The sequence below is a fragment of the Mustela nivalis genome (assembly GCF_964662115.1).
Source record: "Mustela nivalis genome assembly, contig: HAP1_SCAFFOLD_616, whole genome shotgun sequence".
In the NCBI taxonomy this organism is placed as follows: Eukaryota; Metazoa; Chordata; class Mammalia; order Carnivora; family Mustelidae; genus Mustela; species Mustela nivalis.
The window spans coordinates 9,450-153,628 of NW_028136046.1; the positions used below are offsets into that span (position 1 = coordinate 9,450).

Sequence of the window (144,179 nt, forward strand, 5' to 3'; positions counted from 1 at the left end):
TAAAGCCATAGGACTCAAATGTCATGAGAGAGGGACTGCTGTTTCAGTGAATCCAACTTCTGTGATGTCACCAAGGTTTGAACTCAAAGCAACCACTCCTTTTCAACCCACGCCTGATCACTACACTAGGATGGAGTGGTCATGGGTGGGCTTAGAGGATCCCAAGCCCTCCCAAACCACAGGAGCTGCCTGGATCTCTCACGAAGGCAGTTGTGAAGTGAATCGGTGTCATGTTTTCCATGGTCAAATTCGTAGTCTTTGGTCATGACTATCACCACCAGCCTCTGGACACCGGAGAAAGGCAAGAATCCACCATTCCATCTTACCCATGATAGGACAAGAAAGATTCAGGCATCAAACAATGACTCAGGGGTGGAACTCCATGTCCCGCACATGTCTATGGTCCTCCCACTCAATCAGGGAGCTTCTGACCAGGAAAAGTGCCATCAAGTAAAATTCCCAGGGAACACCCAAAACCATGCCAAAGACATGTCTGGAGTCTTCAACAGTGAGGAAACGAGTAAACCTAGTGTCTCCAGACACCGTGCCAAAACGGTCTCCCAATCTTCAAAAGTGACCAAGCACAAGGGCAGACCCTACACCCGAGAACCTGAGGCCCAGTTCGGACTCATGTACTTGGAGTCCACAGGAGCAAGCGCAGAGCTTGTTGGAAGAGAACCATAACCCAAGTAAAATCATTTGAAAGACTTTCGTGCACGTTTCAGGATGACAACATGTATCTCCAAAAGGAAGCAAGGATGAGAATTTGAATGTTGCAGAACCTTGAGCATTCCCACAGGTTGGTGCAGCTGCCCTCTGGGGAATTGAATGGAGATGTGGCAGCACAAGCCTGCCTAAACCCTCTCATGACCATCCCCCAAATTGTTCATGCAATAAACAAAATGTGCCTCTTTCGGAAAATGGGCATGTTCTAATGGAACCAGGAGAGGATGAACAATGTGAAAACAAAGGGACACTAGAGCGGGACAGACAGCAAATGCTACAGGTTGGTGAGGAGATACAGGAGGACAAAGAATAACAGAATAAACAGGGGAGCTCAGAGTGACGGTCTGGCATTTCAGGATGGTGGGAGTTGCTCTGTACCTGGCTTCATTCTATAGGGACCTAAATCCAAATTAAATAAACCATCCTCTGGCCCCAGTCAATACTTGTACACTGTTTTTTGTTTGTTTATTTGTTTTTGTTTTTTGCCAAAATATCGGCATGCATGTATACAACCGACAGACAGGGAGATCACAATAGGGGATGGAGCTGGAGAGGGTGAAGCTGACTTGCCCCAGAGCAGGGAACCTGAGACCAGAGTCGATTCCATGACCCTGGGCTCATAAGTTGAGCTGAAGGTGGCCTCTGTACTGATGTACACACCACAGGACCCAATCTTTGTCTTCTTAATACATCCTATTTCTAGACAAGAACCAGTGCTCTGTCATTGTACAGAATGCAGGGGATACAGATTTTCCCTTGGGCTGGTGTTGCATGCTCTATGCAACCTCATTCAAGAATGGGTATATCTTGTCTTCTTGAAGACCGTGACTTGGCTATGGACAAACTATTCTCCCGAGCATATTTTGGTTAAGAGAATTCCTCCTTGCTATATTTTGCAGGGGGAATGACACTATGTCTTGTGATGCACTGCTTCTGTTGACGTAGATGGGACACTTCTGTGTCTCTGAATCTGGATCTCTGTTTCTGCTCCCAGATGAGGGACATTTTCAGCTCTGATTTCTCAAAGACATGTTCAGCACTCTTTTTGCTCTCTCACTCCTAGTTCTCTTAAATTAGGCACCTCTTTCCTTTCCGAAGAGTTGATGACTTCCCTAAGCTCATAGTCGAGTTCCACCATTCCTTTTTCTCTCTCTGGATTTTCTTCTGTATTTTCCAGTATTTGTCTTCTAGATTACCAATTTGATCCTCTGATTCTGCCACCTTCCTGACCTTTGCATCCCGTTTGTTTCCAAACTTTTCATCAGGGACTCCTCATTTTATTATTTAAATCACTTTTATCTCTGTGGTTCGAGACTCCCTGATGTCTTCTGTGTTTTTCTGATGTACAGTGAGTATGCTGGCTGCATATCCGGGTGTGTTCCATGTAGATGTTTCACTTTGATTGCCTAGACAGGATCATTTCTTGTTCTTTTTCCTTGTTGTCAAATGATTCTTCCATCTTTGCATTCGATCTAGGTCTCTGTCTTCTTCTCTTTATTCAAAAAGTCCTTTCTGTTTTTTACCCTGAGAGTAAATTCTTTAAGATGACGAGATCATGGAGTGCCCAAGGTCTGGCCTTTGTGGGAGTCTCAGATTTGTGTAGCATGCATGCCCTCTGCTGTTGTTTTGTGGCTGTCCCCAATCCTTGAAACCAGTTATCTGAAGAGGCTCTACTTGCCTGTCATTTGGAGCGTTTGGTGTATGGATGAATATGGTGAGGTTTAGCATCGTGGGCTCTGGTGTGCCAGTGAAATGAGACTTTCAACCCAAACAATAGAATGAAGACCTATAGAATGCTGTGGTCAGGAGAAATCACGTGGGCAGGGCTTTCTTCTATCCCCCTATGGGAGATTCTATTCTGGGAAAAAGCTACTTGGTCTGAGGATGGCAGTACCCCCTGTTTTTCATGGTCAGGACTTCATGTTTGCAGTTTCGGCAGCTAATGTCATCACCATCCTGTCTTTGGCCAGTACCTCCATTTCATGCTGCTGGTACGAGAGCCCAAAATTTCGTGTACTCCCATCAAGTCATCTCCATAAACACTGTTTCTCACGGATACCCTGCCAGAACCCACCCTCTTCCCACTGTGTCTCCTCTGATTGTTTCTGATCATGGTTTCCGGGCTGTCTGCACATGGTTGCTTGTTGAGGTACTCTCCATGATAAACACAGTGTTCTCTAGAGTCGATGTCTGCCAATTCTAATGATCTAAATACTCCGGACTCGAGACCATTTGTTAGCAAAAACTCGTGCCATTCAGACTTTCTGCAGGTCGAAACCACTGGCATAAGGATGCATGCTCCTTTGGGGTTCCCAGTGTGCACTCTCCTGTGCCTTCTTTCTTTGGATTATCTCACTGCCATCTGAAGCACCAATCCCCTGTCTCCCCTAATCACGTCTCTAGTCTTCTCCCAAAGTCTCTGCGACTTTTTTTATCTTTTGCTGTGGCATTTACTTTGTAGGCTTCAGGTCCATTTCCTCCATGTTGCACTTGATATAGTAATATTTTAGTTGTGTTGCTGGCTAAAGACAAGCCTGGAGTTCCCAGACACTACTAACATCTCACTGTCCTCCAAAAGGACCACGGACTCTTGCCCAGCCATAAGCAAGAATGAATTCTTTACACTTGCCTCATGGAGCATAATTGTGGAAAGCATAGGGCTATGTCACATCTATCAGTCTCAGAAAGACAAATAACATACGATTTTGCTCTCTCATGCTAGTCAAGGAGCATGTGAATATGCAAGGGAAAAGGGGACAAACAATACTACTCTAACCAGGCTCTTAAAATTTGGTGTTTTTTTGAAGGCAAGTTAGTGAGAATATGTGTTTATAAAAGAGGACTTAATGGGACATTCCTTGCAGGAAATGTGGCTGAAAGTGATGGAATGTGGGTTTTCAAGGCATATCAAATTGAATTGCTATCCATAAAGGAAAGAAATCTAACTACTGATATTTCATTATAATTGTTATGTGAAACACACAGACAACATACACACGCACACATACACACACAAATAAGACACACAAAAGATGGGGAAGATGGGAGGAATCGCACTGAAGGAAGCAAACCCAAAGGAAAATACCATAAATGGGAAAGGCACTGAGAATCCAAGTCAAAAAAACAATGAAAATGAGAAAGTTAGCTCTGTACACATCAATAATTAGTTGAAGTATTCAGGACTAAATACTCCTATTCCTATAAACACGTTGTTGGAAGGATGAAAATTGAAAAAAAAAGGCAAAAAAGACCAACAAGAAAACAAACAAACAGACAAACAAACAAAACAAAACCAGCTCGACCTTATGTTAGCCATAGGAGATCCTTCGACTATAAAGATACAATAGCTTGGAAGTTATGGATTTGGGAAAACATAGGTAGTGCAATTGGCAAAGATAAGAGAACCAATCCATTGGTGCCTATGGCAGATAGAGAAATTTTATGCCTTCAAGAGACAAAATATTACCAGAAGGTGTTTTGTCTTGATTGAGCATCAAAACTTCAGAAACTTGGAAGAATTGCCAACAGATACACCACCAACTTGGTTGTATCTAAATGTTGGAAGCATATTACCAGAACAGAAGGGAGTTGGGGACCACAATCCAATATTTTGAGGACGATGATATCCACTTTTAGCACAGGACAAATCATGCAGAGGGATAGGTGGGAAGGAATAACAGACGTCATCATGGGCTCTCTAGACCACCTGAGCATAGGAGAAACATGCATAAGATTGTGTCTCGGAGAACCATAAGAGAAGTTCTTCCCAAGGGCAGACCTAACATTGTCTATCAGATCCTGTGCTGAAGTAAAAACCCAGTAATAATTAATAGAAGAGAATTCATATCCTTTCTTGTACACTTATGACCACAAAGATATGAAAAAGGAAAGAAATCACTTATGAATGGAAAACACAGCCACACACTAATAGGTGGAAAACACAAACACTCCCAAACTATCAATGCCTTAAAGAAGGACAATCAAAAGGAAAGTCATAAAGTACTTTCAACAAAGGAAAGTAAAGAAACTTATGAGATGATGCCAAAACATCTTTGGGGAAAGAATATAGAGCTAAATGCGTTTATTTCAAAAAATTCAAAGCACCAAATAAAAGCAACCTAACCGATGGCATAAGGAACTAGAAAAAGATGAAATGGAATCCAAAGTGAACAGAAAAAGAGTGATAATATATATGATCATTGGAATAAAAGAAATACAAACAAAACAATAGAAAAAAGTCTGGAGAACTCAATTGTCAGTTTTGAAAACTTTAACAAACGGGAATAGCCATTACCTGGATTAAACAGGGAGACTAGCATACTGATGAAATTATGAGATCATATGACAACTGATAGAAAGGAAAAAAAAAATAACCGAAATGACACATCTACACAATTATTCCAGCAAATCCAACACTGAGAAAAAGGATAAAATTCCAACACTGAGAAAAAGGCTAAATTCCAAGACACATATCAAATTAGGAACACATATTAAGTCAGGAACCCTACAAAACCTTAGCTCTCTAGTAGTGACTAAAGCGTTTGAAGCAGTAATCCAACACCTCCCAACACACAAAAGGTCAGATCCAAATCATTTTTCTGGTCAACATTTCTAGACATTTGATGAAGTCAATGTCGTTTCTTCTCATCAAATCCACAAATGGAGGAGGCAGGTAGACTGTAATTTACAAGTATGAAGACCCAATTCAGATAAGGACATTATAGGAAACAAATTCCATGCCATTTTCATAAGTAAAGATAATATAAATATAATTTTTCGTTTTCTCTGTCTATCTTTACCTGCTTTTGAAAGGGCCAGTTTGTTTTTATTTTAATTTTTTGTTCTGTTGAGGAAATAGGCCTATCATCCATCATTCGATTTTGACAAGTATTCACGATGCTTTAGTTCCATATATGACCTAGAGTTCATCCTAAAACTCTAAGATGTTCCACAACTTCTCAACACCCATTAGCCAGTTCCCTCATTTCCTGCATGTCTTTCTTTTCTGTAACCTCAGAGTACTGAGTCACTTCTGGTTTGTCTCCTTCTGTGACTTCTTCCCCTTACATTTCCCCTTCTTTCTACTAAGGCCCATGGTATTCATCCTGGGGCACATATGTGAGAAGCCATATTATATTTCCCTTTGTCTGCTTGCCTTTTTCATTTGGCATCCTGTGACATTCATGTCAATGCAAGTACCAGGGGTTCATCCTCTCTGATGGCTGAGGAATACTCTGTTGCCAATGTGGACTGCACCTTCTTTATCCAATAGTCCTTGTGAGGGCAATGCAACTCAATCCACAGTTCTGATCTATTGGGCCTTGCAGGCCATCCATATAAGCCGTTCATTTTCCTCTGATTAATGAGAAGTAGTCAACATGGCTATACCCATTACCACAGCAGGTAGAGTTAACTAAGATGACAAGAGTGCTCTCATGGGTTCTTCCTTAAGGGTTAATTATCATGCAGAATATCAATCTTCTTGAAGCATTTGAAAAGCTGTCCAAGGTAAAGCCAGGTAGACAGAGCCCTAATCCCTTATGAATAGTGTTTCTTAACACGAGGAGATGAGGACACAGACAGCATAATACATACATATTCTAACATTTATCCTTGAAAAAGGACTTCCCGTCCCTTAGTCATTACTGACCCATAAGTAAAAGATGCTGAGCAAGGACTCTGTTACCCACAGGATGACAAACATCACAGAGAGCTGATGATACCCAGGGCCCCACTGTTTATTGAGATCTCTAGAAATTGCAGTGGAAATAGGAAAACCTTGCCATCTCTGGAGAAATGTTGGCCTAAAAAAAAAAAAAAAAAAAGGTATGCTGTACATCATTTTCTTTTCTATTTTTCTAGAAAGGGGAAGTGGAAATTAACACATAGACAACCTGAGTTCTTGATCAGGCTCAGGGCTCTTTTTAGCCCTTCCCTGGCTTCCTACCTAAAGCCATAGGAATCAAAGGTTATGAGAGAGGTACTGCTGCTTCAGTTAAGACAGCTTCTCTGATGTCACAAAGCTTTGAGGTCATAGCAACCCCTCCTCCCCAAACCACGCCTGATCTACACTTGGATGTTGTAGTCATGAGTGGTCCAAGAGGATCCACAGCTCCCCCAAATACTGTAGCCGCCTGGGTCTCTCACCAAGTCAGTTTGAGAAGCGAGTCAGTGTAGCATTCTCCATGGCCGATTTTGTAGTCTATTGTCGTGACAGTTACAAAAGCCATCTGGACTCCGGAGAAAGACAAGTATCCCCCAATCCATCTTACCCACGAAAGGCCAAGAAAGAATCAGGTCTCAAAAAAGAGACAGGGGATGAACTCCATGTCCTGCATATGTTATAGTCCTCCCTCCCAATCAGGGCGCTTCTGACCAGGAAAAGTGCCACCCAAGGAAATCTCATAGGAAACACCCGCAACCCTGCCAAAGTTATGTCTGGAGTCTACAACATCAAGGATATGAGTTCCTCTAGCATCTCAAGAAATCATGACCTAGGGCCTCCCAATCTTCAAAACTGACCAAGCACCAAAGTCAGACTCTACACCCTAGAACCTCAGTCCCAGGATGGACTCATTTACTTGGAGTCCACAGGAGCAAGCATGAAACATGTTGGAGGAGACCTATAGCACAAGGGAAGCCATCTGAATGGCACTCTTGCTCGTTTCAAGATAAAAACGTGTATCTACAAAAGACAAATGGAAGAGGACTCGAATGATGCAGAACCTTGAGCATGCCCACAGGGTGGTGTAGCTACCCTCTGCAGAACTGAATTGAGATATGGCAGCACAAGCCTGCCTTAACCTTCTCATTACCATCCCCCAAATGGTTTCAGGTAATAACCAAATGGTGCTTCTTGCAGAAGATGGGCATGTTCTAATGGAACCAGGAAAGGATGAACAATGTGACAACAAAGGGCCACTATACTGGGACAGACAGTGGGTGATACAGGTTGGTGAGGAGGTACAGGAAGACAAAGAACAGGAGAATGGACAAGGGAGCACAGAGTGAAGGCCTGGCACTTTAAGACGGTGGGAGGTGCTCTGTACCTGCGTGCATTCCATAGGGACATAGGTCCAAATTAAATAAACAATACTCTGGCCCTAGTAAATCATTGTAAACTTTTTAAAATTTATTTATGTCCAACAATATACATGAACGTACTTGAGAGAGAAACAGAAAGATCACACTCACGGGATGGAGATGTGGTGGGGAATCAGAGTTGCCCTTGAACAGGGATCTTGAGACCAGAGACAAGGCCATGACCCTGGTATCATGAGCTGAGCTGAAGGCCGTTTCTGATCTGATGGACACACCCCAGGACCCAATCTTTGTCTTCTTAATACCTCAGAGTTCTAGACAGAATCACTGCTCTGTCATTGTTCAGAAATGCAGGGGATACGCATTTTGGCTTGGGCTGGTGTTGATTGTTCTATCCGACCTGCTTTGAGAGCTGGTATAACTGGTCGCCTTGAAGTCAGTGACTTGGCTATGGACAAACTACTCTTGCACACATTTTTGCATTACGAGAATAACTCCCTTGCTATCTTTTGCAGGGGGGATGACACTGTATTGTATTGCTCTGAATCTGTTGATGGTGATGGGAGTACTCTGTGCCTCTTAATATGGAGCTCTGTTTCTACTCCAAGATCAGGGACATTTTCAGCTCTGATTTCTCAAAGAAATATTTGGCCTTCTTTATTCTTTCACTCCTAGGTGTGCAAGAATAGGCACCTCTTTTTTTTTTTTTCTTGGAGTTGATGTTTTCCATAAGCTTATTGTCATGTTCCATCATTCTTCCTTCTCTCTTTCACTTACCTTCCATTATTTTCCAGTATTTTTCTACCACGTCACTAATTGTATCCTCTGATTCTGCCAGCTTCTTGGCCTTGCAACCAGTCTACTACCAATCTTATTATCAGAGACCCTAGATTTTTTTTTTATCACTTTTATCTCTGTGGTAGGAGACTCCCTGATGTCTTCTGTCTTTTTCTATGTACAGTGAGTATTCTGGATATTGCTTTCAATCCTTCATCGGGCTTGTTACATTTAAAGGTTTAACTTTGATTGCCTGGCTATGATCATTTCTAATTCTTTTCCTCAGCATCAATTGAGTCTTCCATCTTTGCATTGGATCCAGGTCTCTGTCTTCTTCTCTCTATTCACAAAGCCCATTCTGTTTTCTACCCTTAGGGTAATGTCTTTAGGAAGAAGAGATCATGGGGTGGCCAAGGTCTGGCCATTGAGGAAGTCTCGGGTGTTTGTGGAGTGCATGCCCTCTGTTGTGTTGTGGCTGTTCCCTGACATTAAGACAGTCATCTGCAGGGTCTCCCCTTGCATGCCATTTTAGTGTTTCTGTGCTGAATGTGGTGTGGTTTAGTTTGGTGTGCACTGGTTTGCCTAAGAAAGGAGACGTTCAACCAACTCAACAGACAAACGCCTGCAGAATGCTGTGTTTTAAAGAGAGCATGGTAGAAGGGCTTTCTTCTAGTCCCTTACTGGAGAGTCTGTTCTCCTTTGGCTAAGCAACTTGGACTGAGGAAGACAGTCTCCACAGTGTTCCATGGTTTGGGCTTCGCTTTTGTACGTGAGGCAGCTAATGTCCTCACCGTCCTGTCTTTGCCAGTAGTTCGGTCTTTATGCTGTTTGTGCTAGATCCCCAAATTACTTTTGCCCCCATCAAATCATCTCCACGAGCCGTGCCTCTCACAGATACACTGCCAGAAACCACCATCTTCCTTCTGTGTCTGCTGGTACTGTCTCTGATCATGATTTCCAGGCTGTTTGCACCTGGTTGTTTGTTGGTGTCCTCTCCAGGAGAAACACAGTGTTCTCTCAACTCGATATCTGCCAAGACTGATGATCTGAAAACTCCAGACTCAACACCCTTTGTTGTCAAGGACTTGTACCATTCAGATAAGCTGCTGGTTAGAGCAAGTGGCATTGGGAAACATGCTACCTGTGGGTTCCCAGTGTTCTCGTCTCTCCTGTCCCTTTGTCTTTTGCATTGGCTTACTGCCGTCTGAAGCAACACCACCTACTTCTCCCTAAGCCATGTCTCCAATTTTCTCCCATAGTCTCTTTGACTTCTTTTCTCTTTTACTGTAGAGTTTGGTCTGTAGGCTTCAGGTCAATTTCCACCAAGTCACAGTTGATGTAGTCATCTTCCAGTTGTGTTCATGGCTGATGACAAGCCTGGAGTTTCCAGATACTACTAACATCTCACTGTCTTCCAAAGGCATCACAGACTCTTACCCAGCCATAAGGAAGAATGAATTATTGCCACTTGCCTCATGTGGCAATGTTGTGGAGAGCATTGGGCTATGTCACATCTCTGAGTCTCAGAAAGACAAATAACGTATGATTTCACCCCGTCGTGGTAGTAAAGAAACATGTGAAAAAGCAGGGGAAAATGGACAAGCAATACTACTCTAACCAGACACTTAAACTTTTGTCTTTCTTTGTAGGCATGTTAGTGGGAATACGTGTTTATAAAACAGGACAAAATGGGACATTCTTTGCAGGAATTGTGGCTGAAAGTGATGGAATGTGAGTTCTCAATGCACATGAAATTGATTTGCTATCCATAAAATGCCAAATTCCTATCTCTTGAAATTTTCTTATAAGTGTCATGTGAGAGGAGACAAGATGATGGGCAAGTAAGAGGAGGTGCCATTTCAACCTGTACTCCAAATTGAAGTTATTTCCTACCAAAGAATTCTGATTACCCATGAAAACAGCCTGAGATCAGAATTATATATGTCTGGATCTCTGCCAGCGCAGAAGTCATCAGTGGGCAGGAAAAGTGGAGTGAGAACGTTGGACTGTTACTAAAATAAACAAAAGTTCAAGGGACCCACCCAAGGCCACCAATTGGAAAGTAATACCCCAATACAAGAGTGTTCTGAGTCTGGGGACCAGCACTAACTTGGACTCTGGTTGAAAGCATTCAAAAAGTGCAAAGGATATTGAAAGTAAATTGTGTGAATCATGGCAGCTAAGGACACGGGCTTAAGTCCCCACACCCAGTACAGATTCCCTGGTGCTGAGCCAAAGAGAGTGTGTTGGAAAAACGATGTTTTGGTCCCTTAGCCAACAGCACACCCATGATCATGTGGGGTTCAGCTCTTGTTAGGGGCTTAGAGCCTCACCAAGCAGCAGAGCAATGAGACTTGCTAACAGAGCCTGAGACACCTACACCCCTTACCATCCCCTGAGAAAGGTGTGCAAAGGCCCAGTCCATTGCTTAGACCCGTGCCATACTATCAGAGCATGAGACACGCATGCACCCCACACACTCTCCTGAGAGAGGTGCGTGAAGGCCCAGGCTCATGCTCTCGGACACGCACCCTTCTATCAGAGCCTGAGACACGCGTGACCCACACCCTCCCCTGAGAGAGTGCTTGCAAGCCCAGAACTCTTAGACAGAGAAAGACCAGGCACTCCCAGCCAGGGCCAGCATGAAAATCTCAGTGTGGGATGGCAATTGGAACCTCTCTGATGGTCAGGAGCTGCCTAGACAGACACTGCTGCAATGGTTTGGGTACAAGCAGAAGATTCTGTGCTCCCTGGGACTACGACTCAAAATTTGCTCTGGCAGCAGGCAAGGGCGAATTTATATGGGCTATGCAGCACCCACAGGTGAGAAGACTCAGGATTATCTCTGAGAGAGAGAACAGGGTGCAGTTTGCTTTCATCTCCAAAAGCCATCAAAAGAGGTCAAGGCAAGAGAAAAAAAAATTAACAAACATAAAAACCTCCAAAGAATAAAGACCTGAAAAAACAGGATTCCTCAGAGCCCATCCCCTTGAGAGGGGTGGGAGAATTTAAATCAGGGAACATCATTGACTGAAACCCACGTGACAGGCCTCTGCCTCAGAAAACCAACCAGGAAAGAAAAAAAGACTACACAACAACAACCACTGCTACTTCATAGATACAACTTTTATTTTTAACTCATTCCCACTATTCTGGTTTATTTGTAATATATAGATAACTTTTTAACCTATTTACCTTCAAACTGAGATGTCCAGTATATCAAATTCCATATTAACCTTCTAACCTGAACTTTTTGATACATACACATTTTTTTTCATTTGCATTCTAATTTTTTAAAAAAATTTAGTTTAGTTTAGTCTAGTTTATTCCTTTTTCATTTCTATTTTCTAATGTTCATATAGAGTTAAACTTCAAGGTAATCTTTTTTTCCCAAACAATGCTATACCTATAGGTAAAGAAATTATCTTTTTATTTTTTTAATTCATTTTTATTTATCTTATAGTTATATAAAATTCATATTAAAGTCACATAAAAGTCACATAAAAGTCATATTCAGAATCATAGCCAAGACCCTGGAATCATGAGTTGATCTGAAGGCCGCCTCTGAAATGATGGACACAACAAGGGACCCAACCTTTGACTTCTGAATACCTCCTGGTTCTAGACAAGAACCGCTGCTCTTCCATTGTTCAGAAATGCAGGGGATAAGGATTTTGGCTTGGTCAGGTGTTGCTTGAGCTATCCGACCTGCTTCGAGAGCTGGTATAGCTTTTCCTCTTGAAGTCAGTGACTGGGCTATGGACAAACTATTCTCCGATGCCTATTTGCGTAAAGAAAATTCCTCCATGCCTAGATTTTCCAGGGGGAAGGACACTATGTCTTTTGGTGCTCTGCTTCTGTGGAAGGTGATGGGAGTCCTCTGTGCCTCTGATTCTGGACCTCTGTTTCAGCTCCCAGATGAGGGTCATTGACAGCCTGATTCTCAAATCCATGTTCAGCCCTCTTTTTTTTTTTCTCTCACTATTACTTATCCTACAATAGGCACCTATTACATTCTTTTTGGATGATGATTCCCTAAGCTCATTGTCATGTTCCGTCATTCTTCCTTATCTCTTAGAATTTGCTTCCTTATTTCTAGGCTTGTCCTTCCAGGTCACTAATTGGATCCTCTACTTCTGCCACGTTCCCAGACTTTGCATCCAGTCTCCTACCAATCTTTTCTTCAGGAGCTCTTTAGGTTCTTTTATCTTTATCAGTTTTATCTCTGTGGTTCGAGACTCTCTGATATCTTCTATGTTTTCTGATGTATAGGGAGGATCCATGCCGCTGCTATCAAACCAACATCGGGCGTGTTATATGTAGAAGCTTCACTCTGATTTCCTAGCCGTGATCCTTTCTTGTTCATTTTCCTTGGCATCTATTGATCCTTCCATCTGTATTAGATCTAGATCTCTGTATCCACTCTGTATTCGAAATACTTATACTGTTTTCTATCTTGTGGGTAATTTATTTAGGTAGAAGAGATCATTAAGTGTCCAAGGGAAGGCCCTTAAGGTTTGTCTAGTGTGTGTGTGTGTGTGTGTGTGTGTGTGTGTGTGTGTGTGTGTGGCATGCATGCCATCTGATGTTTGTGTTGTGGCTGATGCTGTCCTTGAGACCAGCCATCTGCAGTGGATCTCCTTGCCTGCCGTTTGGTGTGTTTGGGGCCTGGGCTGAATATGCTGAGGTTTACCTTGGTGGGCTCTGGTGTGCCTGTGAAAGGAGACATTCCACAAAATCATCAGAACGCAGACCTACAGAATGCTGTGTTCAGAAGAGATCATGTGTTCAAGGCATTCTTCTCATCCCCTTTGGGATAGTCTGATCTCCTTGGAGTAAACAACTTGGATTGAGGAAGGCTGTCCCTCAAGTGTTCCATGGTTGGGATTTCGTGTGGGCAGAGTAGGCAGCTAATGTACTCACCATCCTTTATTGGCCAGTAGCTCAGTCTTGATTCTCCTCATGTGGGAGCCCAATATTTCTTATGCCCCCATTGAGACAACTCCACGAAAACTGCCTCTCATGGAGGCACTGCCAGGACCCACCATCTTCCCACTGCGTGTCCTGGTATTGTCGCTGTTCATGGTCTCCAGGTTGTCTGCACATGGTTGCTTTTTGGTGACCTATGCAGGAAAAACACGGAGTTCTTTCGACGTTATATCTGCCAAACCTGCTGATCTGAAAACTCCAGCACTCAAGACTTGTGTTGTCAAGAACTCGTGCCCTTCAGACCCTCTTCTCGTCACAGCCAATGGCACTGGGAAACAGGTGCCTTGTGGTTTTCCAGCATTCCCTGCTCTCCTGGGCATTTGTCCTTTGCAAGGGATCACTGCCATCTGATGCATGAACCAACGAAATCTCCTATAAGCCATGTCTCCAACCTTCTCCCTTATTCTCTGCGACTACCTTTCTTCTTGTCGAGTTTCCCTTGTAGGCTTCCGGTCAATGTCCACTCCGTTGTAGTTGTTCTGGTCATCTTCCTGTTGCCTTCTTGGCTGAAGACAAGCACGAGGTTATTAGATACTACTACCATCTCACTGTCCTCCATGTCACCACAATTTCTTACTGAGACATAAGAAAGAATGAATTCTTCCACTTGCCTCATGTGGCAGTGTTGCGGAGAGCATTGGGCTTCGTCACATCTATCATTCTCAGAAAGACAACAAACAGATGACTTCACTCCCTCATGACAATCAAGAAACATATGAAAAAGCAAGGGGTATAAGGACAAACAATACGACACTAATGAGGCACCCAATCGTGGTGATTGTGTGAAGGCAGTTTTATGAGAATACGTGTTTATTGAAGAGGACAAAGCGCCAAGGTATTCCTTAGGAGGTACATATTGTGGGAAGCCTTATGATATTTCCCTTTTTCTGCTTGCCTTTTCATTTCACATCAGCCAGGCATGGGACATTCATGACAAGGCAAGTTCCAGGGCGTTCATTCTCTTCGACGGCCGAGGAATACTGCTTGCCAAAATGGACCAAGCCTTCCTTATCCACTAGTCCTTGCAAGGGCATTGCGGCTCACTGCAAAGGTCTGCTCGAATGGGCCTTGCAAGCCATCGATATTAGCCATACCTATCCTTCTGACTAAAGAGACATGGTCAACATGATTATACCCGTTACCGCAACAAGGACAACTGATGATGACAACGGGTGCTGTCCGGGCCTCTTCCTTAGGATTAGCCCTGATGCAGAATGACACTCTCCTCTAAGACTTTGCAAAGGTGTGTAAGGGAAAGCCAGGTAGACAGAGCCTTAAACCATTAGCCGTGTTTTCAGAAAACTAAGAGATGAGACCACAGACAGCACCATATATCTATGCCCTCACCTTTTTCCTCGAAAGGGGACTTTCTGTCCCTTAGTCATCACTGAGCCATAGGCAAAAGACGCTGAGAAAGGACGCTCTCAAACACAGGATTTCCAAACCCATGGAGAGTTGTTGATACCCATGAGGCCTCACCGTTTCTTGAGATCTCTAGAAATTGTAGTGGAATTAGGACACCTTGCCGTCTCTGGGAAAATGTTGGCCTACAGGAAGGTATACTGAACATCATTTTCTTTCCGCTTTTTCCAGAATGGGGAAGTGGGACACTAACCCACAAGACAACCTGAGTTCTTGATCAGAATCAGAGGGCTCTTGTTCTGTCCTTCGGTGGCTTCCTACCTAAAGCCTTAGGACACCAAGGTCATGGGAGAAGGACAGCTGCTTCAGTGAAGCCAGCAATTGTGATGTCACAATGCTTTGAGTTCATAGCAAACACTCCTCATTACATCATGCCTGATCACTACAATTGGCTAGAGTAGTCGTGGGTGGGCCAAGAGCACCCCAGGCCGTCCCGAACCGCCAGAGCTCTCTGGGTCTCTCACCAAGGCAGTTTGCGAAGCGAGTTGGTGTCACCTTCCACATGGCCCAATTCATAGTGTTTGGTCGTGATTATCAGCACCAGCCCTCTGGATTCCAGAGAAAGACAAGCATCCACCATTCCATCTTAACCACGACATGCCAAGAAACAATCAGGCCTCAAGCAAAGCCTCAGGGGAGGAAATCTGAGCCCTGCACAAGGATAAGGCCCTCCCACACAATCAGGGAGCTTCTGAACAGGAAAAGGCCCACCCAAACAAAGAAAACTGAACACCCGCAACCATGCAAAAGACATGTCTGGAGTCTTCAAAGGGACAACACAAGTACCTCGAACCTCTCCAGGAATGCTGCCAACAAGGCCTCCCCATCTTCAAAAATGACCATGCATCAAAGGCAGTCTCTAAACCTTAGGTGTAGAACCTTAGGTCCAGGATGGACTCATGTACTTGGAGTCCACAGGAGCAAATGGAAAGCATTTTGGAAGAGACCCATAGCCCAAGTGAAGCCATCTGAAAGACTTCTGTGCCTGATTCAGGTAGACAACTTATATGTACAAAAGGATGCATTGAAGAGGATTCCAATGTGGAAGAACCTTGAGAACACCCTCAGGGTGGAGCAGCTACCCCTGTGGAAATGCATGGAGATGTGGCAGCACAAGCCTGCCTTCTAACTCTCAAGACCCTCAGCCAAATGATGTCATGTGAGAAGCAAACAGTGCCTGTAGTAGAAGATGAGCATGTTATAATGGAGCCAGAAGAGAATGAACATGTGTCAACAAGGGGTCAGTACAGCATGACACACAGCGGATGCTTCAGGTTGGTGAGGAGATCCAGGAAGAGAAAGAACAGGAGAATGAACATTGGAGCTCCGAGCAAAGGTATGGTATTTTAGGATGGTGGGAGGTTCTCTGTACCTAGCTGCCCTCCATAGGAACCTTGGTCCAAATTCAATAAATTATCCTCTTCCCCCAGTCAATTATTGTGTCTGGTTTTGTTTTTGTTATCTTGTCAAACGATGCACTTGCACTTATTAGACAGAGAGACCGAGAGTTCACAATCAAGGGATAGAGCTGGCGAGGGAGAAGCTTACTTTCCCCTGAGCAGAGAACCTGAGACCACAGTCATTGCCAAGACCGTGGAATCATGAGTTGATCTGAAGGGTGCCTCTGAACTGATTGAGACATCCTGGGGCCCAACCGTTGACTTCTGAGAACCTCGTGGTTCTAGACAAGAACCGCTGCTCAGTCATTGTTCAGAAATGCAGGGGATAAGGGTTTTGGCCTGGGCTGGTGTTGCTTGAGCTATCTGGCTTTCTTCGAGAGCTGGTATAGCATTTCCTCTTGAAGTCAGTGACTGGGCTATGGACAAACTATTCTCCCATACCTATTTGCTAAAGTGAATTCCTCCATGCCTAGATTTTCCAGGGGTAAATGGCACTATGTCTTTTGGTGCTCTGCTTCTGTGGAAGGTGATGGGAGTCCTCTGTGCCTCTGATTCTGGACCTCTGTTTCAGCTCCCAGATGAGGGTCATTGACAGCCCTGTTCTCAAATCCATGTTCAGCCCTCTTTTCTTTCTCTCACTCTTACTTATCCTACAATAGGCACCTATTACCTTTCTTTTTGGATGGTGATTCCCTAAGCTCATTGTCATGTTCCATCATTCTTCCTTCTCCTTTAGAATTTGCTTCCTTATTTTCTAGGCTTGTTCTTCAGGGTCACTAATTGGATCCTCTACTTCTGCCATGTTCCCAGTCTTTGCATCCAGTCTCCTACCAATCTTTTCTTCAGGAGCTCTTTAGGTTCTTTTATCTTTATCAGTTTTATCTCTGTGGTTTGAGACTCTCTGATATTTTCTATGTTTTCTGATGTATAGGGAGGATCCATGTCGCTGCTATCAAACCCACATTGGGCGTGTTTTATGTATTTCCTAGCGGTGATCCTTTCTTGTTCTTTTTCCTTAGCATCTATTGATTCTTCCATCTTGTATTAGATCTAGATCTCTGTCTCCTCTCTGTATTCGAAATACTTATTCTGTTTTCTATCCTGTGGGTAATTTATTTAGGTAGAAGAGATCATTGAGTGACCAAGGGCGGGCCCTTAAGGTTTGTCTAGTGTGTGTGTGCTTGTGTTTGTGTGTGTGTGTGTGTGTGTGTGTGTGTGTGGCATGCATGCCATCTGATGTTTGTTTTGTGGCTGACGCTGTCCTTGAGACCAGCCATCTGCAGTGGATCTCCTTGCCTGCCGTTTGGTGTGTTTGGGGCCTGGGCTGAATATGCTGAGGTTTACCTTGATGGGCTCTGGTGTGCCTGTGAAAGGAGACATTCCACAAAATCATCAGAACGCAGACCTACAGAATGCTGTGTTCAGAAGAGATCATGTGTTCAAGGCATTCTTCTCATCCCCTTTGGGATAGTCTGATCTCCTTGGAGTAAACAACTTGGATTGAGGAAGGCTGTCCCTCAAGTGTTCCACGGTTGGGATTTCGTGTGGGCAGAGTAGGCAGTGTTTTGGTTCTCTGAATGAGCTGAGGATGCTCCTCACCATCCTGTATTGTCCAGTAGCTCGGTCTTGATGCTCCTCGTGTGGGAGCCCAATATTCCTTATGCCCCCATTGAGACAACTCCACGAAAACTGCCTCTCATGGATGCACTGCCAGGACCCGCCATCATCCCACTGTGTGTCCTGGTATTGTCGCTGATCATGGTCTCCAGGTTGTCTGCACATGGTTGCTTTTTGGTGACCTATGCAGGAAAAACACGGAGTTCTTTCGACGTTATATCTGCCAAGCCTGCTGATCTGAAAACTCCAGCACTCAAGACTTGTGTTGTCAAGAACTCGTGCCCTTCAGACCCTCTTCTCGTCACAGCCAATGGCACTGGGAAACAGGTGCCTTGTGGTTTTCCAGCATTCCCTGCTCTCCTGGGCATTTGTCCTTTGCAAGGGATCACTGCCATCTGATGCATGAACCAACGAAATCTCCTATAAGCCATGTCTCCAACCTTCTCCCTTATTCTCTGCGACTACCTTTCTTCTTGTCGAGTTTCCCTTGTAGGCTTCCGGTCAATGTCCACTCCGTTGCAGTTGTTGTGGTCATCTTCCTGTTGCCTTCTTGGCTGAAGACAAGCACGAGGTTATTAGATACTACTACCATCTCACTGTCCTCCATGTCACCACAAATTCTTACTGAAACATAAGAAAGAATGAATTTTTCTACTTGCCTCATGTGGCAGTGTTGCAGAGATCATTGGGCTTCGTCACATCTATCATTCTCAGACAGACAACAAACAGATGATTTCACTCCATCATGACAGCCAAGAAACATATGAAAAAGGAAGGGGTATAGGGACAAACAATATGACACTAATGAGGCACCCAATCGTGGTGATTGTGTGAAGCCAGTTTTATGAGAATACGTGTTAATTGAAGAGGACAAAGCGCCAAGGTATTCCTAATGAGGCACATATTGTGGGAAGCCATATGATATTTCCCTTTTTCTGCTTGCCTTTTCATTTCACATCAGCCAGGCATGGGACATTCATGTCAAGGCAAGTTCCAGGGCGTTCATTCTCTTCGACGGCCGAGGAATACTGTCTTGCCAAAATGGACCAAGCCTTCCTTATCCACTAGTCCTTGCAAGGGCATTGCAGCTCACTGCAAAGGTCTGCTCGAATGGGCCTTGCAAGCCATTGATATTAGCCGTACCTATCCTTCTGACTAAAGAGACATGGTCAACATGATTATACCCGTTACCGCAACAAGGACAACTAATGATGACAACGGGTGCTGTCCGGGCCTCTTCCTTAGGTTTAGCCCTGATGCAGAATGACACTCTCCTCTAAGACTTTGCAAAGGTGTGTAAGGGAAAGCCAGGTAGACAGAGCCTTAAACCATTAGCCGTGTTTTCAGAAAACTAAGAGATGAGACCACAGATAGCACCATATATCTATGCCCTCACCTTTTTTCTCGAAAGGGGACTTTCTGTCTCTTAGTCATCACTGAGCCATAGGCAAAAGAAGCTGAGAAAGTACGCTCTCACACACAGGATTTCCAAACCCATGGAGAGTTGTTGATACCCATGAGGCCTCACCATTTCTTGAGATCTCTAAAAATTATAGTGGAAATAGGACACCTTGCCGTCTCTGGGAAAATGTTGGCCTATAGGAAGGTATACTAAACATCATTTTCTTTCCCCTTTTTCCAGAAAGCGGAAGTGGGACACTAACCCATAAGACAACCTGAGTTCTTGATCAGAATCAGAGGGCTCTTGTTCTGTCCTTCGGTGGCTTCCTACCTAAAGCCTTAGGACACCAAGGTCATGGGAGAAGGACAGCTGCTTTAGTAAAGCCAGCAATTGTGATGTCACAATGCTTTGAGTTCATAGCAAACACTCCTCATTACATCACGCCTGATCACTACAATTGGCTAGAGTAGTCGTGGGTGGGCCAAGAGCACCCCAGGCCGTCCCGAACCGCCAGAGCTCTCTGGGTCTCTCACCAAGGCAGTTTGCGAAGCGAGTCGGTGTCACCTACTACATGACCCAATTCATAGTGTTTGGTCGTGATTATCAGCACCACCCCTCTGGATTCCAGAGAAAGACAAGTATCCACCATACCATCTTAACCACAACAGGCCAAGAAAAAATCAGGCCTCAAGCAAAGCCTCAGGGGAGGAAATCTGAGCCCGGCACAAGGGTCAGGCCCTCCCACCCTATCACAGTGCTTCTGAACAGAAAAATGGCCACTCAAGGAGAGCTCAAAATGAACCCCCGCAACCGTGCCAAAGACATGTCTGGAGTCTTCCACAGCGAGGACACGAGTACCTCGAGCATCTCCAGAAACAGTGCCAACAATGCCTCCCAATCTTCAAAAATGACCATGCATCAAGGCAGACTCTACACCCTTAACCTTAGGTCCAGGTTGGACTCATGTACTTGGAGTCCATAGGAGCAAACGGAGAGCATGTTGGAAGAGACCCATAGCCCAAGTAAAGCCATCTGAAAGTCTTCCCTGCCCGTTTCAGGAAGACAACTTTTATGTCCAAAAGGACGCATTGAAGAAGATTCGAATGTGGAAGAATCTTGAGTACTCCCTCAGGGTGGAGCAGCTACCCCTGTGGAACTGCATGGAGCTGTGGCAGCACAAGCCTGCCTTCTAACTCTCATGACCCCCAGCCAAATGATGTCATGTGATAAGCAAACAGTGCCTGTAGTAGAAGATGGGCATGTTATAATGGAGCCAGAAGAGAATGAACATGTGTCAACAAGGGGTCAGTACAGCATGACACACAGCAGATGCTTCAGGTTGGTGAGGAGATCCAGGAAGAGAAAGAACAGCAGAATGAACATTTGGAGTTCCGAGCAAAGGTATGGTATTTTAGGATGGTGGGAGGTTTTCTGTACCTAGTTGCCCTCCATAGGATCCTTGGTCCAAATTCAATAAATCATCATCTGCCCCCAGTCAATTATTGTGCCTGGTTTTGTTATTGTTATCTTGTCAAATGATGCGCTTGCACTTATTAGACAGAGAGACCGAGAGTTCACAATCAAGGGGTAGAGCTGGCGAGGGAGAAGCTTACTTTCCCCTGAGCAGAGATCCTGAGACCACAGTCATTGCCAAGACCGTGGAATCATGAGTTGATCTGAAGGGTGCCTCTGAACTGATTGAGACATCCTGGGGCCCAACCGTTGACTTCTGAGAACCTCGTGGTTCTAGACAAGAACCGCTGCTCAGACATTGTTCAGAAATGCAGGGGATAAGGGTTTTGGCCTGGGCTGGTGTTGCTTGAGCTATCTGGCTTTCTTCGAGAGCTGGTATAGCATTTCCTCTTGAAGTCAGTGACTGGGCTATGGACAAACTATTCTCCCATACCTATTTGCTAAAGTGAATTCCTCCATGCCTAGATTTTCCAGGGGTAAATGGCACTATGTCTTTTGGTGCTCTGCTTCTGTGGAAGGTGATGGGAGTCCTCTGTGCCTCTGATTCTGGACCTCTCTTTCAGCTCCCAGATGAGGGTCATTGACAGCCCTGATTCTCAAATCCATGTTCAGCCCTCTTTTTTTCACTCACTCTTACTTCTCCTACAAGAGGCACCTCTTTCAATTCCTGGAGATGATGATTCCCTAAGCTCATTGTCATGTCCCGTCATTCTTCCTTCTCTTTTAGAATTTGCTTTCTTATTGTCTAGACTTGTTCTTCCAGGTCACTCATTGGATCCTCTACTTCTGCCATGTTCCCAGACTTTGCATCCAGTCTCCTACCAATCTTCTCTTCAGGAGCTATTTATGTTCATTTATCTTTATCAGTTTATCTCTGTGGTTCAAGACTCTCTGATATCTTCTATGTTTTCTGATGTACAGGAAGTATCCAGGCCGCTGCTTTCTATACCCCATCGGGCGTGTTCTATGTAGAAGGTCTCTCTGATTGCCTAGCCGTGATCATTTCTTGTTCTTTTACCTTGGCGTCAGTGGATTCTTCCATCTTTGCCTTGGATATAAGTCTCTGTCTACCTCTCCATATTCTGAATGCTCATTCTTTTTCCATCCTGAGGTTAATGTCTTTAAGAAGAGGAAATCAGGAGTGACCAAGTGCTGGCATTTAAGGGATGATGGGTGTGTGTGTGTGAGTGTGTGTGTGTGTGTGTGATGCATGCCATCTGCTGTTGTGTTATGGCTGACCCTGTCCTTGAGACGCATCAACTGTAAAGGCCCTCCTTGCCGGGCGTTTGGTGTGTTAGGGCCCGGGATAAGTATGCTGAGGTTTCACTTAGTAGGGTCTAGTGTGAGTGTGAAAGGAGACCTTCCACAACCGAATAGAATGCAGGCCTGCAGAATGCTGTGTTCAGAAGAGAGCATGTGGTCAAGGCATTCTTGTCCCCCATGGGAGAATGTGTTCTCCTTGGACTAAGCATCTTGGACTGAGGAAGGCAGTCCTCCAAGTGTTCCACGGTTGGGTTTTTGTGTCGGCAGGGTAGGCAGCAAATGTCTCACCATCCTGTCTTGGCCAGTGCTCAGTCCTGTTGCTACTGGTTTGAGAGCCGATCATTTCTTATGCACCCATTGAATCATTTCCACAAACACTGCCTCTCACGGATGCACTGCCAGGACCCACTCTCCTCCAAATACATCTCCTGGTATTATTTCTGATCATGGTCTCCAGGCTGTCTGCACCTGGTTGCTTGTTCGTGTCCCCTACAAGAAAACACGGTGTTCTTTTGAGTCAATTTCTGCCAAGCCCGCTGATCTAAAAACTCCACCCCTCAAGAATTGTGTTGTCAAGAACTCAGACCCTCTGTTCATCACAGCCAATTGCACTGGGAAACAGGTTTCTTGTGGGTTCCCAGTGGGCCCTGTTCTCCTGTGCCTTTGTCCTTTGCATGATATCACTGCCCTCTGATGCACGAACCACCCAAATCTCCCATGAGCCATGTCTCCAAACTTCTCCCATAGTTTCTGTGACCTCCGATCTTTTACTCTGTGGAGTTTACTGTGTAGGCTTCAGGTCAATTTCCACCCCGCCCCCATTATTGTTGTCATCTTCCTTTTGCTTTCATGGCTGAAGACAAGCATGAGGTTATTAGACACTACTACCATCTCACTGTCCTCCATGTCATCGCAAATTCTTACTGAGACTTAAGCAAGAATGAATTATTCCATATGTCTCATGTGACAGGCTTGCAGAGAGCTTTGGGCTCTGTCATATCTATCATTCTCAGAAAGAAAACAAACAGACGATTTCACTCCCTCAAGACAGTCAAGAAACATATGAAAAATCAAGGGGTATAGGGACAAACAATACGATTCTAATGAGGCACACAAAATGTGGTGTTTGTTTGAAGGCAGTTTTGTGAGAATACGTGTTTATGGAAGAGTACAAATGATGACATTGCTTGCAGAAGATGTTCTTGAAACGGATGGAATGTGAGTTTCTAAGGCATGTCACATTGAATTGCTAACCTTAAGAGACCCAATTCCTACCTCTGGAATTTAATTATAAGTTTTTTGTGAAACACACACAGACCACGCACACATTAAGACATGCACATGCACACATAGACGAACACACACACAGAGAAGACACGAGAAAGAGGGGGAGGAAGTGAGAAATCGCACTAATGAAGCATCCCCAAAGAAAATACCATAAAAGGGAAAGGCACAGAGAATTCAAGTCAGAATTCAACCGAAATGAGAAAGTGAACTTCTTACCTAACAATAATTCATTCAGCATTCAGGATGAAAGTCTCCCGTCAATACAAACATTTTGTAGGTGTGGTTGAAATTAGAAAAAATAAAATAAAATAAAATAAAATAAAATAAAATAAAATAAAACAAACAAACAAACAAAAAAACCCAGAAAGGATCCATCAAAAAACAACAAATATTAAACAAGCTCGACCCCTGTTGCCCATAGGAGATTTCCTTTGACTATAAAATACACATAGCTTGAAAGTGAAGAAATTTGGAAACGTACGTTATGCTCTTGCCAAGGAGAAGAGAGCCAAAGTGATTGTGCCTAAGTCATCTAGAGTGATTTTATGCCTTTCAGAGACAAAAGAGAGCAGAAGGTGTTTTGTCATAATGGAGCATCAAAACATCAGAAACCTGGAAGAACTGCCAACATATATACCAGAACATGGCTGTATCTAAACGTTGGAAGCATATGATCAGAGAGGAAGGGAGATGGGGACTTTAATCCAATATTGTTGGGGACTATGATATCCACGTTAAGCACAGCACAGATCATTTGGTGGAATGGTGGTAAGGAATAACAGATGTCCACATGGGCTCTGGAGACCACCTGAACTTTGGGGATCCATGAGTAAGATTGCGTCTCTGAGGACAATAAGATATGTTCTTCCCAGCGGCGGACCTAACTTTGTCTATCGCAGGTCATGAGCTCGAGTCCAAATCCAGTCGTAATTCATGGAAGAGAAGTCAAAACCTATCCTGGGATCTTATGATCATGAAGGTATGAAAACGGGAAGATATCACTTTCAAATTGGAAATACAGCCATACCCTAAAGGTTGGAAAACACAACACACTCACGACCTAGCAATGAATCAACAAAGAAAATCCAAAGGAAATGCAGAAATAGCCATGAACAAAGGAATGTCAAGAAACTTATGGGGTGATGCAAAAACTTTTTATTGGGAAACCATAAAGGGTTAAACGCATGCATTTCCAAAATTTAAAAAAAACGAAAAAAAAAAAAAAAGGAACCTAACTGGACGCCTGAAGGAGCAAGTAGAAGAAGAGCCTAACTCCAAAGTTAACAGAAAAAATGAAACCATATATATGATTATAAAAATAAAGGAAATACAAACAAACCAATAGAAAAAAAAATCCGGAGATCTCACACTTCAGTTCTGAAAACATGAACAAACTGCAGAAGCCATTACTGGGATACAGCAGGGAGACAAGCTCACAGCTGAAAGTATGAAACCACATGACAACTGGTAGAAAGGAAAAAAGAATAACCTAAGAGGCACATACACACATTTATGCTAGCAAATCCAAGACCGGAGAGAAAAGGTTAAATTCCCAGACACATAGAAACTCCCACGATTAGGTCAGGAAACCTACAAAATCTCAGCTCTCTAGTAGTGACTGAAGCGTTTGAAGCAGTAATCAAACACCTGCCAGCACACAGAAGGCCAGGTCCAAGTCATTTTCCTGGGCCACTCTTCTAGGTATTTAGAGAAGGCAATGTCATGTCTTCTCATCAATTTCAGAAATGGAAGAGGTGGGTAGACTCTAATTTACAAGGATAAAGACCCAATTCAGATAAGGACATTTTAGGAAACAAATCCCATGCCATTTCAATAAGGAAAGATAATAAAAATTATAATTCTTTCCTTTTCTCCCTGTGCCTTCTTTAGGTTTTGAAAGGGTCACATTGTTTTTCTCTGAATTTTTTTGTTGAAAATCTTAGAATTCTTCTTGGAATTTTTTTGTCTTTTTTTTTTTGACACAGTATTCACGGATCTTTTAGTTTCATATGCGACCTAGTGCTTTTCCTAATATATGCCACAGCTCCTGAACACCCATTAAGCATTTCACTTATTTGCTGCATGTGTCTCTTCTCTGTAACACTCAGCTTGGTTCTCAGAGTCCTGAGTGACTCTTGGTGGGTCTCCTTCTCTGCATTCTTCCCATTCAATTTTCCTTTCCTTTACTAGGAGCCAAGGTATTCCTCCTGAGGAACATATTGTGGAAAGCTATATGATATTTCCATTGTTCTGCCTGTCTTTTCCATTTTCCATCACCCAGACATGGGAAGTTCATGTCAATGTAAGGTCCAGGGGTTTATCCTCCCCGATGGCTGAGGAATACTCTGTTACCAAGATGGACCACACCTTCTTCATCACTAGTCTGCAAGGACCTTGAGGCTCAGTCCACAGTTCTGCTCAAGTGGGCTTTGCAAGCCGTCGATATAGGCCATCCCTTTCCTTTTGACTAAAGAGACTTGGTCAACATGTCTATACCCGTTCCATTACAAGTACAGTTAACTAATGATGACAACAGGTGCGGTCCAGGCCTCTTCCTGAAGAGTTAGCTCTGATCAGAACGTCACTTTCCTCGAAGACTTTGCAAAGTTAAGGGAAAACCAGGTAGACAGAGCCCTAATCCCTTAACCTTGTGTTTCAGAACTCTAGGAGATGAGGACAAAGGCAGTACCATATATCCATGCCCTCACCTTTTTCCTCAAAAAGGGACTTTCTGTCCGTTAGTCATCACTGACCCGTTGGAAAAAGACACTGACAATGGACTTGCTCACCCACAGGATGACAAACCCCATGGAGAGCTGTTGGTACCCAAGATGCCTCACTGTTTCTTGAGATCTAGATATTGTAGTGGAAATAGGACACCTTGCTGTCTCTGGAGAATTGTTGGCCTAAAGGAAGGTATAATGAACATCATTTTTTTCCTATTTATCTAGAAAGGGGAAATGGGACATTAACCCACAAGACAACCTGAGTTCCTGATCAGGCTCAGAGGGCTCTTGTTCTATCCTTCCCGGGGCTTCCTACCTAAAGCCATAGGATACCAAGGTCATGGGAGAGGGACAGCTGCTTCAGTGAAGCCAGCATCTGTGATGTCACAACGCTTTGAGGTCATAGCAACCGATCCTCATAAACCCATGCCTGATCACTACACTTGGTTGGAGTATTCATGGGTGTGCCAATAGGACCCCTAGCCATCCCAAACCACTGGAGCCGCCTGGGTCTCTCACCAAGGCAATTTGTGAAGCGAGTCGGTATCACCATCTCCATGGCCCGATTCGTAGTGTTTGGTCCTGACTGTCAGCACCAGCCCTCTGGATTTCGGAGAAAGGCAAGAATCCACCATTCCATCTTAGCCAGGAAAGGTCAAGTAACAATCAGGCCTCAAGCAAACCTCAGGGGAGGGAATCTGAGCCCTGCACAAGGGTTAGGCCCTCCCACCCATTCACCAATCTTCTGAACAGGAGAAGGGCCACCCAAGGAAAGCTCAAAGGGAACACCCCCAATCATGACATAGACATGTCTGGAGTCTTCCACAGTGCAGACACAAGTGTTAGGGTTTTTAATCAAAGGAGCAGGACTGATACAAAGCGAAGGTCAAGCAAAGCTTAATTTCATTCCAAACATCGAGAATCATACTGACTGGTCAGGGCCTTCTCTTCCAAATTCGACCCCCTCCAGCATCACAGACTGACATGTATAGATGTAGTTTAGCTGGGCTATACACAGGTGGCCTTGAGATTACAATACACAGAGAAAACTGCACAGTGGTGCTAGGTCTGCCAGACATAGAAAAAAACTGCTAGTAACACACGGATGGACAATTGAATCTCAATTTACCTAGTAGATATAAGCTCCCCACTGACTGGATATCTTCATCTGCCCTGACCTGCCCTTATATCTAGGCTTTGAGAGTAAATACCTTTGGAAGGGGAAGTATCAATCTAAATTTACTGCATGAGGTCAATCTATGTATACTGCATAAACACAAAATGATTCCCTCTGGCCACCCAGGCTCTTACATTTCTCCCTATTCTTTGTAGATTAGTCCAATCCTTGACTTTTCATCCAGTTCTACATTCTCTGGTTATAAAGGGTTTATTGAGCATGTAATTCTAACATTTTTATTGCTCTCATTTTCTTTTGTACATGACACTAGTGTACAGTCGGCTGTATATTTACACTAGTGTAAATGACACTAGTGCACAGTCGGCTGATGACTTACCCATTTACCGCTTCATAGAACCCTTTCCATTTTTTTTTCTAATTTCCTTTATCTAATTAACTACCTATACTTTACATAAACAGGTAAAAATAGGAGCAACAACAAACTCATAGTCTTTTCAGTCTTAGATTTAGTCCACAGTGAACGGGATCTTTGGCTGTGGCTTCCACCTTTTGGGGTCATCTTCATCCTTGGCTCGTTTGATGTGACATGCGTGAATCCAGGCCCTGAAGCGTTCTACTTTTACTGCTGTGGTGTGGTCAGGGTAACAGTAAAAGGTCCCATCCAGCGAGGCTCCAAGCTCCCCCCTTGATAATGTCATATCCAAACTAAGTGATTGGGTTGGAAAGGAAGTGGTTCCACCTCCGTCTCCATACCAGTGTGGGCAGTCTGGATCCCTGCATTTTTTTTTTTTAATACAGACTGTAATGCCTGCAGTGAGTGGAGTACAGACTGATCAGTCATTTCTGCTAGGGCAACCTTTTGTAGCCGAAAACAGAGCGGGAGCAGAGGTTCTCCCAAACATTTCAAATGGGGTCACCCTGTTTAAATAGTGTGTACATCTTGCCCTGAGTAGGGTGAAAGAAAGCAGATCTACCCATCCACTGCCCGTCTCCAGGGTTAGTTTTGTCAAGGTCTCTTTAAGAGTCCGGTTCATTCTCTCTACATGCCCAGAACTCTAGGTCTGATAGGCACAATGTAGTTTCCAATTTGTGCCCAGGGCCTTGGCCAATTCCTGTGAGACTGAACTCAAAATGCAAGGCCATTGTCTGACTCAACCGTGAGAGGCAGCCCAGACCTAGGAATTATTTTTCTTGTAGCTTTCTGGCTATCACTCCTGCCGTCTCATGTTTCTCGGAAAAAGCCTCAACCTGGCCTGAAATGGTATCTACAAAAACTAACATATACTTGTCCCCATATTTTCCGGGTTTTATTTCTGTAATATCTATTTTCCAATAAATTCCTGGTACCCTACCTCTTTCTCTTTTCCCTCTTCCAATTCTAGTTCCTTCCACATTAACTGCCTGGCACTGAGCACATCTATCAACTATATCCTGAACCATACACCGTAATTTAGAAGCCTGGAAGTTCCTTGAGTTTGAGTGACCCCAGGTGAGTACCCTGATGTATCTGGTCTACTAATTTCTTACCTAGTCTTCGAAGAAGAATTAAATTTCCTCTTTTAGTCTTAGCCCAGTCTCCTTTATAATATAATTTAGCCATTTTTGTAAATACTTTAAATCTTCCTCTGAATACTCCAGTTTATCTGGTAGGGATAGATCCAGGTGTGTAACCAGCTCTTGCATTGTTTCTCAGGCTGCTTGCTTTAAATCTCGATCTGATAATTGGTTTCCTTTTGAAATCAGATCAGTCCCCTTTTGGTGTCGCAAGACATGCATAACAGCCACCTCTTTTGGGTCCCAATATTTCTCTTCTGTTTTAATTCCTTTTCCTTCTGCTGTTAATAGGCTCCTTACTTTGTAAGTAGCTCCATGTATATGGAGAGTAGCAAAGACATACCTGTGGTCCGTATTGATGTTGGTGGTTTTACCTTTAGCCATCTGCAGTGCCTTAGTGATTTCAATCAGTTCTGCTTGTTGTGCCGAAGTTCCATGTGGCAGGGTGCTGCCCAGAATTCCTGCTCAGGATAAACTACCACAGCCCTCACATACCTCACATACCTCTTTCCATGAACAGAGTCATGTCTGCATCTGGGAAGGGCATGTCTCTGAGATCCAGTCTTATTCCTGTGACTTGGTTTAGGACCTCCGCACAGTTGTGTGGATGTTCAGCCAGCTCCTCTGGGAGCAGTGTGGCTGGATTTAGCACCACTTGGGGCTGTGAGATCACTCTTGGTTTGTTGAGGAGGAGGGCCTGATACCCTGTCACTCGGGTGTTCACCATCCATCAGTCAGTTGGAGTCTACGAAGGTCCGCGATAGCGTGTGTGGTGGTCAAGATGAGATTTTGACCTAATGGTCTAGCATTATATCTCATTTGGTTAAGACCTACATGTCCAACAAATTTAATTCCATTTGTCATTCAAGCAACCCTTCACAGTTTCAGGTTACCAAAGACTTTGGAAGCCACTTTAACAATTACCCATTAAAACCTTGAGACAGACAAATAACTATCTCCACTTCAGATGCCATGCTCTCCCGCCAACAAGGGGGAGGGGCTAGGCAGTCCACATCAGGCCAGAGAAGGCAAAGAATTCCCCAAAACAAAGGGGGTTTCGGCAGCTGCTGGGGAATATTTTTTAAAGTCTTTGGCTCAAGGTCGGTTCATCCCACAGTGCCAGTTCTGCTTACCAAAAGTGGTCCATTAGGCACTCATATTCCATGCTCAGCTCCAATGAGCATCAGCATGGGCACCTTAACTCACTCTTAGACTAACCCCAGTTGGCTACAGTCATAGCCCTTAACACACGAAATGAGTGAGTGAGAAGCCTCACATCTATTATGAAGAACAGAGAGATGAAAGTCAGAGTCCCTTTACTCTCTGCTTGCCCCATTCCTTCAATCATAACAAACAATACAACAGACAAAAAAAGGACCAGGCAAAGACAACCGTAGGCCCAACAATTCTTACCCATAACCTGCCACTGGTGGGGGCTTTCTTTATCCCTTGATCGCCTAGGAGGACTCGAACCCCCAAACCGCCCAGGGGGACTTGAACCCCCTGAATGTCTAGGGGTACTCGAACCCCCCTGACTATCCAGGGGGACTCGAACCCCCTGGAGTTCACCTAGGGGTTTTTGAACCCCCTCTAACCGCAAAGGGGAACTCGAGCCCCCTGACCATCTAGGGGGACTCGAACCCCCTGACCACCCAGGGGGACTTGAACCCCCATACGATCTACCAGCAGAGGATGGGGCATCTCCGCATCCACACCAGCTCTGGGGAGCATGGCTGCTGCCAACTTCTACCAGTGGGCCATAGCCTGCAGCTCCATGCAGGATCCCATGATCTTACCTCCAGAGGCTTTTCCAAAAATTCCAATGCTGTTTCAGTTCTCATCATTTGAATTCGGGTGGCCCTCCAAAGATAGGGTCCTTATTCAAAGGAGCGAGACTGATACAAAGTGAAGTTCAAGCAAACGTTAATTTTGCACAAAGCATCGAGAATCATATTGACCGGTCAGGGCCTTCTCTTGCAAAGAGGCGACCACTCCCAGCCTCACAGACTAACATTTATAGTGGTAGTTTAGCCAGGCTATACAGACGTGGCCAATGAGATAACAATACAGAAAAAAACTGCACAGTCGTGCTAAGTCTGCTACACCACAAAAACAACAATGCTAGGTAACACATGGGTGGACAATTGGATCTCAATTTACCCTAGTAGATATATGCGTGCCCCTCTAATGGGATGTCTTCTCCTGGCCTGATTCACCCTTGTATTTAGGCTTTGAGAGTAAGCTCCTCTGGGAGGAGTAGGGTCAATTTAGTTTACTGCATGGGTTCAATATAAGTTTACTGCTGAAACACAAAATGACTCCCTCTGGCCTAGCAGCCCTTATAACGAGTACTTGTAGCGTCTCTAGAAATCGAGCCAAAATGTCTTCCAAATCTTCAAAACTGACGATGTACCAAAGGCAGATTCTACATCCTAGAACCTTAGGTCCAGAATGGACTCATGTACTTGGAGTCCACAGGAGCAAGCATGGAGCATGTTGGAAAAGACCCATAGCCCAAGTGAAGCCATCTGAAAGACTTCCGTGCCCGTTTCAGGAAGACAACTTGTATCTTTAAAAGGACGCATTGAAGAGGATTCAAATGTCAAAGAACCTGGAGCATTCCCACAGGGTCCTGCAGATACCCTCTGGAGGAGTACATGTAGATGTGACAGCACAAGCCTGCCTTCACCCTCTCATGAACATCCCCCAAATGGTTTCATGGGATAAGCAAACAGTGCCTCTTGTGGAAGATGGACGTGTTCTCATGGAGGCAGCAGAAGATGAACAGTGGGACAACAAAGGTCCACTAGAGAGCCACAGACAGCGTATGCTACAGGTTGGTGAGGATATTCAGGAAGACAAGGAACTGGAGAATGAACATTGGAGCTCTGAGCAAAGGTCTGGCATTTGAGGATGGTGGGAGGTTCTCTGAACCTGGCTGCCTTCCATAGAGATCTAGGTCCAAATTAAAGAAAACATCCCCTGGCCACAGTCAATCCTTGTACCCCGGTTATGTTTTTGTCTTTTTGTCAAACAATGCACATGCACATATTTGACAGAGAGACAGAGAGATCACAATCAGGGTGTAGAGCTGGAGAGGGAAAAGCTGACTTACCCCTGAGCAGGGAACCTGAGAACAGAGTCGATGCCAAGACCCTGGGATCATGAGTTGAGCTGAAGGCCGCCTCTGAACTGATAGGCACAATCCATGACACAATCTTTGACTTCTGAATACGTCCTAGTTCTAGACGTGAACCACTGCTCTGTCATTGTTCACAAATGCAGGGGAATGGATTTTGGCTTGGGCTGGTGTTGCTTGAGCAATCTGGCCTGCTTTGAGAGCTGGTATAGTTTGTCCTCTTGAGGTAAGTGACTTGGCTATGTACAAACTACACTCCCACGCATATTTAGGTAAAGAGAATTCCTCCATTGATAGCTTTTGCAGAGGGAATGAAACTATGTCTTGTTGTTCTATGCTTCTGTGGATGGTGATGTGAGTCCTCCTTGCCTCTGAATCTGGATCTCTGTTTCTGCTCCCAGATGAGGGACAGTTTTAGCTCTGAATTCTCAAATCCATGTTCAGCCCTCTTTTTTTTCTCTCACTCCTACTTCTCCTACAATAAGCACCTCTTTCTATTCCTTGGAGTCAATGACTTTCCTAAGCTCATTGTCATGTTTCATCATTCTTCCTTCTTTCTTTGGATTTGTTTCCTTATTTACCAATCCTTTTCTGCCAGGTCAAAAATTTGGTCCTTTGCTTCTGCCAGCTTCTTGGACTTTTCCTTCAGTCTGCTACCAATCTTTTAATGATGATTCTAAATGTTATTTAGAGAGACATTCTGTTCTTAATATATTTCAAATATTCTACACAAGGCAAAGTGGATCCAAGTAATCTGTAGGCAAAATAAGATTTTAGAGAAGTATATATTTCCAACAGTATTTATAAAATATTACCTCTATGTAAGGCATCATCCTGGACTTTGTGGAAAACACACAAAGGAGTAAGAAGTGGCCCTTCAAGAAACATATACAATATCAAGGTTTAACATGAAGCAGCATGTCTTCTCTAAGTAAAAAAGCATTGTACCAACTGACTTTACTGAAACTTTATATTTATTGCTCTCGTTTTAGGTCATAGTGTCCTTCTGCATGCAGGCTGCTATAACGGACATGATATAGACTGAATAGCTTATAAAGAACAGGAATTTATTTCTCACAGTTCTAGAACTGAGAAGTTCAAGATTAAGGAATGGGCAGATCCAGGGAGAGCCCACTTCCTCATAGATGGCTATCTTCTCACTGTAAACGTACATGATGAATGAATCAAGAGAACTCTCTGGGGTCTCCTTTAAAAGGACTGTAATCCCACTTATAACCTAATCACCTCCCAAAGGCCCCTATGTTTTAATACTATCACTTCCAGAGTTAGATTTTGTAATATGATTTTGGGAGACATAAACATTCACACCATAGTATATATAAACAAAAGAGACACAAAAACAACAAACAACAAAAATTATTTTAACTACCTATTATTTGCAACTACATAAAATTTTAATTTGTTTCTATATAATATTAAATAACTCATTTGAGTGATTCACTTATATCCAATGCATCTGAGTGCAATTAAATCTGCTTACCCAACATATCCAGCAGCATATTTCTTCAGACTATCCCATTCCCCACCTTACAGGATTTACCACAATTAGAAGACAGGGGATAGAGGATAGATAGATAGATGTATACATAAACACACTTGTACATACACATATGCATATATTTTCCTGTTAATGATACTCATGCAAATAAAATTTAAGCTCAAGGAAACCTGTCTTGTGTGTTACTTAATATCCAGTTTTTAGTCAACATCCAAAAACAAATAATCCAATAAAAACATGGATAGAAGACATGAACAAGTGTTTCCCCAAAGAACACATTCAAATGTTCAGTAGATACATGAAAAGATGTCCATCATCATGTATCATCAGGAAATTGCAAAGCAAAACTAGAAAGAGATACCACCTCACACCTGTCAGAATGGCTAACATCAACACTACAAGAAACAAAAGGGGTTGGAGAGGATGTGAAAAAGTAACACTTGTGGGGGCTGCCTGGGTGGCTCAGTGGGTTAAGCCTCTGCCTTCAGCTCAGGTCATGATCTCAGGGTCCTGGGATCAAGTCCCACATTGGGCTCTCTGCCAGGCATGGAGCCTGCTCCCTCCTCTCTCTCTCTACTTGTGATCTCTCTCTGTCAAATGAATAAAATCTTAAAAAAAAGAAAAAGTAACAATTGTGAACTGTTGGTGGTGATGCAAACTGATACAGCCATATTTGAAAACAGTATGGAATGTCCATAAAATTTAAAAATAGAAGTCCTTTGTGATCCAACAATCCTGTTGGTGTGTATTTACCCAATGAATTTAAGAAAACTTATTCAAAGGGATGCTAGCACCCCTATGTTTATAGCAGCATTATTTGTAAAGCTAAGATATAGAAAGAACCCAAGTATCCATCAATTGATGAATAAATAAAGAATAAGTGGTATGTATATACAATGGAATATTATTCTGCCATAAAAAAGACTGAAATCTTGCCATTTGCAATAACATGGCTGGAACTAGACAGTATAATGCTAAAAGTGAAATAAGTCAGTCATAGAAAGACAAATACCTTTACTCATATATGGAATAAAAGTAACAAAACAAACAAGCAAAGGGGAAAATAATAACACATAGAAAGAGAAACAAAGCTAGAAACAGACATTTCATAACGAAGAACAAACTGATGGTTACTTGAGGGGATCTGAAAGGAGTGATGGATTAAATAAGTGATGGGGGTTAATTAGAGCACTTGTCATGATGAGCACCGAGTGCTATATGTTATATTGTACACATGAAACTAATAAAACCATATATGTTAACTAACTGGATTTCAAATGAAAATTTTTTTAAAATCCCAGTTTTTAGCTCACATTCTGGCTTACAAAAGGGATTTAGTCAGGAATTTGGAGATTAGTTAATGAACAAATAAGGGGTGAACATGCAGTTGTTAGATAAAATTACTATCCTTTCTGGCATGACTTATACCTTTTATCTAGAATTAATTTTAGCACTTTAGACTCTTCCTATTTTATTTTGAGTCATTAAACAAAAATTTCCTCAAAGGACCTTAGACTCCATCCAATTTGAGCAACAGTGTGAGAGAGGAAATGGTGTCCAGTAGGAAAAAAAAAAAAAAAGAGATAAAACTACTTTTGTTTACTAGTGAATGCATAGTTCTTCCACAGAAGAAGCTCTAAATGGTCATGGCTCCAGCTTTATATGTGTTCAGTCATATGTTCAGAAGTAGGTAACACTATCAAAAAATATAAAGCATCTGAGATTATTTTCCCTTATTTGAAATCTGGTGTATGAGTCTGCCGTGGTTTCTTGGGTGTTGATAGAAGACGCAGACTCATGGTTCAGAAATAATATAGTTTATTATTCACAGCATTAGAGGTAGCCAGAATATTAACAGTATTTGTGTGTGTGTGTGTTTCTGTGTGTGTGTGTGTGTGTGTGTGTGTGTGTGTGTAGGGGTGGGAGTTATATATCAGTTCTGAGCCTCAGTTCCCACAAGAAGAATCAAAACAGAGGCAGATAATATTTGCAAACACAACAGGTTAAGTTAAAAAAAAAAGATACTATTTCTGTCCTCCAAGTCTATTCAATACAACCATCTTCAAAGGATGGTCTAGAACAAATAATAAATGCAGAAATGTAAGCAACCAATTGAAAAGTGTCTCCCAAGAAACACACTTTGAGAGTCTTCCTTTGACAAAAATACTATAGGATATTACATGAATCAGGTGCATTGAATACTGGAAGGTTAAAATTACAAGGGACCAAATATTTTTAAGCAGTCTGGCATCCAGTAGAGTTCAAATAGGTTTTATAAGATTGAGGAAAGAAGCCATCAAAACCTGGGCCCAGGGGCGCCTGGGTAGTTCAGTGGGTTAAGCCTCTGCCTTTGACTCAGGCCATGATCTCAGGGTCCTGGGATCGAGCTCTGCATCAGGCTCTCTGTTCAGCAGGGAGCCTGCTTGCCCCCCTCTCTCTGCCTCTCTGCCTACTTGTGGTCTCTGTCTGTCAAATAAATAAATAAAATCTTAAAACAAAACAAAACAAAAAACCTGGGCCCAATTTTCCCAAAAGTATGATTCTGATTCTAGTCTCTATGATGTTATCCCTTGAAGACAATGTCTCTAATTGAGTTGAATTAGTTTACTAAAGAGCATACCCCCATTTGTTGTAGGAAATGAACAATATGCAAGAGGCAAAATGCCACATGGAAGCCACCTGGTCTTCAGTGGAATATAGAATCAGTTCCTTTGGGATGAATTTGTTCCACATTTGACTTCCCACTTAAGGGAAAATAAGAGTGCCTTCCAATAGATTTTAAATAGGAAATGACAACGGAAGCTTATACAAGATTATAAAATGGGAAATTTCATTTAGATAAGCAATAATTTCAAAGTCATCTTCTTAATATTACAGACTCTTCACATAATCATAATTTTGTTTTGGTATTATATGGTAATTTCAAATATAGTAAATATAAAGAATTTACCTCTGTAATTATAGCGATTCTGGTCGTAGTTTAATGGCAACAAAACTTCAAGTTAGAAGTATGGTCTACCAATTATGAATACTTTTAGAAATGGTGTGTCATCTTCACTCCACTTGTCTCACTAAAACAGTGAGCCAAAAAAAGTAGGTCCAAGCTGTTTACTATGGTCAAAATGAGTTGCTTTTGCACTTGGTAAAGAAGCAGTCATATTTTGGAAGAAGAAACTGAGGCTATTAATATTTTCAACTTATTTTCAGAAAAGGAAAGAAAGGATAATCTAAGCTAAAGCCAAAATCTTACACAAGGTGGCAGGAGAATGATCTTTTCCCAGATAAAGGGTTTTTCAACTTAGCCATGTTAGGAGGAAGAAGAGATGAGACATTGTGGACTTGACTAACGTTTGTACACTGTTCAAAAAGTTTTCAAAATAATGTGTATTATTTTTCTTCTTTTAGTTGAGACAAAAACAAACAAACAAACAAAAAACCACTAATGAGCTTACTCTTAAAAGGAGGTAAACAAAAAACTAACAAAGATTGAGTGTTAGGTATTGTCCCCCTCCTTTTTTTTTTAAATTATGTTATGTTAGTTACCATACAATACATCATTAGTTTTTGAAGTAGTGTTCCATGATTCATTGTTTGTGTAAAACACCCAGTGCCCCATGCAATATGTGCCCTCCTTAATACCCATCACCAGGCTCACACATCCCCACATCCTTCTCATCTTTAAAACCCTCAGTTTGTTTCTTGGAGTCCATAGTTTTTCATGTTTCATTTCCCCCTCCAATGCCCCCACTTCATTTTTCCTTTCCTTCTCCTAATGTCCTCCATGCTATTCCTTAGGTTCCACAAATAAGTGAAACCATATGATGATTGACTTTCTCTGCTTGACTTATTTCACTTAACATAATCTCCTCCAGTCCCATCCATGTTGATGCAAAAGTTGGGTATTCATCCTTTCTGATGGCTGAGTGATATTCCATTGTATCCATAGATCACATCTTCTTTATCCATTTGTCTGTTGAAGGGGATCTTGGCTCTTTCAACAGAATGGCTATTGTGGACATTGCTGCTATGAACACTGGGGTGCATATGGCCCTTCTTTCCAGGAAAATAGAGCTAGCCTATGACCCAGCAATTGCACTACTGAGTATTGACCTCAAAGATACAGATGTAGTGAAAAGAATTAGGTATTGTTAAAGCACAAATGCAGGGGATAGAAGTTATGGTACAGAAGAGGGAAGGGCAACCATATGGCAGAGTAGAATAAAGTAGCTCAGGAAGAAATTAGTCATATCCAGATATTGTAAGGCATGTGGGGTTGGCAGGGAGAGCATGAGAAATCATGAGAGAAGAGAGAGAAAATGGACCAGGCAGGAGGGTTTATAACATTTTAACATCTAAGGTAAGCATATGCAAAGCAGAATAGGGAAAGAAATAAAAGTTTTTATAAGACTCAATACATAAGGAATAACGTGGAGGACACTGGGAGATGGAGAGAAGTGTGCTGGGGGAAATCGGAGGGAGAGACAAACCATGAGAGACTGTGTACTCTGAGAAACAAACTGAGGGTTTTGAAGAGGACAGTGGCAAGTGGTTGGGTGAGCCCAGTGGTGGGTATTAAGGAGGGAATTTATTACATGAAGCACTGGGTGTGGTGCATAAACAATGAATTTTGGATCACTGAAAATAAATTAAAAGAAAAAAAAAAGACTGACTACAGACATGGACCTCAGTGTAACACAGATATGGAACTCACTGGAATACCAGCCACTTCCCACCGACACACACAGACTATGATAATAATAAATAATAATGCAATTAAGAAAATTGCCTGCCAAATAATTTTTCCTCTTTTTTATTTTTATGATTATTATTTTTATTTTATTTTTAAAGTTTTTATTTAAATTCCAGTTAGTTAAAATAAGGTTAATATTAGTTTCAGGTGTACAATATAGTGATCAACACTGCCATACAACGGCTTAAATAAAAAAATGAAAAAAAAATTTTTTTAAAGATTTTATTTTTAAAAACCTCTACACCCAAGGTGGATTTCAAACGTACAACCCCAAGATCAAGAGTTACATATTTTACTGACTGATCCAGCCAGGCACCCCAACAAATAAAAATTTTATAAAATTGTTGAGTTTGTGGGAGTCTCATTTGCTCAGTCAGTTAAGTGTCTGCCTTTGGCTCAGATCATGATCTCAAGAGTCCTGGGATCGAGCCCCATATTGCTCATGCGCTCTCTCTCTCTCTCTCTCTCTCTGGCTTTTGCTCTTAAATAAATAAATAAAATATTTTTTAAAAAAATTGTTGAGTTTGTTTAACTAGTTTTAAACTAGTAGACAGAGATGAAGATAAAGTATGATGTCATGGCAGGGAAAAATACAACTTACACGTTTTAAAAATAAAATGTGCAATGCAAGTTACATCACTTCTTTTATCACCACACAGGGACTTTCCCTACTGAGTTGTTGTAATGTAAGGACCTATTTTATATTTTTATATTTTAGCAAGAGGCTTCCATTGAGGTTAACCCTGAAACTGTCTTTGCTCCCCTTCCCCTAGGGGTTTCACTTAAAAACAAGACCTGGAAATCAGCTCCAGGTAACAAAGCCCATATACAAGGGTGGGTCAGGCCAGGTGGAGACATCAATCAGCGGGAGGGGGGGGGCGGTGTTTGCATATTGTCTCCCTAGATACTAAGGAGTATGCCCCACTCCTCTGCCCTTTGGGAACCGTTTTGGCACCAATCCTAATCAAGGTGTAATAGGCTGGGTCAAATGTCTATACTAGGGTAAATTGAACCTCAATTGGTCACCTAGCCTCACTGTGGAGTTTCCTGTGTGTGTTAAAATCTCATTGGTCACCTGTGCGTGGCCAGGCCTGACTTCATGGCCTTTGCCCTTAAAAGCTAGACTGTGAAACAGTGAAGGGTTGCCTTCTCTCATAAGAGGTGTGGCTCTGAACGTTCGGTTAGATTCTTGATGCTTGGCATGAAATAAGGCTTTGCTTGACCTTCGCTTTACATCAGTCTCGCTCCTTTAATCATAGACCCATTATTGGGGCATAACAGTATTAATCTTATAGTTATAAGTCCACAATGCATCCATCATCCATTCTACCCCTTAACATTCCCCTTTGGACAGACCCATGATCTAGAACAAGCCTTATTTTATAGTGCCTTGTAGGAGATTTTTGCTGCTGCCTAAATTGCCTACTTTCCTCTCACCATTACCACAGAAATTGGGTCCACTGAAACAAAGGGGTAGTGTAAGAAATTAACAACTTCCATAAATCTCTTTAAATCATAAAGTATAAGATAGTGATACCTTTTTTTCTGCCACATAACCAATTCTTGCAAGAATAAGGTCATATAAGAGAATTTACAACACATGCTAGCATTATTCTACTGGACCCAGATCATTTGTATGTTTCTCTGTCTCTGAGAAATGTAGTTATTTACATGACTGAAACCTACAAATTGTTTGATATGACTACTAATATCACCTACATTATTTTAAAGCCTGTTTAAGGCTTCTGAAATACATAGGTTTTGTAAACACTTATTAAGCATCTTGTATATATCAAACACTTTAAAAATCTCTGCTTTAAAAACAGAACAAAAAAACTCTACCTCAATGGAACTTTGAGTCTGAAAAAGATACAGGCAATATACAAGGCAACAGATAGAATAATTACATATTTGATTATATACTCCGAGGATGTCACATTAAATTGATATGAAAATGATGAGAAGGATCTGGATTTCTTGTCAAAATTTTTTGCCTTAAAAAGAAATTGATATTTAGGGAAAGTTGTTACTGAAAGAGGTCCTGTGTCGACCAAAAATGTTAAACCATGATCTGAATAAATTTTCCAGTTGTGATCATTGCTTTGTTTAGCTGTCTTATATTAAGACTGAATTTATTAATTCAGTCTCAGATTTCAGTAAGTCTTTTTTTAATAATTTTATTTATTTATTAGAGAGAGAGAGGGAGGGGCAGAGGGAGAGGAAGAACCAGACTCCTTGCTGAGCAGGCAGCTGATGCAGGACTGGATCCTAGTACCCTGGCATCATGGCCTAAGCTGAAGGAAGACACTTAACCAACTGAGCCACCCAGGCACTCTAGACTGTAAACTTCTTAAAGGTAAAAAAGTTTATTCTTCTAGAAGTTCCACAGACATTTCTAACATCCATAATAAAGCATGTACTGATGTAAAATGCCAGCAAATCAAATTATTTAGAAAAGAAAGAAAGAACGAAAAGATATATCTGGATAAAGAGAAAAACAGAAGATCTAATAATACATTGAATTATTAGAGCAAAGAGTGGAGGAAGAGAAAATAAATATGAAATAGAGATTTCCACTAAAAGAAAAAATTTGAATAAGGCAGGAGATTTAGAAAATTATTATGACAGACTTGAGAAAAAATAAAATAGGAGTTTTTAGAAAACAGCAATGAATGAAAAGGTAAATTGTTCCTACCTCTATAATATTAGCTGTTTGTTGTTGTTGTTGCTAATTTACCTATTTAAGCTAATAAACAAAGAAAGGTTTCATTTAGGTATAAGGTTTCTATATATATATATATATATATTTTCCAATATATATACATAAATTTTCATTGTTAGAAAATGTGTCACAGAAAGTGTTTAAACTTTAAGATACAGATGCAACATGTAAAAAACTACATTGTTTGAACGTCTAATTTGTAAATGCTGTTAGAGGAAACTTGGTGGAAATGTCCTTATGTGGTTGTGTTTCTGGAACTAAGTATATTTATTAATAAGGAATAGTTTAAAATTATGAAATGACCAGGAGTGGACAATTTTCCTAATTCTATCAGCTCTTTGCAGCTTTTTTATTAGCCCCCTTCAGGAATACCAGCTTTATTTATCCAATTAAATTGTATATTAATATGCTTTTGACTTTTGGCCTTTCTCTTCATTCTGTTCTTTTTTTTTTCCCGTAAATTACATGTTTCTGCTTAACAGCTACTATCAATTCTTTGATATGAATTCTCAGCATCAATTTACTAACTCCAGAGATGAAGCAGCATCAATATTTAGAAGCGAAGAATACAAAGCCTTGGGCATCTGGATGGCTCAGTCAGTTAAGCATCTGCCTTTGACTCAGGTGGTGATCCCAGGGTCCTGGGATGGAACCCCAGTTTGAACTTTCTGCTCAGCTGGGAGCCTACTTCTCCCTCTCCCTCTGCCTGCAGCTCCCTTTGCTTGCGTTCTCCCTCTCTTTGTCAACTAAATAAAATAAAGTAAAATAAAATAATGTAAATAATACATTTATTTATTTATTAAAATGCAATTATTACACAATACATAATGTATTGCATAATTATAATAATGATTAAATGATTTATTAAATATTTATATTAAATATATCGATTTAATTAAATAACTATTTTTTAGAATTTAAAATATTTCAAATTTAGATTGTTAAATATTAAATCATTAATTTAATAAATAAATATCTAAACATAATTAAATAAAATAATTTATTTATTAAAATGAATAAAATAATGTTGTCATTATCTGAGCATGTATTTTTAAATAGTCTAAAAACAACCATCTAATAAAGTCTAAATACATTGAGATCAGATATTTATACAAGTTCACCCAGACACTCAACCCACAGAGAGTTTCAAAACATTTGTTTTTTTTAAAGATTTTATTTTTTTCTTTGACAGAGAGAGATCACAAGTAGGCAGAGAGGCAGGCAGAGAGAGAGAGGAGGAAGCAGGCTCCCTGTGGAGCAGAGAGCCTGATGCGGGACTCGATCCCAGGACCCTGAGATTATGACCTGAGCCGAAGGCAGTGGCTTAACCCACTGAGCCACCCAGGCGCCCCTCAAAACATTTGTTTTTATCTACTACTCAAAATACGATTGTAATGTATTTATTTATAACTTTGACATAGCAAGGAAACTTGGAGGAAAAGGAGACATTTGCTTTTAATATTTGAAAATTATTTTGTTGATTTAAAAAAAATAAAAACCTTAACACATGAGCATTTCTTCTTAAATAACACTGTGAAGTTTCTGAGTCGCATTCTATTAAAAGTGCTGATAAAATGGCCTCAGTTACTCATTTAAATTATCAGCTGAATGGGTAACAAATGAAGTAGAGAGCTTTTTAATTATTTATGAATGTATTGCTTGTGGATGGAGTACCACAGAGTCACCTCTCTTTTTGGCTTTGTTTTGTGAGCAGCAGTGGAATCTATGAATGAGATTAAACATAAGGACATTCACAGAAATTATTAATGAACTTCTGGGGAAGGGCAATAAGTGCAAGGAAAAACTGCAGCAAGACTAATTACAAATTTCAAGTGGTCATTGCTTAATTATAGAAGCTTTTAAGTTCAAGTAATATATCTTTTTTATGAGCCTATTATATTGTATTAATTACCACAAACTGCACTCTTGAACACTTATCTTTTCACATATTTCTTATTCTTAGTACTTAAAATTACCCTTATGATTGATAAGTAAATGGATTTTACTGACAATGCATTTATTTACATAAATAAATAATGCTGTTTATATATATAAAAACAATTGAATATGTGTATGTGTTCAATGAAATTTTTTTTTTCAAATTAACATCTTAATTCTACCACATTGGTTACAAATAGATATAGACTTTATAGATTCATCAAATATTTTATTCTCAAATTTATATCTCCTTTGTGAAGTAAATGAAACTGTATATATTAAATATAATCCTATCACATGTAACAGTTACTAGTGCATCCCAGGACATACATAGGTCAGGTCCTACTCAAGGCATCACGGATAACTGGATTTAACTTTCTATCCTGGGAGTCTTCTGTATATTTCTGTGGCTTTTATACTACAATCAGGAGGAAGAATTCTTTTGCTAAAAGCTTCCAAATCACTATGTGAGTAGATTATTTGTAGACTAGTGATATAATATTATAGTTTAATATGTAAAGCATGATAAAATAAAATGCTATTGCCATATTTAATTTATTCAGAAAAGCATTCATTTAGTTATCAAGCATTCATTTGCTTTTTTAAAAGATTTTATTTATTTATTTGACAGACAGCACAAGTAGACAGAGAGGCAGGCAGAGAGAAAGGAAGGGAAGCAGGGTCCCTGCTGAGCAGAGAGCCTGATGTGGGGCTCTATCCCAGGACTCTGGGATCATGACCTGAGCAGAAGGCAGAGGCTTTAACTCACTGAGCCACCCAAGAGCCCCAAGCATTCATTTTCTTTATACAGAAGAGATAGAACAATATTATATAGTAGAAAATACAGTAAATAATCTAGAAACCTTGATCATTGTGTTTTGGCAATTTTAGAACATAAAATTAGCTAAAGCTCAAGTGCAAGTTATATTTGTATCCTAGGAGGAAAAGTTAATTAAAAGTTTGTTTATTACCATAGTTTAACACTTCAACAAAATGATAATGAGTCAAAAATTAATGAATATATGAAGTATACAATAAAAACAATAATCTTGAGTGTATGTGACTCACTGTAGGTATTGATAGGCTAGAAATCAAAGGGAAAGTATCTATAGGGTTTGTTCAGTTCCATGCTCATCAGATTAATAGGCTTTCTCATATTGCTTCCTTCAACACATTAATTTGTCTAATGATGTTTTCAAGAGTTAAAGACAGTGATAGGTTCATGGCTGGAGAGAAGGTACAGAATCTAAGATAGTTCAGCAGTGCTTATTATTTAAGAGAAAGACAGCATGGGAGGTGAGGGGTGGAAGGAAAGGGATAAGAAGAGAGAATCTTAAGCAACCTCCTTGCCCAGCACAGAGCCTAAAGGGGCTTCATCTCATCGCCCTGAGGTAACAACCTGAGCTGAAATCAAGAGTCAGATGCTTATCTAATTGAGTCACCCAAGTGCACCATTTTTTCCCCTGTATCTTTATTTTCATCTCTTTCTGTAACTGAGTTTCCCTTTAAAATCAGGACTTGCATACACAACCTAAATAATTATTTTGGGATTTGATCACGTGGAAGAGGAGAGAATGAGAAGAGCTAAGTGGTCCAGGAGAAACATATATGAGTTCAGACTGAGTGGATTATGATTGTGGACAACTGAGCATCAATCCTAATGCACAGAATACATCTCAGAATTATTTTCCTGAAACAAGAAAGAATCTGTTTAACCCACTGGCTTCTGCATCCTATCCACAGTGGTTAAAATTCATCCCAGAAGTAATTAATGTCCCTGACTTTTCTATTACTGGGCATGAGAGAGGAGCTGAGTGGGCTTGGTCAGTGTCCCACCTAATGAAAGGCAGAGCAGATTCAGGCAATATATATATATATTAGGCAATATATATATATATTATATATATATTCAGGCAATATATATAATATATATATATATATATATATATATATATATATATTAGTTCTTTCCAAATTAGATTTAATGGGATTCTGTTTTTCATTCATGAATTCATTTTACATTTTATATTTTATCGATTTTTCTAAGCTTTGGCCAATATTCACTGCATTTTTGAATAGCTTTTATCTATTATTGTAAATCATTTTTCTGCTACATTTGTTTAGTCATGATTATCCATTTCTTCTTCCAAGTTTTTCAGATATGTGATATCAATTTCCAAATAAATTATTTAAAATGTTTATTTTTTATACTAAACTCCTTGAAAAACATTGATATATGTATTATGGCATATTGTTCCCCTTTCAACTTATTTTTTAAAATGTGAATGTGCCTTGGCAAATATATATTGTTTCATTTTATGTTTATGTAGATTCTTCATAATTTTCCCAAGTTCATTGGCTTATGGTTTATATTTTTTTAATAATTTTCCTACTGCCAATTAATAGATTTTTTTCCATTACCTTGTCTAAGTAGCTATTGCCATTATAAGTAAAAAGCATCTGGAAATTTATATCCCTGTCCAGTTTCCTCAAATCACTCATTATTTTCAGGATCTAGTTGGATTTTCTTACAGGTTCCAGGTGGACAAGCTTTTGAACTGGTGCTAATTATTATTTGTTTGTTTCTGGCTTCCTGCATTTACCAGCTTAGGGATCATTTTTAACAATTATGATGAAATGAGGCATCATATTCTTATTCTCAACTTCATTAATAATGATATTAGTGTAACATGTCCTACAAAATAATAATAGATACATGTAAAATAATTTCATTGACCAAAAAAGTGGTGGAAAATGTAAATAAGACACAGTGGCAGCCAACTAGTCATTTCAAGTTGAGCTATTTTTTCCCCCTTTATCTCCCTGTCTCTTTAATTTCCTGTAGCACATTCCTACAAAGTATTTTAAGGTGTTTTATATGCACATACATAGAGATCATCATGGAGTCTAAATCTAATAATTCCTTGTCAGTTTTAAATATTTTAAGTATTGTTCATTCCTATGTCAGTTGTCTAGTAACTTTTTCTCCACACTGCACTTAATTGCAAGGAAATATTTAATTTTAATATAAATTAATTAATCACTTTAATAAATATTTTTACCTTATGGATTAATCTTTGATGCTTATTTCTTAATTTTTTTTAACTTTTAAAATTTTATTTATTGAGAGAGAGAGTGAGAGAGAGAGAGAACAAGCACAAGCAGGGGAAGATGCAGAGGGAGAGGGAAAAGAAGAAGCAGGTTCCCCACCAAGCAGGGAGTAAAGCTCAGTCTCAGGGCCTTGGGATCATGATCTGAGGTGAAGGCAGAGGCTTAGCTGGCTGAGCCACTGAGTCTAATTGTTATCTTTGATATTTAAGGAAATACTTTATCATCTCTAATTGATCCCCTATGTCACAAATACAGTTTTCTCTATGGTGCTATTAATTTTATTGTCTTCAAATGAGATTCTTTTTCTAGAAGCATTTTTAATCAGTCTCTTAGGTCTATAATTTAGTTTTTATACATTTCCATTAATATTTTATTTTATCTTCATCATCTCTGAGTATTCCTGACCAGTACTCATTGGTCAAATCTTTCTTATTAATCTATTCCAAAAATTTGTTTGTTTCTATAATATTTTGTTATGACTGCTGTCGTTCTTAGGTTTTGCCTTTATATTCTTTTTTTTTTGTTTTGTTGTTTTATGCTTTGGTGTTTTTGTTGTATTGTTTTGTTTTTCTTTTGAATTAATACAATTAAACCTTTAGATTTCTTTCATACCTTTAATTATTGTCACTTATTTTCACAAATGATATTACCGTAGTACAGTAATTCTAAATATTTCTGAATTAGCTGTATTATTTCTTTTTAGGTGTAAAGTTAACTTCCAGTTACATGGACTTAATATTTTGGTCATTCTATTCTAGTTTTATTGCCTTATCATTGGAAAATATAGCCTGATACTTAACTCTAGGGAATGATGTGGGAGAGCTAGGTTCTTGTCTCTTGGAGTCAAAGAAGGAATCTCGTGGGCAATGGAGAGTGAGGAAGTGACAGAAGTTTATCAAGTGAATATATAGAAAAAGCTCTCACAACTAAGAGGGGTCCCCACACAGTTAACAATGAGTGCCTTCAGGGTTTATTATTTATAAAAAGGTAACCAGGCAACTTTAATCCTTTTAACATCTCTATCAATAACTCCTGCAATGGCTTACCTCCTTTTGAGGGTCTGATTATTCTTTTTTGGTTACAGGTGTTTATCATAGAGACACCCACCCCACATGACCCACTCCATACACCTAGGGCAGGGTGGTCCTCCATCCCACATGCCTAGATCAGGGTGCTTTCCCGGGGTAGGGTGGTCCAATTTATCTCTTTACCACATCACATTTTGGGGATTTCTGAGAGCCTGTTCACAAAGTTCCCTATGGATCTCTTCCTCCCTAGCCCCACCTGTCCATTACTCATTTTGAGAGTTGATATTACCAAAGTACTGTAATTCTAAAAATTTCTGAATTAGCTGTATTATTTCTTTTTAGGTATGAAGTTAACTTCCAATTATATGAATTTAATATTTTGGTCATTGTTTTCTAATTTTATTGCCTTATTCTTGGAAAATATAGCCTGATGTTTAACTCTAGGAATTTATTGGCATATACTTCTGGCCTAAATAATGGCCTGTTTGTGTAAATGTTCAACTTATGCTTATATACTTACTGAAGACTATTGTTTTGGGGTCAGGATGGCTACATTTATTAATAGATCAGAACTATTAGATTCTCTAAATTTTGATGTCTCTTAATTTAATCTAATTAAATTATCAGTTAATGAAAGAAGTTAAATTTTTTATGTACTACTGCATCTAAACTTATCAAAGTCTTTTGCTATTATTAGACAAGTATGTCATCCTGTTTTTATACCAAGTCTTACATTAAAAAAATCATACTATATGAAATATTACTTATTATTATTATTATTATTTTTAAAGATTGTATTGATTGGGGTACCTGAGTGGTTCAGTCAGTTAAGTGTCTACCTATAGCTCAGGTCATAATACCCGGGTCCTGGGATAGAGCCCCGCAGGGGGTTCCCTGCTCAGTGGGGTGCTTCTCCCTCTCCCTCTGTTATTCCCCCTCCTGTGTGCATGTTTTTCTTTTCTCACTCTCTCTCAAATAAATAAGTAAAATTTAAAGATTATCTCTCTCAAATAAATAAGTCAAATTATTTTTCTCAATGGGAGGGAGAAGCAGACTCTCCACTGAGCAGGGAGCCTGATGCAGGGCTCAATACCAGGACCCTGGGATCATCACCTGAGCTGAAGGCAGACAACTTGAACCGACTAAGTCACCCAGGCACTCCAGTTGTTTATTTATTTATTTTTATTATGCATATGTTTTATCTCTCTTTTCTTCAAGTCTTTTTTTCGATCTTTTTACTTTTTTACTTTTTTCATAAAACTGAATTATTTCAAGATGACTTGGTCATCCTCTTTTACCCCACCCCATAGGTCATAGAGTACATTTTAACTGTTAAAATATTAGTATTTAAGTGCTGCCTACACAAATTAAGGCAAATTATCTGTGGTCTGTATTCCTGAAAATATTTTTTTTTTATTATGCCTTCCTATTCCAGTGACATTTTATAAGGATCTAAATGTTTACATTTGTGATTATTTTTTTCAAAATAATAAAGCTATTACTTCATTCTTTTTTATATCTGATGTTATTTAAAAAATTTCTGTCAGTCGGATTCTTGTTTCTTTATTAATGAATTATTTTTTTTCTAACACTTATGATTTTTTTTTGTCTTTGGTATGTATGCCCTAGTTTGGGATTCATAGAGTCAACTATAGTTATGAATATTTTCTTTCTTTTTTTGTATGTAAGTTTTAATCCAGTGTCTTGACTATTTTATGCTTGAGAAATAGATGTACATTAATATTCAAATATTTCTTTCCTTTTTCTTCTTTCATTTAAAAAAAAAGTCATTTATTTATTTAAAAAAATATGTATTCATTTATTTGGAGTAGAGAGAGAGGGTCATGAAGAGTGGCTGATTATATACTTTCAATTTGGGAGGAGGTTAGGGATAGCACAAGCCTCCAAGGTATTTTATAAACAAGGTTTCCAGGACCTTGAGGTGGCTAGCTATTGTTAGGGAAAGGTCATTTATTACTATTTAGTAAAAACTCAGGGAAGAGACTCTTCTGATGTGTATCAGTGGGTATATGCTTGGGAGATGATTGCCAATGTATATCTTGAGGGCAGGGGTGGGGAATAGAGATAAAGAAGTTTCCAAAGTAATTTTTACATGTGAAAGTAGATTTTCAGTATCCTGGGGGGTGGACTAAGAATGCTTTTTGCCCTGAGTAGATGTGTCCACATGGAAGCAGCTGAGTCCCCAGAGGAACTTCAAGGATTTGTCAACAGGCTATGAGTAGTAAGGAAATCTAATTTTTTCTCTAGCTTTTGTTCCACACGTATCACCTACATCTTACACCTCTTTTATATTGATAATTTTAATGCTTTGCTGGTATCCAGATGACTATATCCTTAAGTGACTTCTTATCTCTATTGAATCCATTACGTATTCTATCCATTGTATTCTTAATTCAAATAGATTACATATATTTAATCTATTAGTACCACTAGGTTCTTATTCTTGTTATTATTTCAAAATCTTTCCTTAATTCCTTACATTATTTATTGGGTATATTTTAAATCCCTGATATACTCACTTATTATATATAAGCTGTCAACCTTATTCTTATTTTGAGGTAGCTATATCTTTTTGGGTTTTAGGATGAAAGAACCGCGGATCCCCTTACCCAAGAATCCAACACTGCCACTGGATGCAAACAGCAAGAGGTTTATTGTCACGCAGGTACCGGCGGGTGGTCGGCAGCTCCAGCTAACCGAGCACACCGACCGGAGTGAAGCGGGGTCTTTTATAGGAAGGTACAAACAAGTTTTGGGTGGGGCGCAACTGATTGGTGGACAGTTTGAACTTTTGAAAAAGGCATACTTGGTGTTAGTGGATTGGCCCTGGAAGACCCCCCTCGCGGGAAGAGAAAAGCGGGAAGGGGAAACAAAGAAGGGAAGTTTGACCTTATTACTGGGCAGAAAGGCATCCTGTCTACATGACCTATGTGACCATGCAGCCTCCTTGCCTACGTGATCTAGGGGACCATGCAGCCCCCTTGCCTACGTGACCTACGGGACCATGCCCCGGCTATTAGGAGAGGGTATCTTGTTCAAACAGGAGTCAAGTGTCATGCCCTAAAAGCCAAGCGGTTACAGAAAGGCAAAAGAGCAGTTACATTGAATTCAACCCTGGGGGAAGGGTCTTTTCATTGCAAGGGGAGGAGGGGTACTTTTACACAACAAAAGAGCAGTTAATTACTTAACGACGGGGGGGGGGGGTCTTTCAAGGACATCATACCAACAATGCCAAATAATTTTCAGACAACAGCAGGATATCCAAGAATTCAACTAAATTCTGACACTATCTACCTGAACATAGCGTAAGATTTCATCAGTTAAGGGATCAGTCCTCCAAGACTATCTCCAACCCCATCTCAGATTCCAGTCTCACTGTAGGCCCCAGGTTATTACCTGTGTTTGTGACTGAGCAACTACAGGTTGGAGGTCCCAATGGCCTACTTCTTACGTTCTTTTAATTTGCTACAGGGACTCACAAAACTCAGAAAAATACTTACTTTATGTTTGCCAGCTTATTAAAAGATATAATAGAAGATTTAAATCAATAGATTGATAAAGAAGTGCACAGGGCAAGGTATGGAGAATGGGCACAGAGCTTCTATTACCTTCTGTAAGACTGCCACTCTTCCTGCCTTTTTATACATTTAACAAACTAAAAGCTTTCTGAACCCAGTCCTTTCAGGTTTTCTGTGGAGGCTTCATGACATAGTCATGACTGACTAAATCTTTGTCATTTGCTGATCTAATCTCCAGCTCCTCTTCCCTCCCCAAATAATCCTGAATTGGGAGGAAGGGGAGGCATGTTGGGCAAAAAGTTATGAAGGCTTTCACCAAGTGGTTGGTCCTTCAGGCAAACAGCCCTTGCCTTGAGTGAGGTCTGAAGGTCACTTCATTAACATAACAAAACACACCTCTCTCACCCTTATCACAGGAAATTCCAAGAGTTTTAGGAGCTGTGAGTCAGTAGCCATGGTTGAAAACCAAATATTCAGATGACCAAAATATATTTCTTGTAAACCACTATATTACCCTACATGCTTAAGTATTTAATTATGTGATCTTTTAAACTAATATTTTTCTAAGAGTCTAAACTGTTCTGTCAGTAATCTGGATTGGGGAGTGATGTATTGCCAAATTTCTGTCGTTTCAGTCCAGGAAATCAAAGAGAAACAACAGGAGAGCCCCTTAGGGCAGGAAGTTCAAAGTAACAATGTTGACTACTACTCCCTTTTCTTGATTTTTTTTAAAACAAGCAAAGCATCTCTTCAGAGTTGCAGTTTAAAGCCAAGAACATGCGGAATTGGGAGAAAAAAATAGTTAAATTTGGAGACTTGCAGAGGTAGAATCAGAGTAGTGAAAGCCATTACAGTAACGGAACTAACTGAGGTCAGTCTTTGGTGAATCACAGAAACAGGTGGAGTTGTCAAACAAAGGAATCTTTGTTTACAACATACAAGGAGATCACAGGGAGTAAGTTCCAAAGCCTTGACTGTTTGAACAGGAGAGAGATTTTTATTTAGTATTTAAGATGAATACTCAGAAGGGAGAGTTTTATTATCCCGTGTATGGTTGGTCATAAGGTTGTGGATGCATGCACATCCACATATGTATTTGTGCAATATGTATTGCATGTTCACCTGAATGAAGCTTGTATTCCACCGAGGGCAGAAACTTCAACGTTAGAATAAAGCAGAGGTAACTGTTGGACAAGGGAAAGGGACTCTGCAGGCTTCAAGAGCAGATATAAACTAGATGGGGTCTTGGACTCATTTTCTGGGACAAGGAATGCAAGGCCTTGATTACTTTTGAAATAGCACTAGGAGTTTTACCACTGATTTATTGTCTCAATAGCTTAGGCTATTTCCTGGTCTGGTGGTGACTGTTAGTTTTCCCATTGCCTTGTTCCCTCAAAATCCTTAACTAGTGAGGTTTTTGCATTTCTTTGTAAGAGCCTCCCAGGAAATTTTGGAAGAAGTGTGCTTGGGCAAGTACACAGGTGGGGTATAGATCATTGAAAATAGCTGGGGACAAAAAATAACTTTTCTTATGTCAGGAAAACTATATCTCATCTTTAATTTTCTGGGAACCTCTAACTCTTTCTGCTGATGTTACCAGCAGGCATCTGAGATATTACTGATTGTTCTCTTGAACCTAAGGAAAAGTAAATGTAGAAAGCAAATGACAAAACTTTAAAATCTATCCTGCAACTCATAATTCACTGCAGCCACCTCTCTGTCTTTCCCTTTCTCTTTTTCTCTCTATTTCTCTCTCACTTTCTCTCTCACATACGCACAACACATGCAAATCAACTTAAAACAATTTTTAATTTTCCCTATTCCATTTTAATATACTTGAGGCATGATCATTTTCTTAGTAAATACAAGAAAAAAAATCTAGGATTCCATCATTCTCTGTGATTAAAGTATTGAGGAATTTACTTCCAATAGCACTTATAAAAACATATTTTATTTAAGTAATATTATATAATCAGGTGCCTGCATTTTTCTTATTCTCCAACTAGTGTTATTTGGCAATTAATATTTTGTCAATCAATATTCCCCTATATCTGAATGTGTGGGCAGTGAGAGATGAGTTAGAGGCAAGGATGGTGAACACTCCCAACAACTGCAGACTACATATATCTTAAGCCATGATTTTCTTTGCAAAGGTCAACATTGATAATGTTCTAGTCATACCTCCGTGTACCAGGAAAGAAGTAGCATATTTCTTGAAAGACACAGCTATCAAAGCTCCATTGAGAAACCGTAAAGATGGAGAAGGGATTTGCAAATTATATATCTGATAATGGACATCTACTCTGATTATTAAAAAATGAATAAAAATAAAAAACCTTACTAATAACCAAACTGAGTATCCAATTTTACATGTGAAGGAAATAATGGAAGAGACATGTCACCAAAAGGATATGGATGGCTTATAAGCACATGACAAATTTCTCAACATTTAGACATTAAAGAAATACAAATTAAAATCATAATGAGACATGCTTACATATCTATTAGAATGGCTAAAATTATAAAGGCTAATTGTACTTGGTCTGAGCTAGATTGAGAAGCAACAAAAAATCTAAACTGTTGTTGGCATATATCATGATACAACCACTTTGGAAAATAGTTTCAAAATTTTTTTAAATGCAAAATATGTTGCAGTTACAAAAATAGCCATTTTACTTCTAGGCATTTAACCAAGAGAAACAAACCCTATGTTCATACAGGGACTTGTATATGAATTTCATAGCAGCTTTATTTTTAAGAATTGAAAACAGTGGAAATGTTCATCAATGTCCATCACTAGAGCAAAGACAAATTATGATCTATTCATTAAAGAGATTACTATTCAACATCAAAATGAACTATTTACAGTTGGAGATTCTCAAAATAATGATGCTGAGAAAAGAAAAGCCAGGCAACGAATAATATATACTGTGTGATTCCATGACTATAAAAAATCTAGAAAATACAAATTTATATATAGTCACAGTCACCAAATATATTGGTGAGATTTTAGTGCCTTCTTCTGTGCTCCCATAGCTTCCTACACTTGGATCTCCGAGCATTTGTTACACCATGTGAAAATATGAACTCTTTTTCTTTATTCTGTCTTACTACAATAAGAATCCTTGAAATTTTATGGACATTTGAACTCTCAGTTATTAGCAGAAATTCTATCACACAGTAAGTTTCCAAATATAAAAGCCAGAGTTTTACAATGACTTCTAAGCTTTTACATGATCTAGCCACTCATTTAACCTCTGTGACCTCTTTCCCTGCTACTCTTCAGTCACTCACAGTGGCCTCCTTGCTATTCCTCAGATATGCCAGGCATGATCCAACCTTATGGCCTTCAAGATAGCCAATTCCTTTGTCTGGAGTGACCTTATTGCTGATAGTTCTGGGCAAATTCATCACCTTTCCATACCTTTGTTCAATTGTCAGCTTCATTGTAACTACCCTGATCTTCCTATTAAAAATTTTAACTCCCCATCCCCTGCCTAGCAACCTTGATTTTTCTCACCCTGATCGAATTTTTCTTTTTCCCCATTATACTCATCAATTTTGAATGCACTATGCAATTTTTATTAAGGTTTATAGCTTTTAATTGTCTCACCCATGAAAATAAAAGTTCTACAAAGCCAAGTATTTCATTTACCAGTGTAGTCTGAAGTAATATCTGCCATATAATAGGTTCAATAGACAATTGGTAAATTTCAGAATAAATTAATGTTGAGAGTATACTGAATTTCATAAGTCATTTTAATAATTTTTTTCCAAAATATAAACTATGTAAAACATACCTTAAATTTACTTTCAAAATATTTTATAGCATATAATGGACAATATACATAAGCCTTAAAGAAACAATCATATAAATAACCATTTCATACCTACTTAAAAACTGCATAATACCGCACTCCTAGATCCTCTCTGAACGTTCTAAATTAACCCTTCAAAGGAAATACATTTTTAAAAATAATAGATTTTTTGTCAAATAATTTAATAAAATAAAAGTTTCATTCATCTATGTAGATCATAATAAATGTTTTTAATAAGCATGAAATTATAACTCTGAAGTGTGCTAAAATGAAACCACCTGCGAAGGGAGAGAGAACAAAAATAAACAGCATTTTTCCAAATAAGAGGAATTTATTACTTTTGAATCCAAGCATGTGGATTTGTTCAAACTGGCAATAAAGGAATATGGAAACACAAACCATAGAAAGTCATATTTTAGATTTCTAAAAGACTTCGAAGTGAAGAGTATACATTTTTTAAATGCTACATAATGCTACATAATGACAAGATGACAGGTTGTGACAAATAGCATTTTAAAAGCTCTACTCATAATGGAACGGAAGGTGTCATTTCCCTATAATTTTATATATGTCATTAATTTACTATATCTGGATACAACATATTACCAAACAGATGTTCATCAAAGACTAAATCATTTTTAATGGAACATAATAATTTGAACCTACATGTATTAATCATTTTTTTCGATCTAACATTTATAGTCTCGCTAAACATTTTATCAGTTGTCGACAAAATTCAAAAAAAATAGGATAAAAAGTCGTGTTTGGAAAAGTAGATTTTTTTTCAAATTTGCATTTAAATGAAAATATTTGATGATATTTTTAAAACTTTAAATGTAATTTTATATATATCTGACCTATCAGATGATATAAAATTTTTGGAGAAAATATGACATATTTTTTGATCTTGGTTGAAGGTATTAATAAAGAGCAACTGTTTGTATTATTTGTATTGTAATATCTTAGTTAATAAACATGAATAACTGGTATAAAATATGTTTTTTAAAAAATTTTATTTATTTACTTGACAGAGATCACAGGAAGGCAGAGAGGCAGCCAGAGAGAGAGGAATGGAAGCAGGCTCCCTGCTGAGAAGAGAGCCCACTGTGGCACTCAATCCCAGGAACCGGGAATCATGACCTGAGCCGAAGGCAGAGATTTTATCCCACTGAGCCACCCAGGCGCCCTAAAATATGTTTTTTTATATATATATATAGAATTATAGTTCTTCCCAAAATATTTAACTAGCTGGAACTGAATGCCTCCTTCAAAGTCAGCTCTGGAGAAATTATGCAAGTGTAATATGGAACTATTTCAGATATGAACCAAAAACAAAGAAATGATGATAAATTCCTTAAAAGACTCAAAGTTGCTCTTGACTGGTATGTTTCAAGCTCTATTCCTGGTTTGAAGACAGGTTTTAACAGGCCTGTCACTGTAGAAATCAGCTGGATGTTTAGAGTCTATCAGAACTGTACAAAAACCTTGAAGGGGTAAAGACTTGAAAATTCTTTAGAGAGATTAGCTCCCTAAGGCATTATTCCTACACACATTTTCCTCCAATCAATTAAGACTGATGGATGAGGGGCACCTGAGTGGCTCTCTCATCACGTGGGTGGTGGGTTAAGCCTCTGCCTTCATCTCAAGTCATGGTCTCTGGGTCCTGGGATCCAGCCCCACATCGGGCTCTGCTCAAAAGGAAGCCTGCTTCCCTCCCTGCTTGCCTGCCTCTCTGCTTACTTGTGATCTCTCTCTCTCTCTCTTTATCTCTCTCTGTGTCCAATAAATAAATAAAATCTTTAAAAAAAGGCTGATGGATGATAAATTATGAAAACTGCTCCCTCCAAATGATGCTTCTTCATAAGGATTTAAGAATTTAAAATTGTAAGAATTTAAAATTGAAACTTGATCGTAGGATTTATCTTATAGAATAACATCAAGTGAAGGCAGTTATTATTAGTTTTGAAGTATTTGTGATTCTGAATTCTTGGCCTCATTAGTAAATTTATTTTTAAATTCTCCCATGGAGTGGTGATTGGCCTTCAGTCTTTCATTGATGTACATCATTGGGTCAAATGAGATGTGTGTGCCCAGAACTATATATAATCTTCTTTGTATTTCACTGGAGATGGCATTTCTGAGTTTTGTTCAATTGAATTTGGACAGATGTTTTAATAGTCACTTCTAGAGTTGGCCCTGGAGAATATCTTCCTTTTTTTCTCTTCCCGATTCTCTGAAAAACCCTGACTAATTCACATTATCACAGTGATATCACAATTCAAGTTTTTCCAAACACTATAGCTGCAAAATAGAAGGAAGCTACTCAGAATGTAATACTATTGTGAATGATTGAGAAAGAAAACATTATTATAATTAAGCTACCAGGTTTCAATGTATTTTATTGTTGCTTAGAAAATCCTAGCATACCCAGACTTTACAGAGATTTGATGATCCGAAGAAGAGCTGAACTCATGGACCAAAATAACTATGCATATAAAAAGTACAATTACTTACCTAAAAAAGATGATGTGGTTAACTTTATATGGCAATCCAAGTGTTATTGGAACAGGAATTAAAAAAATAGCTTAGGGGCGCCTAGGTGGCGCAGTGGATTAAGCCGCTGCCTTCTGTTCAGGTCATGATCTCAGGGTCCTGGAATCAAGCCCCACATCGGGCTTTCTGCTCAGCAGGTAGCCTGCTTCCCTTCCTCTCTCTCTGCTCGCCTCTCTGCCTACTTGTGATCTCTCACTGTCAAATAAATAAGTAAAGTATTTTTAAAAATAGCTTAAAAGTATATGATAAAATAATGATATAATATACAAAGAAAAGATACTATACTGTGAATATAAATTAAGTGAAAATTGTTGAAATAAAGAATACAATAAATGGAGACTAAGATGAATATAGCTGTAAAATGAATAAATGAGTTGGGAAAAACAAACAAACAAACAAACAAATTAATGACTTCTGCCCAAATGCAGCAGAAAAGAAAAAAAAATAAAGAAAATATTTAAATAAGTACTGAGATAAATTTTGGAGAATTAAAGAAAGATAAAAATTACCAGACTTAAAATGATGCCAAACATGAGAAATCAGAAACAAAACAAAACAAAATCCACACACACACAAAACCACTCATATACATTATGGTGAGTTTTAAGAATATCAAAAACATAGAAGAGCATAAATGATGCCCAAGAGAAGAACAGATCACCTAAAATGTACAAGAATAATACTGACAGCAGAATTCTCAATAGTAATAGCATATAAAGAAGACAGCTGGGGGTTTGTATAGATGGAAAAGATATTTGAAACTAGATATTATACATCAAGCCAAATTATTGATTAAATTTGAGAGCACAGTAAAAATACAATGAAGCATGTTAGGTCTTAGAACATTTATCACACAGAGACACACATTTTAGAAAACTTCCTTGGAGGACAGCTCAATTTAGATAGAGAAAACAGAATTATGTACTCAAAGGCACATTTTGAAGGAAGGATTGAATATAGTCTGCACTGCAAATATTCTTTAATTGTATGTTCTGAATTTCCTAAATTTAAGAAGTATTTGTTCAAATATTTATCTTTAAATAAACCCTAGGAGACTTTTTCTTGGATTCTGGAAAATCAGTCCATTTGGATACAAATCTTTTTGTCACTGATGGAAATTTTGATAGCCCTTAACAGTGGAATGCCTAATGTATTGTTACAGCAATTGTAATTTGCCAATACATGGGTGATGTGTGTGTGTTGTGTGTGTTTATTATTATTTTTGATGGTTTTACTCTTCTATGAGATTTTTAAGTAGACATAATTTTAATAAATTATGATTTGTTGAAATTTATCTGAGGTTATATATAATAAAATGAAATTTGTGTGAACTAAAGAAGTGCGTCTCCATTTTTTTGTTTTAAGAGTAGACTGGTCTTTAAAAATTGTCCAAAGAAGTACATTATATTCATTATTAAATTTGATAATATACAATAAAGTATTTATGGGCATATGGAACCATATCAAATTCTACTATTAATTCATATTAATAATTACCATAAGAGGAAAAAGGGATATTTTTCAAAATGAAAATTAGCATATTTTTCAGAATATGATATAGTGTTATTCACTGAACAGAGGGAACAAATGTCAAAGTTTAACACAGTTTACAGAATGTTTTAACATAAATTGAAATTTAAATCTGACCCAATTTCACAGTTTTAAGTTAAATGGTAGCACTTATAGTTGGGGATGCCCAGCTTGCTCAGGGCGGAACACCGCCCCTTCACAGAAGCTGGGCAGCGGGGGATACCTCACTTGCTCATGGCGGAATGCAGCCCCCTCACAGAAGCTGCGCTGGCTGGAAGCCCGGCCGGCCCAGGGCGGAATGCCGCCTGCTTCAGGAAAGCGGAGCACCCGGGAACGACAGGTTAGCTCAGGGTGGAATGAAAACCGCCTGCCTCCCTTATCCGCCATAGAGCCTTTCTCTTCCCAGAAGTGCCTGTTGCTAGTTAGAAGAGTTCTTTCAATGTGCTTGTTTAACTATAAACTTTATCCTCCTTCTTGCTGGTCAGCAAGATGGGATTAACATTTGACCTTCCTCAATCCTTCTATTGGCTATTGTTTTCTATCCAATAAAAGTGAGACTGTCGAGTTGCTCTTGGCACACGTCCTTTTCAACTGTTGTCCCCTGCTCCCAGTCTTTTCCAGCTGACTGGTTCGTGCCTAATTCTTCTCTCGTCGCCATCTGGAAGCGGCACCCAAGTTTTCTTGGGCTTCCTGTTTTTGGTGTTCTGTTCCACTCATCTCTGCCACCGCCCCCAGGTCCTCAAAATGGTTTTCTATGGTATCTTCCAGAAAACTTCTGATGTCCTCTTTAGTATGTAGGCTACATCAGTAGGGAATAGCGTTAAAACCTCTTCTGTTCCATGTGGATATTCACGTCGTTGAGCACCGCTTGGTCAAAGTCTGCCCTTTTCTTTTGGTCTGTTTTCTCTGGTCACTTCAGGAGTCCTTTTGTAAGAAATCCTATCCCATCAGATGCTCCTCTCACTCTCTTTCTCCCTTACTCTTGCTCTGGCTTCTTTCTTCAGATTTGCCGGGGAATGATGAGTCCTTTTCATTCCTATGAAGATAGAAGAATTGGCTAATCCACAGATACCATTTTTAGTGATATACAAGTGTATATATAATAACTGATATGGAGATGTACATGTGCACCTACATATATATTCTTTAATCTATAAAGTATGGAGGTTGGATTAAGTCTGAAGTCTCTCATACAGCTTGATAACCTGTGACTCTTTGATCAATAACTTCCATTTTCCCACAGGTCAGAGAAATGGGAAAAAATGCACATATGAACATATGTAGCACGTTAAAAAATGATCACAAATCCTATGACTCCCCATTCCCTTTGATTCACATGGGCTATGTGACTGTGTTAAACAGTGAAATAAACGTGTCAGTTTCAGGCCCAAGTCCAAAAGGAACCCCTCTCTTGGAACATTTGCTATTGGAGCTCTGAGTGGACAGGAAATAAGTCCAACAACCTTGTTACAAAGACTGCACGGAAGTGGAGGGCCATCTGAGCCTCATCTCCCAACTGTACCCATCAAAGTGACAGGCATGTGCATAAAGTCATCCTGAATCCTCTAGACCAAGCAGCTGCCTGCTGAAGGCCACCACCCACTGACCTCAGTTAATGCCGTATTAAGCATAAAAATTGCCCCATGAGATCCTGCCCTAATTTCTGACCCCCAAAACATATGTAATATGACAAAAGGGTTGTTTTAAGCCCCCAAATTTTGAAGTCATTACATAACTAATTGGGTAACATGGCAAATACGTATCCAAACTAATGGAAATCAAGGAATATGTTTAAAGGCACCAAGTTATCTTAAAAAGTTCTCTGAACACACAGAAAAACAGAAAGAGACCCATAACTACAGAGAACAAATTGATCGTTTCCAAAGAGGAGGCAGCGGGTGGACAGGCAAAATGCGTGAAATACAGTGGGAGACAACAGGCTTCCAGTTACAAAATTAATAAGTTGCAGGACGAAAGGCACAGCATAGGGAATATGGTTGGTGGTACAGTACGGCGAGCACAGCATAACATACAGACTTGTCAAATCTTGTTGTTTTATATCTGAAACGAATGCAACATTGTGGGTCAGCTATAATTCAATTAAAAAATCAAAGGAAGTTTAAAAAAATTAAAAGTGAGCTCTGTTATCCAAATAGGACATAGGAGATGGATTTCCCATCATACCATAAATTGAAAACGACTTCTCTTGATAGAACAATGCTTTCCTTAGTCTTAGTCCCTACTCCCTCCACAAAAACAAAACAAAACAAAACAAAACAAAAAAACAACTACTTTTGAAAAACATCTTGGTATTTTGAAAATTATAACCGCAGTGAGTGATGAGAGTGAAAACAAACTGATAATCCACGTTTCCTCATTTCTTATCCCTTTTATGAAGATGAACAGTAAAATCATAGTGTAAGAATTAACCAGAGAGAGGTCCATTTTCCACTCACTATAATCAAGCTGGAATTCTCAACTATTATTTAGTATTAGTTGATTCTGGTGGCAAATGCAAATATGGTTTCACTTCTTGGGCACATGAGGAAGATTTGGTTGGTGAAACAGACATACCAGGTTGGCCCAGGCCTGCACTGCCAGGGTTCAGAAAATTGCAAGATACAACCTGACACTTAACACTTCCCATCAACAACTACCGCTGCCCCCCCAACATCTTGTTTCTTCCCACAGACAGCTCATACTGAGACCTGTCCACTGTCAGGGTCAAGCTAAAGGGGGATGCCCACAAACTAGGTGGGAAATGAGAGGATGCAACTTCAGCTCTCTGGGGATGCCTAAGGCCACTGAATGCCCCGTCATGATTCTCCAGCACAGATGGGGGCAGCCTGCACCACGTGGGTGGAGCTCGAGGACACAGAAAGTACTGGAGTGGCAGTCAACAAACAAATGTGTTTGTGTAATATATAAACCCCCATAGGGTTGTCAATTGGTGGGATTCACTTTTTCTAACTGTTCACCCCATGACATACAACTTCAGGAAACCCAGAGCCCATGGATTATTGTTGAAGGGCACATTCGGACTCAATCAAAGTGTAACCAAGCGTAATCATACAAATAAATACAAATATCATTAAAAAATCAATACCACCTCAAACTTTCTTTTTCATTCCCAAATGAGCTTTTATGGGTTTTAATATCAATTAATGTGCTTATAGAACTGGTAAAAAAAAACAGTCAATGATGAAATTTTAAAATTACCACTCTGCTTTCCCTAATTTCTGTTGATATACATTTATCTCACACAAAAATGAATTACTAAGGAATAAATCACACTTCACTGAACACGTTTCAGCTGAAATGATGCACCAAGATGTACAGCTTTGGTCAGGCTTATACTGTTGTTGTCAACATAGTATATGGGGTGTAAGAGCTACTGTCTTTTTCTTCTCCCATGAATATTAGACCTAACAGATTCTTCACGTGGAAAGAAAACTTAGTCTAGAAGATACACTAATTCATCTCCTTCCTGGTGAAAAATACTGTTAGAGGTATTACTTAGCTAGAGAAGCAGGTTCACTTTGGAAAAAAGCACACACACACAAAACCCTCCAACATCCTTTAATACAGTGATAAGGGTGAAAGTGTAAACTTAATTTGGAAACAGCACTCAAAATACTGTTTTGAAGGGCCTTTACAACAGCGATATACTCTTTGAAAAGATTTTTCAGATCAACTGATTGAATCATATTTAATTTACCTAGGGACAATTAGATAAAATTTAAAATTCCAAACAAAAACTTTTAGGACACAAATAAAATTATATGTGCTTTTATTCCTGCAACTATCTCCAAAATCTAATATTCAATGGTTTAAATTGCTGCATTTCTCATTTGCAATGCAGATGAAGAGAGGAACACAGCAGACACATGTGAGATGAGGTGTGAGGCATAAAAGGGAGCACAGGAGGCAACTGACCAGCTGAAAAGCGACTGCCCCAAAGATGACCATATCCTGAGCCCAAGAAGCTCTGAGTACTTTACCTTACCTGGCAAATGGGATTTAGCAAGCATGATTAAATTAAGGTGTGAGGGGGGAGAGATTATCCTGGATTACCTCGGTGGTCCCAATGTAATCATGAGGATCCATAAGGAGACAGGAGGATCAGAATCAGAAGGCAATGTGAAGTTGGAAACAGAGTGATAAAAGGTGGTGCAATGAAGGGCCACAAGTCAGGGAATGCAGGCAGCTTTAGAAGCAGGACAAGGCAAGAAAGTGGATTCTCCTCTAGAGCCTCCAGAAGGAACACAGGCTGCTAACACCGCAATTTTACCACACTGAGACTGATTTTTGAACTTCTGACCTCCAGAACTGCAAGATAATCAATTTGTGTTGTTTCAAGCCACTGAGAATTTGTCATTTGCTACAGTGGCACTAAAAACTACTAGAAGAACTCACTGAGACATATTGAGTCTGTACAATGGCAGGGACCATTTCTAGGTAGGACTATCTTCAGGGTGTGGTAGTACTGGATCTGGAGAGTTGACTGCCAGCATCCTTCCTCCCTCCCCCTCCCTGAACCCCAGTGCACTGTGTGCCTCCTCCACTGCAGCCCAGGTGACTCACAGGAAGCTGGCCCCATCCACACTGCAGGGAAGGGGTCTGTCATGGAAGCCAGTCATGTTCCTCCTGGGCCATTCACACAGCCAGCTGCACGACAGTCAGTGCCTTGTTACTGTTCTATGAGAGACAGTAACCTAGGTTGTCCCACACACACAAACGGGAAGGGCTTTACAGAAATATCTGGGTTGTCTCTGAATGTGAACAAGAAAAGCAGTGCCCCCACTGCAGGCAGCCATCACACAGTCAGCAGGGGGTGGAAGACAAACTGGCCAGAGGGAAAGGGCACAGTAGGGAAAAATGGAGAAAATCATGGAGACAGTGTGAATAAAACACATTCTCTGCAAGCACTGCCATGAGCTGCTTCTTCATGAGATTGAAGGTTTTTTTTTTTTTTTTTTTTTTAATCTTTAAGACAGTTTGAGTTAGGATGAGACAACCATCCAAACTGATTCAGGAGGTCAGACTTTATGGAAACAAAGAAATCCAGATAATAAAAGTAGATGACTCACATGTGTGAAAAGTTTCCTTTCCCACTAAGGGCGGGGGGAAAACTAGAACCTTGAATTTGTGGCTATTCCGTTATATTTGCTATTTTTCATCACTCAAATGTATTTTTCAAGAATGAGGAAATTATTCTCAAATACAGTGATGGTTCCCTGAAAATTTGTAACCAAGTAGGGAACAGTCAGAGTCTCTAAACAGATTGTTTTGAATTGACTTAACAATCACACAAAATAGACTGTAAAATTTATCAAAGAGTGGGGCTGAGTTTCTTATATATGATTTCATGCAAATTTTTGTCTACCTGATGATTTTTAGTTTTTGTCTACAGGGTGAGTGAATAAAGGTGTCTCAACATGGTCCAGAACTAATGGTGTTCCCTGGCTCACTATGAAATCCAGGGTCATTTCTGTTTCCTTTTCCATGAACTTCTCCTTCCTCTCATTTGGTCTGTTTTTCAATCGGACTGTTTGTCTTCTTCTCAATTTGTAGGCACGTCAGAGACATGAACTCCTTGAACAGCTGATGTTACAGATGCTTTTCACAGCCTGTTGCCCACATGCAGCTTTACTCTTTTTTGATATACAAATCTTTTTCAAATTTTTAAAATAAAGTGGCATGTCATTTCTTCTATGGCCTGTGGGTCTTATCTCTACCTAAGGTAGTCTACCACTTCCCAAATTTTTACATGCCCCTAGATTGTCTCCAAATTCTTTATCATTTTGTTTGTAGAGTTAGAACTTAAACCAATTTACAAGGTTAATCAATCTGACATCTGCTTACATATGTGATAGGAAGCAAGAGTTCTAAGAAAGAGAGTTCTTTCAGCTCTGAGGAATAGAGCTTAAAGTCAATATTCAATGATACTCTGTCTCATTTTCGAGAAGGAACTGGTGGTTTCTGTTTGGAACTCTGACAATTTTTTTCTTAGTCCCTGAAAGTCAAATAGGTTTACGTCTGTTTTGGTTTGAGTCTGTTCAGCTAATTCTCCCTGTGACTTGAAGGCTTTATGAACTGAAGGCATGACTGTTTTTCAGCTCAAGTAAATGCTGCATTAGTTCAGTTATAACTTCTGTTATTTTCTCCTTTTGTCCTCAGGGTACTTGCAAGGTAGATTTGGACCTGACCTCAGATCTTACTTATTCGTTTCTCATTTCCATCTCTTTGAAATTTTCCTCAGTGTTCTGGGATATTCCTTTGGAAAATCAATTTTGTGGGGCACCTGGGTGGCTCAGTGGGTTAAGCCACTGCCTTCAGCTCAGGTCATGATCTCAGGGTCCTGGGATCGAGTCCTGCATTGGGCTCACTGCTCAGTGGGGAGCCTGCTTCCTCCTCTCTCTCTGCTTGCCTTTCTGCCTACTTGGGATCTCTCTCTGCCAAATAAATAAAATCTTTAAAAAATCAATTTTGTTCTCAGCAGTGATCATTACTGTTTACAGGGTTCCTATTACATGTTACAACTAGTGAATTTAAGTTTCAAATCTTTCTTGTATTTTTATGTTTTAAAAGATTTATAAAATTTATTTGACACAGTGAGAAAGTGAGCACAGACAGGGAGAGTGGCAGAGGGAAAGGGAGAGGGAGAAGCAGACTCCTCACTTAGCAGGGACTCCCCACCCCCCACCACAGGGTTTGATCTCTGGCAGACATTTAACCAACTGAGCCATCCGCGCACCCCAAAGCTCCCTTTCAAAATCTTCAGTAAGTATTTTGCTGCTATTTACTGTAACTGTATCCCCCTCAGACTTCTTGACAATAAGTTTGTCTAGCTCTGTAGTCAGTTCTTAATCAATGAGGACATGTGCTCTGGACCTCAGTTTGGTGCTCCTCCATCAAGATGCTACCTGCCACTCAGGTGTGTGAACTCTTGCAGCTCAGGCCTAGTCACGCTTTTGGGAACTCTGGGGCATCAGCGAAGCTGCTCTAAGGGGACCATGCTTTGTGCATAAAAGCAGGCCCCTGCCATGAAGCAGCCCCTCTCAAACCTCCCCCAGTTGTCCTTCCTTACACAGCAAAGTCTCTAAGAAGCTCAACCTGCTGGGAAAGCCCATTTCTCTATGACCAAGGACCACAAGAGAGGGAAGGTATACCATGGGCCCCACACAGAAAGAGGTCTTCACTGAAAGCCTTTGAAAGAGAGTCTGCCTTTTCTTCCAGTCATTCCATCATGGCACCTCAAAATCCTGAGATGCTCTTCCACTGCTCCCTCTGAGATGCCAAGAGGCACTTGGCAGTCGAATAGGTTCTTCCCACAGCCCACCTACATGATTATTGAGGGCCTGCCTGGTGCTGGGGATGGGTGAAGGCAACACAGGCCCCTGGTCTTATGCTCTGATGTCACTGGCTCTTGAGCAAAGGAGGGAAAATGAGAGGGTCCAGGAGACTGCACACAACACCATGTTCTCAAACATCTCCCTGGCCCCCAAGATCACCTTGTCATGGCAATGTCAGCAGGGCATGGCAAGTGCTATCTCAGAAGTCCCTCTGACACCTCAGCAACAGAGAGAGAGCCCACCCATAAACATAATCCCTAGAGCCAGCATCCTTTAGGAACCAAAACTCCTATGAGTCAATTACTTTGGTATGTGTTAGTGTACTTTTACCTATGTAAAATATAAGAAAAAGAGGAATGACATACCTGTATGATTTGGGGCAGTACAGCAACTCGATTTTGAGTGTTTTGGATTATAGCTAGATACTTTTTTTCCAAAAAGAAATTTATAATCCATTTAATAAAAACAATGTGAATTGCCATGTATGGAATTTTTATACTATAAATGTTTTCATTGTCTTGAGTTGTAGTAATGTACATACACTGGCGCTGGTCTCAAATGGGGGATGTCTGGAAGGAAACAGAATACATGATTAGGGGAGTGAGTGTAAGCCACCACCCTAAACAGTTCAATTTCTCACAAACATATATCTCAGCTATATATTTGATTGGATGAATATCAACTAAAACTTTAAAATTAAAGTACCGGAAATTATTAGGGATGACATTTTTTGGTAGACTTGTTTCTGATTCTGCCTTGTGACCTGACAAAGGTGGGATGGTGACTCCTGTTACTGCTTGCTTATTATAGCTATGGCATACAGCGGTGGAAGTACTAAGTACTAAGCCACTAGAAAATTTGAGAAAGGATAAGCAATTCTAATAGTAAGGATATTTTCACATACATTATAACTAATTTAATATTTTAGGACTGAAACAAATCTAGAAGAATGTACAGACATTCTTCATCATTTCAGGTACTTTAACATCCAATACTACCCTAATCAAATCCATGGGACTTTAGTTTTATAGCCTTTTCCTTGTAGATGAATCTGAAGAATAGAATCAGTATAAACAACTTTATGTCTGAAAGAATTTATCTTTGAGTATCAGACTTGACCAGCTCCACAGAATTAATAACAAGTCCCTTTCTTGGTGCAGCCACATTGGGAAACAGTGTGGAAATTCCTCAAAAAAATTAAAATGGAGCTGCCCTATGACCCTGCAACTGCACTCGGTATATACCAAGAAGATACAGATGTAGTGAAAAGAAGGGCCATCTGATCACCAATGTTCATAGCAGCAATGGCCAAAGTCACTAAAGTGTGGAAATAACCAAGATGCCCTTCAATGGATGAATGGATAAAGATGTGGTCCATATACAATATGGATTATTATGCCTCCATCAGAAAGAATGAATACCCAACTTTTGTATCAACATGGACTGGACTGGAAGAGATTATACTGAGTGAAATAAGTCAAGCAGAGTCAATTATCATATGGTTTCTTACTTCTGGAGCATAAGGAATAACACAGAGGACATTGGGAGATGGAGGGGAGAAGTGAGTTGAGGGAAATTGGTGGGGGAGACAAACTATGAGAGACTGTGGACTCTGAGAAGCAAACTGAGGGCTTTAGAAGGGAGGCAGGTAGGGGGTTGGGTGAGCCTGGTGATGGGTATTATGGAGGGCACATATTGCATGAAGCACTGGGTGTGGTGCATAAACAATGAATTCTGGAACACTGAAAAGAAATAGAATAATAAAAAAAGTCCCTTTCTCCTTTAAATTTCATAATCAATACTAAAAGTTACATGGTATTGGACTTGAGCTACTACTTGCTGTATGTCCAGCTCTCTTCCTTTCTTTTTCTTTTTTTATTTTCAGCATAACAGTATTCATTGTTTTTGTACCACACCCAGTGCTCCATGCAATCCATGCCCTCTATATTACCCACCACCTGGTACCCCGACCTCCCACCTTTTATATACCTGGAGGCACTTGCATGAGGCAGACAAGTTCTCAATAAAGAACTTTAATTCAATATATTAAAGTATACTATGTTTTCCACAGTGAATATAGACTATTTATCAAATCAGAATCAAGTTCTGAAAAAAATACCCATATACAGATAGCTAACAAATACACAGCCCGGTACCTCTAAAGGTTAGTACTTCTACATATTTTAAAAGGCATCAAGTTTTTGCTGCTTTCCCCTGATCCAAGCATGCACATTTGTGTGTATGTAAGTAAACACCCACAGACAACTGAATTAGTAGTCCACATTCACCACATGGATTAATGCCTGTTGTGATCTCTTTCCCTCCCAAATTGTTTCTGATTATTCACTTTAACTAATTTTGCCTGCTTTCCAATAATAGGGAGAAGAAAATTTGCTTCCCCACCCCAGCACCAATCAAAGGGATACCTATGTCCTGTGAGCCTTCATTTTTCATAGGGGAAAACAAACAAACAAACAAACAAAAACCCAAAAAACCCTGAGCAGTGAAACTAGAAATTCCCTCATGTTTCCTTCCTTTCTGGAGCTTACTGCCCTTAGGTTGCACAGTTGCCCAAATATTGGCCCCTCCATAAGAAGCTGTATGTAGCACGTAGTGGATGAAAGATCCAGGATATAAGGAAGGGCTACTCTGGGCAGTTGCATGGCCTGGGATGGTCTGCCTCACCACTGGGCAAGGTCTGGGGTCTGGGGTCACCGTACCTCAACACCGTTAAGAGAAGACTTCAACGAGAATGTTTATTTCAACATCTTTGCATGAGAAAATAAACACTGCCTTCAATAAACAGTTTCAATTAAAAATTAAAATTTTAAAACTTAATTTTAAATATAATTATACCAAGAAGAATCATGACACATGTTGAATTATTTTAGGAGCCACAGTCTTCCTGAGGTACAAATAAATAGTTTGTACAAATAGGTAAAATCATTTATTAGGAAACTTTAAACCTCTTACAATAAAGTTACCATTAAATATAAGAATAAACTGACTATTTTGCTTAAAAATAAACAAAGGACACTTTGAAAGAGAATGGCAGCTTCCCTGTGGACATCCTCTATACCCAGCCCAATCAGTACTTACCAAGTACAAGTTTGTAGATTTTGCTAACATGGTAAATGATGGAAATAAATGAGGAAGACAATATTTTCAAAACAGTGTAAAAAGAACTTTAAAACAAGTATCTTGATTCTCCTTATTCTTCCACTCTAATTTGTAGCCTTTGGATAATATGTGGGAAAGAACATATATACATTTAAATTTTAACTTAAATGTCTACTGAAATAAAATGCTATCTTATTAAAAATCCTATCCAAAATATAAAAAAAAGTCATGGTGACAAATAATGTTGACAATCATGTAATGTAATCCTATCTTAAAACTCAAATTATGCTAAGAATGAATATTTCAAAACTAAATGGTTCACTTTGTTAAAAATATTCTTACTGAGTATTAAAAAAATCACCCAATGGTATGATGTTTTTAAACTCATTCTACTCATCATGCCTGTATTTTATCCTACCAGTTCTCTCTAATGACAGCATTCTTTCTTGTCTGCTCTCCTCTCTCATTTCCTTTCACCAGCACCAAAAACACAAAGACTCCAAAGTCCTGAGAGCAGACTGGAGTATCCCTTTGCCTTCTAGAAGCTGTGCATTTTGACCCTACTGGTCCATTCCACCTGCCCAATAGGCAAGATTGCCCAATAGGACAGTGCAGTCAGGAAGGGAGGCAAGGACAGAATCTTGAGGGATAGCAGAGAGAAAGAATCACCTTAAGAAAACTGGCAAGAATTCCTATCTTACATTGAGGTCTTCCATCCATTTTGAGTTTAATATTTTGTTCTGATAACACAACTCTGGGTGGGCTCCGAGATGGCTCCTCAGTGGGGACACATCACCAGGAAGACCACACCATGATTAGAATTTAGAATCTTCGGCACCCCCACCCCAACCCCTACATTCCCCCAGAGAGGGGAGGGGGCTAAAAGCAGAGCACATCTATGTAAGGAAGCCTCCATAAAAATCCTCATAGCAGGGACGCCTGGGTGGCTCAGTTGGTTAAGCAGCTGCCTTCGGCTCAGGTCATGATCCCAGCGTCCTGGGATCGAGTCCCACATCGGGCTCCTTGCTCAGCAGGGAGCCTGCTTCTCCCTCTGCCTCTGCCTGCCATTCTGTCTGCCTGTGCTCGCTCTCTCCCCCTCTCTCTCTTTGATAAATAAATAAAATCTTTTAAAAAAAATCCTCATAGCAGGGGTTTCAGGAAACTTCCAGGTAAGTCAACATATCCAGGTATCAGGAGGGGGATAAAACCCAGCTCCACAGGAATAGACATTCCTGTGCTTGGGACCCTCCCAGACTGTGCCCTTTGTGTCTCTGAATCTGACTGTTCATCTGTATCCTTTATCATATCTTTCATAAATTGCAAATGAAAACAAATGTTTCCCAGAGTTCTGCAAGCCACTCAGTTGAACCGGAGGAGGAGTTGAAGGAACCTCTGATTTGTAGCCAAGTTGTAGAGAAGTTGTGGGTAACCTGGGCTCCTCCTACTTATGACTGGCACCTGAATGTGAAGGAACAGTCTCACGGGACTGAGCCCTTAACCTGTGGGATCAGATGCCATATCAAGGCAGACAGTGTCAAAGCTGAGTAAAACTACAGGACACCTAGCTGGTGTTGCAGAGTTGCCTGGTGAGGGAAAAATCCACAGCCTCAGCCACAGTGTTAGAAGTGAAGTGTTCTGTGTGAATATGGTAATATAAAAGCAGATGGGAGAACTGAAATGTTTGCTTGACATACACTCTCACACAAAATATTATGTATGCCAGGTCTTTGCTGATGTGATATAGCACATATTCAAGTTCTAGTGAAATATCATAAAGAGTCAACTCAAAAAACAAACAAACAAACAAGCAAACATACAAAATATGGATGTGCTGGGAGAAAATAAGCAATGTTTCCTCTTTCCTATCAAGAGAAAGACCATTCTTGAATTATCCAAGATTTTGCTTTTACCTGAATAACCATACAGTTCAATAGTACTTGAAGGAAAAAGCATGTTTGGTCCTCAGCGATCCTTTCCCCTGATATGGCCGGCAAGAGTGGAGTGATTCTTGTGGATATATCTTTGCTCCAGAGTGGGGAAAAAAAGGAGTTCTTTCACCAACGTTCAAAGGGTTTTTAAAAAATGGCCTTCATTAAAATACATCTGCCCCTCCTTTGGAACCTGCTCACGCTACACTCCAGGCCAGCGAGCATCAAGGGGTTGGAAATACGGTACAAACACCCATGAAGCCACCTCTCCCTCTAAACTATTCTTCTCTCTGCCAAATTCTGCTTCGGTCAGCCTAAGGATCAAATACCTGTCTTTGGGCAATAAAGTGATGTGCATTAATCAATCATTGGCCCTAACTGGCAAGTTCCTTAAAAACTCATGGGACACAGATGGTTGCCATGACTTTCCCAGGAAGCAGCTACTGTCTTTCCATGAATGCGGCATGAAAATACAGGGCTGGGTGAGCAGATGAATGTCCACTCGTGAAACAATCATGCTGAGGACAATAAACAGTAGTTTTGGATGGCAGATTTAAATTTCATTCACAGCCAAGAAAACACTCCACTTCCTGTTGTTTCCAACATCTGAGTCCTCCCTTCCATTCCTGTTTCCACCACTTCAGTAAATGTCTCCCATCCTCATTGCATATAAAAAAGGCTCTGATTCTTTCTATTCTAATGTCTGTAAGACATTACTGTGAACAAGAGCAGGGGATAATTCCTCCTCCAAACCCATCTACGAAATAAAGGGTTCTATTCAGAATCATGACAAGCTGAGGAATCCCTCAAGAGAACTTCCAGAGTCATTTCAACCTCTAAGGATGGCTAAAATGTTCCTCACCATCCGCCACACCAGGGCTAGGACTGATGAGTGTCTCCACCATGCAGGTCCCTAAGGATGACATGATCGTTGGGAAACCAGGCACGAGGCAAGCAAAAATCAGCACCTGCTCTTCTGCAAAGTTTGTCTGAAGTGCTTGAAGCCACAGAAGAAACAGATTGACTCCTTCAGATCTTACCTAAAAACAAAATTAACATGTTTATGCAGAGATGCACTGCAATGCAGATTCAGTTCTGAGAAAGAAAAACTAGAAGTTAAAGGTACCGTTAAACTCCTGCACCAAGTTCTTAGTGACAAGAAATCAGGCGTGCTGCAAGAAGCCCAAGGGTGAAGAGTTGGGGTCTGGAGCCACAGTGCCTGGTTCCAATGCAGGCTCTGCTTTTTGCTTTTTGCTTGCTTAGCTGTGGCCAGTGGAGAACCACCAAACTTCTCCCTTTGCATCAGTCTCTACCTCTGAAAAATAAGGATGATAAAAGAATTTACCACAAAGTGTTTGCACAGGGATAAGTGACTTACAACAGTGCCTGTATCATCAACTGTCATTTAATCACAAAAATAATGCAAAGACAATCATCCTCCAAATTTACAGTGTGCTTTGAATAGGGTTTTTTTCTATAATATGCTTATGTATCATGGAAAGTTCTTGAAAAATCTCAGAGCTAAATAAGACCTTAAAGACCTGGTTCAGTTATTTGACCTTGAAGCCCATTCATCAGGCATTTCTACACCAGCCCTCCTTTTTTTTTTTTTTTTTTTTTTTTGCCTGTGCAGGTAGCTACCTTGAGGGCTGCCGCCAAATCATCACTTCCACAAAGAACCATTCAGAAATTTCTGGAACTCATATCATTGCTGGACTTCTGGCATAAGTCCATTGTTCCTGGTGGATGCTTCCAGGAGTAGGAAATGGAACATGCTCAATGAGGGCAGGGGGTTGTGTTTGACTTGCCCACTGCCATATCTCCAGCACCTAGAAAGGTGCCTGAAACACATAGCTGGCATCCAGTAAATGTGTGCAATAAATGAGTGAACTAGACAAAAATAGATATGCACTGGTAGACGTGGCCTGTGGAGTAGAGCTTCAAAAGCAGGAGAGTATTGAGAGTCCTACATGGTAGGTTGCATGGCACTGAGTTAAAGAAAATGGGTCCTACAATCAGACCAAAGGTTAAACCTCGAAAGTTGTGCGATCTTGGACAAGTCACCTACAAGAACAAAGACCCCCGTCTTCTATTGATAAAAGCTGGGTAGAGAGAATCCATTTCAGAACGAAAGGGGACACAGGACGGCTGTGTACGACACTTATATTGTGGTCAATATGGCAGTGTAAATTCACTTCATGGGGTCCCACACCATCATCCCTCACTACCATTTGAAATACATGGTAATAAGAGATGAAATATATATATATATATATTTTTTTCAGTGTAACAGTATTCATTACTGTTACACCCAGTGCTCCATGCAATCCGTGCCCTCTCTAATACCCACCACCTGGTTCCCCCAACCTCCCACCCCCTACCCCTTCAAAACCCTCAGATTATTTTTCAGAGTCCATAGTCTGTCATGGTTCACCTCCCCTTCCAGTTTCCCTCAACTCTCTTCTCTCCATCTCCCCTTGTCCACCATGCTATTTGTAATGCTCCACAAATAAGTGAAACCATATGATAATTGACTCTCTCTGCTTGACTTTTTTCACTCAGCATAATCTCTTCCTGGAAGAGATTATATATATATTTTTAAAAGATTTATTTACTTACTTATTTATTTGACAGAGAGAGATCAAAAGTAGGCAGAGAGGCAGAGAGAGAGAGGAGGAGGAAGAGGGCTCCCTGCTGATGCAGGACTCAATCCCAGGACCCTGAGATCATAACCTGAGCTGAAGAAACAGGCTTAACCCACCCACTTAGCCACCCAGGTGCCCCTAGATTAAACACATATATTTTTTAAAGATTTTATTTATTTATTTGGCAGACAGAGATCACAAATAGGCAGAGTGGCAGGCAGAGAGAGAGGAAGGGAAGCAGGCTCCCTGCTGAACAGAGAGCCTGATGTGGGGCTCAATCCCAGGACCCTGGGATCATGCCTTCAAGCCGAGCTGAAGGCAGAGGCTTTAACTCACTGAGCCACCCAGGCACCCCTAGATTAAATATATTTTTTTTTAAGAGAAGAGAAAAGTTAGCAAGTGAACCTCGGTAAAAAACAAAACAAAACAAACAAAACCCAAAACTGACAAACATCTCCATGAAACAGCAACCGCAGAAATTCTCAGTGATGCACAGATGTGTAGCGACAGGAAAAGATGTCTGGAGGCTGACTTCAAGGAGGACAAGTCGCTCCCACTGGAGATAAAGGCAGACAGAAAGGCCTGCTCGCTTGCTGCCTGAAGCCACAACTTCAACTGGGCTGCAGACTTGATTGCACACCACGTGCTTCACCAGAACACTGTGAGGTTTCCAGTAGCTCATTACATCTAAACACTACTGCCTCCTTTAACAAGGTTTCCCTTCCAGATTGCCCCTGACTTACAGGGATAGGCAGTAGGTGTCCCTCCATGTGCTCCTTCCAAATTCTCTCCTCTCTCTGCTTTCTTCTGATCCACTTTTTATTTATGGGCTAGCTTTACAGGATATCCCTTCTGTGATTAAACAGGTCTTAATAATTCTACCTTTTGTAAAGGAAGCCTTCCCCAATTATTTAGATGTTGATAAATATTTACCTCTGAATCTCCATAAATCATCACTTTATATGGCACCAACATGTAGAAAATAAGAATGAAGTTACCCAATTTTCAGAATGAACCATACAAATGACAACCTACCATCTAAAGCCAGAGACAGAAAGCAAACATCTGCATAAACTAAAGTAATGCGGGTTCCTTATTCATTCATATTTATTATGCAAAATGGAAGTTTTAGGAAGATTAGAATAATGCATACTTGTCCTATTATATAGGCAACTAATTCCTCTGTAGATGGTAATGTATCCATAACTCCATCTCCAATCTAGAATTTCTGAACACGAGGAGAGGGTATTAAAATCTCCTCTGTGGGAGGCAGAGCATTACAGTGTCTGGCTCTGGCCTTCCTGCTGCAGGATGACACTTGCAATTAGTGATGGCAAATGGAATTCACAAAACATTTCTGGGCTTTAAAAGACATCGGAAAACTAGCAAAGGACTTAGAAAATGGTAGGAAAGGAAGCAGGAAGAGGGAGGTGGCAGAAACAAGTGAGCCAAAACCTGATCTGTAAGCAACAAGCTCAAGAAAAACAAATCAGGGTGCCAGAGAACAAATGCCATTTTCACTGCAGGATCTCTACAGGCCTGTGCCCTCCAGACCCCGTTCCCACCACACGGTAAGTTGGGGGAACTGAACCTGAGATTTCCTTAATAAACCAGGACCCTCAAATGGAACCAGTGATCCCAACCAAGAACACTCCCAGCCTCCTGGCAAAGGAAAGACAAACCCTCCAGGAAAAAACAGACAGACAAACAAACAAACAAACAAACAAAAAAAACACACACCAAAAAACAGAATTAAAAGAGATTACATCTATGTTCCAATAAATCTGGTCTCAAAATCTCTTCACAGAGCATGCAAGAAATGAGGCCACTGTGAGAGACAGAAGACTGAGGGAAAATGAAGACTTTAGACACTGGAATGATCAGATACAGAATAGAAAATATTACATGTTAATTGTTTAAGAACACAAAAGAGGTTTAAAAATGAAGAAGGATCAAGAGCCTATCAAAAGCAACAGGCCAAGTGTGAACATGGAACTGAAGGAAGTTAAACAGGGACCAAAAATCACTGAGACGTAAAACACAACAGAAAACACACCAGAATGGTGGGGCAGTAGATGAGCCCCGAATGAAGGACTTCACAACACTGCACCAAGAAGTGAAGACATTCCCCAGAATGCAACACAAGGAGGCAGGAGAAGAGGATGAACGCCAGCTTGAGAGAAACGAACAACAGACGGGAGGTTTAAATAAGAATCCTGGGAAGTACAGCAGAAGGACAGAGTCAAAATTTCAGAAGAAAACAGCTGAGGATATTACAGAAATGATAAATCCAGAAATACAGGAAATGCACAGATACCAAGCAAGATGAGAAATCTTCAATTAAACATTTTGTGGTAAAGCTATAGAACACCAAAAACTAAGAAAAGGTTTTAAGGAAAAGGCATTTAAAGGAATGAACAGGGTGGAAACAGGGTTTAAAGCTGCTACAGTGGTAAGGAGATGCTAGTAAAATGGTACCTGTAAAGGGTGACAAGAGTATTTTTACTGCCACTACTGCTAATACTGTGTCTAATGCACATAACAACTGAAGACTGCGAAGGTTAAGCTGGAGCAGAAAAAAATTAAACAAATTATGACCCTCAAAAGAAAGATCATGCCGGGGCACCTGGGTGGCTCAGTGGGTTAAGCCTCTGCCCTCAGCTCAGGTCATGATCCCAGGGTCCTGGGATCGAGCCCCGCATCGGGCTTTCTACTGTGCAGGGAGCCTGCTTTCTCCTCTCTCTGCCTGCCTCTCTGCCTACTTGTGATCTCTGTCTGTCAAATAAATAAATAAAATCTTTTTGAAAAAAAAAAGAAGGATCATGCCAATGAATTTCACAACTCTGGTGATCACTTTAAAAGCATCTCTTCTTTTTATCATAGCATTTGTATCATGTCCAGGATGAGATATTACAGCACACATGATAGAATATTTTAAAACAATAGTCCATTTTGCTCAAACTCCATGTTGAAAGCAAACGACTCTGTCAAACACTTTGAAGAAGGTAATAGTAGTGGAACCATGTTTTGTCAAGAAAGCCCAGGGAGAAAAGCAGGTAGTAAAACCAAGTAGCAGTATCGAGGAAGGGCAGCCTCAGGAAGAAAATGAACACCGTTTTCTTCTGCTTTGTTCTCTTTTTTGTTTTCTTGTTGTTGGTATCTTTTTTTTTTTTTTTTTGGTCTTTCCCAGAAATCACTTCATATATATACACTTATCTGTTCAACTTCAGTGAAAGTTGGGAGGAAAAGGTGCCAGAACTTTTGAATGGTTGTCTTCAGCTGAGTGCTTATTTTCTTCCTTCAGTTTCTCTGGGGTTTCCCACTATTCTTCAATAAACATGTGTTGCTTTCTGGCAGGGTAAAGCCAAATGCATTTTTAAAAGAAGTAATGGCAGGTCATCCGTCCATCCAGATCAGGAGAGAGCCCATACCAGAAAAGGCAGAGAGGGTAGTAGACTCCCCTCTGTGAGTTCCTGCCCTCTTGGTCTTTCCTCAGCCCTTGCTCTCTGCTATGTCTCTCCAGTCACACCCCAAACCCAGAGAAACAAAAGGACTCTTTAAAACTTAAACCCTGTGAGAAGGGCCACGCGGAGGCAAGGAGAGCCCTGTAAGACTCTGAGCCATGTGGTCTGTATCTGAGACTGCACATCTCCTTAAGCCACGTTCCATTCCCTCCATGCCTAATGTTGGCCTTGTGTTCTACAGAAGCAGTCAGGGCATCCATACACTCCTCTCTGTGTGCTTTTCTGTGTACCTGATCCCATCTCAACCCACAACATCCAGCAGCATGCACCATCTGTCATCTCCCTTCAGTCAACCTGCAAATAGGTAAACACAGCCTGTAAAACCCACCCTTGTCCAAGCTATGTCTGGAGTTATGATCTTGTGTCTTTACCATCAAATTTTCTAAAAGGCTATTCTTGTGTGTGACCTCCATGGTCTCACGCCCAGTCACTCTATCTCTATGTCTGGCTTAGGACTCCACTACTCACCTCCCATTTTCTTTCAGTACTCAGTGACAACCTCCTCGATCTACCCCCACCCCCTAATCAAGCTGCTTTGCAACTTTTCACATCATCGAAAATTGCTGACATTTCATTCCTTGAAATCTCTCTTCTCTAGACATCTGTGCAAAAATGCCTTCCTGGCATCAAAGCCATGTCCCTCCCCTTCCATCCACTACTCCTTTATTCTTCCCCTTTATCTGCCCAAGAAAAGAAGGAATTACCCTAAATCCTTAACTGTCACTCTCTCTACAAGGAATATATCCCTTGGCAACAGCATGATTGCATCTCTCTTCCCCAAAGCACCCATTCCTACATTTTGACTGTCCAACCAGAACCTACACCTGCACGTCCAACAGACACCTCAACTCAGATTGCCTAAAGCTGCACTCCTCCTCTTACCTCCTGCACCTGGCTCCCTTCCTGAGTTGCCACGACTGTTGTGGCAGTTGACACATCAGACTCAACATTCTGAAAGCACAGAGGCACCCCTAAGCCTACTGCAGCATTTTTTTTCCATAGCCGAGATATGGAAGCAGCCCAAGTGTCCAGCAACAGAAGACAAAGTGGTACATACACAGAATGGTATATTACTCAGCCATCAAAAAGGATGAGATCCTGATATTTACAACAGTATGGATGTACCTAGAGGGTATTGTGCTAAGCAAAATAAGTCAGACAGAGAAAAACAAATACTGTATCTCCAGGGATGAATCCTTAAAAAATGCCCTACATATTCAAGTTCTAAGGCAGGACCAGAAGCAACAGTTTTAGCATATATCACCACGATATAAAATAAAATCTTAAAAAAAAAAAAGGAAATAATAGGACAACAGCAATTAGGGTAAAAAGACTTAACAACTGTCTTGCTCAACATCACCAGCACCACACCAGCTACACGTCTGACCCCAGACCAGCATAGCAGGTGTGAGGACAGGTCCAAGCAGAGAAAGTGTTACTTGTCACATTTTTTGAAAAATGATAAACAGAAGGGATGCCTGGGTGACTAGGCTGGTTGAGCGGCCAACTCTTGATCTCAGCTCGGATCTTGATCTCACGGTGGTGAGTTTGAGTTCCACACTGGGCTCTGCACTGGGTGTGGAGCCTGCTTTAAACTAAACTAAACTAAACTAAAATAACACCTCTGTCAAAAGTACATGAATTCACAACTTACATGTAAGTCAAGTTCTACTTGTTCTAAGACAGCATGAAAACCAAGATGTCGTTATCAAGACAGGAAGCAAGATAAATTGTGTATTCCATGTGCCGTGAGATGACTCCAACTGCATCCAAGTCAGCCATGGCCCTCCACACATCTGCAAGAGAGGGTATATTATCCACATTAGCACAGAGGAAACCAAGGCTCAGAGAGGTTAAAAAAAAAAAAAGAGTCCAAGATCATAGCATCATTTAGCAGCATAGCCAGAATGTATAGGAATTACCTCAAAACAGGCCACACTAGTGGAAGAATACCTTAGTGTGGAGTTATGAAAACCCAGGTAGAACGCTGCCTCAGAAAGGCAGATAATCAATAAAGGAAAAATAAAGAGGCGCCTGGGTGGCTCAGTCGGTTAAGCATCTGCATTGGGCTCAGGTCATAAATAATCCTGGGATCTTGCCCTATGTCAGACTTCCTGCTCAGCAGGGAGTCTGCTTCTCCCTCTGCCTCTGCTCCCCATTCATTCTCATAAACAAACAAATCAATAAAATCTTACCCAAAAAAAAGAAAAAATAAAGATTATAAGCTTACAATAAAGATATGAATGATGAGTCAAAGCTTTCAGTGACACACCCACACCTGCCTACAGTTCTCTGGCTAAAACATGGGTGGAATTGATGGGGTTAGAAGAACAGGAGGCACATAGGCCCGGACAGCACAGCCCCAGCAGATGCAGAATCCTGGTGTAGGTTTAGCTAGCTTTCATTGTCCTTTAAAATGTCAAAGCTAAAGAAATCTGGTAGGGTTATTGAAGTCTGATCCTGGGGGATGCCTGGTTGGCTCAGTCTGTTAGGCAGCAGCCTAACATGACTCAGGTCATGATCACAGGGTCCTGGGATCAAGTCCGGCATCAGACCCCTTACCCAACCAGAATCCCGCCTCTCCCTCTGCCTGTTGCTCCCCCTGCTTGTGCTCTCTCACTGACAAATAAATAATCTTTAAAAAGAAAGAAGAAAGAAAAAAAAGAAAAGAAAAATAAAATCTGATCCACAGTATAGAACAACACAAAGGATGGTACTTTTTTGGGCTGATTTCTGTTTGTTTGATTTTAAGTAGGTTCCACAGCCAGCACGGACACTAGTGCAGGGTTTGATCTCAGGACCCTAAGACCATGAACTGAGCCAAAGGCAGACAATCGATTAAGCCACCCAGGCACCCCACTTTCTTGGGTTCTAATGGGACTTTTCCTAGGTTCTAATCCTAGCTGTACTGGCTGCCAGGGGGAATGAAGTCCAGCACCACAAGAAAAGCATCCCAAGGCAGCAGTCCTCTGCACAAGATTTGCTGGTGGCTGCCATCATCAAAGAGTCAGTGGGTGAAGTTGTTGAAGCACAGTGGGAACAATGATAGCCACTGCCTTTTGGGTGTCACTGAATCATCCTACTCATCTTCAGGAAGCCTGCCCCTTCTCCAGTCAACGCAGCAAAAGCAAACTTGTTAGAAGAACAGGGGAGGGGGTCATCTCCCTCCCTCCCAGAAACTGAAGCAACCAGCCAAACAGTGCAGCACTGGAGTAAAAATAAAAATATGAAGGAATGTGGCTGCACCTGGGTAGCTCAGTCTGTTAAGCATCTGCCTTTGGGTCAGGTCCTGATCTCAGAGACCTGGGATCTGAGACCCACATCAGGCTCCATGCTCAGTGAGGAGTCTCCCTTTCTTTCTCCCTCTGCCCCTGCTCCTAGCTCATTCTCTCTCTCTCTCAAATAAATAAAATCTTTAAAATAAGAAATTTAAAAATGAAGGAATGAATCAAAATGCAGAATTCAGAAACAGAACTACAGATATAAAAACTACATATAAAAACCTGAAATATGACCCGGTAAGTGAGGAAGGATTATTAAATCATGATACTGTATGAATTGATTGCCAATTTTTTCTTAGAACATAGAGCACACTGCACTACATGAAAACAAAAACACAAAATTAGGATTGAATACAAAAACAAAATTATCAGTGTTATTCCATCAAGTGTTTCTCTAACCTACTGATCAAAACCTCAGTTCATCCTCCAAAAGAATCTAGGCACCACCTCAGCACACATGAACACATTTTCAGGCTACAGTTCACACTGCTCCAGTCCCCACTCTAAGTCCTGAGCCATGGGCTCCTCCAGGCAAAGCCACCACCAACTAGGCCCCTGCCCTAGAAATCCCCAAACCCAACCACTTCACAACAGGGAGACTCAGGGAGATTCAAATGGGCAGAAACGTGGGACTTTGACTTTTTTTTTTTAATTAAAAGAAAAATACAGCAAGAAACATTTCTAACACAAAGTGAAGAGCTCATCTTTCACAATGTCGAGAGTATTAGAATTATCAATACATCATCAGTAGTTTGATAGGTCAAACAGGCCAAAAGCTGGAAACACAAGAGGAAATGCTCACAGCAAACAGACCTGAAAGCCAGGGCCTAGACCGGCTGACATGGCTCTGCCGCTTACCACAGCGAGAAAGTGTAACTTTCCTGGGCCTCAACTTCCCTCCTGGCCAGCAGGAAAGTGGCAACACCACAAAATTCATATCTGGTCGGGGATTACGTGAAAGGAGAATGCTCAGTGAGAGCCCCGCCACACCGCCCGTCCAGCCACTGTCTGTGCCCAGTGAATGGGAATTTCCTCTACTGCAGCCACACGAAGAGCTGAAGGATCTGCACAGGATGCCTGTTTATTTACCAGTCACAAAACCACGTTCTGCCATAAACAGAGAGGGCAAGAGACCCCAAGAGATGGGAATATCCCTCACCCTTGCCTGGACCAGGCTTTCAAGACAAGTTGGAAAGCCCACAGCAGCTCTGCCACTGACTCTGAATGAGCCTTTGGAAGACAACACCATCCCAAACAACAGTTTAATTTACTTCTCTTTAAAAAGCAGTGAGACAAGGTCTTGGCCACATCTTCATAAATTAACAGCTTAGGAGGCTAAACCCCAATGATTTAGTTATGTCCCCAGCAGGCACACCTCCACTCATGGGCAGCTTCAGGGAGAAAGGGTGCCTCCCCATCCATGAGGACACCCTCTGACATTCATCTGAAGATGCTTCCTACCCATGGGCATTTACTCCCTGGAACCCCCCCATCTAAGTTCCTCTCTGGATGCTGCACGAGGCAACTTCCTCACACCCCCATCACCACTGGTGACACCGCAGCTACCCCCGAGCCTTCAAGCAGGGTGCACCTATCTTTGCTGCCAAGCGTCCCATCAGCCCACCTCCATCACTGATTTCTGTACCCATAATTAATTAACTTATGCATGTATGTATTTATTTATTTTTACAGCTTCATTTATTTTAGGGAGAGATAGACAGAGAGAGAGATACAGAGAGAGCACACACACACAAATACAGGGAGATAGAACCTCCAGCAGATTCTACACTGAGAGCAGAGCACACCTCAGGGCTCAATCCCACCACCCTGAGATCATGACCTTAGCTGAAACCAAGAGTTGGATGCTTCAACGACTGAGCCACCAGGCACCCCTCTGTACCCTTAATCTTAAGAAAAGACAGACACCGCTTCTTTCTGTCAGCCACGGCCTCATAAGCCATCTGTCACACAGCCAAAGTTTCCAGAGGGTAGGACCAGGTCTGCAACACCAGTGATGCCAGAGTATCTCCATAAAACTACAATCTAGTGAGTACCAGACTCTGCTCTAAGCTCCTAATATGGCCTTCTATTTTGTACCCCTCACAGACCTACATGCTAGGTATTATCCACAGTGCACAGAGGAGGACACTGAGGTCCATGGCTTACCCAAGCGATCTACTTTTATGTGGCAGCAGCAGGGGCCTGAACCCAAGTCTGTGACTCCAAGGCCCCTCCGTCAACTCTGTTACTCATGCAGCCCCAACACAGTCATCAAATACCTCCCTAAACCCTCATCCCTCCTTTGAAAAAGCATGGTCTTCTGCCATTTCCCAGATGGGAAGAAAGCCGGCGTGAGCCAGATATAGTGACCTGCCCATGATGGTACAGGCGATGTCCCCCCTGTTCTCCCTCCAACACCCATGTCATTCTGCACGAAGCCCCATGGGGTCCTTCATGCTTCCTGTGGAAAACTCTGGTGAGACCACCAGTCTCCTGGCAGGCCTTCATCTTGACCCTGGAGGACAGGACCAGTTAGGAGAAACCGGCTAGTTAAGCCTCTGAAATGGGGTCCTACCACCCAGGAAAACCCCCTTATCTCCAGGGCATCGCCCGTGTGAATTATCTGGATTTGTAGAGGGCTCCACAAGCACCAGCCTTGCTGAGTCACTTTCTCTAAGGTGGTGGCTGAGACAAAAAGGACCCAGGAAAGAAAGGCATAGGCTGTTGTGGAACTCCAGTGCCTTGGCATCAACAATTAATGTGAGCAGCTGCCTCTGCTCACCAGATCTGCATTTTATGTGGGGCACACTGTTCAAAGTTTACACCCCCCATCTCTGTAACCTTCACGACAACCCCTGGAGCTCCCTGCACCATCATTACCACCTCACAGACAAGGAGACAAGGCATGAGGGGTGTGTAGAATGATGCAGCTCTGTGCTGGGGCCAACCTGGGGAGGACCCCACAGGCTTGCTCTTCCCACTGCTGCAGAAGCAGCTGAAAACAACGAGTTTTTCAGTTTGCATTATGTAGAGTGGAAAAGTCAACCATAAAGATCATTCAATTTTTAAATGGGTTATTCCTCAGGATAAAAACAGTTCCAAAAAATAATTTCCGAGAAGTTCAACATATTCTTCCTTCCAGGTGCCTGGAATGTGATGGAATGTTGTTAAAATAAGTTCTGGCCCATCAGCATGCCATACAGAAACTGGAAGTAAGCTGTTGCAGGTCCCCAAAGGCTCCGTCACAACCCTAAGGAGAAGACATAACTTTCACTGTCCCAAAGTGGTTATGTTTAAAGAAAACAAACAAAAAAGCAAAAAAAAAAACAGGCACAGGTGGAACATTTTAAATTACAGACTTTCAATGCAGGGGCAGTGGGGGCAGGGGGGGGGTGTCCCCCAACTACCCCCAAATGTTTCAGCTATATATAGTGACTTACCAAAGTGACTCCTCACAAGTACCTACAAGGCGACTGACAGGCAACTGACCGATGAGGAAGGTATTCGGACTGCTTAACAAAACCAACACAACTTAGAATCTTCATTATTAAGAAGAGAAAACCATTTATTAAACACTCGCCAGGCACCAAACCCTCTAGGCACTGTCACACGATCTACTCATCACACGGCTGCCAAACTCAGTGCAGAAACTGAGGCTGAGTAAGTCACCTAAGGTCATGCAGCACCAGAAACTGGATTCCAACCAGGTCTGACATCAAAGCCCACCCCAGCTTGCTGCAATGCTTCAGAACCTAAGCTTTGTGATGATCAATAAACTACATGCTTAACAATGTTTACACATCTCTGTTAGAATTCAGGGAAAGGTTGTTTTTGTTTTTTTTTTTAGTTTTATGCTTTTATTAACACAAATATGACGTGCACAACAAGCTGTCTATTCATTTTCTTCACTGCGCAACCTGGCATTGGGATTGGTGACTCTGATTGCCAGCTGGGCTGCTCTTTCCACAATAGCTTTGCGGTTCTTGGAGGAGATGTTTTGAGCAATCTCTGCACAGTAAGATTTGTTACACATCAGCAGCACTTCAACTCCTTGACGTTGTGCACTAGGAACTTCCTGAAGCCACTGGGCAACATGTGCTTTGTCTTCTTGTTGCTCCCGTAACCAATGTTGGGCATCAAGATCTGGCCCTTGAATCTTCTGCGCACCCTATTGTCAATGCCTCTTGGCTTCTGCCAGTTGCGCTTAATTTTGACATATCGGTCTGACTGGTGCCGGATGAACTTCTTGGTCCTCCTTTTAACGATCTTGGGCTTCACCAAAGGTCTGAGGGCAGCCATGATGCCCAGTAACAGATGGCTGCCACCTCCGCAGGCAGCGCCGAAGTAGAGAGCCCAGGGAAAGGTTTTTAAAAATAACATACACAAGGGGAAAAAATAATACAGGTTCTGGAGGCAGGCTGCCCAAGGTTCAAATCTTGGCTCCTCCACTTGCAAGCTGTGTGACCTTGGACTCCTTTATCTCCCCTGTGCCCATATTTCCATGCATTAAAATGGTAGCCATAACAGACCCTATCTCCTAAGGCAAATAAAGCATTTTGGTGTTGTTGTTCTTGTTTTAAGATTTTATTATTTATTTGACAGAGAGAGAGAGACAGGGTGAGAGGGAACACACACAGGGGGAGTGTGAAAGGGAGAAGCAGGCTTCCCACTGAGCAGGAAGCCTGGTGAGGATTAGATCCCTGCACCCTGGGAGCATAACCTCAGCTGAACAACTGAGCCACCCAGGTGCCCACGAATAAAACATTGAGAATCATTCCTGGCATGAGTTAAACCTCAGAAGGTGTGGGCTGGTGTTACTTCTTGCTGGCCACTAGATAGAGTCAGCAGCCTCAGGCCCACTGTTTTAGCAACTCATTTGCATAAACAAAGCCCAGGCTCAGCCACTTTGTGCTTACCCTATGGTTTCTTCCTGTCACTAACATCTCTCCTCACTCCTGCTCTGTGGCACTAAGCTCTGGGCCTCAACTTCCCATCTGTCAAATGAGGTGAGGAGCCCAGCTGATCTATCTGAGGTCCTTCCAGCTGGGCATGAAATGCCAATTGAGTATTACCCCCACCTTAAAAGACCACCAGAGACGTGAGTCAAAGCCAATTAGCAAGGGTCGTTTATTGCAGGTTCGAACCTGGACCTCTGCAGCGCTCGTTCCCGCTAACGCCGAGAGGTCCAGAGCTGGGTCGGTGCAGGATTTTTATAGACAGATACAAACAAGTTTCGGGTGGGGCTGAGCTGATTGATTGATAGTTTGAACAGGCAACCTAGGATTTTGGTAACTCAGGGCCCAGAAATTTCAGAACCATCCTAACACAAACATTACCAGATGACACCCACTCATTTTCCTCAAATCTTCTCTTCCGTGTTATGTATAAATGCTTATTTTCATAGCAAATCTACTCCAAGATCCCAGAGCTCCACGAGCACCCAGAATAGGCTGGGCAGGCATCCCCAGTGCTGAGGCTGGGGACATGATGGTCAGAAGCTCTGACCTCCAGGGGAGATGGATTCCAAATCAAGCTGCTCCGATAAGCAGGTCTTCCCTGTTGGAGAGGATTTCAACAGAGCACAGTTAAGAGGAAGTGCAGGCAAGAAACTCAGAACTTGGCCCACTGGACAGAGGGCAGTAGGACAGTGGGCTGGAGGGGTGACAGAGGGATGGAGAGGAATGGCACGATCAACAGAGGCCAGCCAAGGCAGCACTGATGCTCAATGTGAGAGGGTGGGCTGGGGACACACTGTGAAAATGGCTTCACAGGCAGGAAGCAAGCCCAGCTCAGCACAAAGCAAAGTCCTGAGCAGGAACCTTCTGGGACCAGGTTGGACACTAAGGTGAGCTGAAAATGGCTGTGGGACCCAGTGCAGTCTGAATATCACCCATGCCTCTCACAGGCTGGGTGACCCCGGACCAGTTATGCTACGTCCTTTAATGTTTCGTAAAGGGTATATTCACTCCATAACCCTGAGCCATGTTCTCATTTCGGTGAGTGTGGGAGGCCGCAATAAGGCTTGAGACGAGAACCAAACCAGACCGTGACTTGTGCCTCCTTTAAAGTCCAAATAACCTAACAAAAGGTTTAGGACGGGAAAAGTTCAGTAGCACTGGGAAAGAGTCTGTGCTATGTGTTGTGCGCTCGTCTACGTGACTTCCCACACGCTTACTAAACAAATGAGAACAATTCGGTTGGGCTAAAAAGTTCTTTGCTGGTCCTTGCTGCCTTAGTACAGCCCATAAATTACTTTGAGGTTTGCTGTATTTGTACTGGCATCAGCCATTTGGCGTCATGAGGAACCGTAGTTGCTTAACTAAACACAGATGTAATGTCACTATATATATGGCCTTAATGCTTTGAATAAACTTAGCACTGTTGGACATCCTCCTCAGTGCTCCTCCTGCCCCCCATCTCTTTGCTTCTCGATTTCTTTTCTTCATCCTCTTACCCTCATGTTCCTGGTTGATTTGTTGCGCCAGCCATGACAGGTGAGGATCTGATGGTGCCCACAATCTACAGAGATCCAATATATACAACTAGGACAGCCTGGAGGGGGGGTGGGCAACCCAGGCTGGAAAGGGAGTTAAGAAGGAGTCAGGAAGGGCGCCTGGGTGGCTCAGTGAGTTAAGCCGCTGCCTTCGGCCCAGGTCATGATCTCAGGGTCCTGGGATCGAGTCCCGCATCAGGCTCTCTGCTCAGCAGGGAACCTGCTTCCTCCTCTCTCTCTCTCCGCCTGCCTCTCTGCCTACTTGTGATCTCTCTCTGTCAAATAAATAAAATAAAATAAAAAATCTTAAAAAAAAAAAAGGAGTCAGGAAGAAGTCATTCCCACACTTGAGGCATGGGTTGGTACTGACCAGAGACACTGGGCAAGAGACAGTGTCCTAGGACTGCTGTAAGACTAGCCGGGTCCAGGCAAAGCACCTAACAGTGGGTAGATGTAACCCATCTGTAAAAGGTGGATGTGGGGGTGGTGGTTGCAGCTGGTTGAGCATCTGACTCTTTGTTTTGGCACAGGTCCATTCACCTGGCCCATTCACCTGTGCCTGCATGTGTTCTGTGGTGTGCTCTTTATCTCTCTCTCTCTCTCAAATAAATAAATCTAAAAAAAAAAAAAAAAAAGGAAGTCAGGAAGGATCAGGAGACCTTCTGTTAAGGTCCCAAAGACTCCACTCTCCTCAACTAGCCTCCGGAAATAAAGTAAGTGGACGTCCAAGAGCCTCCTGGACACAAAACTTTCCAAAGCAAAGCTTTCAATTTCATACTGGAGAAAAGGTTGCTGTGCAAATTCAAGACAAAAAAGCCAGCCAGGGTGGGGTGGGTTTGGACGGGGTTGGTCCTGTAGGGCTCTGGCCACTAAATGCCCACAGCCCAAGCCAGGAGCCTGGAGTCTGTGCAGCCAGTGCTTCCTGAGGCTTCCACATCATGGCCTCGCCCTGAAGTTTCCTTCTGGAAGCTCCTTACCCAGGGAGGCCACCTGTGAGCAGCCCCTCACACACACCCCAGCTTCTGCCCCTCCATCCAGCTGGAGTGAAGGATCCCCAAGCCTGCTCTCTCTGGTCTCTCCTGCACAGAGAGGAGTATGTGCCCCAGAAAGGAGGGTCCCTGAGGATACCTGAGTCCCTGGCCCGAAGACAGCTGGCTTGAGAATGTGGGGTTTCGGTGCTCTAGGCACAGCAGTTCCTAGAGGAAACAGGGTAGGGAGCTCCAAGGTGGAGGGGAGTCCCGGGAGTCTGGGATGGCAGATGCCAGTGGCCCCCTAGTGGAAGGGTTTCAGTGACCCCAGAGGTGAGACGGGCCAGGGGTCAGGCCTGGAGGTGTACAAGGACCTGTGGGGTAGGGGGCCGGAGATGGAAGTGAACCCAGGGTGGTTTCAGGCCCAAAGTAGAGGTGTGGGGGTGGGGTGGGGGGAAGGGGTCCATGGGCCAGAAAGGAATGGTATCCTGGGGCCCCTGGGTAAAAGACACTTGAGGTGGAGGGGGCCCAGTGGGCCCAGGCCGCGCGGAGCCAGCTCCTCTCGGGCTGGGGAGCCCGGCGATTCTGAGGGACAAAATTTTCCATCAAGTTCTGGAAAAGAAGCCTGTCAGCACAGGCGTCTCTCCGGGGGCCAGACAAGCCCAGTGGTGCTGGGCCCCTTGATGTCAGTAGGGCCCCACGGGTTCCCTGGATACCGAGAAGTGGAGCGAGGGCTGTGAGGCAAGGGCTGTGGGGCAAGGGCTATGGGGCATAGGAGCACCAGGCCAGCAGGAACCTGTCCGCCAGGCCCCCCTCCCGCTCCCTTGGACGAAGCAGCAGGTGGCAGCGGGCAGGAGGGACACAGCCTCCCTCTCTCCCTAGCGCCCCTACCCCTCCCCAGCCCCTCAGTACCTGAGTCAGCAGGGCACCGATGCACTCCCCAGCGCCCTGCCCTGCCAGCCCAGAACCCCTGCCTCCCCAGGAGGCACTACTTGCTCAGTGAGTTCGGTGGGCCCACAGAAGGCGGTGGGCGGGGCAGGCAGGTGCGGGCGAGCTGTGGAGTGTGGGGGGCGGCAAACAGTGGTGCAGGCCTCTGCAGACCCGCGCGCCCTCGACCAGCCTCCTGTCTGTCCTGTCCAGTGAGGGGCCTGGCTGCGCCCCCTGCCGGCTCCTGCTGCTCTTCTACTGACTCCAGGACCCCAGTCCCCTGCCCAGTCCCAGCCTCACTGCCCCTGCTTGAGCTCCAGGCTAGGCCCGCTGCCGCTCCTGGGCGGCCGAGCTGCGGCCCTGGTGCAGTGTGGCTGGCCCTTTTCTCTCCCCAGGGCACAGTGGAGCCTCGAGGGAAGGCCTGAGCGGATCTTCCATCTGCTCAGTGCCAGTGGACATTCTCCAGGGGCATCTCTACCTGGTGGGCTCCACCCATGGCCATCTTGGAAGCCCTGGAATCCCCTTCAGAGACCAGGTGAAGCCCTCCTTGGGGAATCCAGGCTCCTGGGACCAAGGCGAGTTGATCTTGTGTACTGCTGTGTTTGTTCCCTGGCCTGGCATGGATTGACAGTTGCTGAATTGATCTATTCTGGGGTCATCAAGGGCAGAGCAAAGAGTTCAGGGCTGGGATCCCCAGGCCTGGGGTCCACACAGGCTTGGAGCCCTCTTGGCTGTCCCTGACAGAATGACCAAAGAGGAACCCTCAGAAACATGGATCTGCCTTGAACTGGCAGAGCATTCAGGAACAGGAAGGGGAATGTCTCCTTCGCAGAGTATCTGGAAGCATGCAGTGGAAGATGGATTTGTCTGAGCCATGGTCATTAGTGTTGGGCCAAGGAACCCCTGGCTTGCTTCTCCTACCTGCATCCTAGGTCTAAAAGGGTGTCTGGGTGGCTCCCTCAGTGCAGCATCTGTCCAGGATCCTGGGATCCAGCCCTGCATCTGGCTCCCTGCTCAGTGCAGATCCTGCTTCTCTTTCATCCTCTCCCTCTACTTGTGCTGTCAAATAAAATTAAAAAAAAAAAAAGTTAAGAGGGGGGACAAAATGGCGCGGAAGTAGGAGGAGGCGTCTTTTCAACTTGTACCGCAAAATGAGCTGATTACCTACCAATCACCCATAAACTCCAATCACCCATGAAATCAGCCTGAGATCAGAATTATACACATGTGGATCTCTACAGGGGGAGAAGAAGCCAGTGGGCAGGTAAAGCGGAGTGGGAACTGTGAACTGATATCAGAAGATAAACAAAAGCGGGAGGGAGCTACCAGAGGCAACCAGTTGGAAAATAATACCCCAATACAAGCGAGAGTGCCCTGCGTCTGGGGACCAGCATTAACTCAGAGACTGGTTGAAAGCACTCCAAAAGAGCAAAGCATCTCTGGGGAAATTGTGGGAATCGGGGCGGCTAGGGACAGGGGCTTAAGTCCCTGGTCCCAGGACAGCCTCCCGTGGCGCTGAGGCAGAGAGTGTGGCAGAGAAACCAGCTCTTGGTCCCTAAGCTGCCAGCGCAAGGAGAATGCATGGGGTCTGTTTCCTGTGAGGGGATGGGAGCCACACCAGGGGGCAGAATGCAAGAGTCCTGCTATAGAGCCTGAGATACTCCCCTGAGAGAGGGAAAAAGGCCCAGCAGGTGCCCTTTGATACACGCCCTTGTTTCAGAGCCTGCACCAAACTCTCACCCCAGAGAGGTGTGGGAAGGCCCAGCCTGGTGCTCTAGGACCTGTGCCCCGTTCTCAGAGCCTGAGACCCGCGAGCGAACCTCTGCCTTCCCTGAAATTGGTGCGTGCAAGGTGGGCGCTCTTAGACCCAGAAAGACCGGGCACTCCCAGCCCGGGCCAGCGGGAAAATCTCAGTGTGCGATTGCTGCTTGGAACCTCTCTAGCAGTCTAGAGGTGCCCAAAGCTGCTGCTGCCATGCTTTTGGGTACAAGCAAAAGATCCTCCATCCCCAGGGACAGCGACTTGGAACCTGCTCTGCCAGCGGCCAAGGGGGAACTTATTTGGGCTCTGCAGCCCGACTGAGGCTTCTCTCTGAGAGGGAGGATCAGGGTGCGGTTTGTTTTCCTCTAAAACTACAAAAACCATCAAAAGCGGTCAAAGTGAGGAAAAAAAAAGTGAACAAACAAAAAACCGCCAGAGAACAAAAGCCTGAAAAAAAAAAAAAGTTTCCTCAGAGCCCACCCCCTTGAGGGGGGCAGTAGGACTTATGTCAGGGAACATCATTGACTGAAAACCCACATGGCAGGCTCCTTCCCCAGAAAACAAACCAAGAAAAAAAAAAAAAAAAAAAAGAGAGAGAGAGGGAGAGAGAAAAAAAGTACTGCAAGAGAACTACCACTACTTCATAGGAAAACCTTTATTTTTCATTCATTCCCACGATTCTGGTTCTTTTTATATATATATATAGGTAATTTTTTTAACCCCAGCAGGATGGAGGTAGGGGTACATGGCTGAGTGCCTCCCGGGTCTGACCCTGTGTGATGCCACCCAGTGCCTGCAGCTGCCCTCTGGAAGGTGTTGCTTTAGCGGCAGAGCCGGAGGGCACCACGCGTGTGTCTGTCTCCAAAGTCCTGGGCACCACATCACAATGCCTTCCTGAGAAGCAGAATCAAGGACAGTTGCTGATCTTCATTCCTTCCCACCAAAGGTATCTCATACACCATCTTTGGAAGTTGGAGCCAGGGGTTGCCTGGGTGGCTCAGTCAGTTAAGTGTCTTTCTTCAGCCCAGGTCATGATCCCAGGCTCCTGGGATCCAGTCCCACACATTTGCCTCCCTGCTCAGCGGGGAGCCTGCTTCTCCTTCTCCCTCTGCCATTCCCCCAACTTGTGCTTTCTGGCTCTGTGTGTGTCAAATAAGTGAATAAAATCTTTTTAAAAAGTTTGGGCGAGGGGGCGACTGGGTGGCTCAGTGGGTTAAGCCACTGCCTTCAGCTCAGGTCATGATCTCAGGGTCCTGGGATCGAGTCCCGCATCGGGCTCTCTGCTCAGCAGGGAGCCTGCTTCCCTCCCTCTCTCTCTCTGCCTGCCTCTCCATCTACTTGTGATTTCTCTCTGTCAAATAAATAAATAAAATCTTTAAAAAAAAAAAAGTGTGGGCCATACTCTTTAGCCATTCTACTTTCCCTGGGGTAATTTGCCACCTCCCTGAATTTACCTGCATCTTTCCCAAAATCTACTTATCTTCCAGCCTTCTTGACCATAATGAGTCTATAAATTTTCAATAGACAGTGTGAACTTACACTTGCTAATATTTGCATAACATGCACCTCTTTCGATCTCAAAGAAAAGCTTCACACCACAATGGTCTCTAATCTACAATTAGGTTCTGTTCTGGGATCCCACTGGAATTCTATGCGCCTGTCCCCTAAGATCCCATAAATTGTGGTCCAGTTTCCCAGCCAGCCAAGGAAAGCACATGGGAAATCTTGCTGAAGTATGAGTAAGAGCCAACGAAAGGGAACATATTTATCTGCCTCGAATGCTGGGACCTGAGGAAAGCAAGTTTCATTACAGACAAATCAGGAAGGAGGTGCAGATTGCTTTTTATGTCACTCTGGAGTGGAGGTCTGCTCACTCACAGAAGCTCAAAATCTGCACAAAGGACAATGCCCCCCACCCCCAAAGTCAGCTGGGGATTCTCAGGAAAACTTTAATTGAAAGTATTACGGATTCTCCAACTTCCCAAAATGCAGGAGGAACATCTACAAGCAAGACTGTCAGCACTTTTAGAAAATTACACTTATTTACCTTTTTTCTTCCTAGAAAATCATCCTCTCTCCCAATCCATGATCTTCTTTTTGTAACAGTTTCCTAAAGAAGGAAACAGGTGTCCTCTCATTCCAGTTCCATCCAAAATAATAAAATAAAAATCTTTAAAATTAAAAAAAAATTGTGATTTGTTGAGACAGAGCACATAAGCAGAGGGACAAGCAGACTCTCCCACTGAGCAGGAAGCCCGATTTGGGGCTCGATCCCAGGACCCTGAGACCATGACCTGAACGAAGGCAGATGCTTAACCAACTGAGCACCCAGGAAGCCCCAAAATAATTCAATTTTTAATCACTTTGCCATAGACACTTTTGGGTGGCTTTGAAACACCAGAATATCATTGACTTATCAGTGTCCTCTTCACCATCTCAGAAAAGGACTGGGTGCCTCTCAGAGAGGCCTCTCTCCCCTCCTGACCCAGGTCCCAGCCAAAGGTCCTTCACATTAGAGTATGAGGAACTGAGCGGGATGGGGTGTGGAAGCACCCTGGGGTGGGGTGGGGGACTCTGGGGCCCTCCCACTCCCAACTTCAAAGACAGCGCCTGCTTTCCCCTGCCTCATATAGGTACCCTGGGTTTGCCCTCTTTAAGGTTCCTGGTTGCTGCAAAGGTCTGAAAATCTCCTAAGTAGCACAAAAGCCATCATGTGCATTATGGCCACACGGGACAGAGGGAGTTTAAAGGAAGAAAGATAAAGCTCCCCAGAATGAGCCAGCAGCTCTGGGCTTCCCCGCACATCTTTCCTGACCCTCAGAACCCTGGGAAGGAGCCCCTTGGTGCAAAGTCACAGGGGGAGCCCACGCACAGCCTAGGCCTCCTGCCCCAGGTCCTCTCCAGCCATAAACTGACCCCCTAACCCCTTCCAAACCGTCTACATCCTTGAACCACCGACGTGCGGTTCAGCACCCATCTCCAGAGCGCAGGATGCACGTGGCTTCCCGGCAGCCTTCCGTGGCCGCTCCCAAAATCACCGTGGGAATGTCGCAGCAAGGAGACAGGGAATCGATTTTTATCCTCTGGGTTGTCTTCCCTCGTAGCCCCTCAGGAGTCCCCACGCAGCAATGCCGCGTGGGCCCTACTGCTCTGAATACACTTCCCCGGAGGAATCCGCTTTTCTTCAGCGTCTGTGTCTGCAAACCCGGCTCCTCTAACACCCCCCACCAAACGTACCAAGAAACAACGGGGGAAGAAGTTCATTTCTGGCCAAAAAGCCTTTAATCCCTGAGAGCTGTGGCTGATGTGGGAGCAGCTTTTCTCCAAATGGTGATTTTGATACGAGGTCATTTTGCCTGCCGGCCCCCAACATCCCTGACATGTGGCTCCCAGGGGCCTCCCCGCGGCCAGGCCTGAGAGTGGAGCCCACCTTTGGGCTCATTTTCCACCACGCTGAATCCAGGCAGCGGCCCCGTCTCACTACAAAGGGTGCGGAGTAACGAGGTGCCGCCACCAGGAAGAGAGGCAGCAGGTCAGACAGATCTGGAGAATGACACTGGCCTTCAAGGGCCCCTCACAAGGGAGATACCATTAAGTAGCAGATCTGAACAGATATACTGTGTTCCACATTCACACCGTAAGGATGGGGTTTCCTCGAGCCCTAATCAAAGGAACTCTTTCACCCGAGATCACTTGACCAATCGTTGACTCAGTTTCCTTATACTAAAAATGAGGATAATAATACCTCACAAGATTGTTTTGAGGAGCACACACGTTACAAAATGTTTAGAGGCACCTGGGTGGCTCAGTGGGTAAGCATCTGACTTCAGCTCAGGTCATGATCTCAGGGTCCTGGGATAGGGCCGTGTCAGGCTCCTTGCTCAGTGAGGAGTCTGCATGTCCCTCTCCCTCCCTCTTCACTTCCTGCCCTCTCTCTCTCTCTCAAATATATAAATAAAATCTTAAAAAAAAACAAAGTTCTTAGAACACTATATGCACATAGTACAGGACACACAAGCACTTGTTAAACAGATAAAAGGGTACAAGAGGCTGGCTTCCCTTCAGATTTCTAATAGGCTTTTGTCTGGGGGTCTCTAGCTCTTAGGAAGTGGGCAGGCCGCAGAAGCCCAAGATTGTAGAGTTCCTCCGAGGCCAAGTTCAGTTTTCTATGCAGGACAGAAAACCTGTAAAACACATCCCAGACTTGCTTCGCTGCCTTCCTAGTAGGGAATCCGTTCCCTCAAGAGTGGTCCAACCTCTCTTCCACTATTTGGGATGTAGAAAACGTTTAGACATTTCTCCATTGGTCCTGATTCCATCCTCATTTTTAACAATCTAGCTGTGTGTTCATCTGGTCTTCTGTTAGTTCCTTTATTCAACAAACACAGAGGACTCACGTGTCCTAACTGTGACCAAGACATCCAGCATCTCATCCCACAAGGGAAACATATTAGCAAATGTGGCAGCAAAGAGGGATGGGGTAAGGCAGTGACATCTGAATCAAGACCAAACTAACAAGCAGAGCCTGCCATGAAGAACATTCCAGGTATGGGCCCCATAGGCATGAAGGCGGAAATGAATAGATTATGTGCAGACAGCAGGACAGGGGACTAAGGGGACACTGGAAAGGAAGGCTGCGGAGCAGCTGTCGGCATTGGAGGCCTTGCGAAGGACTCTGGAATTTCCTTTGGTTTCAGCCGGAAGCTACATGAAGGTTTAAGCGGGGAATCATCAGATTAGCCTATATTTGTAAAAGAACGCTCCTCTTCCACAGAAGAAATGGGGATGGGGTGGGGGTGTCCACGAGCCTAGAAGCTGGAAATGGAAGCAGATGAAGTTTCCAATATCCTGGCCAAGGAGTGAGTCTGTCGCAGTGAGAGTGTCAAGATTTGCAGTTCTAAACTTTTTAGTAAAGTGGCTTATTAAACACACAGCTAACTATTGCCCGGGGTTCCTACTTTTGTAATAAGTTTTTTCTGAAACTCAAAAAGGGGAGAGGGGCTCTCTACACCAGGTGCCAGTCGGGGCGGAACATCATCGTCACATTACAGGGTGTTTTCAGAGCCTGTTATCTTTTTAGTACGACATCCCTCCCACCCCGAGACAACACCGTGCCTCTTTCCGCCAACAGAAGTTGAGTTTTTCCCTTTCCCTCTTCCTTCTTTCGAGGGCAGAGCTCAGGGCTTCTCCAGAGATTCCATCCTAAGTTCATAGATCTCACCGAGCCGACCACATTCCCCTCCCTGTGGGCGCCAGGAAACGCCGGAAACATCTGTATCTGCACCTGAACATGGGACCTTGGATCCCAGCTACAGTTACTTGTGCTGTGGTAACAAGGACATCATGTCGCGTTTCAGGACATTTTCGTATATAAGGCCTCGGGTCGGGATGCTCAGGGTAGGAAAAGGGTGGGTTCACCCCTGGGCAGAGTGGCATACCTTCTCTCTCCTCCTGGCCTTTGCCCAAGTTGGAGATGCCCTGTTCCTTCCTCTTCACCTGAGTAATCATTATCTCTGCTTCCAGAAGCAGCTCAGGGGGCCACCTCCATCCGAGGGGCCACCTCCTCCCCAACCCCGCTGGACCAGGTGACCCTCCCCAGAATTCCATATAAATCCCTGTTAACGTTGATCCCACTGCTTCCCAGAGGCTCTTTCTCCTTGTCTTTACTTTGTCTCTCCTGCTGGACCCCAGGAGACAGGTCTCACTCATCATTTTATCCCAGCAGGGTTCAGTATGTTGCTGAATTAACACATGGCATGTCCCGCACATCGCTGGCAGCTGGATGAACTGGAACACAGTGTGGCAGCATGTACTGAAGCAGGGGTTCTCAGAGCACCAGGGGATTCAGTCGGTGAAGCATCTGCCTTCGGCTCAGGTCATGATCCTAAGGTCCTGGGATCCAGGCCTGCACCGGGATCCCTACTCAACAGGGAGTTGGCTTCTCCCTCTCCCTCTGCTTCTCCCCTCCCTCTCAAATAAATACATAAAATCTTTTCAAAAAATAAATTTTAAATAAATTTTTAAAAAAATTAAGCAGTTGTTCTCAGCTGCAGGTGATTTGGCTCCCCAGGGGACATATGGCAATGCCTGGAGAAACGTTTGGTTGATGTAATTGGAGGAAAGGGCGCCACTGGGCATTTGGTGGGGAGAGGCCAAATGGAGGTGGCCAACATCTGGCCATGCACAAGAGAGGCCTCAGCAAAACATCACCCAGTCCACGAGGTCGACAGGGAAGACCCGCATCTAATCTAGGACCTGGAAAACCTTTTCCTAGGTTTACATGATCAAGGGAAATGTATCTGCCCATCAAAACCACAAGAATGTCTAAAGCAGCTTATCCTCGGAAGCCCCAAACTGGATGCCATGTAAAAGACCATTAACAGGAGAACAGATAACCGACTACAGTACCTACGTGATGGAAGACAACAGCCGATAACGAAATTTAAGATGTCACATACGCGACAACAAGAAGGAATCCACAGATGTCCTGAGGAACCGAACCACCAGAGCAAGGTAACAGGCAAACTTGATCACTGGTGATGGAAGAGAAGGAGGGGGCAGGGAGTGACTGACTGGGAAGGAGCAGGAGCGAACCTCTGCTGTGCTCAGAATGTTCCTGATCCTCATCTGGGTAGTAGTTACACACAGCGTGCCACATGCTAGGACTCATGTGCTGTGTGTGTGTATTACACCTCAGCAAGCTTTACCAAAGGCAACGGTCCTCTAAGAGCCCCGGCGGGCAGGAATCACACACTGGAGCAGGTCCTCCGAGCATGACTTTCTAAGGATTTCGGTGCACAGCCGGCAGGAGCATTGTAGATATGTTTATGGAGACCTATTTCACCACAGACACCAAAAACCTTACAGTGGGTCCTTGATTCAATTCTCCTTCGGTCATTTTCTGCTAAGGATTGTGCTACAGATGTGCACACAGACTTAGGTTTCAAGAATATTTATCACAGCAGAACAAATACAAGAGGGAGGCAGCAACAACACGGACCCAGAGGAAACTGTGTGATACCGCGGACTCATTAAAATCGACATTTAAAAATGTAAATGGAAAACGACTACAATATATTAATTACAATTAAAGAGCAGGTCACCCAACAAGCTCACACCTAAGATATATGAAGAATATACTCAATATGATTAACTATGATTAGCTAAGGTCATGAGGGGTTATGGGATTTCTTAAAATTTTATCATTTTTCCCTAAAATGTACATATATTACTTATTAATAAGAAAAAATACACAATCACACTTCTTAAAAATAAAGGTGAGTTTTCAACTCTAAAACTGAGTACCAGGGGCGCCTGGGTGGTTCAGTGGGTTAAAGCCTCTGCCTTCGGCTCAGGTCATGATCTCAGGGTCTTGGGATCGAGCCCCGCATCGGGCTCTCTGCTCAGCAGGGAGTCTGCTTCCACGTCCCTCTCTCTGCCTGCCTCTCTGCCGACTTGTGATCTCTATCTGTCAAATAAAATAAATAAAATCTTTAAATAAATAAAATAAAACTGAGTACCAGACCCCACACAACTCCCAGATTCCCCATGGATTCAGAGCCCTGCTGCCTGCAGAAGCGCTCTATCGACGCTCATCACAGTGGCTGAGACAGATTAAATAAAGAGATAACATTACAGATTTCCTGTCTCTTATCCGACTGTGCAGATTGGTTACACAAATCCAAATCCATACATGCATTAGATCTCACTGAACTGCGTACGCCCTGAGAAAAAGACCCTGTAAAGCAATTCCCTGTAAAAATACGAAAGTATTTCTGACAGCAAAAGTTTTCAGATTGCTGTAAAGAAAAAAAAAAAACTAAAAAGGCACGACCTTCCCTGATTAATCAAGTCTCCCTCGAGAGAAGGCTACCACTTCCCCAGGTAATCTCATCGCCTCAGACGAAACCATGTATCTCTGTGAAGTGGAGGTGATCGCGGCTCTCTCGGAGTACTCACAAAGGTTTGGCGTGATTATGAAACGGAACATTATGACCGGGGCCCGCTGGTTGTGGTCACCGTCATGCCCACAGCCTGAACACCACATCCCTCCAGGAAGCTCCCTTCTCTGAATTCTGTGTGGTAGGGGCACGTGGCTGACTATTAGGGAGCACTGCATAAGGTGTACCCTGTCGCTTGCCCAGACGCCCAGCTCCTCCCGGAGCCACCGAATGCCATACAGAGCTAAAGCTGGGAGCAGTGGCTCACCGTGGACACCAATGACGAGGGCCCAGGTACCTCAGCTCACAAACCCATTACAAGCATATACATTTAACTCTAGCTTTAAGATGTTTCTCCTCTTACTTCTCAGTCAAAAAAGACTTTAAGCCGAGTAAACCAACAACAAACCCTAAGATAAAACATTTAACCGTGTTAACTTCCTAAGGCCTACGGTCCTCTTCAGCTTCTCAAGGTCACACCCCCCTGCTGAATGATTACCAAGGGTTGCTGACAGGGTACACAGAAAAAAAAACTCTTAGGATGTCCAGCCTCTAAGAGAAAAAGAAAACAGCTCAGAATGCAGCCAGCCACAGCAAAGGAACCACCGACAAAGCCAAACACAGAGGGGCCCCTGGGCATCTGGGAATCTGCCTGTTCCTTTGCCTCCTCAGAGGAAACGAGTCACAAGACTGCTCAGAATGGGAAATGAGAAGGGCAGAAGCCCGGAAACCAGCGCGTCCTGAATTTCGTGCTGCTTCCAAGGAGTGAGCCCGCCTGCTGTGCTGCTGTGTCAGTTATTTACACAGTGGGCAGGTGAGGCTGACAGCTTGAAGGGGTTATTTTAGAGGGAGAGCTGTAAGTCTGATCAGGAGAAGGTTCTGGACCCTGGGGTCCCAGCACGCATCTCCAGCTTCCAAGCTGACCCTCCCTTCAGACAGGGTTTAAGAGGCAGCAGGGCAAGCATGGTCTTTGTATTTAAATCACCTCAAGGGGGCCCATATCTCCAGGCACAACCAGAAGCCAGGGAGGAGAGGGAAGGGGGAGAGGGAGAGGGTACCTCCACTCCTATCTGCTGGCTGCACTTCTGGAGCGCCTGATCCAAGAAGCTAAATGCGTGGACAGAACAGAAGGAAGAATCTGGGAAGACTGGAAGACTAGAAGAGCTGTTCGTGGACTAGTCTCAACCTGAACCACAGAAACACCTCTGCCTCCCTGCCCTCCTCCCCTCGGCTGGGCACCAGGTGCCTCCCTACTGCACTCCAGATGTAGATCCAAGCTCAGGGGTGCCCAGTGCCGATGCCTCTCTCCGGCGCAGGGACTCTAGGGCATCAGCGGGACTCCTAGACAGCACCTGTGATCTCTAATTTAAAACCAAAACCAAAATCCCCAACCAGCCCAATCCAGCCCAAGCAATACATATTTATGTGTAAGACACCTATGCACACATACAAATTCACTTACACTTACACACACACACACACACGCTTTTGCAGCAGAAGGCAGGCATGAAACCTGTTCCCTAAGTCCTTTGCTTTCCTCATCTGCTTCTAGCAGCAACAGCCATTTCTGCTATGGATTTTCCTATTCGAGGGTTGATCACAGATCCAAATGCCACCGTCCTGTTTGCCACCCTTTCCTACCCCACCGGTCCGCTGACGTCTGTCAGTGAACCAGGGAACAAAGATGGAAGACAGGCCCAAGCTGCCTTCCTAAAGTGGGGTTATATTTGACACTTTAATAAACCTCAGAGCCTGAGCCTCTCTGCTCTCAGACTGGCCAGGGTGCAGCTCTCACTCTTACCAAACCCGTCCATCTCTCCTCCCCCCACCGCGGGGCACAAGGGTTTTTCCTGCCCGGCATCTATTTCCAGGCCCCATAAATCATATCCCCTTGTTCCAGGCCATCTGAACTCATGCTTAATAAACCATCCACCTCACCCTTCCGCCACCACCCCAAATTTACCACAGGGAAAGACTGTTTCAAGAAGAAAAGGAAATTCTTCATTAGGGCTGGATTTTAAAAGCAAGCTTCCACAAAAAACCAGAAAACAAAATTGGGTATAAATACCATCCAATAACCACTAAATGTCTTTGGTTAAAGTACCTGCCTGCCTGTGATTCTCAGGTCCAGATGTGAGCTCAGTGCACATCCAAAGGAAGCAGAATTTGAACCTGATGCTAAATGACAAATGATCCTGAACTTCATGACCATTTAAGTGCCACAGTGGCTAGACTAAATTGCTCTGATGCAGAATTTCTCCCAAGTATAGGTTACTGAGAAACATAATATTGCTTGAAAATGTATTTAGGTGCGCTCATCCTTCTCAGACCAACACTCATGGGCTCTTAGTCATAACCAGGCTTAAGCTAACACGATTCCCCTATTTTCCCCAGAGAGGGAGGGAAACAAGAGGACATGTCTCTCATGTTCCAAGATCAAAAACTGGATCACAGCACTCACAGCATCAAGTCTGCCAAACCAGAGCTCTGGGTACGTACAATTCTTAAAGAGCTAATTGAATGGAAAACAGCCATCTGGGGCTGGAAACCCTTATGACATTCTGGGAAATGTATGGGCTTTAAAAGGATTATGCAGGGTGATGGGACTTTCAAAATTCCCAAACTCTGAACTGAAGCCTAAATGAGAATATGTTAAATTCACCCATTCCAAAACACAGCACAGTTGACTCGGACCCTAGAGCCCAGCTGTAGCTCAGGGTGTCCACACTGCAGCCTGTCTGTGGGAGGTCTGCAGACCACTCCCTGCTGAGAGAGTCCAGCCAACCCAATCAGCCTACCAGCAGGCTGTGGCACAAGGTCCAGATCCTAGCCCAGGCACCAGCCAGGGTTCCCTTTGGCCTGCCCTCTTTTGGTTGAACAACAATCATGGAGAGCCACAGGGAGAGCGGCATTGGGTCCAGTGTGGCCACTCCCTGGTCCTCCACAACACTGGTTGCACACTCTTCAACACAAGAAAATGGTGTGCAGAAACAAGGGCCTGCCACAGTAGGCTGTCGAGCAAGGAACAGAAAGCATCAGGGGACAGGTGGGACTGCTGGCTGGTCTCCACCTCTCCCAGAGGGCAGAGGCCACAGAGCTTCTGCAGGCTAAGCAGAGACGTGTCAGAATTACCTTCCCAAAAAGTAGGCAGTAAAGGAGGATTTCAAGCAGCCACAACCACCAGCAGGCCTGCGACCTCCAGATATCAGGGGCTTGACCATGACCGTGTCGGTAAGCAGAACACACAAGTGCCTTCTGGAGCGAGAGAAGACAGCTTCACGCTGATAACTGGTCCTCTCACTCTTCTCTGCTCTCAGCAAGTGATCCTGAAAGGGATGGACAAAGTTGGTCAGATTCACTGGAGAAAACACGAGCCAGTGAAGACGTCCCGGCTCGCACTAGGCCTCCCTCCAAAGGCTGGCTGCCCCACCCCTGGCACCTGGGTAACGCTGCTCTGGGGCCATCCACACAAAACGATTTACGTACCCCCCACCCGCAACAAACACACACAGACACACACACACACACACACACACACACACAGGCTGCATCGGGCTTTAGGAACCTAACTCAAACGCACCCCTAACAACAACCCCACAGGTGTGACTGGGTTGGACACTCCCAGCAAGGGAGGGAAGGCCCCCCCCCTTGGGTCCTTGCCAGCGGCAGGGTGCCACCTGGGCCTCCGCCTCATCCTCTCCATCCGCGGGGAAGTCGGAGCGGCCCCCACCAACCACCACCACGCAACCAGATTGATTCTCGCACTTCAAATCCCCGCTGCCAGGGCCCCATCTGTGTGCTGACCGAAAAGCCGCCCTCAAGCAGCCGGCCCGCGGAGCGTCTGGAGTTCTACCAGCCCCATGCTCACGCCTCCCCAGGCCGCCCCCGCCCCCGCGGGCCGCGCCTTACCGCCAGTGTCCACGAAGCGCGGGGGCGGGCGGTCCCGCAGCGTGGCACTCCAACCCGCGCTGGCCTCGTCCTCCTCGGACTCCTGCCCTTCGGGGGCGTCGGGAGGCAGCAGGGGCCGGGGCGCTCCTGTTCGGCGTCCTAGGAGGCGGCGGAGGAGGAGCGCGAGGCGGCGGACGTGCTGTAGAAGGCGTTCCCGCCGCTGTCCGGGCCGGACTTGCGGAACACTTCCTCCCAGATGTGCAGGCTCTCGTGGCGCGCAAGGGCCGCCTCAAGCAGCGCCGGCGCCCTCCTCCGCGCGCTCCCGCCGACCTGGGCCATGGCCCCGGCCGCCGCCCGCGCGCCCGCCCCCCAGAGCGCCTCCCAGCCGCACGCGCCGGGCACCGGGCCCGCGCCGCGGCCCGCCGCCCCCCACCAGCGCAGCCCGCAGCACAGCGCCTGCCGCCCCACGCCCGGCCGACCCGCCATCTTGGCCGCCTCGGGCCCAGCGCCCTTGAAAGCGCCCTCGGAGCTCGGGCGCCGCAGGCTGCAGGCCGTGGAGGGACGCAGGGCGGGAGGGCGGGAGGCAGGGGCTGCGGCCGGGCCCAGGTGCCCCCGCTACCGCCGCCGCTGCGTCTCCTCGGCGCCCGCTGCGTCCCCGCGCGCCCTCCCGCCGCACCCCGCGCTCCCTGGCCGACTTCCCGGGCGCGAGCCGCTAGAGACGGACCCGCCTCCTCGCACCTCCGGCCCGCCCGCCGGCCAATGGGGAGCAGGCCGGGGCGGGGCCCGCGCGGGGCACGCCCCAAACCCCTCGGCAGAGCGGGGCGAGGAGAGCAGCTGCGGCGGCGGTGGCGGAAGGGGGAGGGCGGCCGGTGGCTTCCTCGCCTGCGGAACCTGTGGCCCGGGACGGCCACCCGCAGGCCCCGCGCGGCCCCGCAGGGGGAAGGGAGGAACCGAGTGGGTGTCGGGGGTTGGGGGGGACGCAGCCGGTCTTCCCGCCGCCCCAGCCGGCTCACGGAGCGTGAAGCCCGCGCTCTCGGTCCCCTTCCGCAGTCGGCGCCGGCGGCGGCGGGGAGCTGCCGGCTCCGGTGGTTCTGAACCAGGCGCTGCGGAAATTCCAGGTAGGCGCCGGGCCTGAGGGTCACGATTCCCGTGGCTGCTGTGGCTGCTCCTGCTTCGGTGCTCCACAGCCGGCTGTACCTTGAGCTCTTGCAAGCACAAGGGCTATCTGGCTTCCGGGAGCCTTGCTCTAATAAGGAGCCCTCCTCGCTGGTTCATTCCTGGGGTCAGGTGGTGACTCAGTCTCGCTTCAATACCCCTGTAATTTCAGGGGGTCAACATCCGATCTTAGTCATTCCTTCCGTCTTTGACCTTTGACATCTTTAAAATCAAAATATTCATTACCTTCCAAATATTAATTACTCTAACACCACCACTGCAACATCTTCACCCATACATTTGACACACTTGTCTGTTAAAGTACGGCACAATCACCCAGGCTTCAGTGTTCTGATAAACAATAGATCAGAAAGGTTTCATCCATCCCTCTGCCTTGGCCAGGAGTGCGTGGCACTCATTCCATTGATAACGATACACGTGATCAGGCGTTTCTTGCTCCTCTCTCCCTCCCAACAATAATGCAATAAGTCACAATGATGGTAATTGGGCCATAAAGTCACTTGCACTCTGAAATAAAATAAATCCACAGAGATGTGAAGGGCTTGCAAATCCTACTGGGTATTAACTAAATAAGGATTACACGAAAGGGAAAGGCATATTGCTATTTCATGCATAAAGGATGCAGATGCATAAAGGGTGAAGATGTTGGTACCACCAGCTAAGGTCGTTCTAACAGCAGGTGAGCAGCTTCTGCTCTCGCCCTCCCCTCGCAAGCCCCTGTTTCCTCCTCCCAAACCAGAGTCTCTGTACCAGCATGAATTCCTGATCATCACTGAAAGATGATATATAAAAAGGAAAGGATTCACATGACATTGCTTTGTATATGAATTGGCTGATATACGTGAAATTGTTTGCAAAGCATTTCAAATCCGTTGGAAGAATTGTGTCACAGAAAAGAACTGGTTTCCAGCACTTCTCTATACTGTGTTAACCAGAGAAAGATTCTGAAGAGAGTTCATACAGGTAATCAGACTTAAAAAGGTCATTGACACATAGATTAAAGACGAAAAGTAAGATTGCGTAGCTCAAGTTCAAATTCTGCAATTAGGAATTCTGTAATACTCCTGTAAAATTTAATGACATATATTTTAAAAAATAATTGAAAGGGATCAAAACACTGAAATACATAGGCAAGAACTCCTTCTCTTCTCCAGGCAGCCAATGAAAAAGTCAGCAGCTAAAGTGAGTATTTTAAAAACAGTAGCTAGCTTTGCTACCCAGAGGAAGCAGGAAGTAGAGCAGTAACAGTTACAAGGATGGAATCAGTCTTCCATTGTGCCAAATCTGCATTTGTGTGGTGCTAATCCCAAAGAAACCTTGGAGTATTTGTGCTTATGAGCTCTCAAGTGCTTGTAGCTCACAGAGCATGCAACACTGGGAGAGGATTATATGGTCACAAAAGAAACAGACTGGGAAATCAAATTGTTATCCAAACCCTGGCCCAACAAAAATGAGATGGCTATGTCCATTTAGAATCAAGGGTTTAGCAACCAAGTGCTACTTTGTTTAAACAAATGTTTCCGACCAAGAACAGTAAAAATACTTCAGCCTTTAAAAACAGGTGGCTGATTCTCCTTGTGAAAGGAGGGCAGGAAAGGGAAGAAAACAACTGGAAAACAAAAACCAAAAAACTTTCCCATCTGCTTGGCAACCTCCTACTCGATGCTATGATTATGGTTCTACATCATTAAGTTTTACAAGTAATGTTTTCTGGGAGGATAATTATAGAACCAGCATTATACTGAGATCTTTTAACTTTGAGTCATTTAAACACATCTTCCAAATAATACAACTTTGTAATATAATTAATTTTAAGATTAATATTGAGCTTTTGGTTCATAGTCTGCACAAAAGGCTCCAGGGTAGTAAGAACGACCCATTTCTGTAGTAGATTCCTTAGGTTTTGTTAAGCCAGAGAGGTTCATGCTCTTGTGAAACTGGGGATAATAGCCATATTTCATTAAGTCTTGGCCTCCTTTCCTGGTATAGTTTAATAAGAAACAAAAAATGCTACTATTCAAACTATGATACAATGTTTTCTTTTCATTAATATTTTAATTGAAATGTATTCAAAAAGCACTTTGGTAAGTATTTAGACAGATTTTTATTACATATGGCCTTAATGCATACATAAAATAAAAGTTAAAATTTTGGGTTAACGTTTTTCCAAACCTCACATTAAGAATCTCACTACTTTTATTTACTTTCTAACTGAGAGATTTCAGTGCCCAGATTTTTCTCACAATATGTTCCTCTGAGCCACCCAGAGCTTTTGTCATGCTGCACTTAAAAAATTATTATTAGACATATAGCTGACATTCAATGTTAAATTAGTTTCAGGTGTACAACATAGTAATTTGACAATTCTATACATTACACAGTGATCACCACAGTAAGTATATCATCACGTCACCATATAAACTTATTATAATATCATTGGCTGTATTCCCAATGCTGTACTTTTCATCTCCAGATAAGAACAAGAAATTATTTTATTTATTTTATAACAGGAAATTTGTACCTCTTAATCCCCTTCACCTATTTCACCCATCCCCCATCCACCTTCCCTCCCATAACCACCAGTTTGTTCTTTGTATTTAAGAGTCTATTTCTGTTTTTTTTTTTGTCTGTTCACTTGTTTCTTTTTTTATATTCCATAGAGACGTGAAATTACAGGGGCCCCTGGGTGGCTTAGTGGGTTAAAGCCTCTGCCTTTGGCTCAGGTCATGATACCATGTTCCTGGAATCTAGCCCCGAGTCGGGCTCTCTGCTCGGTGGGGACCCTGCTTCACCTGCCTCTCTGCCTGTCTCTCTGCCTACTTGTGATCTCTCTCTCTTTCAAAGAAATAAATAAAATCTTAAAAAGAAAAAAAAAGGAAGTGAAATCATATGGTATTTGCCTTTCTCGGTCTGACTTATTTCTCTTAACCTAATACCTTCTAGATCCAGCCATATTGTCACAAATAGCAAGATCTCATTCTTTTTTATAGCTGGATAATATTCCATTATATATCTATATGCACCATATCTTTACCCATTCATCTACTGATAAACACCTGAACTGCTTCCATATACTGGCTATTATAAATAGTGCTGCAGAAAACCTAGGAGGGCATATATCTTTTTGAATCAAGTGTTTTTATTTCCTTTGGGTAAATATCAAGTACTAGAATTACTAAAGCATATGGTAAATCTGTTTTTAATTTTTTGAGGAACCTCCATACTGTTTTCCACAGTTGTTGCACCAATTTACATTCCCACTAAAAATGTACAGAGGTTCCTTTTTCTCCACATCCTGGCCAACACTTGTTCTTTCTTGTCTTTTTAATACTAGCCATTCTGACAAGTATAAGGTGATAGATCTCCCTGTGGTTTTGATTTTATTTTCCTGATGATGAGTGATATTGAGCATCTTTTCACATGTCTATTGGGTGTCTGTATGTATTTTTTGGAAGAATGTCTATTAAGTCATCTGCCCATTTTTCAATTGGATTATATGTTGGGTTTTGGGTTTTTTGGGGGGTTTGGTGTGTGTGTGTGTTCTTTACATATTCTGGTTATTAATTCTTTATTTTATTTATCATTCACCACTGTCTTCTCCCATTCTGTAGCTTCCCTTTTGGTTTTGTTGCGGGTTTCCCTTACTGTGCAAAAGCTTTTTATTTTGTTGTAGTCTTAATAATTTATTTTTGTTCTTGTTTCCCTTGCCTAAGCAGACATACCCACAAATAATGTTGCTAAAACCAATCTCCAAGTGATTACTGCTTATTGTCTTTTAGGAGTCTTATGGTTTCAGGGCTCTCATTTATTCATTTAATTTTTTTTTTTAAGTAAGCTTTACACTGAATGTGGGACCTAAACTCACAGCCTCAAGAATAAGAGTCACATGCTGTAAAGGCTGAGCAAGACAGGCACACCTCACACTTCACATTTAGATCTTTGATCCATTTTGAGTTTCTTTACGTGTATGGTAAAAGAATGTGGTCTAGTTTCATTCTTTTGCAAATGGCTCTCCAGTTTTCCCAACACTGTTTTTGAGGAGAATTTCTTCTGTTACATATACTTGCCTCCTTTGTCAAAGATTAATTGACCATATAATTGTGGATTTATTTCTGGGCTCTCTATCCTGTTTCCGTTGATTTATGCGTATATTTTCTCCCAGTACCCTACTGTTTTGATTACTATAACGTTGTAGTATATCTTGAAATCCAAGAAACTGATACCTCCAGCTTTGTTCTCCTTTCTCAAGATTGTTTTGCATGCTACACTTCTTATAAAAGTATTCTGAGGTCATCCATTCTGCTTGGTTTGATGCTGGTAGGGTTTCTCTTTTTCTTTTTTCTTTTTTTTTTTTTTCTTATCTGAGATTTTGTTCTCAAAATCTCTTGAGCTTTGTTCTCCTTTCTCAAGATTGTTTTTTTTTTCCTTATCTGAGATTTTGTTCTCAAAATCTCTTGAGCTTTGTTCTCCTTTCTCAAGATTGTTTTGCATGCTACACTTCTTATAAAAGTATTCTGAGGTCATCCATTCTGCTTGGTTTGATGCTGGTAGGGTTTCTCTTTTTCTTTTTTCTTTTTTATTTCCTTATCTGAGATTTTCATATAATAACCAGTTTATTTTCTTTCTTTAAATGGTCCTTAAAAGGCCTGTGGCTTGGCATGCCAAGGGATGTAGATGATCAGTTGTGCCCTAGGAGCAGTAACCACATGGCACAGGGTCAAGCTGTGGTAACTTTATAGGGACTTCCACCTGCTCAGCCCCAACTATAAGACAATTCCTGACATTGGAGATGTGAAAGAAAATGGGAGGGGAGGGGCATCTTAAATTCCATAAAATATGGCATATTGTCTCCTGTTTGTACTTTTACAATTTCTGATTTTGCAAATGGCCAAGCTGCCGCAGGGAACAAAAATGAGGTCCTAAGGTGGCAGAGACTGACCTGGCCAGCCCTGTACTGCACAGGCTATGCGTTACTGGATCAGTATGAATGGAGAAAGCAGGGGTGAGTCAGGGAAGCTGCTGCTTCTCCCTACATTGCCTTCATCACCCACAGGGAGGGGGCCCAAAGCCAAGGAGGACCTCCTGGAACTGAGACAGGGGAGGGGAAAAGAAAGCTGAACGATGCCACAGCTGCTGAACCATGACCAAAATATGGGGGAGAAGGCTGGAGGCAAATGTGCATGGTACACCGTGACATTTGGAGTCCTAGGTGACATAGAAGCTTAAGGATCCAACCTTGCTCAAACTGATTTTACATGATGATTTTATCTACTAATCAACCCAGAGATGCAGAGGATGAAATAGGGCAATACTATAGAAAATGCTTGAGAGAAATCTCTCTTATGATTGAGATAACCTGATATTTCCATTGATTCATTCATTCATTCGTTCAACAATTATGTACTGAGTATTATGTATCAAATCCTCTTCTGAACACAGAATAAATAAGGAAAAAAACCCACAAATACCATTTTTATAGCACATGCATTCAAATAGAAGAGAGAGAACAGACAGTAAATAAATAAATATATAATATGTCAGCTGTTGATAAGAAGTCAAAAGTAGAGAGGGACAGAAACTATGTTGATTGTGATGGTGCTGGTGCTGGCTGTGTGTGCAGTTAGGGGAGATTACTCTGATAAGAAGACATTGGCAGATCCTTGAGTGGATTCAGAGAACAAGACGGTACATTTAAGAAGAGGAAACAAGTGCAACGCCCCAAGAAAGGCACGCACTTGCTGTACTCTGTTAAACACTAAGGAGGCTGGTGAGCGGAGGCAGAGACAGCTGAGTGAAGAGGTAGGAGATGAATTGAGAAGAAAGTTGAGTGTTAAATTTTGTAAGACTGAATTTTGTATTGAGTGAGGTGGGGAGCCATTGGAGATCTTAGAGCAGAGAAATAACAAGGTCTGACTTTTGTCTTAAACGGATTGCTTTAACTGCTGAGTGGAAAATAAACTAGAACAGAGCAAAGATGGAATCCAGAAGACCAGATAGGAGACTATTACAATAACTCATAGAAGACGGTGTTTTGGACCACAGTGGGAGTAACTGAAATGTGGGGAACTGGTCAGATTTAGAATATATTTTGAAGATAGAATCCACAGTTTCTACCAAAGAATTAAACGTGGGCAGTGAAAGAAAGAGATGAATCAAGAATGACTCTACAGTTTCCTGTTTGAGCTATTGCAAGACCAGCAGAGCTCGAGAAGAATAAGAGCTTGGTTTTGAACATGTTGGGTTTAACTCATCTAGGTAGATCTGGAAAGCAGGCAGTGGAAGAAAGCTCAAAATCCAGGTCTGGACTGGAGGTGGAGATGTGGAGTCATCAGGAGATAGATGGTAGAAGAGGGACAGTCACCAAGGACTCAGTGTAGACAGAGGAGAAGTCTGAGGTTGGGTCCTGGAGCACATTCATACTCAGAGATCAGGGAAATGAGAAGAAATCCCAAGTGGAGGGGCATGTCCTCACTCAGAAGGGATTGGAGTAAGGGTTCCACCCAGGTAAACTTAGTGGGATTCTGTGGGTCTTCTTTCCTTACCGATTTTTCTTTTCAAGATTTATTTGAGAGAGAGAGAGAGAGCAGGAGCACACACATGCAGGGGGAAGAGACAGAAGGAGAGGGAGAGAATCTCAATCAGATTCCCCGCTGAGGATGGAGCCTGACATGGGGCTCGACTCCATAACCCTGAGCTCATGACCTGAGCCAAGATTCACACGCTTAACCACTTAGCAACCTAGACACCCACCCAGTTTGTTTTTCATTCTTTTTTTAAAATATTTTATTCATTTATTTATTTGACACAGAGAGAAAGAGAGAGAGAGAGATCACAAGTAGGCAGAGAGGCAGGCAGAGGGAGAGGGTGAAGCAGGTTTCCTGCTGAGCAGAGAGCCTGATGCGAGAGCCCGAGACCCTGAGACCAGGATCTGAGCTGAAGCCACCCAGGTGCCCTCAATTTACTTTTCTCAGTGAAGTCATCAGAATGGTCGGACATCAGCTGTATCTGATGGAAGGTGTTCAATTCTCACTCTGAACAAAATGGCTGTACATTAGGGCGCCTGGGTGGCTCAGTGGTTAAGCCGCTGCCTTCGGCTCGGGTCATGATCTCGGGGTCCTGGGATCGAGTCCCGCGTCGGGCTCTCTGCTCAGCAGGGAGCCTGCTTCCTCTTCTCTCTCTCTGCCTGCCTCTCTGCCTACTTGTGATTTCTCTCTGTCAAATAAATAAATATAATCTTAAAAAAAATGGCTGTACATTAGAATCACTGGGAGAATTTTAAAAGCACACTTATATCCAGACCCTAATTGGATATTAATCTAATTGGTTCTACACCAATTAGATCAGGTCCTTTGGAGGTGGGCACTCCTGTGTTTTAAAGTCTTCCAGGTGATTCAAAAGTGTGGCCAGTGTTGAGAAGCCCTGGCTTAAGGTTGGAGGAAAGAAGATGTGAAATAGTCAAAATATTTCACGAGAAGAATGGAGATTCTGTCGGTCAGAGAAACATACTTGGATTTGTGGCTGAGAATTTAATGTGAAAGGGGCGCCTGGTAGGCTCAGTGGGTTAAGCCGCTGCCTTCGGCTCAGGTCATGATCTCAGGGTCCTGGGATCGAGTCCCACATTGGGCTCTCTGCTCAGCAGGGGGCCTGCTTCCCTTCCTCTTTTTGTGATCTCTTCCCTTCCTCTCTCCTACTGTGATCTCTCTCTGTCAAATAAATAAATAAAATCTTAAAAAAAAAAAAAAGAATTTAATGTGAAAGCTTCCAGCATTGTTGCTTTTCTCACCAACCACCTTCAGCTGCCAGGGGCAGACATAGGGTGGACAGAATGTTGGGTTTTTACCAGGGTTGGGTTTTATCAGGTATGTATGATGTATGATGGAGGTGAGAGTATGGGACAGGGATTATAGTTATGGGAGCGGACTCTGTGCCAGCTGCAGAGGCCTGTGAGAATTTGGGGTAAGGATCAAGAACCACAGAAAATGAAATAGGGGGATGCCTGGGTGGCTCAGTTGGTTAAGCAGCTGCCTTCGGCTCAGGCCATGATCCCAGCGTCCTGGGATCAAGTCCCACATCAGGCTCCTTGCTCGGCAGGGAGCCTGCTTCTCCCTCAGTCTCTGCCTGCCACTCTGTCTGCCTGGGCTCGCTCTTGCTCCCTCTCTCTCTCTGACAAATAAATAAAATCTTAAAAAAAAAAGATTCTCTTCAAAAAAAGAAAATGAAATAGGTAAATGGATTCTTCTGAGTGACTTAGATAATTAATACTTCTTGAAATAATTTAGTGCAGCCAGACCCCTGCAAAGCAGCACAAACAACTCTGATGAGTGCTTCAATCTACCACTTCTTCCCAGGGCTTCAATCAATTGCTTTCAACAAGTGAACATTGAGATATTTAGAGCAAAGGAAAAAAAATAAATATTGGAAGTTCGCATTTTTTTAAGATTTTATTTATTTATTTGACAGAGACACAATGAGATAGGGAATACAAGCAGTGGGAGAGGGAGAAGCAGGTTTTTCCTCTGAGAAGGGAGCCCGATGCGGGGCTGGATTCTCAGGCCCCTGGGATCATGACCTGAGCCAAAGAGCAGATGCTTAACAATTGAGCTACCCAGGCTCCCCTGGAAGTTAGCTTTTTACATTCTTGGAAAATGGGATTTTGTACATTTATGTCCTTTTTCGGTCCCCTTGTGGATATTTTCCCTCTTGAAACACACCCAACCCCTGCTCCACAGTTGTCCAGTAAACAATCCTGGGAAGCTGTTTTACACAAAAGAGTAGATTGCTCAGTTGTAGAAACTCAGGTATTATAAGAAAACGGGAGAGATATTCCTTACTAGAAGGGGGACTTGCTCAGCGTTTCTAAATTCACATTGGTAGATTGTTGAACTGTTGTAGGCTGAGTGTTAAAATCACATCTTTCCCTCCGTTTTCTTGCAGAGACAATGATAGTTCTTCCAAGATTGTCTGTGAAAGGCTAGGCACCTGCAAAACCACACATTTGACCTGAGCCATCACCCAAGTAGAATGTAATCCGCTCTCAGATCATAGGAGAAAAAAGAGAGAGAGAGAATCCCAAGAAGAAACACTCACGTCAGGATTTTCATCAAATTTAGTGCACGTCTCACCATTTATCTTCATTTGCGGTAATTTTTTTAAATAAACACTAATGTCGAATTGCCCTAGTTACAACGAGCAACTCAATTATCAGAAAATCACGAGTCTCCAACGTTTGTTCTAATTACTAAAGCAGAAGAGTGGACAGAGTTTAGAAAATTTTCAACAAGGCTTAAACAAGAGAGATTTTCCACTTTTTTCTAATCAGGTCAACATAGATACCACTTTCCCTACAACCTTGTAGGCAGTTGGTATTTTTCAGAGATATCATTTGGTTCTTTATAGAAGGCTTAAAGTTGGAGGTCCATAAAAACGATAATCAACTTTTATGTGTGCCTTCTATAGGCCAGGAACTGTGCTAAATGAACAGTATCTAACTTAATCCTCCTAACAAGCCCTGTGAAGTCAACACTACTGACTATTCTCACTCCAAGGGGGGGCAAAGCAGATGCTTCGAGAGTTGAACTCAGTTTTCCAAGTTCATACAGCTCGTATATGATGGAATCAGGACTTGAGCTCAGTCTAATGCCAGGTTGGACCCTCAGTGGCAGCTACTGTAGTTTTTTTGACCGTCACCTGCTTCCCTCCCCCACCCCCGCCCCCATCTCATTCCCATTTAGGGATAATCAGCCATACCTAAATGACAGTGGCCAGGCAGGAAGGGTGGCTACTGGGTTTAATTATTTATATCCAGGGGGAAGAGCCGCCTCGCCCCATACGTTCTGCTTCAGCTCTTGCCCTGCCAGGGGAGTAGCCATCCTTCAAACCATCAGTGTTAATTGCTGGTGAGGGATAAATTAGGCGGCAGGGGTCACACACAGTTTACTAGTCATGCATATTTCTTTCAGAATACCTAAGTACCATTCCCTTGGAGATGAGAAGAAATGATGGGAGGGATGTTAAAAGGGACTCCCAGAAATATTTCTGGACCAGTCATGATCACTAGCCCTTATGATACTCTTGGAGTCATTTTACTGGTTCTTGAAATGAGTGCACTTGCCCTAGGATAGCTTGGCCCCTCCCAGTAATCAGAAGCTCCCAGGATGGGTCAAAGATTACTTTATTTGCTATAATTCTGCAAGTTGAATGTATCTCTCAGCCATTTCCTGTGAATGCTATTATGGGGCAGGCATATGACTATGGGACAGAAACATATCAGGTGAGAGGGATCCTATGCTTTTGTATGAAGGAGAAGCCCATTCTCCTTGGTGATGGGAGTTTCCCTTCTGCTCTGACTCCTGCCCAGCCGGGATCAGTGGGGAGCCTCCTCCTTTGGGCGACAGGTCTCTTTCTTTCTAAATCTTCTTTTTTGGGGCCAAAAAGCAAGACTACCCTTCTTTTCATCTTTCAGCTTTTTCATCCTGGCCAACGACACTCAAACACCCTCGCCCCCAATTTGGGCTGCTAGACTATGCCAAGAGGCCACATACTGGATACATTACCTCAGGCCCAGTGTTTGGACTTCACTGAACCTTAATTGTAACATCTGAGAAGGGTTGGGGAGGCGGATGTTGTGAGGATTCATTAAGACAATGTTAAATTTTTATCACGGAGTCAAGAAAGATCTCTTGTTAGGAATGTGTTCAATCATACCAGGATAGAGGGCAAAATAGCATTTTACATACATTTTTTTAATAAAGTATTTTTTTTTAATTATTTATTTGACAGAGAGACAGAGCAGGAATACAAGCAGGGGAGTGGGAGAGGGAGAAGAAGTCTTCTTGCTGAGCAGGGAGCCCAATGTGGGCCTCCATCCCAAGACCCTAAGATCATGATCTGAGTGGAAAAACGACGCTTTAAGGACTGAGCCACCCAGGTTCCCTGCAAAACAGCATTTTTTTAAAAGTTTTTATTTATTAATTTGACCGACAGAGATCACAAGTAGGCAGAGAAGCAGGCAGAGAGAGAGGGAGAAGCAGGCTCCCCGCTGAGCAGAGAGCCCGATGAGGGGCTCCATCCCAGGACCCTGGGATCATGACCTGAGCTGAAGGCAGAGGCTTTAACCCACCGAGCCACCAGGCACCCCGGAAAACAGCCTTTTAAACAATATTTTTATTTTTATTTTATACATATATATGTAAACAGAGAATTGAATGTATACATATAAATATAACTTGTAAACACATTTGATATATATTTATGTTTATCCTAGGATGCAACATTGCCCTCCTGAGCAGCGCAAGAGGGTGGGTTTTATCAAAGAATCACCAAACAGCTTGACCCAACTGAACGGCCTGCCTTGCGCTGCTGCTTAAGAGAAAGCCTTGAGTTGGGAAAGGTTTGACAAATACTGAGAAAAACCAGTCAATTAATATGTTAAAAACACTACCCAACCACAGTATGAACCATTTTGACATATGGCTTTAATTTTGACTTTAGCCTCCAAAGCCTAGGGGTCTCTGGGGAAAGGGGGCAGAGGGAAAGAAAGGACCAGCTTCTCTGTGGGCCAGGTTTCTGGGGTTGCTCCCAGCCCTTCCCCCAGAGGGAATGCCTCCACCCAGGGCTTTGCTCCCAGAAGGGCCCCTCCCCCAGAAAGCCCCTTCCCAACTGGCCCTGACCTTTGGCCCCACCCTCAGTGGTCCCATTATCCTCCCCCAACCCCCTCACACCCCCCTACCCTGCCAAGCACCGCCCTCAGAAGGGTTCTAAGGTGAAGTCAGTGTGCTTCTCTCTCAATGTCTAGGAATTACTCAGTTTTATTTTTGACTTTGTGTTTTGTGAGTGAAGTGGGTGGTGTAAGGACCTACTTTATATTTTTATATTTTAGCCAGAGGCTTCCATTGAGGTTACACAATAACCTTGTTGTTTAACCCTTAAGCTGTCCCTGCTCCCCTTCTCCCAGGGGACTTACTTAAAAACAAGTCCCGGAAATCAACCTCAAGTAACAAAGCCCAAATACAAGGGTGGGTCAGGCCAGGTAAGACATCTGATCAGTGGAGGGCTGCATACTGTCTCCCTAGCTACCAAGGAGTATGGGTCCCACCCTTTGTGAGTCTTTTGGGCGAAAATCCTAACCAAGGTGATAGGCTAGGTCAAATATCTACTAAAAGGTAAGTTGTAATTCAATTGGTCACCTAGCATCACTGTGCAGCTTTCTCTGTGTGTTACAATTTCATTGGCCACCTGTGCATGACCAGGCCCAACTGCATGGCCTATGTCCTTAAAAGCTAGTCTGTAAAGGAGAGAGGGGTTGACTTCTCTGTAAGAAAAGCGGCCCTGGCTGGTCAGTTTGATTCTTGATGCTTGGTGCAAAATAAAGCTTTGTTTGACCTTCGCTTTGTATCAGTCTCGCTCTTTTAATCATGGACCCATTATTGGGGCATAACAGGTGGGATAGTGGAGCACGTACATAGTGGAGGGGACAGCCCACTGTGGGTATCCACCATTCCTTGCCTGTACTGCTCATTTGCATGTACTGCTCGCCCTGCCCGGTGAGCACAGCATGGAAATGGACACCTCGTGAGTGGTGGTCAACGAGACTTGCTGACCACGTGATGTCTATGACCGAGTCAACCGGAGCTCGCCTTCCCTACAGACCAGAGCTTGCTCTGAGCACCGGCATGAGGCGGTGGCCTCTTGTGAGCAGCCCAGAACCCTGTCTTGTCATTTCTCACTCATGTCACCTCCCTGTGTTAGCCAAGCCTTGGAAGTGGTGACTTAGGAGGGAAGGGAAAGAAAGGCAGCCCCTAGCTCCTGATCCTGTCAAGTTCCGTACTCATCAGGAAGCCGAGGGCAGCAGGGTTGGTGGAACAGGTGTGAATCCCCAGGTGAGGTAAAGATGGCAGAGCTGGTCTTGTGCAGGATTTCTACGGTTCTGATAAGAAGAGGGCACGTGGGTGTGCCCCAGCTGTGGAATCCCTGCGTGAATTATTTAACACTGACATTGCACCCTGCGAAGATGAATGGCATAAATCATGCCCATAATCACATTATAAAATTTTTATTTGCTTGGAATGACATTAAATGCAAATAGAAAACAGCAGCCATGCCCCTTCAGAAGACAGATGATGGAGGAAATGAGCTTTCTATTTTAGTACCTTTAACAAACACTTCCTCCCTGTTTTTGCCCAAAGGGCCCTATATCTTCATTTTGCATGGGGCTTGTAAATTATGTAGCCAGCCCTGGGGACAGCTGTGCAGTGTCTCAATGACCCAGTGCAGGGAATGGCAGGAGCCTCCCTCCTTGATACAGTAGTATTACACAAGCCCCTGAAGCTGAAACAGAACTTCAGGATAAAGTCTGGGGGGGAGGTCCTCAAATTTCTGAGTCATGGGCTGTCGTAAACAAAATAACAGCCGGGTGGCTTAGGCAACATACAATTTATTTTCTCATGGTTCTGGGCGCTGGAAGTCCAAGATCAAGGTGGCAGTAGGGTTCGATTCTTCAAACGTCTCTCCTTGGCTTGCAGATAGCTGTGTTCTCCACTCTGTCTTCAAACGATTGTCCTTCAGTCTGTACTGTCTGTGTCCTAATCTCTTCTTCCTGTAAGCACACCAGTCCTGTTGGCTTGGTGCCCACCCCCAGTGAGCTCGCTTTCCCTTTATCACCTCTTTAAAAATCCTGTCTCTGAATACTGCCACATTCTGAGATGCTGGGTGTTAGGACGTCAACGTAGGAATCTGGGGGCATCCAACTAAGCCCATAACAATAGTCAAAACTGGATCCGAAACTGAAATTTAGACACATTTTAAAATGCTAAAAGTGTATATATATAATTTTTGTGGTAGGCCTGAGATGGTTGGTAGGCTGAGATGTATTTGTAACCTTTGAGGGAAACATCCTTTGGAATGATCAAAGAGAGCTTCTATGTAATTCCATACATCCACAATTAAACCCCAGAGCTTTTTAATTTGGAATTTGGCTGTTTTGTGCTTGGTGGTAACCAAAACCAGCCTAGGGCTTTTCTTTTGTTTTGGCAGAAAAGTAGGAGGCAGAGGACTTGAGCATTTAGACATCTTGCTGCTCTTTGGTTTAATCATACTCTACTGAGTTGCCCGAAACTAATTAAGCTCTTGGCTCTGTAGAGGAGAGATGATGTTCATTACATGTCATTGGCCACAATGTTCCTTTTTTAAATTGTTGTTAACATTTGTGTTATTTTTCAGTATAAGAGACAAGCTTTATCTTAGTTTGGGCTGATGTAACAAGAGCACCATAAACTAGGTGCTTTAAAGACATACTTATTTCTCTCAGTTCTGGAAGCTGGGAAGTCTACGATCAAGACCCTGGAAGATTCTGTGTCTGTTCAAGTGCCCACTTCCTGGGTCACAGATGACCATCTTCTCCCTATAACCTCCAAGGTGGAGGAGGCGAGGGATCTCTGTGGGGTCTCTCTTATGGAGACACTAATCTCGCCCATGAGGACTCCACCCTCATGACCTAAACATCTCCCAAGGACCCCATCTCCTAGTTATGTCCCTTTGGACATTGAGTTTTCAACTTATGAATCCTGGAGGGATACACTGTCTACAGTGAGCTTCGTCAAACATCTTTTATGTTCAAGGCACTGTTTTTTGGCAAAATTAATCATTTCCTACACATCCTTTGAAGCAAGAGTATTTCTGCACTTTGCCTTCCTTTAGAACCTTTCTCTAGAGAGGATCCTAAAAAGTTCAGAAAAGATGCAGAAGAAACCTGCTGGTTAGCTCATTTTTCACAGTAGAGCAGAATTTATTTTGAAGTAGGTTAATCTTAGAAATCCAGGCGAAGACACTTCGCTTGAAAATCATCTCAAATGATCAGTTAGTTTTGTTAGTAGGAGTAATAGTAACTATAAGATCAATAGAACAACTTTTTGTTCTACTGTGGGCCTACTGTGTGCTGGGTACCTCGGAGCACCTGAGTCGAACCATCTCGTGATCCTTTCAACAGCCCACTGAGGGTCACACTGTCTTCTCCTCCACGTTATGGATGAGCCTTAAGTCTGGGCCAGAAATGACACAACTTTCCCAAAGCCATATTGCTACTGAGGGGCCAGCTGGGCTCTACACCCACTCTGGTGCCAGAGCCTGTGTTCTGCACTAGCTGTTCAGAACAAAGGACTGTTCATGGAGGTGACACAGCTAACCCGTGAGACCCACCACCCTTTTCCCTAAGGTCATCCCGGTACAGCCTGCAGTGATGGCCCGAGTTAAGCATTTGAACTTGGTGCTGCAGAGGGCGTGTTTTAGGGACAAGATTGGTGTTAAGGGGGTCTAATGAAGCCCAGAGGGAATGGAAGGAAACAGGACTTGTTGAAATATCTGGGTCCCTGGAGTTGTGATCTCCTTTTATTACTGTGCACCGCTCTTTCACAAAAATAAATAAATACATACATACATACATACATACATACATACAAAAAATATTTGCGGACATAGCACAAATTTAAGCAAATTTTTGATAAATTATAAACTCTACTACTCTACTAAATTATTATAAAATGCATGCAAAATCTAAACAGTTAAATGGATGACATGAAATATGAATAAAACTTATAATATTTTCTTCCAGCCCCTTACTGGACTATTTGTCAAACTCCCTTTGAGGAAGACATTTTAAAGATTTGTTTATTTATTTATTGAGAGAGAGAGAGACAACACGTGTGTGCACATGTGAGTAGGGGGGTGGGGCAAAGGGAAAAGGAGAGAAGCAGACTCCCCATTGAGCACAAAGGCCTCACTAAGGGCTCAATCCCATGACCCTGAGATCATGACTTGAGCCAAAATTTTGAGTCAGACATTTAATCAACTGAGACACCCAGGTGCCCTGGAGAAGACTTTTTAAGAAAGAGATAGGACACTGGATTTATAGCAATAATTCCTAGAATTAATCTTTAAAAGTGGGAAGATAGAAATGGTTTTTTAAAAATTTTTTAAAGATTTTCTTTATTTATTCATAAGAGATGGGAGGCAGAGGCAGAAGCAGGCTTCCCGCAGAGCAGGAAGTCCAGAGTGGGACTTGATCCCAGGACCTGGGATCATGACCCTAGCTGGAGATAGACGCTGGAGATACTGATAAACCAAACTTTAGGGAAAAATACTGAACTTTACTGGGAAGATGAAGCAGAACAACAGCATATGGCAGCAACATGAGGTTTAGATAGTTGTTGGTCACCCAGAAGGCTTAAGGTGGAGAGAAAAACAAAAGGCTGTAGTGACCCAAAATTGTCCGAGTTGTGTAATTTGACCCAGGAACTTCCGGGTGACATAAAGATTTGTTTATTTATTACACGGACAGCGCCATGTGGGGACAGAGCGAGGGGGAATGAGAATTCCATACAAACGTGTGAGTGGCTCTTCTCTCATCTCCATGGGGGAAGGAAGAGATTGGGTTTACTCCAGTAAGCATGGTGATGAGTTGGTGAGGTAGGTTGACTAGATGTCTGGACACCTGAAAAAGCCAGCTAAGGGGGCTTCCTGGCCATCTTGTCAGTGTCTTATTGAAAGCTTGTCATGTGCAAGACTTTCTTTTAACAGGTTGCCAGGTGAATTGATGTACAAATCAGACTACCGGCCGCCATGTGTCATTGCTCAGGTGGTCCATGACACAGTGCCCTGCAACTAAGGGGATGCACTTAGCATTACAGACATCGTTCTGTCTTTGTTATTTTGAAATTTAGAAAATATCCTATTAATTTGTTCACCCCAAAGAGGCAATTTATTGCTTACTATGACAGTCTTTTGGTAGAGGACACAAAACTGCTTTCTTTGTTATGAAAATCAATGTGTTACACCAATTTTCTGAAAGATAGAAATGAATTGCCTCCTTCCAGCTGGGTCAGGACATAAGTGTACCCTATGTATTGGTTTTTCAATAGATTCCATTTACAGATTGTACATGTCTCTCAATAAAGAAGACATTTGCTCACATTTATGTGTAGAACATTCCCGAACCTGGTCCAGGTTGCGGATGAAACCGCCACTCTGACTGGCAAGGCATAACGAAGAAGAGTTTTCCTGTAAACAATATGTGGTCATGGAAGGAATCAACACTGCAATTCGTGGCTGATTCCAAAGGCTCTAAGAGGTGGTAGATGCACAGGCAAAGTGGTGACTTTTGCAGAGGAAGCAGGCTGGGGAGAGATAGCAAAACAGAAGTTTGAGAGGGCCCTAAAATCTCCTCCTGTGGGATTATTGTCCATTGAGCTTGAGAAAGGCTATGGTGAAAACTTGAAAGAGCATCAGATCAAACCCTTGGCCAGTGGAGGTTGAAACTGACATGAGCAGCACTATCTCTATTCTTGACCCAAGGCCACAGGATGACAAGCTTTGCTTTTTCAATGTGGTCTCAAGTCTCTATACTGCCCTATAAAGAAAATAATACAAATAAATGCTGAGAGTGTAAAGTGTAAGCAGAGCTCCCCTTGGCCATTTCCTAAGTTTTGTCCACTCCGAAGTGAGTATCACGTTGGTGAGTGCATTGCAGGAAATGGCCTTAATGATCAATGGCAGACCTCCACTCCAGAGTGACATAAAAAGCAATCTGCACCTCCTTCCTGATTTGTCTGTAATGAAACTTGCTTTCCTCAGGTCCCAGCATTCAAGGCAGATAACTATGTTCCCTTTCGTTGGCTCTTACTCATACTTCAGCAAGATTTCCCATGTGCTTTCCTTGGCTGGCTGCGAAACTGGACCACAATTTATGGGATCTTAGGGGACAGGCGCGTAGAATTCCAGTGGGATCCCGGAACAGAACCTAATTGGAGATTAGAGACCATTGCGGTGCAAAGCTTTTCTTTGAGATCGAAAGAGGTGCAAGTTATGCAAATATTAGCAAGTGTAAGTTCACACTGTCTATTGAAAATTTATAGACTCATTATGGTCAAGAAGGCTGGAAGATAAGTAGATTTTGGGAAAGATTCAGGTAAATTCAGGAAGGTTTTTAATTACCCCAGGGAAAGTAGAATGGCTAAAGGGTATGGCCCAAACTTTTAAAAAAAATTTTATTCACTTATTTGACACACAGAGAGCCAGAAAGCACAAGTAGGGGGAATGGCAGAGGGAGAAGGGGAAGCAGGCTCCCCGCTGAGCAGGGAGGCAAATGTGTGGGACTCGATCCCAGGACCCTGGGATCATGACCTGAGCTGAAGGCAGACACTTAACCGACTGAGCCACCCAGGCACCCCCTGGCTCCAACTTCCAAAGATGGTGTATGAGATACCTTTGGTGGGAAGGAATGAAGATCAGCAACTGTCCTTGATTCTGCTTCTCAGGAAGGCATTGTGATGTGGTGCCCAGGACTTTGGAGACAGACACATGCTTGGTGCCCTCCGGCTCTGCCGCAAAAGCAACACCTTCCAGAGGGCAGCTGCAGGCACTGGGTGGCATCACACAGGGTCAGACCCGGGAGGCACTCAGCCACCATCCTGCTGGGTTTGGAAGAGCGCTATCAAAGTCCCTGCTGCTGAAGGACCATCCAGAGTGACATGTCCCATGGGGCATGCCGGCATTCCTTTACCCCTTCAGGTTATTGGCAGCAAGGCTGGAAATTTTTTTAATTGCCTGGGAAAATGATAGCAAACAGCTCCAAAAAGGAGTTTCAGAACGCAGCCTTCATACTATGTTTTGAGTACATTTCATTCATTTGGCAGGTACTGACAGGGTGCTTAAGTGCCAGGTGCTGCTGCATTAGAAACGGACTTGAGAAGTTAACAGGAGGGGGCTCCAGCCCTCAACCAGCACAAAGTTGATCAATGGATGCATGTGACAGACAGAGCACTGTGACGGGGAGTACTAGGTGCTGTCATAAGAAGGGTATGCCTGGAGTTAAAGGAACACTCGGGGGGAGCCAGCACCAACACTCGGGGAGAGCTGTGGGAAATATGATGGATGCAGATGGCTCCAGGGGAAACCAGAGAACTGCTCAGATCCCTGCTTCTTAACAGCTCCAAGTGCCCGCCGCTTCAGAGTGGGGGCTGGGCGAGCAGGGAGCTGGGGTGGGCGCAGCGATGCCTAAGTTCCGACCTCAAGCCCCTGCGCTGTTTCACCTGTCCCTTTAGGAGTACAATGACATAGGATGTCACCAACGGAGGATCTACCCCTGCATCCTGGTACTGGGAAAGCACGCGAGGGCTGCGGAGCTGAAAGCAAGAGTTGGTAGTTCCAGTAATGTGTGCAGGGTTTTAAAAAACTATATACCGGAAAATATCCGGTCTTATTTGCATGTGTTTGTATCATGCACAATTTTTAACTGCAATCCTCCTTTTACCTTCTTCCCTGTTGTTAAGACTCTCCTCTCCTCACCGCTGCCTTTGTCCCTATAATACCTGTTGACAGCCTGGTGCTCATCCATGAGCTCATTCACCTCTATCCACGCACGCATGGGGCTCTGTCACTGTTTAACAAATATGGGCTCATTTTATCTACCTCTTGATCTAGTGCTTCCCAGTTAATAATCCCTCCTGCATAACGTCCTTCTGTTTTTATCTTCATTTTTATAAAGAATGGCTGCTCACCTTTTATCAGGTGCCTTTATTTTTTTATCAAATGCATTTATTGCTATGGTCCTAAGAGTTTTTTCACAGTTAATTTAGTGATGAGGTAAATCTTATTGATTTTCTGGTCTTGAGCTCCCTTTATTTTCCTGGAATGAATACAAGTTGGTCTCAGGATATAGTCCTTTGATAGATGCCTGACTTCTGTTATTTGCTAACATTAGTTCAGTTTCTGTTAACTAATCTGTCCTAAGCCAGATTTGTTAATAGCTTCCCCGTTCCTCCCTCTCAGGTTTGGGTATTAAAATTGTGCTCAGCTTCATCAAGTGAATTGACTTATTATTGTTTAATTGCCTGTTGCCATTTAACAGTAGAATGACAGTTATCCAGCTGCAAACCTGTCTGATCTTGGAACTCATCTTCTTAATTTTCCATTCTTGAATCATTTGGATGATTTTGTTTTCCTAGGAAATCATCGTTTCTTCTAGGTTATCAAATTGATTAGTATAAAGTGCCTTGCAGTTTAGTGATTCTTTTATATTATGCATTTGCTTTTATATCTCTGTTCCCAATCCTTATCTGTTTTGCAACTCTCTCCCTCTCTCTGTCCCCTCCTCCCTGAAACCCCCCTTTCCCCATTCCCCTTCCCTCTCCCCACCTCGTCCCACACCCCATCTTCCCCCTCTCTTATCCTTAATAGGGCATGTAAAGTTTTTTTTTATTATTATTATTTCATTAGTCTTTCATAGAAACAACTTTGAGTTTATTTGCCCCTGATATTTTTTATTAGTTTAAAAATTTATCTTTATTATAACTACTTCCTTTCTTTGGATTGAGCTGCCCTTTTCTGATGGGTTTAAATGAGTACTTTCTTTTATTTAAAAAAAAATGTTTGAAATTTAAGACATTTGACACTAAAGTCTCCTTAGAGTATAACTTCTGGTGTCTTCTGTAAGTTTTGGTATGAAATAGTCTCCTTTCCATTGCTTTCAAGATTTTCTTCAGTCGTCTTATGATTTCTTCTTTGACTGAAGACTGTATTTCTTAACTTGTATGTAGTTTCAATTTTTTGTTACCAGGTTATCTAATTCTGATTCTACTGGATTGTGATCAAAGAACTGTTCTTTAAATCTTTAATTTGGAAGGCTTGTAAAGGTTTCCTTTGTTGCCTAGTATGCAATTAATCTTTACAAATATGGCTTTCCTTAGGTGTAAGAAAGAAATGTTTTCCGAGGGAAATAAGGATGTCTATTTTCTTTTTTTTAATTTATTTGACAGACAGAGATCACAAGTAGGCAGAGAGGCAGGCAGAGAGTGAGAGAGAGGAGGAAGCAGGCTCCCCGCGGAGCAGAGAGACCGATGTGGGGCTCGATCCTAGGACCCTGGGATCATGACCTGAGCCGAAGGCAGAGGCTTTAACCCACTGAGCCACCCATGCGCCCCAGGATGTCTATTTTCTGTGTGTCCTTGTTTTTCCCTCCTTCTAGTAGATACTCCCATTTGAAAAGCTAAAATTTTACCTTGTTATTGCATTTTTAGAGTCTTCAGGTATTATGTTGTTAGATGTATACCTGCTTATACCTTTTACATCTTCTTTCCAAACTCTGCCTTTAAAAATGTCCCTCTTCATCTTAGTACCTATAACTTTAGACCCAACTTGTCTGCAATGAATTTTGCCATTCCGTCTTTCTCTTTTGCATGGTATCTCCTCACCTGATACATTCTCAATCCCTTTTGCATTTTAAGTATGTTTCTTGAACAGCGTGGATCTGTAACCTCCTGATAGGCGCTTTAATAGAAAAAGTCAGTCTGTACACATTTAAATTAATGATAAACAGTCATAATTTTATTCCTCCCATCTTATTTTGTTTTTATTTTCCCAATTTTGGATGTTTTTGATCAAGTTCATTCTTTTTGTACTTGATAAATAGAGAAGTTCTTTGCATTTTTCGATGACAGCTTAATTGAGATATAATTCACAGGCCATAACACTCACCATCTAATGTGGACAATTTAATGGCTTTCACTATATTTAACTATACTATACTGAACTACCTACACATTTTCATCATCCTCAAAAGAAAACTTTAGCCATCACCACCAGTCTTAGGCAACCGCTAATCTACTTTCGGTCTCTGTAGATTTAGCTATTCTGGAAATTCCATATAAATCAAATTATGCAATACGTGGTCTTCTGTGACTGACTTCTCTCAATCAGCAGAATGTTTTCAAGGCTCCTCTGTGTCGTGGCACATATCAAAATTCTATTCCTTTTCAAGGCTGAATAATATTCCACAGGCTGGATGGATCACATTTTATTTATCTCTTCATCAGTTGATGAACATCAGGGTTGTTCTCACCTTTTCGCTATTACGAATAAACCCTAAACCTTCATGCACAAGTTTTTGTGTGGGCATAGTTTTTTCTTGGCTCTATACACAGGAGTGATATTGGTGTGTCATATGGCAACTCTGTGTTCTGCATTTTGAGGAGCTACTAAACCGTTTCTAATGTGGCTGCACCATTTTCCAAGCCCACCAGCAATTTACAGGTTCCAGCTCTTCACATCCTTCCAACACCTGCTTTTGGGGTTTTTGATAGTAGCCATCAACGTGGGTGCGAGGTGGTATCTCACCATGGTTTTGATTTGCATTTCCCGAATGATTAGTGATGTTGAGCATATTTTCACGTGCTTATTGTCCCATATATTTTATATATACCTTATATGTATCTTTAAATATATATTATATATTTCAAATTTTATTTATATTTAAATACATATTTAAGAATGTAAATATATTTACATAAATATGTTTATATAAATATATGATCATGTAAAATATATTTATTTATACATTTATATATCAATGTATACATTTGAATATTAGAGAAATGTATATTCAAGTTCTTTGCTCATTTTTTAAGAGATTTTATTTATTTATTTGAGAGAGATTTATTGAGAGAGATCACAAGCAGGCAGAGAGGCAGGCAGAGAGAGAGGAAGAAGCAGGCTCCCTGCTGAGCAGAAAGCGCGGGTCTCGATCCCAGCACTCTGAGTTCAAGACCTGAGCGGAAGGCAGCAGCTTAACCCGCTGAGCCACCCAGGCGCCCCTCTTTGCTCATTTCTTAACTTGGTTGTCTTTTTATTTGAGTTGTAAGAATTCTTCACACAGTCTGAATGCATGTTCCTTATATATGACCTGCAAATATTTTCTCCCATTTAGTGGCTTGTCTTTTGACTTTGTCAATGGGGTCCTTGGAAGCACAAAACTGGGATATTTTGGTTGAGTCCCATTTATTTGTTTATTATTTTTTTTAAGTTGCTTGTACTTTGGTGTTTGGCTGAGGAGCCGTTGTTAGATTCAAGACCACTAACATTTACCTTTGTGTTTTCTTCTGAAAACTTTATCATTTTACTTTATTTTTATTTTTTAAAAGATTTTATTTATTTGAGAAAGAGACAATGAGAGAGAGCATGAGCAAGGAGAAGGTCAGAGGGAGAAGCAGACTCCCTGTGGAGCTTGGAGCCTGATGCAGGACTCAATCTGGGAACTCCGGGATCATGACCTGAGCAGAAGGCAGCCGTCCACCCAACTGAGCTACCCAGGCATCCCGAACTTTATCATTTTAATGCTTACACTTATGTCTTTGATGCATTTGGGGTTATTTTCTCTGTATGGTGTGAGGCAGGACTCCTGTTTCATTATTTGCATGTGGCTGCTTGGGAGTAAAATACTGTTCTTACCCCCATTGAATTGTTTGGCACCCTTGTCAAACATTAGTTGACTGTAATTTATTTTCCTTTTTTTTTTCCCCATTGAGTCATTTCACGTGCCATGTATATTATATTTCTAGGAAAAAGGAATCCCAGGATTTTCCCTCCTGCCTGGATTCTTCCTTCTTCATGGTGCATGATGCCAGAAGAATTTTTCCATGCAGTGAAACCAAACTGAGGGGATGGAAATATTCTGCCACTTTTCTAGATCTTTCAGTTATACAAGTCTAGGGCTGGTCATGCCACACTTGTTTAACTTGCCCGTGAGGTTCACAGCAGTTTTCCCAGCTCTGTGGTCATCAATAATTTCAAATGTGCCAATGTACTCATGCTTCGTCATCACAGTGAGGAAACGGGACGATGACTTTGGTGCAGGGCCTCCTAAGAACCTGGCCTTCACCCCCCCTTTCAGCAGTGTTAATGTTCTTGAGGGCATCAGTGGGACATTTGTTCACACTGTTACTGCGGCATGGAAAGATGGCAGAAAAAGCTTTTTTCCCTTTTATTAATATTTGGTCTTGTTCTCCTTCCCTTTCTCATAACCGAATGCGTATTTCCCCTTCGTCATTTGAAAACTGCATACTGTTCTCCAGCTGTTTTCCCCAGACGAGACCTTGTGTATCAAGAATCCTTATTTCACGGTTATTATACACAATCTTAAAGATTTATGACTGTCCGCTTATTTTACACATGCATACACACGAAGCACTAAATACGGACTTTATCTGAATGGCTAAATGTTGGCCAAGACAGAAGCCAGTTGTAGTAGGAACTGATAGGATAAAGATATAGTCTGAAGTTTTTGTTCTTTAAAAAAAGCCTTCATGGGGTGCCTGGGTGGCTCAGTGGGTTAAGCCACTGCCTTCGGCTCAGGTCATGATCCCAGGGTCCTGGGATCAAGTCCTGCATCGGATTCTCTGTTCAGTGGGGAGCCTGCTTCCCCCTCTCTGCCTGCCTCTCTGCCTACTTGTGATCTCTGTCTTTCAAATAAATAAAATCTTAAAAAAAAAAGCCTTCATATTTTATTTAAAATTTTTGGTGTCCGAATTCAAAAGGTTAACAATATAGTACAATAATAATAATAATAATAATAATAATATATCATCTAATAATAAAATAATAATAATTTCTCCTGCATAGTCACTGCTGCACACTAGTAAAATGAAATGTTTCTTTTCTTTTCTTTTTTAAAGATTTTATTTATTTCATTTATTTGACAGACAGAGATCACAAGTAGGCAGAGAGGCAGGCAGAGAGAGAAGGAGGGAAGTGGGCTCCCCGCTGAGCAAAGAGCCCGACGTGGGGCTCGATCCCAGCCAAAGGCAGAAGCTTAAACCACCCAGGCGCCCCGAGATGTTTATTTTCATTTGGGATTATGGAGGGGCAAGGTGTTTTGGCTCTCCTGCTGAAGTAGGGACTCAGTCAGTATCGTCTCCACCTTTTTCCCTAATAGTAGCTCTGGAAGATGAAGACGTCCCTCCATCTCCCAGACATGAGGGTTTGACCAGGACATGAAATGGTATAAGCTCATTGACATAGTCTCATGAACTAAGCCCTGGTTTATTGGTCACAGTCATTCTCCAAGTATTTTCAGGAATAAACTTCAGGTGTTGCCCTTACTCTAATTTTTCTTTCTGAAATTTCTGACTGCAATCGCTACTTCCTGCAGTCACTCAAGGAGAAACGAGGCATGTGGCAGCGCAACAGTGTGTTTTTCTTTCAAGATGACAGAACCACTCTTGATTTCTGTACGCATCTCAGATTTTCATATATGAACATGGATTTTGGTGTCTACCCTGAGGAGATAATACATATGGTATGAGCTACACATGTATTCTCATGACACGTCACCTGGGTTACCCAGAACTTTCTGGGCCGGGCAGAAAGGCAGAAACCCAGGTGAATTCCTTATTGTTCCAGCAGGCTGTCAGCCCTCAAAGGCCTTCTGGATGTGTTTGTGCATCGCAATGTCTGCTGTGTAAGATACAGAAAGAGCACAGTAGTTCAGGGGGAAAATATTTAGGAACACATTTTCCAGGAGGAACCAGGATTCAGTTTGGGTGACTCTTGACCATTTTTCATCTTCTGACGACTGAAAGTGGTAGTTAATCTACAGTCATGGTTTTAACATGCATTTCGAATGTAATGTGAGTTTCTATCAACATAAATCTATAAGAACTGTCTTCCTAAAGGGCATTCATGTAAGGCCCGTTATTTTCCAGCTTGATTAATGAAAACAAAATTTTTCTTTAATGCTTTCTTCCTACTCTGTATTAGTTTTCAAAACTGGATTGAAAGTGATTTATTGTGGATAGGGTTATACCTGCTCGTGGAATTTTTTTCTGTTCCTGGGTTTTTAAGGGTGGCAGAGTTGACTTTCTGATTTTAATTCATCTTCACTAGATGAAGAATTTACAAATAGGACTTTTCCTTGAAATAACCATAGCCTGGGGGCGCTTGGGTGGCTCAGGTCATGATCTCAGGGTCCTGGGATTGAGTCCCACATCGGGCTCCCTGCTCAGTGGGGAGCCTGCTTCACTCTTTGCCTCCCCCTCTGCTTATGCTTTCTCTAATAAGTAAATAAATAAATAACCTAAAAAAAAAAAGAAGTTGTATTTGACTGGAGCTTCATGTGGAGTGACAGATCAACAGAAAGACAAAGGAATAAGAGACAGGAAGCAATGATGGAAAACACAGAAGTGCACAGTATAGACAGATGTTCCTCGGCTTATGATGGCCTCGGCTTCTAATAAACCCATTGTTCAGCTGGAAATCTCTTTAGTTGAAAATGCATGGAAAACACCTAATTGACTGAACATCAGAGCTTAGCCCCGCCAAACTTAAATGTCTTGAGAACACTTACAGTATTGCACAGTTGGGCAAAATCCTCTAACACAAAGCCTATTTCACAATAAAGTGTCTGGTATCTCATGTAACTTACTGAACACTGCACTGAAAGCCAGAACAGGACGGTTCAAGTGTGTTGGTTGCTGACCATCGTGATCACGTGGTTTGCCTTGGGGCTGTGCTCGCTGCCCCTGCCCAGTATTACAAAAGAGGACCCTACTGTAGATCGCCAGCCTGGGAAAAGATCCAAACTAAATGCATATCACTTCAGCACTATTATAAAAAGTCAAAAAACCATAAACTGAACCAAGGTGAAGTCAGGGATCTTCTGTACCAGGTGTGTTAGGGAAGGTCAAGTGCTCCTGTCTGGCCAGGAACCATAGTGGTATGGGGGAAAGTTCCACAGTAGAAAGTTCTACAGCGGAGAACCACTAGGACTCAAGCACCAACGGTCACAGGTTATGCCAGGAAGACTGGATGCTCTTCTGTGGGCGATGAGAAGCCATGAGCGACTCAGGAAGGCTGAAGAGCTCTGGCCAGGTGGGACAGCTGAGGGCTGCAATGAAGACGGACAGGTGGAGCTGGGAGACCAGGTGGGGAGAGCCCGCTACCCTCGAACAAAAGGCAACAAAGGTCTGGACTGGGATGACGGAGATGGTGGAAGGTAATGGGATATTCATGAAACAGAACTGGAAAGCCATGGAAATGAAATAAGAGAGGGAGGGAAAACCGTTCATGACTTTAATTGCCATCAGTATAAAACGTGTTGAATTAAAATGAATTGGTATTAATAGACCGATGATGACATCACAATAATGGAAGGAAACCAATTTTGATTTTGAGCCTGGTTAAGGAGACAGTATAGACAAGAGAAAAGCAGAGGCTCTGGAGTCACACAAATGTCACCATTGAGATTCGTCCCCACTCTTCATTCCCTTCCCTGTAAACCCAGGCAAGTGACACCTGCCTCACAGCACTGGTAACAAATAGGGAAGAGCACACGTTCCCACGTTCCCGGCTCAGACAGGACAGCCAGGGATCAGCGGCACATGAGGAGGTGACAGGTGGTCACGAAACTGAGCTCAGGTGCATACACAGCATTTTACGTCACCTTGAGATGGCTCCTCTTGTGACCTCTCGAAGAAGGTGGCAGTGGTGAGGAACGAACTCCAGGAGCTTATTAGCATACATGATCTTCAGGCCGTCTGGATGAGACTCAACGATCTGCTCTACAATCACCTAGCAGAAGGAAGAGCGTTTTATTTTTATTTATTTGTTTGTTTGTTTGTTTGTGTTTTTGTTTGTTTTTAAAGCACCTAAAAGAGAAGTATGAACTATACACTACAGAGAAAAGAATCGTGTAAACCTTAAAAATGCACTTCGTCCTTCCTCCTCCCCACTCAGTATGCTTTCTAAACAGGAGGTAAGTAACAATGGCATGAAAATCTAGGTCCCGGGATTTGGGAATACTGCTCCAATCCTGGGGGACACAGAGGCTGAGGGACAGAGACTGGCCTGAAGCTAAAACATCACACACACTCATCTGCTTCCCTTCTGAGCTTAAAAGCGAAATACTGTATCTGCAGACAACAGCTCTGTATCATCTTCACCCTGGCCTTATCCTCTACCATCTCCAGAACAGGGAAAGGGCTGAGATGGAAAGTGATGGAAGAAAACACATCTTATTTTGCTTTAGTATTTAATTTTTTTTGGTGAGGCTGAGTTGCAGGAGGTGAATGACAAGCATGCAAACTTAAAATACAAACGTGGCCACAGTTCATTTAATGACATGGAAACGTAAAGTACTTCCCTAATTTAGCATATTAGATTCAGTTCAATGAAAAGGGCATAAATTAAATAACTAAAATATTTTCATTTAGTGACAAAGAATAATGTGATCTTTTTCACCCCCACAGAGAGAGCTATGAACTATAATAGGATACATACAAAGAACTGACAGATCATTTACTTTTAGTAGTCTTAATGAAGCTGAGAAGATTACTGAAATTAATCCTTCAATTTCACTTCTATCACTGGGATACTGTCTCGTTTTAAAACTGGAAGCCGGGGCACCTGGGTGGCTCAGTGGGTTAAGCCTCTGCCTTTGGCTCAGGTCATGATCCTGAGGTCCTGGGATCGAGCCCCGCATCGGGCTCTCTGCTCAGCAGGGAGCCTGCTTCCCTTCCTCTCTCTCTGTCTGCCTCTTTGCCTACTTGTGATCTCTCTCTGTCAAATAAATAAATAAAAATCTTTAAAAAAAAATAAAATAAAACTGGAAGCCTTTCATCCTGAAGTCATGGTGGGTAGCTTTATACTTACCAGACAGAAAGAACACTCGCACTGGCAGGTGACTGGAAGAAAGCCCTCAAACGCTGAGACTGGCTTCATGACTCCTGTCAGGTTGAACTAGATGAAACCGATGCTCTCTAAGTTGGAAGCTGCTGATTGCTGGCGGCCTCACATGGTGCAGCCCATACTCCGGCCGCTCAGAGGCAGGATACACTGACTCCCTGTATTTTACTGTATCCTAATAGGTCAAGAACACTGGGTAACCAAGTTCTGGACTTAAGGTACTACCCCACTAACTCGCCCTTCAAAGCCCTTTATCTTTGAATATTCCCTCCCTCCCACATTCCTAGCCTGGAAAACTCCCCCATGGTCTTCAAGACTTAGGCCACATCAATCCTGCGAAGACGCTTCCCCTCACAGACTTTCCCTGCGCACAGAGCTGTCTTCCAGCTCCTCCAGTGGGCACGGGTGCCTTGGTGGGGTCACGCTTTTCGGCAACTTCATTAACGTATAACTTATGGAAATGGAAATTGACCTGAAAATGTTCTGATCCGTACCTTCTTCCTAGGCAAGTCCCTCACCCCTACTAAATTAAGATGATCCCTGAGTTATGGCATCACTGGAAGAGACCAGAGCGCATGCCTGATTCCTGCCATGCTGATGGGCACCAAGCGGGACCAACCTTTTCTTACAACCAGAAGAGCAGGAACTAAGAGCATCTTCAAGGAAGAGCCCTGAGCTTTCTCGCACCCAGTCAAGAAACGAAGCCAGATTAGATGCTCTGTGTTTGTGGAATGAGGTGCATGGGGGAACAAACCTCATCCATGTATGGTTTCACCAGTACTTGACCTACTAACGCCTCTGCATCCCGTGCCTTGTCAATTGTAGTGTAAGTCTGGAGGCAGTGCTGTATGATGTCCACATTGGAAGTCTGAAGCCCTTCTAGCAGCAGGCCTCCCAGGGACTGCTGCAGCATGGCCGTAATGTGGGCTATACGCTGCAAGAACAGAGAGACCAGGAAAGAAGGTCCAGGTACCACAGTTTCTAAAAGCTCAAATATATGTGTATAATTTATATACATATGTGTTATATATATAAAGCGAGCCTCTAATTCTACCAGAATATATGTAAGATTAAAATCCCAACATTTCCTAGAGAACAACAATGAATCTCTTCTCCCCATGATTGCTTTCTTTCTTTTTTTTTTTAAAGGTTTTTATTTATTTATTTGTCGAGAGAGAGCACAAGCACACAAGGAGACTCAGGCAGAAAGAGAAGCAGGCTTCCTGCCAAGCAAGTAGCCCAAGGTGGGACTCGATCCCAGGACCCTGGGATCATGACCTAAGCCAGAGGCAGTGGCTTAACTGACTGAGCCACTGAGGCGTCCCCTCCCTATGATTTCTTTGAAAGTAAGTCGGCTTCATCAAAGTGAAGTTTAGACAATTACGGAATGACAAAAAGTTATTTGCCTCTTAAGCTACGGAGTAAATCTGACAAACGTGCATTTAAACCCAGTCAAGGGCTTTGGATAAATGAACTCTGACTACATCATATGATGTGTCAAGTTACATGAAATTCAGAATTAATTTTACTTGCATAGTTTGGAGACTACGCTTGTGTCTTTACACAAAATCTATCTAGTGTGACATAATGGAAGCAGGGTCCCAAGCAGGAGACACTGAAAAAAAAAAAGAATTCAAAGCTAGCTTCAAAATCCTGTAGAGTAGCAATTATCAGGGGCAATGCTAGGTCAAACCAAAATCATCCAGGAAATTCGCAAACAGCAAATTGAAAATCGAAACCAACACTTGCTGGTCTTACTTTGTCCAGAAGAGGCATGCCTTTGCTCTGAACAGCATGAAAGTGTAACTGGTTAAATTCTGTGGCAATTCTCTCCAAAATCTGTCTAGTCCAGAGAGGGCTAGTAGAGACAATTAGAGAAATGTAATTCCCAAAGTTAAAAACCTGCCACCCCCACCGCCCCCTATGCCTTACAGCGCTCAGGCACCTGCACCTGAACGCCATCAATTTTCATGACAAACTGTCTGTGCAGCAGGCCCCAGTGCAAGGGGTGAGGAGCGGGGAGGTCGTAGAAGCCACTGACGCAGCCTGGCCCGGGCCACAGGGCCCAGGCAAGGGGATGGAGCTATTTTAGGTCAGTGTGGGTACAACTGCATGATTCCTCCACGTTCCTCAGGCTCTCCCATTCGTGCCCTTCTTCTCCCTTCTTCTCCCATTCTCTAACCCCCTCCTCTCTCTTTCCCTGTCCTACCGTTCATACCCGAAGCCCCCTCTTCTTCTCTGCCTGCCTCATTCTCCCTCCCAAGTACCTCCCCAGTACCAACTACTGCTGTCTCCTCAATCAGCTAAAACTGACCGCCTAGCAGCAACCTGGGAAATCGCTCAGCGCAGCGGACTCTAATTTTAAATTTACCCAATGGCAGAAAGAGCAAGCTCGGTGCTCCGGGAGCTGGTGAGAAATCACTCACAGTGCATCTGCCATCAAGTGGACTGGATACACTTCCCTCTTGCCCCCCACATTAGAAAGCGTCAACCCCATTCAAAAGGAAATCGAACAGTGAAAGAAAAAAAAAACACAACAAAGGCCCCAAAGCCCCTGCTGGGCTCTATGAGGCATCCCACATCTGAGGATGGGCAGTCAGGTAGTGAGGAAACACACTGTAAGAAAACCCAAAATCTCTGGAGACCTGCCATGGTGTGCCCCGTCCCAGATCATCAGAACTGGTGTGGAGGGAAGGCAAGCGCTTGGCACGACCAATGCAGAAGCCTAATCCCAACCTCTACTGACTGATCCCATGCGCATTTCCTATTTATCCTTTTCTCGGCATTTCTGGGCCTGGCAGAGCATGATGGATTTACTGTGCACTGACGCTGCTCTGGCCTTCCTGACTCTAGAGCTCAGAGCTGCTCTTCTGGAGAAAAAAGTCCTCCAAGGTAATTAATTCTGAGCAAGAAAGCGCACAATGTCTGTTTATCAAGGACAGTGTTGCAAAGGGACAGGATTGTAGACACAGAGCTCACTGAGGTGTTTCTATCCTAGGAGCACAGCATGAACAGCAAAGACGGGAAGAACACTGGAGGGCCAGCTCCCCAGAAGCCGAACGTGGACATGGCTGGAGGGGCTGCAGGCGCTGCCAAGGGCCGCAGTGAAGCAGAGCCGCTGGAGACACACTGGCTGCAGAAGGGCCGCATGCAGACTGTCTGCTAAGTGTGGACGAACGGGGCAGAAGCACGAGTGCAACGGGCTAGAGACACAAGCACAGTGGAGGCTGACCACTTAGTTGAATGCCTTGATGTGAAAGGGGACAGAGACCTAGGACCAGAGAATCGCTTCCTTTGGGATGTGTCCGTTCTTAATCTCCATCAGGAGACATGTGGAGCATATGGTCTCTCAAGTTCCTTCCAAATCTAAAACCTTAATTCCTAAAATTTAGAAACCTAACTCCGCCTGCGAGGGGAGGAACTGTTAGCATCACACAACAGAGCACTCAGGGCACCAGGCGACCTTGACGCAGGCAGCCCAGCTGGTATGTGTAGGACCAGCCCCGGCTACTCCCACTGCACCACTGTGCGTCTCACAGTGCTGACAGGACCTAACTACTCATTTTCTGAGTCACTCATCTACCCTGGCTGATTGAAAATTCACACCAGGAAGGGAACAAGACAATCACAGTATAACAAAGAGAGCCATCATCTTTTTCCTATTTCATAAGTTTTTTCTTTCCTGTTTGTAAATTTCAACTGGATATGTCCTATACTGTTTCATAATAATATAATGCTGGTGCAAAATACATCAATGGTAATACTCTGGGCATGTCTAGGAAAAAAAATGAGATGGAGAAAAACCAAGATGAATGGTAGGTATGCCTTAAAGATCAACAGGACTTTGCTAGTCCTCAGGGAAGGTGATTCCAAATATACTTTAACACTGCAAGCATAATGACGTGTTGGAACTGTGGTCTATAACCAAAGCGTTTATAGGAACATGTTATAGATTTCACCATTTCATGCTCTCCACTCTCCTGGAGCTACATTCTAGCCACAAACCTGGATTTTCTTCTTGTTCAGAAATGAATTCTAACTAAGCCGTCCCCGCCTAATTAGATTGGATGTGAAGTATTAATTTATGTGCTACTTAGTTAAAAAAAAAATGCTTACCTGCTTGCTTCCAGTGCAGAGGTTTCTTTCGAACTTTGTGAATTTAAGATTTTTTCAATCTTTTCAACTGATCAAATAACTTGTATAAGCCTCAACATCTATAAAAATAAAAATTAAGCAAACAAAAAACGTCACCATCTTTACTCTTAATCATCTTTATTTCCCATGCTAAATGCAGGAAAATATAAGACCAAAAGTTAACTTCAAATATATAGGGCATGCTATATTTTGAATATTTCTATGAAACACAGAATTCTCAAGAATGCAAATCTTAGTTCTAGAATAAGCATACTTCCATATTCTATTGCAAGTTTATAGAGGAAAAAAAAAAAAACCTTAGACTTTGCTTTCTCATATTCTATACTCTTATTTCTTTTTTTCCCCATCCTGAATCTTTCTATGGGCATTTCTTTCCTATTTTTTTAAAAAAGATTTGTTTATTTGAGAGAGAGAGAGACTGCATGTGCGCGTGCAGGGGAGGGGCAGAGGGAGAGAGAGAATCTCGAGCAGACATCCTGCTGAGCACAGAGCTCAATGCGGGGCTCAATCTCATGATCCTGAGATCATGACCTGAGCCAAAATCAAGAGTCGGACGTTTAACCAACTGAGCCACCAGGCGCCCCTCCATTTGTTTTCTTATGGCCCTCTATTCATGTTTTAACTTTGGCTTCCGATTGTACTGGCCCTCTCAGTTTACATGTGCATATACCTATATGCCCAAGCACCAAATCATTAAAGACCTTTTACACTACAAATATTATCAAAGAGGTTGAGGGACATTATGAAAACTCTCATCCTTAAAGAACAAAAAAATACAAAGTCATCCATTCAATAAATAATAATAATAATGAACACCCCTGGGAGCTCGATATTCATTCCGACGGGGGGTGGGGAGGGCACGAGAAAATAAAGCAAGAAATACACCCTGCTCTCACAAAGCTTACTGTTTTGTCTGGAAGCGCACGACAAGCATTCTTTGGACAAAAGCTGTGAGGAGATCCAGAGGCGAATTAAACAGAAGGTCCCTCAAACAGGCTTCTCCCCACTGAGATTTTAACAAATATGCTAATAATACACATAGAAAACATTGTACCGAGCAGCAGGCGAGAGTCAGAAGCCCAGACTCCCAATGCCCGCTGTGCCCCTACATCGTTATGATCATGAATGATATCGGGGACACTTGGAACTGGAGATAGCACTAAGGGGCACACTCCCGGGGTGAGCCCTCAGATGTACAGAGCCGTTGCCTGTCTCACACACCTGAAACTAAGCCAACACCGCATGATAAGTACTGGGAATTGAAAAAATTAAAGTGAACACCAGAACATAAAGAACACAGGACCAGAAAATAACAGCAAACCTACGGCAGAATCCTGAGTTTGCTTTGGAAAGCCCACTTCTCCCCTAGTCTCTAATATAGGCCTATTTCCTTTACAGGGCCGCTGACAATTTATACAGTCGTTAACTGTCAAGCGCTGCATCGACAACAGTTATCACTGTTTCTTGTTCTGGAAAAAGTGGGTGATCTTGAGATCGTGTGGGTACCTCTGAAATTCTGTCTTCTTATTTCAGGTAGATAACGTGACATAATGCATAAAATGCACATGCGTGAGAGCTTTGAAAAAAAGCTAAATTTAAAAAAAAAAAAGAAAAAAAGCTGAATAGTGCTGACAAGTTCGCGGAGACAAGTGGAGAGGGCTTCAACTGGCATCCAGCATAAGAAATCTACTGGAGGGTACCTTTTTCTTCCTTATGTCCTCTTGTTTACACATTCATTTATCTACTGCCCGAATTCCTTCACTGACTGATGACCTGAGACTCTTTAAAAGAATAATAAAGAAAATGTATTACAGACATTGTTTTGTCACATTATCAATTTCCTACATCTCATTCAATTCCACAGAAATTAATACCTGTGCACCAGTACTATGCAGATATTGACAAAAAAAAAAAAACATGATATACCAGACACAGTTACTGTTGAGGGGACTCATGACCTGGGGGCATAATGACACGAAGGCAGGGTCACATGGCTAGACGAAGAATGACATATACAGTGAAAGTTATGGGGATGAGGGGGCTTAGAATGGAGAACAGATAATATGAAGCAAAGTACAGGAGAGTCTGGAAATGCGACGGGGCTCGAATCGGACTCTGAAAGCCATGTGTACACAGCTGCCGAGGTGGGGAGGGGATGGGGAGCAGATGTAAGTGCACACACACTCAGGGGCAGGGTCAGACAGGCACACAGCCATGTGCACTGCAGGCTTCCTTCTGGAGAGAAGCAGAAATAGGAATGGAGGGCCAACTTCACTGAGATGAAGTCTTTAGATTCTGCATATTTTGGAGAACGAAAGAATGTCAAAGCACTGATGCATGATGATGAAATGTGGGTATGGAAATACCAGGAATCAAGAATGAAGAACAGAAGACCAGAAAAAGGCAGAGCACAGAGGTAGAGAAACATGTCCAGAAGCTAATGAATAAAGAGATAATTAGGAATTAGGGCCAAAACAAAGGTTAACAGAAACAACTAGAATGAAGTAGGCAGATCACAAAAATTCCACAGGAAGGTGAATTAATTCACTCCATCAACATTATGAAACACCTCCTGGACGTCAGTATTGTGGCAGCCTACAGGGATGCAATGAAGACAGATATAGTCGTATCCCTCAGTGGTCTGAGAATCTCACAGAACAGCTTCAGGTTGGGACCAGAAAGGCAGGTCAGGCCTGTGGCTGAGCAGGACCAAAGTGGCCATAAAAACAGGCCATGGAAAAGGGAGGGGATATGGTGATGGCAGGGGGTGAGGCGGGACGGGAGCCTGTGTGAGTAGAGCAAATCTGCCTCCAGGGAGGGGGTTCTAGAGAAGAGTGGGAGGCCAAAGGAAGGCTAGGCTTGGGAAACAACACCACTATGAGGCCCCGGGAGGAAGAGGCACACCAAGGAGGCAGTGGGAGAGCCCCACAGCGGCTGGTGTGGAATCCAACAGCGGACCATGAAAATCCCTTCCATTCCAAGGAAAAGTATCTTTAACAAGATTTTGTAAAATTCAAATGAGACATAAACCATGGAAAGTATTGGCTACCTCAAGGCACAACTCAAGATTTTTACCTGTTTCACGAACTCTTTCCTGCCTGCCCCTCCCCTAGGCTTCTCAGCACTGATATTTCCATTATTTCGCATTTTTCTTGGTTCTAACCATGTACTGTGTCTTCCCTTAAATTATGTTCTCCTTATATTCTCTCTAGGATGCAGGCACTGTCTTAGGGGAGGGACGCAAGAGGCCATTCAAGCTAGAGGAGACACACAAAGAAGGATGCTGTCGTTTATGACAAGTTTACGACAGGGCATCAGAATGGACAGAGGCTGTAAGTCAGGGCACCAGACACAGATGGGGAGGGGGGAGGGGAGACAGGGCAGCACAGTTTTCTGTTAGAAGTGATGCCACAACTGCCCCTCCACTGTTCACCCAGGTGGAGTTCCTATTCCCAATGGCTTAGAGGTGGGGAGTCCCATTCCCACAACAGAGATTTTTCTGAGAGAACATGCAAATGGAACATTTATTAAGTATTACATTTTATTTATATTATCCTTCAGTTCCATTAGGGATTACACAGTTTTTGTAGATCAGCCAAGGAACCTAACCACACGTAGATTACATGGGGTGGGGGGGGGATATTTACAAGATTACAAACTGTTAAAATACAAGTCATTTGTAAGTTAGAAACCACTTACGTATGACCAAAGTGGCATTAATAAGTTGAATTTGGAAATATGTTTCCTCTCCCCTGACATTTAAAGCTTGTCTACTCTGAGAATATGTCTTCTTTAAATCGAACATGTTTTTTTTTAGGTTTTAAGCATATGCAAAAACAAAATCATTTACAACTCTTTTGAAGGTGAATTTATAATCATGAACCGTTAAAATACAACCACCAGACCACCAAACTAACAGATGAAAAGAATTCTTAGAGAAAAGCCGAGGAGGACAACAGGCGTCACAGCAGAGTGTTTTCATTAATTGGGGACTTACCAGAACTTCTCATAACTGTCCCAAAGGCACAGAAAGTTGATTGAGGGCTTTGTCCATGCCAACCTAAAGGGGCATTTCCCCTCTACACCTGTTGCCAGACTAACCTTACCTATCCTGCAGGGTCAGGTCGGCCTGGCCCTTTATCTGTTGTTCTCCTCTGAGTGGTTAGATTTTCATAGATCCCGTGCATTGCTTTTGTCAGGATTTACCCTGGATTATCAAAACCCTTTTCTTGTGCCAGTGAAGCCTAAGAAACAGTCCTAATGAGAGAACCAGGAACTCAAACAGATCATATTTATCCTGAATGTTCTGTCCAAAACGAAAAATTTATTTCTGAGGAGCCTCAAGATCTGAGAACAAAAGTTTCACCAAACTGTCATGTAGGGGCATCAATTCCGATTCTGTGTCAATTTTCCTACTTTCCCAGCTAGTAATTCTCTACCTCAGAAAGCCCACTCTCAACCGTTTCCTCTTTCAAAGGCAGTTGCTCTTAGAGTCTACACATGGCACTTGGGGCCTGCTGGTCGTTGGCTACTGCCCTCTGTACCTTGGGTCTAACAGCTGCGGGGCATCAAGATGAGCACGTCTCTTGTTCTAGGACTTAACATAGTTTTGGGCACATGGTAAGCATTAATCACTTCTTTAGTTGATCCAAGTGTTGGATCTTTCTTAATTATTCTACTACCACAATTTACTTGTTCTAAGATTTGTCCCCCCCCCCATTTTAATATCTCTTAAGGTGGCACTCACCTTGCACTTGATGACATATCCTAGTTTAACTGACAGCATTTCTCTTTCTTAGTCGAACATAAACTATAGTGCATTTTACCCTTGATGAAAGCTAGGATGCAATTAAATACTCCATTATGGTTACGATTCTGATATTTGAAATCCTCCGGTAGCACCCTGTGCCCCCACAGTGTAGTACCTCACCTACTCGCCATAGTATACAAACCTTCTCACCCCCAGTGTTAACCCCGGGGCTCAGCCTCCATCCCCAGGTGATGCTGCCAGATCAGCTGTCGGTTGTCATGAACTTGCTGTAGTTTCCCGAATGCACTGTGCTGCCTCCTGGCACTCTGAAACTTGACACACTCATCCTCATTCTTCGCTTTGCCCTTCTCTATCACATCCCCTGAAAATCTGTTCCTAAGTGGCTTTTCCGAGCTCCCACCTACCCTTGGCAGTCTATTATCTCCCTGTGGTAAAGCCTGTCACACTGCACCATGGACATGCCCGTTGTCTCCCTGAGAAGAGAAAAGGGACAATGAGGGCCCCCAGCATTTGCAGATCTAGTACAGAGCCCCATGCCTGTCTTGCAGGTGATGCCAGATCATGAAGACAAACGGAGATCATCCTCTGGCTAAAACCAGCTCTTCTTTGCCTACCGCAGGATCTGGATCAATAAAGAGCAGCCAGTTATGATTGCTGGTTTTCTAGGGATTTTTACCCCATATATTTCCCAGGTCTTTACTCTTTTTATAGCACTTTAATTCAGGCTTCAACCACTTCCTAGTCAGATCAGGTGAAATCATTTTCCTTCCCATACCCTCGATGTATTTCACACCTAGTAATTCTTGTTTTAAAGATGTTATTTACCCATTTGAAAGACAGATCACAAGTAGGTAGAGAGGGAGGCAGAGAGAGAGGGGGGAAGCAGGCTCCCCGCTGAGCAGAGAGCCCGATGTGGGGCTCCATCCCAGGACCCTGAAATCATGACCTGAACCGAAGGCAGAGGCCTAAACCACTGAGCCACCCAGGAGCCCCCATATCTGGTAATTTTTAACCAACGTGGATTTGATGCATCAAATAGTTCCTTCTTCTTCAAATATAAATATATAAATAAAGTGATCAAGTCACTCGCATGTCTGAGGAGAATGTCATACCTTTAGTAGCAAACTTGAAATCTTGGCCATTGGTTTTGATTTTTGTTTTGGTTAGATTTGGTTCGGTTTTTGTCATTTTAAAAATCCCTCCAGCCCTTGGCTCTGTCTGACCTGATTGCTTTCAGCTGTTTCTGCAACAAAATTGTCCCGGCAGTGAAAACTCTCATTGTTTATAGTGGCGCCCCCTTCTGAACACTTTGTTAATAAAAAGCTTTTTTTTTGGTTTGTTTGTTTGTTTGTTTTCGGCTATGAAAAATGTGGAACAACCATGAGGTATTTCAAAGAGGTGAACCACAGATAAATTTCACTAAGGGTGGGTGAAGGTTACTCCAAAAGGAACTTGGCAAGGCTTTTAAAGAATTCAACAATCATTATAACATAACGTGACTGATTCTTACCGTGGAATTAACTGGGCAAACACTTGTTGGCTTCCAAGAAAGACTAACATAGTTGTGATTGTTCTAGCGGCCTTCTAGCACAGGGTCTCATGAGGCAGGGATTCTAGCCACTGGCTGTGCAAGGCATGAGGGCTGTTAGTGATTCTATTTTTTCCTCTGCAGAATGGGTGTTTCTACATTCCAGGTCCTTTCTACCCCAATAAATAATGCGGCGATTCTCTCAGTGAGTTGTACTATTGGTTTAAACAGCAAACTGTCTCTTTACAAGGACTTTTGTTTAAATTCCTTTAAGAAAAAGTCCTTTCAAAAAAATCTTTATTTTTTATTTTTTATTTTTTAATCCCATATGTTTACTCTGATCGTGGAACTTTGTCATTTTGACCTTCTCTGCTGATTAAAATATTATTCATCTTCAGCACCTACTGCTCTCCTCTCCTGGTGGTCTCTCCGGAAGGTGTCTTCTCTAGCTCTTCTAGCAGGAGATGGGCACTTCCCCTCAACCCCTGTTTCCAGAGCAGCCTTACCTATCCTGCAGGGTCAGCTCGGCCTGGCCTTTTATCTGTTGTTCTCTTCTGAGTGGTTAGTTTTCATAGATACCTTGCTTTGCTTTTGTCAGGATTTACCTTGGACTATCAAAACCCTTTTCTTGTGCCAGTGAAGCTTAAGAAACAGTCCGGATGAGAGAACCAGGAACTCGAACAGATCATATTTAGCCTGAATGTTCTGTCCAAAATGAAACATACATTTCTGAGGAGCCTCAAGATCTCTGAGAAGGGAAGTTTCACCAACTCTGTCATGTAGGGGCATCAATTCCGATTCTGTGTCAATTGTCCTACTTTCCCAGCTAGTAATTCTCTACCTCTCAAAGCCCCCTCTCAACCGTTTTCTCTCTCAAAGGCAGTTGCTCTTAGAGTCTGCACATGGCACTTGGGGCCTGCTGGTCGTTGCCTACTGCCCTCTGTACCTTGGGTCTAACAGCTGCGGGGCATTCAAGATGAGCACGTCTCTTGTTCTAGGACTTAATATAGTTTGGGGCACATGGTAAGCAATAATCACTTCTTTAGTTGATCCAAGTGTTGGATCTTTCTTAATTATTCTACTACCTCAATTTACTTGTTCGAAGATTTGTCCCCCCCCCATTTTAATATCTCTTAATGTGGCACTCACCTTGCACTTGATGACATATCCTAGTTTAACTGACAGCATTTCTCTTTCTTAGTCGAACATAAACTATAGTGCATCTTACCCTTGATGAAAGCTAGGATGCAATTAAATACTCTATTATGGTTACGATTCTGATATTTGAAATCCTCCGGTAGCACCCTGTGCCCCCACAGTGTAGTACCTCACCTCCTCGCCATAGTATACAAACCATCTCACCCCCAGTGTTAACCCCGGGGCTCAGCCTCCATCCCCAGGTGATACTGCCAGATCAGCTGTCGGTTGTCATGACCTTGCTGTAGTTTCCCGAATGCGCTGTGCTGCCTCCTGGCTCTTTAGACATTGACACACTCATCCTCATTCTTTGCTTTGCCCTTGTCTATCACCTCCCTTGAAAACCTGTTCCTAAGTGGCTTTTCCCAGCTCCCACCTACCCTTGGCAGTCTTTTATCTCCCTGTGGTAAAGCCTGTCACACTGCACCATGGACATGCCCGTTGTCCCCCTGAGAAGAGAAAAGGGACAGTGAGGGCCACCCAGCATTTGCAGCTCTAGTGCAGAACCCCATGCCTGGCTTGCAGGAGATGCCAGATCATGAAGATAAACGGAGATCATC

General features: G+C 42.9%; 1 pseudogene across 1 annotated transcript; it reads right to left on the minus strand.

The window, feature by feature from the left end:
• Positions 1-84,168: 84,168 nt before the first annotated feature.
• LOC309857308 (large ribosomal subunit protein eL32 pseudogene) lies at positions 84,169-84,653 on the minus strand (annotated as a pseudogene). The gene has a single exon. The product of its transcript is annotated as a large ribosomal subunit protein eL32 pseudogene (transcript).
• Between the last annotated feature and the right edge of the window lie 59,526 nt (positions 84,654-144,179).